The sequence below is a fragment of the Rattus rattus genome, chromosome 11, assembly GCF_011064425.1.
Source record: "Rattus rattus isolate New Zealand chromosome 11, Rrattus_CSIRO_v1, whole genome shotgun sequence".
In the NCBI taxonomy this organism is placed as follows: Eukaryota; Metazoa; Chordata; class Mammalia; order Rodentia; family Muridae; genus Rattus; species Rattus rattus.
Window position 1 is genome coordinate 65531344 of NC_046164.1, and position 144179 is coordinate 65675522.

The window sequence follows — 144179 nt, forward strand, 5'->3', positions numbered from 1 at the left end:
CTTCACACACTCAAGTGGTAGTTTGCTGCTGAATTCTAGAAAAGTTTCGTTTCTTAGCCCTTTGAACTTTGTGCCTGCCTTTCTTCCTCCTTTATGACTAGAATGTTTCTCAATGTCAAGGGATGGGGTAAATACTCTATTTAACACCAGAAACATCATCGTGAAGATGTTGGAACAGAAATTTAGCAGGGTCTGGATCATTCCTGACTCATGGAACAACTGCACAAGCCCAGAAACACTTATGAAATTGAAGTTTAATTTCCCCTCTGGTTGAAAACTAACGAAGGGGTATAGATAGACTATGATTCCATGGTTTGGTGACCTCTGCATTAACCTTTAAGAATGCTGCATATTCTGACAAATTAATTTTATGTCACATTCATCATTGCAGGTGATATGATTTCAAATTGGCTTGCATATTACTAAATTAGCTAGTTTCGTTATCTACCCACAGCACTGAGCCACTTTCCCTGATTTCCTTTCCTATGTTTTTCAATTTGCATGAATCATGAGAAAGAACCTTGGGGAACTCTGGAGCATAAAAGAAAACCAATTGTACAGCTCACATTTTTATAACTGACCTGGTGACTCTCTTAATTGACATAAGCATCAGCTGGGGCTGTAATTTCTCCATTTCCTGTGAGTCGTTCTTTTGATTTATATGACTCATGCTCAAAGTTAAGTACAGCAGTATTCTTCCATTCTGCAAAGTTCTTGTATTCTTCCAGTTTCTGTAAAACATCCTTGCTACCACCTTCAAAGTCATAAGACTGGGCTTCAGTACATGCTACAGGGGTTTCATCTCATGCTTTTGGATTCCAGTTTGCTCATGACCTTCCCTCTTCATTGCCTGTCTGTAGACAGGAGGACAGTCTTACACACTCTTCTAAACAAGCTCCACGATCAAGGCCAGTTGCCTGTAACACACCTGATACATCTGTTCATCCATCTATCTTACAGCTTCTGCATGATTGATCCCAGACTGATGCTGTCATTATTTGGTTGTGATTAAAGTGAAGTTGATTTGTTAAAATGCCTGCTATCTTTTTAAAAACGTATTGTACCCATAAACATTAATGATTACTCTAGGAAGTCATGAACTGTCTTTTCTTCCTTCCTTTTTTTTTATTTCAATGACAAAGAAAAGGAAGGCACAGGAAGGTTAAATAACTTACTAAGCTGAACAGTTGTCAAGCAGCAGAGCTGGACTCTAATATGGAAGATTGCGTTCCAGAAATTACTTGCTATTATTCAGAATTGAACTTGCATAAAGTTAACTATTATGGCTTGTCATTCCACTGGAGCCTTGACTTATAAGCTAGTCAGAAACCAAAACAAAACACAGTCCCCATAGATGATTCAGCAAATAGAAAAATAAGAAGGCAAACCAAACTAAAAACTTTATTAAAAATGCCTAGGGCTTTTTTTTTTAATTGCCTGGCTGACTTTGGAGAACAGTCTCATATATGACTACCTGGCCTTGAACTCACTACACAGCTAAGGAAGACCTTGAATTTCTAATTCTAATCCTGCTACCACCTTACACAATAACCATAAGAATGTAATTCACTCTTACTAGTTTAAACTGAGTTCTTTAAAAAGTCAGGCAGGTACCTCATGCTCTGTCTCAATGGGATTTTGTACATACATCATACTTTGGTTGATGAATCTTCAAATAACCCAACATGGTTCTGTTCTTTTATTTATATGCCTCTCATAAGGTATCAGTGACTTCATGCAAAGGCAAAACTGGACACTAGTCTATAGTCTTTCTAGTCTATAGAAAAGTTAGAGTGAGAATTGCAGAGCTCCTGAAATCTAGCTTCAGTGACTTGTGGAGAATCAACTATGGTACTTGCTTGGAGAGAACAAGTTGGTGTAGTTTGATTATTGCTTATTTTTCATAACCCCCCTTTTAAAAGAAGCTTTGAAGGATTTTAGCATCATCCCTTTGATCAGCTTTCTGATTTCTTCGAAAACACGCACGCCATGATGACAGAGCAAGGCAGTTAGAGAGAAAGAGCTGTGAGCAGAAGTCAGGAGCCCAGGGTCCTCTTCCTTCTTTCATCTCTGATTCCCAGGGTCACCTTGGTCAAATCCCTTAAACTACCAGGGCTTTCCATCCCGCCCTCGGTTAAGCACAGACCTTCAGGCTGTGTTACAGCAGGTGAAGGAAGGGGAGATAAGGCTGTAACAAAGACAGGTTCAGCTAGGAAAAAAGACCTCAGGGGAAAAAAAATTACTATGCTCATTCTAAATGTAATTTACTATGAAGACTGAAAAAGTTAAAGGTTTCACTTGATCCCATGCTCAAAGTAGCCTGACGAGAAAGTCCTGACCCAACTACAAAATTTTCTCACTCATAGATTTAGGCTTTAGCTAAAATGTGATTACTAAGGGTTTTTATTCAGCCTGTACAAGAACGCCATCACAAAAGCCAGAAGAATGAAAATCTCTCTTTCCTTGCTGAGGAGTGAAGTCATGTGGAATAGGAGCAGACTTTTAGACATGAGCTCCACAAAGCCGACTCGGGATTTTTCGAGATGCTTGTGTTTCTTCTCCTCAAGTTTCTGTACTCATTTGCATAATATACCTCATCTTAGGAATAAATCACCAATTTGGGAGGGGCTCAGAGACTGGATACCCAGAATGGATTCACAGTATTACCATTTTCCAGAAGCTAGACAGGCATGAAGAAGCATCTGCTAGAATGTACATGCTAAAATGTCCTACTCAGGTTATTTCAGCATTCATTTAAAACATATATCTAAAGTCAAACGAATCCAAGTCTGGTGTAAAGTTTTCCAACATATTATATGAACTTGAAAATGTCTTCATTTTTGTAAGCCTAACTTGCCTTGTCTAGAAAGCTAACATACTCTTCTTGTTCATTCTGAGGATTAAGGAGAACTTAATACACATTCCTCAATGTAAAGCAGTCTGTCATTCTTGTTATTATTACTATGTCATTGATGTCTATAAGAGACTAATATGTTCACAGAGATGTAAATACATAAATCTGTGAGTCTCTCTATATGGACTGTAATGTGGGTCAGTTTGTTCTAGATTTCTCCAACATAGCTGGGAGTTTTCTGCCACAAATCATGCACAAAAATAATGCCTATTGGATAGAAACATAAATGACTATAAACGTAGCATCCAATTTTTATAGAAACTACTCTTTTTGTATACTTTGTTTCATTTTATTGTTTTCTTAAATGTCTGGTTTTAGCTCAGAAAATCCATTTTATATCATAAGCCCCACAGATCCTCAGTGTAAGGCTCTAAACAAATTCCAACTCAGAGCAAGAAATTGAGCGTCAAAAAAATATTAATCAAGGTGAATTTAGACCAAAGGAATAAACTGAAGACATGCAACATTCAGACAGATGAATATAGAGCAGAGAGAAGATGGCATCCGATCCATGATCTGCCAAATAGATCTCAGGGAAAAAGACAGTATCTAACAGGAAACAATTGGGAAGAAATTTATGAAAGAATGTACCTTTTAAATTCTTTTCTTCCTAACCTCCCCCCTTTCAGCCCTATCTGACACGCCTACCAATTCTCAGCTGTGGGTTTCTGCTGGCTAGATCTTCAAACTTCTTGCCTTTGTCCATAGGTTTTTGATGTGGTGATTTCCATGATTCATTTTCTTTAATTGCAATGTAGCCTAGTTAGTATTAACTGCTAACTTGAAACAACCTCTGGGGTTACCTCATAAAAAGATGTCTCAATTGAGGGATTTCTCAGATCGGATCAGTCTGTTGCAATGTCTGTAAGAGTCTGAACTGATGGTGATTGACATAAGAGAGTCCAGACCACTGTGAGTGACATCATTCCCTAAGTAAGTAGTCATAAGCTCTATAAGACTAGCTGAGCATGGGCTAGAGAATAAGTTAACAAGTGTGCCTCCATGATTTCTACTTCAAGTTTCAGTCCTGTCTTCTAATAATATTAATATTGGCCTGAAGCTAGGAGCCAAATAAATCCTTTTCTTTTTCATGCGACTTTTGGACACAATGTTTATTACTGGAATGGAGATCAAACTATAACATAACAATATAGTAAACCTCTCCGATTTGCTTTTCAAACCCAAAGACTTCCCTGAATTCCAGGCTCTGGTATATCATTGCTTTCTTGTTGTTTCAACACATATATGTACGAGGGGACTTCACATGTGTTTCTGCATGCAAGTCTTGTCTGCACCAAAACCCACACTGCTCTTTGATCCTTCCTTCAAATAGTGATGCTAGTATCAGCCCCAAATAAATTTAGAAATTTTGCAAAATCAAAAAAGAGAGCCCTCCATAACTGCCCCATGTAAGAACACTCACAACTTGTAACTTCAGTTCCAGAGAATTTCATACATCTGGCCTCCACTGTTCCCTTCACATGCATGACATGCACACTCTCACACACAAATACACACACACACACACACACACACACACACACACACTCTTACTCACACATACACACACACACATTAATAAAAACCAAATAAGTAAGAATTATTTATTTAAAAATGTTACATTGATGTCCAAAGTGTACCATTTCTTTATAAGTACCTGTGTGTCCAAATACTGTGATAACAAGAGCAATCATTGTTGATGATGCATAGTGACCTCAGAAGGAGATCTATAGACCTTGACTACAGAAGACATCCTCAACAATGGGACCATAGCAAGTCAGGATTACACATAGTTTCAGATCTGTCATATGAACAAGAGGAGACAGGATTATGAAGCAACAAGCAATTAAGTTGCTTTTAGCATCTCTGGTAAGATGGACCTTATACTGGCTTGTCTATCATCAAAACATGTTTGATATCTTTAGAATGAATGTGGCCTTGGAGTCTGTGTTACTTCCCCATGAATCCTATAAATCTGGATTTCAACTCAAATCTTTACATCCTTCTGGACGGCCATTTTGCATCTCTCCCTGTAGGATGATCAAACAGGTACATTAGCTCAAGGCAATCATAGCTTAGCATGTCACCATGCATTCAGTGGTGTTCTAAAGAAACAAATCAGTCACAAGCACAGCTAATGCAGAGTGCAAAGAGAAAGGACAGGAAAACAGAGGGAGGGGGGGATAGTAATATAGCAGGGTTTCTTTGCTTGAATAAAATGGGGAAACTGTAGAAAGCATAAGCTATGCAGATATCCGGGAATCAGGTCCTAGTATAGTTCTCATGGTTATTGTGGAGAGCTAAGTAATTATTTCTGCATTTAAAAGGAAAGGAACATAGCAGGAGAATCCAAGGACTAGGGTAGCAGGGCTGTGGGCTATGGAAAAGAAGGTGAGATTCACTGGACGTTCTTCTTCTCAGTGTGATGGAAACGACTGCCATATTCCACTGCAGGGTGATTGATAATTATTTTTAAGCAAGAGCTACAGGCAACAGAAATAATGCATATCCTGATTAGAGTAACTTGAAAAAAAAGCTACAGTAGAAGACAATTGCAGGGAGAGCAGAGCTGCACAGTCAGTGTCTAGAACTGAGGTAGTACATATCAAAAACATCTTTTCTTGGGAGAAGATATGATGTTCCAGCTTAGAGACCTGACCAAGACCAAAGTAACTGTTATGTGTGAGGTCTGCCCACATAAATACAGTTGTGTGTGTGTGTGTGTGTGTGCGCGTGCACGGGCGTCTGTGTTGTTTTGTTTTGCTCTGTTCTGTCATAGTGATTTCTCTCTAGCTCAGTGCCTTGAGTGAGAGGAAGGCAAATGTGATGAAATTCACTAGGCTGGGCTTTTTAGAAACAGGATCTGTTAAGTCTCCCAGGAGCTGGGTTGGAGAGACCACAATTTACATTTTCCAAATAGGAAACTCAGGTAGGCAGAGCAAATATTTTGGCCACAACCATGGTTCCCCACAAAGGGAACCAGATTCTACCTATACAGTCCCAAATGACTCAGAGCACCAGAGTATTTCCGCTTTGCTCTCCTTTTCAAGGGTGATTTAATGCCAATAACAACCATCCACAACTGTGCAGGCATTTGCAGTTTACCCAGCTCCTTCACACTCATTATGTTGGGCCTCCTGTGAGCTAGTTCACACCCTCCCCACCTTTTATTTTCACAGGCCTGGCAGGTACAGGATGTGATAAATACCCAGAACAAGGAAACATTTAGCCTAAGCTAACTATTATCGGCAGCATCTGTGACAAATGACTTAATATAACCCCGAAAAGCCCAATGAGATGACTAATTTGTGGTTAAAGGTGGATGGAAATTTACTTTGTAAAAAAAATTACATGGAAGTAACTCGATTAATGTTGAAAGAGAAAGGGGGAAGGGAACCAACTAAAATACACATGTAATGATTGACTCCTTCTAGCAGGGAGGGCTATAAAGATAAGAGTTACAACCTCAAGAGCAGTTAGAGAGAGAGGGAACAGGTCTCATGGTTGCATACTGGTTACAGAAAATAGATTGGAACAAACAGCATAGCAGGAAAGTTCTGAGACCTCAACAAAGGCTATATTTCAGACAGCAGAGGCTCCCTCAACTGTCCTGTTGAACAGCATTGGTTATCTGGTGAGAAAACTATGACCTTAATGAGGCTTTTCACTTAGTGTTCACATGGGTAGAGTCTTGGAGGACAGAGGTAAAATGTGCAGGGTACCTGAAAATGCAAGGCTTTGGGGTCCTGCTGCATTTGGATAGCTGTCGCTGTGATCAGTGAAAGGACCACATTGAAACTGATGATTACTTTCTTATATGAAGTGCAGGAATAATAATATTGACTTCTTTTTATCATATGAGATAGGCTCCCTGTGGCCTCTAAAATATCCATAATTTTCCTTGGCATGCAGTAGGTATGTGCTATGAGTGCTGACCTCCAGGGAATCCAGGGAAAAACAAATGGAGTCTTCCCTAGGCTCCAAACCTCCAGCGACAAAAATCCAAACATTGACAAGTCACCTCACAGGCACAGAACAAAGTCCCAGCATTCTTGTGCTAAATTTGTAAACATAGAAAGTTCCAGCATCCACTGCTCAGTTGCTCACTTCCTGTCTGTTTGCCACCACTTCTCTCAAGTGTAGTTTCCTGTGTGTCTTTACAGGAGGCCAATTCCCAGGGTGTGGCTGGACTAAGGAACATCAAAGGCCAGCGAATTCAAGGCAAGGCTGAAACACATAGGTGTGGGAGGTAGAAATGTCACTTAAGGTGAGAGAATCTGTGAAGCCAGAACTGCCCTTTTTCTGTACTTCCTGCCAGCTTCACAGACACTGGGAGCGCAAGGATCTGACCCTCTCCAAGCTCAAACTGGAGCCATTGCAAATGACCCCCTCCTTCTCCTGGCCTCTGCTTGCTCTGCTTGTTCTTTGAGATAAGGAGCAACGTCTGAACTCTGGCCTTCTGGTACCAGCTGCCTGCAGCTCCCAGGAATTCTGGGTTCACTTTCCTTCTGAATTTTCTTGCTTTGTTTTCCTCCCCATTGTTTGAACACAAAAAGCTCTTTTCTATCTCATGCCACTTCTCCTAGGTCATTTCCCACAAACTACTCCACAATGTTACCACCCAGAGGATCATGGGAGCACCTCCTTCTCAAACCTGTGCCCCCCTCGGCAGATTTTGTCATACCCTTACGCCAGCACTTAAACACATTTTGTAGAAGATTCCCACCCACACTTCTGCGTATTTATGACCTTTGCTCTCTCTCTCTTACTGGCACATAAACTAAAAGGGCAAATTTGTTTCCCAGGCTACTTTAACCACTGCCCACAGGCTTGGAAGCCTACCACAATTAGTTGTCCTGTCTCAGTTCTGAGGGCCTGAATCTGTAACTACAGGCCAGCAAGCTGGTTCCTCTCTCTGGTACAATCCATTCCATGCCTCTCTCCAGGATTCCGGTTTTTCCTGGTATTCATTGATATTCTTGGAAATTTCTACCTCCAGACCATCTGAATCCTCATAGTATTTGCATCCTAACTAATTTTTATTAGTTAGGCATAGAGTGAATAAACTTCATTCTTCTTTGTCTGATGGGCTCTCCAACGTAAAGAGCTGAAGTTTCCAAAGGTTTGACGATCCCAAGGTCTCTACTATGATCGAAGTTTCACGGCAATCTGACTGCTGACAGAAGAACCCTCACTACTGTGGGGCAGCCTCTTGTAGGCTGCACAGCATGTTTTTTGTGTTGGGAGGGGCAGACTAGGGAATGTTTATGCTAAGCTCTGTAGTGACATATATCAGGGCATTTTCTGGCTTCTCAGATGTCCCTGGACAGGGATATTAGATATAGTAGATTCATGACATCAAAGGCATGAATATATATATATGTATGTATTTATATATATATATGTATGTATATATATATATATATATATATATATATATCCCGCATTTACCTATTAAGTATACTTCTCTCCAGAATTCTTTTCTGCTTCTCTTTGTAACTCTTTTCTTTTCTCTCAATCATGGGATCTATTCAATACTGAAATCTTTCTTCAGTACTACCTTCCAATAAGGTCCATCCTAATTTCCTGCCTGAAGGTAAACTTCTACAAAGGCTATAATTTGCCTTTAAGAGGCTTAGCACAACAGTGAACCACGTTCATTGTTCACAGTATCGACTGAATAGTGGATTATGATCAGGAACAATTTCTACACTAGAAAGGGAGGCTCCATGTCTAACAGTGAGATGAAAATAATATGGAAGTGTTGTTTCAAACATGTTTGTTTTAGTTGTTGACTTAACATAAGGTAGAATACCTTGGGAGAGATCAGTTTTGCTTGTGGACATGTGTTTTTAGACTAGTCTTGACTATGTTAATAGATGTGACACAATTCAGTTTCAAAAAGTCTAAGGGGTGGGCTCTGGCATGTCTAAGAGGAGAAAGTGGGCTAAGCATCCATGCATGTATTTATACTTTGCTCTTCAGAGAAAATGTGATCAGCTTCTTCCTGTTCCTGCCTTGAAGACCCACCAGTGATGGACTGGAACAAGGAATATCAAGCTGAATAAAGCCTCTGTCCCTTAACATTACCATTGTCAGGTTATTTTATCCCAGCAAAAGAAATTAAACTAAGAACCCTTTTAGATTCTAAAGTGGCCTACTCTTTCAAATAGTGTCTTACTATTAATTATCACTATTCTATTACTCTCTCACTCGGATTTATTCAGTCCTCTACCTTCCTACAAGCAAGATGCTGCACTTCACTCCCCGTGAAGCTCGCAGACATATGTGAGTTCATCTGAGCCATGCAGATGATCTATATTATCTACAGCGGCCTTTACTACCAGTATCCAATTCATCACTGTCAAGTCTTACCCATGTAGCCTATTCAACATTTGTTGACTTCTTCCAAGTCTTTTCATTTAGGCCTAACCATTCCAGCACACGGATTCCTATATGCATATTATTATCTAGGGATGCCACACCAAAGAGCCACAAGCTGGACATTTTCAACACATTATCTGCTCACAGTTCAAAGGACCAACTGTGATATCAGGGCACAGGCATTGTGATTTCTTTGTATCTTCATTTCTTGGCTTATTGAAAGTCATCTTACTATGTATTTGTAACATCTTTGTATGTGTTCCTGTATCTTAATCCCTTCTCCTAACTGCACCACTGATATTTGACTAGTGAACACCCTATTGGCCATACTTTTATTCAGTTAGAGGCACTACCTCCAAATAAAATCATATTCTCAGATGCTGGAATTAGAACTCAATATATGAGTTTGCGGGAGGATAACCAGAAATCTAAAGATTTAGATTAGAACACATCTTACAGATGTATTTCATAGATGCTATAAATGAAGCCTGTCTTTCCCATTATGACCAATTTTAGCATCTCACCTTGTATCCATGGCATTTGTCACAGCTATAGCATCTTATGTGTGATTATTTCATATACATCATCTCTCTTCTCTACAAGTTTGAAGACAATACATGTCTCATTTTGTAATCATTAAATATTTTCTTAATACTATATTCTTTCAATTTCTAACTAGCTGTAAGTTCTTTCTTTTCCTACCCCTCTTGTTCCTTGTTCCTTCAGGATTCTCTATTCCCCTTTTTGCTCTTGATGTATTTCTCATATATTGTTTCTGTAATAGTCTGTCTTATTCACTTTGTCAACTTACTCGGTGGCTTTTTTAAGGAAGTTTGCTCAACACTCAAAAGGCTTTAGTGAGTGTCATGTTCCCCCAATGATGATGCCAACTCTCTCTCTCTGCTGTAGTTCTTCTCCCATTTCTAGATCCTGTACTACATTTTATTTCAAGGTTTGACAACACTTCCCAAAACATGCTCATAGACGCTGGCTTAACAGTTGAGAATATGAACTACTCTAGCAAATTAGTCAACTTAAGTATGCATCACCTATTTCCTATTATGTGACTGCCTGTAACTTCAACCTGATGGGCTCTGAAGGCATCAGCAGTCACACAAAATCATGACCGTCATCTTAAATTCCTTTTTTAAATTGGCTATTTTTATTTACATTTCAAATGTTATTCCCTCTCATGGTTTCCTGTCTATAAGCCCCCTATCCCATCCCCCTTCCCCTTCTTCCATAAGGGTGTTCCCCCTTCCAAACCATTACCCCCATCCCACCTCCCCACCCTAACTTTCCCCTACACTGAGGGGTCCAGCTTTGGCAGGACCAAGGGCTTCTCCTCCATTGGTGCCCAACAAGGCCATCCTCTGCTACATATACAGCTGGAGCCATGAGTCTGTCCATGTGTACTCTTTGGATGGTAGTTTAGCCTCTGGGAGCACTAATTGGTTGGTATTGTTGTTCTTATATGTTTCAAGCCCCTTTGGCTCCTCTAATCCTATTTCTAACTCCTCCAAGGGGGATCCTATTCCCAGTTCAATGGTTTGCTGCTAGCATTCGCTTCTGTATTTGTCATGCTCTTGCTGAGCCTCTCAGGAGACAGCTATATCAGCCTCCTGTCAGCATGCAGTTCTTGACTTCATCAATATTGTTTAGTTTTTGGTGGTTGTATATATATGGACTGCATCCCCAGGTGGAGCAGATTCCAAATGGCCATTCCTTCAGTCTCTGCTCCAAACTTTTTCCTCCATATCTCCCTTTTGTCCCCCTTTTTAAGAAGGACTGAAGCAACCATAATTTGGTTGCCTTCTTCTTGAGCTTCAGGTGGTCTGCGTATTGTATCTTGGGTAATTCAAGGTTTTGAGCTAATAACTACTTATCAGTGAGTGCATACCATGTGTTTTTGTTTGTTTGTTTGTTTTTTGAGGGGGGGTTGTGTGATTGGGTTACCTCACTCAGGATATTTTCTAGTTCCATCGTATCTCTTATTTCTTAACTTAATAAGGAGAAGTGTGGAGGGATTTTAATCCAGCAAAATGATGACTCTGGCAAGAAATCACATCCAAAGATCTAGGTCTGTGGGATCTGACAGGACTACAGACCCGCCCTTAACAAACCTTTAATCACTTTGTATGGAATATATACACACCTTTAATCCCTCTGGCTGGAATATACACACATCTTTAGTACACATCTTTAAACCATAATAATGAAGGTAAGGTGAGAGTGATGGTCTAATAAAGGGGCAGGCAAAGCGATGAATCAGAGAAAGATTTGGCATATCGAGTCAGAGATAGGGTATGCCAAACTCTCCTGAAAACAACACAGAAAAGAGAGAAGAGTTAAGAGAACAGCAGAGGAAAGAGAAGTCTTAAAAGAGCAGTGCAGAGAGGGAGAGACAAAGATACAGAGAGAAAGAGAGGCATAGAGAAACAGAGAAGGCAATTTGACTGGGGCAGTTTTATAGGAACAAGTTTCAGGTAAAGAAAAAATGACCCAGAAAAAGATAGTGATTCAGAATATTAGAACAGATTTCCAAAGTTAGTTTGAGGCTAAGCAGAGCAAATCAATCAGAAGCCAAGAGAAGACAGTTTTAATTAGTCTGCTTGCAAAGACTTTTGAGCCAGAACACTTTTTTTGAACCAGCCAGCCATAGTTCAGAAAGAGATAGAGAGGGTGAGATTATTCAACAGTAAGACTCCAAGACAACAATTTCATCTGAAGAATAAAAGATGTTTACACATGGGAGAAAAATAGATTCAAAGTAGGAAACAATGGAATGTATCCCAAAAGCTGGTTGCATCAGATTGAAAATACCTATTGCAACTTTGAATATAGCACATCATTCATTCTGTAATTCATTATTTTTCTCTTTGTGCTTTGTCCCTCAGATTTTGAATCCATTTCTTTACTTCACAGTCAAGTAAATGTTTAGAGAACCAAATGCAATCAACTTTCCTATTGGTGGCCCATTCTAACATGATGCAAACCCATCTAGTTAGCTTTACATACAGGGTGCTATGTGAATAGCAACTGGTAGATATCTATGAATTAACTGCTTACTGATACTCCCTGGCTTTGTTTGTTTCTTTTTTCTGCCTGTGCTCTTGCCTGAGCTCTGAGTCTTGTTGAAAATAGTCTCAAAGGCAGACTTAGCTTTAGCTAAGATTGGACATCTGTACATGAGAAATCCACTGATAGGCAAGAGTGGTGAACCTCAATTATTTTGTCTAAATTAAGAATATCTCTTTTAAGTTCTTTCAGCTCCAGAGATGCTTCGAGGGGTGCCTGCGCACATGTTGGATGTCATATCCCGGCTCAACTTCATCTGCATATTTGTTTGTCCTTGAAGTGCCTCCACTTGGGTCCCAAGGACACTATAAATAGAACTATTGCTTATTTATCCTGTCAGCATGTGCTTTGCATGGAGCAAAAACACTGGGCATCAATAGATGTTGTGTCTTCTGCCTGTGCACATTTGTGTTCTGTCTTCTTCTACTAAACTAGTATGCACTCTTCACATCCTCAGTCATGTATGACATGATGTCCCAAAGGGAGGCACATTTTATTCTATCCCATAACAGAAATTTCAAGTTTTCTTGACAACATATCATCACACTGCATTATAATTACTTCTTAGATATTTTTCCTTTCTTCTAAAATAACTCTATGTTCTGCAAGGACGTAGCATTTGTTAACTATAGCAGGGTAAAAATTTCCACAAAATGCAGTGACTTAAAATAACACAAACAACACTGTTTGATATCTCACAGTTCTGTGGATGCACAGTGCAAGTGAGATCAACCACATTTTCTCTCAGCAGTGGATAAAACATGGCCTCATTTTCTACCTGTTGAGCCCGGGTCTCCATTGCACATATAATAGGTAAGGTCATTAGAAGTGATTAGTTAGCAAGACTCTTTTTTGGTGAAAAAAATCATAGATTAGTGGGATTTTTTAGAGAAGACTTGAAATAAAGGTAAACTCTCAATCTGATGAAATGGGTCAGTGGTAAAGGTGCTTGGTGCTGTGCCTGATGGCCCAGATCATATCTCTGAGACCAATATGTTTTCCTCTTGTATGCACATAAAAGTGCTATGGTTTGGATGTGTGTGTGTGCACACGCACAAATAGGCAAACATAGGCATGTGCATAAGTAGATACATTTAGTAATTTATTTAAAGCAAAGCAAGCTTCCTCTAATGTATTTTCTGTCTCAAGACCTTGAATACATGGCAGGAAGACATTGACATGATGTTATTGGGCTTCCCAACCACACGAATAATTTACAAAACGAACCTCTATAAATTGCTTAGTATCCGTTCTTCAAGTTAAGCAAGGTCAATGGTTGTGTTGTCTGGGGACACCTTAGAAATTTTGGCAACCTTGAGAGAGGAGGTATATTAGAAGGGATGTTTTTACCTCACCCTACTTCTTGGTCACTATCTATTTTGTGCTTGCATTTGATAACATGAGTTCTTAGCTCCCTTATACCGTTGTAATATCTGATACTTACTGCTATCCTTCCTGAGGATGTATCTGTTTTGTGTTTTAGGATTTTTTGTTTTGTTCTGTTTTGTTTTGTTTTTGTCACAGCAACAGCAAAAATGACTCATGGGGTTGAGTTTCTGGATTTCTCTTTGACTGCCATCTGAAGGCCTTGCCCTGCTTCCAGAAGCTATGCACATTCCAAAAGTTGCTTCAACAGTTTCAAAATCAACAGCAGTGCCTGAACTCTTACCCCTTTATGTATGTTTTCTGATTTCTAAAATTACCTTCTTTTTCTTAGACTTTTTCCTCATTTAGTTAGACTGAGCCCATTAAATGCTATTATTTTTCTAAAATTTATTTTCATATACTACCAATTTGATATGGCATCTCGTCTTCCCAATCATAGTCTCCAAAAGAAAACACAACATAGATATCCTATAACTTCTCATTGAATTCTTCCATTTGCAAATGGAAAGGGCATCTTATTTCCAGGGAAAGTCAATACCTCATAGAAGTTCAATGTGCAAGATGTAAATATTTATATTAGTTTTCAAGTTGAACTGAATTTAGTTCCAGAAATCTGAGATCTCTCCCTGGTTGTGTAGAAATACCAACATACAACCAGTATAACTAAACCACTAAACAAACAACATAAAGAACAATTACTAAGGAAAACACCAGTGTGTTAACAAACCTTTCATGTGAGACGGGGTCCATAGAAGACATGAAAGCAAAAGAGAAAAGTCACAAAATAGAGAGAAACATTCTTTTGTTTCTCTCTATGTGTAATTTTGCTGTGTATATTTTATACGCAAAATTATCAACCCTTAAGCTCAAGAAATACAAAACTGTTCTCCATAACCAGAGATGTTTAGTATTACAATAACTTGATCCCATTGCTTTCACAGTGTGTGTGCTTATGACAACTGCTGCAGTGTTTGTATCATGATCCAATGAATCCCATACTTCTTGTTGATTATGGCCTCCCTCCTTCCTGCAGACGGCAGTCTGTGCTCCAGGGTGTGCTTAGACATCCACAATGATGACAGAAGTGGACAACTATTAGGGCTGAAGCTCAGGCTTCAGTGATTCAGAATACCGGTGTCATCCTAGACCTTACATCCCTTGACACTGTCTTTTCCTAGTGAATAATAAATCCTTGTGTTTTCCCAAAAGTCTTCTTCCTTCTGACTTCCTCTTTTGGGCTAGCATTAGTCATGATGGGCCAGCTTACCAGCTGTCACTTAGCATGCATCTGAAGAGACTTTAATATTGAAACTGGGAACACACCTGTCCTTACCTGAGTCTGCAGCCCACTAGATTTAATCATTATACAAGTATATTCAGCTGCTTTTATATATTACAATCTGCTCTTTCTTGGTGTGACTTTGTCAAACATCTCTAGCATTCGACTACATCTGAGAATGCTCTAACATTTGAGCAGTGTCAATGTGAACCTCCGGAACAAAATGTACATATACACATACACATATACATATACATTATATATGTATACATATATACTATATACTAGTCTTGAAAGAAAAACTTCTATTACTAGATAGATTTGCATATGATTTTTATTATGTAATTCCTTTAATTATCACAAGAAAGTGGAGAGAAATTATATAACAAAGCAAGTCACCTAGATATTTCTCCCTTAAGTGAAATATCCTTCAAAATAAAGAGTGTCTGATGGCAAAGTTCATAATTCCCCCTTTATACATCTGAGTTGCTCCTTGCTTATACTACTCCATCTCTCCTCTTTGTTCAGTCATCAAAGACCTATGATGTGCTAATCACTGAGATAACAGCAGAAGATGGGTGTGGAGATCCAAACATGTCACACAAATAGTCCCAGACTCCCTTGATGAATGTTCATACAAAGCGAGGAGTATACAGCAGAATGTTTAAGGCACAATAATGGAATAATAATCTCAGTACAGATCAGTCTGGAGCTTTTCTGCCCATACAACAGCTATAGCTCACATAGAGTTATTTAGATTTAAATGCACAATTGTTCACATTATTTTAGAAATAAAACACTGGATTCAGTGCCTTGGTTGAACTGATCACATTTCACAAGTTTCATAGGTTTATGACCCTAGCAGTTGCTGGATTATATGCTTTGGATAACAGCATTACAATCTTTGCATGTGCTGCTGTACAGTATTAGACTAGAAGACCCAACCTTCACAGAGAAAATATTGCTTAATTTGAGACTTGTAGGATAAATGAGATTATTTTCTTAGCTAAGCAAAAGAGGCAGGAGGTTCGAGGCAGAAGATATCAAGTGAGCCAAGGCAAGGAAATGGTGCAGGAATGAACAGATTGCTTGCATAGGGAACAAAAAGGACACCAGAGCCATGTTTAAACTGTGATGAACTGGAGTTGAGAGTGCGCTGAGGAGCTACTAAGGGGCAGGATAGTCCCCACAAGTACCTTTCTGTGGCATCGGATCACACGTCTTATGGTGAAAATGTTTTTCCCCTTTTGATCAAAAGGTTTTTAAATGTTTACAGAACTAATTCCATTTCACTTTTCATATGAAAAGTATCCAATAATTTCATATAAGTTCCACCCAAGAACTATTCTTTTCAAAGCATAGTGGAGATGTCCCTTTCAAGAACAACTAATGCCTTATGACTACATCTCCACTGGTCCCTGGAGCTTTGAGAAGCTGATGGGAGCTCTAGTAATTAACAGGTGAAATTTGATCATACTTCCAATGACCCAGAATACTGGTTCGAAGATCTTTCTGCTCCAGTGTGGAAGACTGACAGGTGGAGATAAGATAGAGATGGAATGAATAACTGAGAAGTCATAGAAATAGATGAACAAAATTATGTGAGTTGCATTTTTAACCAGACTGTTTAAAATCTCAATCTTAGGAACCTAAGGAGTCTAGAATACAAGAAAGAGAAGAAACAGCATCACTTCTCAGCCTTTTCATGGGCAATCTAGTGACTAGTAATATCATTTTTCATGATGCAAAATTCTGAAGGGACATTTTACTTATTAGATGATTGGTTTAAATTCTCTATATTTCAAAAAATAGCAGGAGAGGGAAGGTGATGGCTTACATTTAGACCTTGAGTTATGGCTCTGTCATTCTGTCAAAGCCCAAGGGAATATCACAAAAATGCTTCTACTCACTTCAATGAATAATGTATGTCTTATTTCTTTATTCTTCCCCATAGCAAACACAAATCAGAAGCGTCTGAAACAAACAGACCACAAAAAAAACTTGAGTCAAAACTGGTATTTTGTCAACTGATTAGATAGCAGTTAGTTTAATGCTAACATTAATCAAGGTCTGATTGCTCCATTGTGGGGAACAAGAAATCTGTGCAGAGATTAATACACAAGATACAGTGCTGCCTGTCTCTGCAATGAACCCCACACAGTAATCAAGAAGAACACAAAGCGAAGGTTATTGATCTGCTGTTATTGAGAAACAACATAATTGATATTTCAGATCGTAATTGTTGGTTCCAAAGTAGAAGAGATGGGTTTGTACAGATCATTAGCAACAAGGTTTGGATTTGGTTGTATTTTTAATTAACTAATTAATTTAAACTGGAATGATTAGTTCAAATGTTACTGTGCTTCAAAAACCATTGATTTAATTGACAGAAAACCTCATTTTTAAATCTTTAAAGAGATCATCTTCTGGAAAATGTGGTGCTATGGTATAGTACAATACTGGGCCTGGAATTTAGAAAATTTTATTTATGTGTTTGTAGAATCAGGTTCATAATCCAAGTTACCAGAATTTCCCTCTGAGGGTGACAGTGACAATAGCCACACTAGGAATTTGTAGAAAAGATCAGAGAGGAAGCCTTATTTCCTAGCATCAAAGACACTGAATGGAAGACCTGTTTCCAAATTAGTTTTGCCATTATTAGCTATGTGTCCTTACACATCTTCCTTAACCACTCTGTGTTCCAGTTTCCCCAGATCTAAAAAGTGGTGAGCATGCCAGCCCCTTAATTAGAAAGAGTAACCAAACATATGAACAGTTCTTCCAGGCTCTGGATTTAATCCCTCATACCATCAAACCTCAAGGGAGAGAGAGTGGGACCAGTAGGGAGATAGGCAACTTTCCCTTTAATGAAGTAATGTTTCTTAGAGCTATAGAGATAGGTCAGTTGTTAAGAGCCCTGGTTTCAGTTTGTTGACCTTTTTGAGTTCTATGGACTATATCTTGGGTATTCTGTGTATTCTGGATAATATTCAATTATTAATGAGAACATACCGTGCATGTCATTTTGGGTCCAAGTTACCTCACTCAGGATGTTATGTTCTAGTTCCACCCACTTGTCTTCAAAAGTCAGGATGTTCTAGTTCTTAATAGCTGAGTAGTATTCCATTGTGTAAATGAACCACATTTTCTGTCATGGAGCATCTGGGTTGTTTCCAGCTTCTGGCTATCACAAATAAGGCCGCTTTGAACATAATGGAACATGTGCCCCTGTGGCATGGTGGGGCATCTTTTGGGTATATTCCCAAGAGTGTTATTTTTGGGTCTTTAGGTAGGTCTATTTCTAATTTTCTGAGGAACCTTCAAATTGATTTCCAGAGTGACTGTACCAGTTTGCAATCCTACCAGCAATGTAAGAGTATCCTTTCTATCCACATCCTCGCCAACATGTGCTGTCACCTGAATTTTTGATCGTAGCCATTCTGACTGGTGTAAGGTAGAATCTCAGGGTTTTTTTGTTTTTTGATTTACATTTCTCTGATCACTAAAGATGTTGAACATTTCTTTAGGTGCTTCTCAGCCACTTGAGATTCCTGTTGTGAATCCTCAGTTTAGTTCTATACCCCATTTTCGATTGGGTTGTTTGGTTTTCTTGGTGGTTAACTTCTTGAGTTCTGTATATGTTTTGGATATTAGCCCTCTATCAGATGTGGGGTTAGTGAAGATTTTTTTCCCAATCTGTAGGATGCCAATCTATCTTATTGACTATGCCCTGTGCCTTACAGAAGCTTTCCAGTTTTACGAGTTCCCATTTATCAATTCTTGATCTTAGAGCGTGAGCCATTAGAATTCTGTTCAGAACATTTCTCCCTGCGCCAATGAGTTCAAGGCTCTTTCCCACTTTCTCTTCTATTAGATTCAGTGTATCTGGTTTCATGTTGCGATCCTTAATCCACTTGGACTTGAGCGTTGTGCATGGTGACAAATCTGGGTCTATCCTCGTTTTTCTACATACAGGCAGCCAGTTAGAGCAGCATCATTTATTGAAGATGCTTCTTTTTTTCCATTGTGTATTTTTGGCTTCTTTGACAAAGATCAAGTGCGCATAAGTGTGTGGCTATATTTCTGGGTCCTCAATTCTATTCTATTGATCAACCTGTCTGTCTCTGTACCAATACCATGCAGTTCTATCATTATTGCTCTGTATTAGAGCTTGAGGTCACAGATGGTGCTTCCTCCAGACACTCTTTTATTGTTAAGAATTGTTTTTGCTACTCTGGGTTTTTGGTCTTTCAAGATGAAGTTTAGAATTCTCTTTCCACATCTTTGAAGAATTGTGTTGGGATTTTGATGGGGATTGCACTGAAACTGTAGATTGCCTTTAGTAGGATGGCCATTTTTACTATGTTAATTCTATTAATCCATGAGCATGGAGATCTCTCCATTTTCTGAGATCTTCTTCAATTTCTTTCTTGGGATACCTAAAGTTCTTATCATAAAGATCATTCATTATTTGGTTAGAGATATTTTATATTATCTATGGCTATTGTGAAGGGAGTTCTTTCCCTAATTTCTTTCTCGGCTGTTTATTATTTGTATAAAGGAAGGCTACTGATTTATTTGAGTTAATTTTCTATTCACAGTGGAGAAAGAGAAGGACAGGGAAGTGAAAGGGGATGGGGATGGGAGGAGAGGGGAACATGATCTGGTATTGGGTGGGAGGAAAGTACTGAAGCCCTGAGGGCCAGCAGAAAGAATGGAAACAGGGGATCTTGGAGGAAGGAGATTGGGAGAACCCTTTAGAGACCTGGGAAGTGAGAAACTCTCAGGACTCAAAGAAGGGGGACCCTAGATAAAATGCCCTACAGTGAGGAGAGGGACTTTATTGAACCCACCTCCAGCAGAGAGACAGGGCAACAAGTGAGGGATGGGTTGCTATCCCACAGTCAAAGCTCTGACTCATAATTCTTCTTGTCTGAAAGAAAAGCAGGGATGGAAATGGAGAAGAGTCTGAGGAAAAGAAGGTCCAGCGACAAGCCCAAAATGGGATCCTGCTCAAGGGGAGTCCCCAAGACTTGACAACGTTACCTAGTCTATGGGGTGTTCACCTAAAGGGACCTATCATAATTGCCCTCCAAAAGACCCAACAAGATACTGAAAGACTTAGATGCAGATAAGGTCACCCAACCACTGAACAGAAGCTGCTGACTCCTCTGGTTAAATTAGGGGAAAACTGGAGGAAGCTGAGACGGAAGGCAACCTTGTAGGAGGACCAGCAGCCTCAATTAACCTGGACCCATGAGATCTCTCAGACACTGGATCACCAACCAGGCAGCATACACCAGCTGAGATGAGGCCTCCAACACATATACAGCAGGAGACTCCCAGATCTGGGTTGGGTCAGAGAAGATGCACCTAACCCTGAAGAAAATGAAGGCCCCAGGAAGTTCAGAGGTCTAGTGGGATGGGTAGGATTGGGACACCCTTGTGGAGACATGAAGGTGTGGGTAAGAAGGAGGTATGTAATATGTAGCTGTCCAAGGGGAATCGGGAGGAGAATAAAGTCTGGAGTGTCAAAATAAATACATTTAAGAAAGGGGGGCCCTTGCTGTTTTTCCAGGGGAGCCAGGATCAGTTCCTAGCATTTACATGATGGCTCACAACCATCTGTAACTCCAATCTAGGGTATTTGTTGCACTTTTCTGGCATCCACGGGCACACCAGGTACATGTAGGGCTCATATGCATATTCAGACAAAACATTCGTATACATAACAGAAAGGTATAGTTATGGGGCATAATGAAACCCTTGTGATACAAGAAATATTGCATCCTTATTCTGGTGACAAATATGTATGTGTAATGTGAGATATATACATATATATATATAGAGAGAGAGAGAGAGAGATAGAGATAGGTAGATAGATAGATAGATAGATATAGATATAGATATAGATATAGATATATAGATAGATAGATATGAAAATTTATCAAACTGGACTCCAAAATGATGGGTGCCATTACTCTTGACATCCTCTGTAATGTACCTAAATTGAGCAAAAATGAAAATTCCTACTGAATTCTAAGGAAGAATAAATTTGAAATACCCAATTTGGAAATCACTAAGAGATTTTATAATGCCAGTGAGTAAATGAATGTCTTTTATGAGGGAAAATGGGTTGTCTACAGAGGAATCCACATGATGAGTATTGGATGTCAGAAAACAAAAAAGAAAATATTTAAAGGTTGTAAGCAGAGGGTAACATTCCAGTCCAGGATTTTGTATAGGGTCAAAGTGCCAGACGAATGAGAACAAATAAGCTCTCCACAAGCTTATCTTAGATATTAGAGCGAAATGTCTTCCCACTAAAATGAAGGTAGAATTAGGAAGGATGGCATGGCAACAGAGGCCGATAAATTCAATATGGTCATGGCACTTTTCTGTGGAGCAGTGGTCCAGGCAAAAACCCAAAAGATGACAGCAAGATACAGTTTGCCAAGATGATTTCAAACAGAGATAAGTAAGAGCTATGGGATACTTTAAGGAGAGAAAACTTCATGTGAAATTAGTGTTTGAAGCAGCCACATGTTGGAGCAGGCATGATGTGGGCTTCAGGAAGACTTTTGTAGGTTGCAAGCATACCTCTCTCCATATTTACAAAAGCAGGGCAAGATGTACAGTCTTCCCTCCAACAGACAGACAAATAATGGGGGCAGGAATCATTTAAGATGACTTTTGGGATCATTGATAAATCTCCCAGTGAGGGGAAATGAAACAAGGCAAAACAACAAGCTAGTGAAGCAATTCTCCAATAAGTACCCTTGGTACAGAAAAATCTGATAATAAGTGTGAGTGACTGTTTTCTGTTTATTGCACCTTATAAATGGGGAATGTGAAAGAGACAATAAAAGGCCCAGAATTAAAGTATGGGTGTGTTTGATCTCTGTTTACTTAAGCACCTATAGTTTTTCTACTCTGCATATTTTTTTCAACAAAATCATTATAGGGGAAGTCTGTGATCCTCTCGTGGGCTTACTCTTTTGGGGTCGATCTTTAGTCAGGCTCATATTTGTACACCATACCTTTCATACCTGTTGCTAGACGAGTTTGAGAAGTTCACCTATAGGTCTTGCCAAGCTACCGATTTCACTCATGGCCATCTGGCATTGTAATTAGACTTTTAAAAAAATCATCCCAAGTTAGGGTTTGAAGCATTATATTTGTGATTCTGAATCAAGGTTATTTTAAAATCAGGGTGAGATTTTTGTTCATTAATTATTTTCCCATGAGAAAGTTATTTTTTTTGTCAATTTGTCTAATCTAGTTGCTGTCACTGCATCCCTTTTTAGGCTTGATAATTTATTCAACACCCAGTCACACCTTGTCACCTTCAGTGTAGTTGAAACTGTACACGCATCTGCAATGTATTCCATTTGTTCTTCATCTCACTAACCTAAAACCAGACCCACAACAAAACTTCAGCCTATACACAGCCAACCGTTATGGTCAATGTAACAATTGCACAACCAACGTCTCTTCTTTATATGGGATTTTTTTAAAAATATAGCCTACTCACAAGCCCTCATAGGAGCCACAATCATGGTTGCTTTCCCTACACCATCATGAGCTGATGTCCTGGAATTGCTGACCATCACACAGTGGCAACATTTTACTCTTTCAGAAACCTGTGAGTAATATTTTCCCATTTTATATATGTCGTGATTTTATTGTCTCCTAGTAACTGGTAATTCATTTACATTCAAGCTTAACCTTTCCCTCACTAAACTAGGAAGAAATGTTATAGTAAACATTCTCAAGAATTTCTACCAGACATAAGATCATTTAGTTCACAGATAAATACAGCCGTCATATTTTAATAAGCCTTTAAAGCACTACAGCTGACTGCATTCTACCCTCTATGTTTTTATGTCCACCTTCCCACCAATAACTTTAAGATATGACTCGCCTTGTTGGGCCTGTGCTGTTCTTACTCTGCCTGGTCAGCCTCCATGGTAAGTTCTCTCAGTCCCTTACCCCATGGAGTGTTCTCTCCCTCCCTTTTTTCTCTTTCTTTCTTTTCGCAAGTCCTGGAACTGAAACCCCACCTACCTCTCTTCTGCCTAATTATAGGCTGTAGGCATCTTTATTCAACCAGTAGTTTTAAAATAAGGAGCGAGGTTACATAGCATCATTTGATGTATTCTATCACTGGAGGCAACTAGACATTGGGCGCCAGTATTTAGCACTACGATACATAGCCACAGACCAAACTTCAACAAAGACAGCATGAAATAGAAGTCCTAGCATTTTTCTATGGGAAAACAGAGTTCTTGTTGAGCTGTCGTCTAGCCTAGAGCCCTTTTCTCCTGCATTTGGAACACATAGGCTTTGTTCCCCTGTCTCTCTCAGAACACGAATCCCAGAATTTGTTTCCTATCAGTTAAATGGTGGTCAGATTTGTTTGAAACTGTCAAGTCCATTTATGCAACTAAATATAGGTAAGGCAGTGACGAGTTCTTGAGCATCTGACAAGTACAGTGTACAAGAACACAATGCAAAGGCGTAATTGTGAGCAGACGGTTATGTGGTGAGATGTGTGATCGGTAAAACAGTTGTCTGCACTGTGAATGGATTCAAAAGTTTTGTAGCTTTATTTCTGCTGCTGTACAAAATACTCAGGAAAACAGCAACATAGATGCTGAAAGGATTTACTTAAGCTTATAGATTATAACCACCATTGAAGAGGGACATGGCAGAAATTTAAAGCAGGAACCATGGAAGTACATTGCTTAGGAAAACTTGCCTAGTGATGGAGTTCCCCAAACTAGACTGGGCCCTGCTACCATAATTAACAAGCAAGACAATTGCAATTGCACACTGCCTATAGGCCAATCTGGTCTAGGATACTCTCTCTTGAGGCTTCTGCTCTCAGATGACTCCCGGTTAACTCAAGCTGACAGTTAAGTCTAACCAGGACAGAGAGTAGCATGGTTGATAATCTGAGGCAACTCTAATTAATGGATAATGGAAGTGTGTAATATCCTCAGAACTACTTGAAACTGAAAGGAAGGTGGTGTCACGGATGCCTTCCAGGTATCTAAATTGTTAAGTGGATGGATTTCTAAAGAGAGCAACTAGCAATTATCATGTTGGGAGACTGAAGAAAATTCAGTTTCGGGATATCACTGAAAAGCCTCTCATTAGATGGGGTATTGCCACAGGCACTTGGCTTATCCTGAGAGTTTACATGCTCATAAATGCATTCTATTTCAATACTCACTAATTTTACACCCTTGTATTTAAAGCCTATTATGGAAGAAATTCAAACCACATGGGTGTTTGTCTACAAGCCAAAATTTAATCCAGATAAGCCCATAGTAATGGCTTAACTTCAAGCCTAGTAACTCTTGAACACATTTAAACCTCAGTGACTTAGAGGTGAGGGTGGTGGCTAACAAATGTCTCTGATGTTTCAGATGGGAAACTAATATTTCACTTTGAATTTGTCACTGTTTGGCAGAAATGGTCAAAATAAATCATTCATACTTCAAAGAAGTTAGCACATAACAGGCCAGATAGCAGGAAAATTAATCCACTTGTCTCAATAGACATATACTCTGAGTACATATGTTCAGGAATAGAAGGGTAGGCACTTGTGATAATGTATTACTTCATTTCTTTGACCTCAAGATAAAAGCAAACAAGAGAAGCAGAATGTGCCACTCACCAGACCATAAAATGAATCCTGCCCCGTGGGTTCTGATCTATCTCATGAGTTCTGTCTTTGCCAAAAAGATAGGAGTATTTTCATTAGGATGTCAGCCATGCCTTGTCTGAAATGCACTTCTTTGCAAAAGAGGAATGGGATTGAGGCATTTTAAGAAAAGAAGGCTTTTAAGTTTAATTTAATTTAGCTAATCCATCAGGCACAGTTAGTGCACTCTTGGAACCTTCTGAAAGGATGAGAAAGGACAAAAGCCCAGCCAGCCTCTGCTGTGACGACTTTGGCTTCTTCCTTTGCTTGGTAGTCATAGAAACCTTGTGAGGTCAAAAGTCCTTTTGCCATTAGCAGGCAAGGAACCAAACTTCAGCCAGGCTACCTAACCTGAGGACTTGGTAAAAAGAAAGCTGTCTTCATGGATGGCATAAACTTCTTTGACGTGAACTATGCTGTTCTCATTAGTAGGATCTCCACAGAATGCAGAGCAGTGGCACAGGAATAGTGGCTCCATCACTCTGTGTGTGTGTGTGTGTGTGTGTGTGTGTGTGTGTGTGTGTGTGTGTCCCCTCCCAAAAGCCATTAAGTGGTTATAATTTTTGATAGAGGTATGGATTCTTTCCATTTATGATGAAATACTAGTAGAATTAGTCTTGAACAGATAGCCAGCCAGCTCCAAATAAACATGCATGTACACATGTGCAAACATATGTGTGCACATTCATGTGCACACATGCACACATGTACACACAGACACACACACAGACACACACAAATTTGTATACTAGTAAAATATAAGTAACATAACCCAAGAAAGATGACCCACACCTTAACATAAACCATGACCATTGTAAAGCCAGAGAATTTCAGAGAAAAAGGTCTCTAGCCTCTCTCAGGACTGATTTTTACTTTCTGTATGACCCTAAGCAAATTATGTAACTTCATGTCTTCCAGCAATTCATCTAAACAGAAAGATAGAAAATGTCTTTGTGTCATAGACTTTTGCAAAGATAAAACAAGATGAGATGAATAACTTACCTGACAATATCTCTGGTATAAAATGTTTGTCCCTAAAATGCCAACTTCATCCCATGTCAACTTACAAAGTCTTAGATGCCAAAATCAGAAAGACATTCATTAAGGGAAGTAGAGTTTGAGCTAAGAGCTGAAAGACTTCCATGATAAAAGTACTTGTGGCTTATGCATATGCATGTGTATGCACAAACAATAGACACATATGTGAGTTTTATATATTTGTTAGAAAGCAATCTTTCTCCCAGACCATTCAATACTCAAATTTGTCACAGACCCGGATACCTTGTCTTCTATCAATAAAAGATTAACTGGTTTGTTCATGTCACCAGGGTGACGGTTCAATAACTCACATGATTTCCAACCCACTCTCAGGGAGAAAAAGTGCAAATGTGACAGAAGACCTTTGCTCCAGGCTTTTAAAGGACTCCCATGCACCTGGTCATAAAAGTAATATCCAGACACTTTCCAGGAAGGGTAAATTCATATCCAAATAAAGAAAACCAAGTTTCTGTTAAAAAGTGATTAATTTCTAACTGTCAAAAATGTCCACAATAATGTTCCACAAAAGAAGATCCTAGAGTTCCCAAGCTCTTGCCAATCCTAAAACAGTGTCCATGTTGATACTTAGTAGTGTGATCTTTTGACTAGCCAAATCATCCTTAGCAAAGTGGTTAAAGTTTCTCTGACAAGATGATGATATCTAGGCTCTTCCGTAAGTCAGGTCTTTTGTGACCTATACTCACCTTTAGCCACCATCCTTTTGCAAAGCTGAGAAAAAAGTGAGGTGATCCATGTAACACACTTAGAAGGGCACTGGGTGGAGACAGTAAGGATGTACTAGAACTACTATTATTTAAAACCAGAGAGGATTTTTCCCCATTCAATGAGAAGAGAAAACTAGCTAATTACAGCAAATGGAGGCACATTTCCTCTCAGAATGAAAAGTTCAAATACAGATGAGATCACTGAGTCAACCACTAGGTTAATTTTTCTCAGAGATAAATCTGCCCATGTAACAGTAGTGAGAGACAAAAACCACTGTCCCACAGTACAATTTTTATAAGGTAGCCTTTTCTTCGCACTGCCTACATAATCCCAGGATTCATTCAGAGTCACCTGTTTTCCCATAGCAATAACTTGAGCTGGGAAATTGGCTGCTTTGATTGGCTAATTTTGGTAGGCACTCTACCAAGTCTTGTAACCTGATTCCAAGAACCTATGCATATGTTCACTTATATATAGCATGAGAGGCTTTTCAGATGTAATTAAAGACAGAGATGAGAATATTACCAGGTTTTCTGAGTTAGACCAGTATAATATCAAAGGTCCTTATATTGGGGAGGGAGTAAGAGGGACTGATGAGGGAGTGCAGAAAGCCCTGTGAGAAAGGGAAAAGACAGGCACAAGGTGGTCACAAACCAAGGACTGCCTGCAACCCATCCACCATCCAGGCTACAAATGCCAAGAAACTTCTCCAGAAGCCTCCATAACAAAGTAGTCTCATCATGGAGAGTCTAGTAACTGGGATCTTGAACAAGAAGCTACTGTAAGTTTCAAACCCTCTGGCAAATAGCTGAGGTTCCTCCTTAACATATCGGAGCAGATCTCACCACATAGTTCTCCCTTCATCAGTCCCTACCAGTTACTGGGGCCCTCCTGACCTGCATAGCAGGCTCTTTATCTTAACCTCCAACAGACAGGCTAGGCTTCCTTTTCTCTGGTTACCCTAACTTCCTGTATAATCTAATCATTTTGGTTACTTGGTCTTTTTGTCTACTGTCTACTGAGCTACACTCTTTTGGGCCTCCTGGCTGGTGCACATGGTTCCATTCTCTCCCTCCTACTTCCTCCCCCTTCATCTCCTCACATGGCTCAGGGTCATATCCATCCTGGCTCTCCCAGATGAGTCTGCCTCTGCCTATGCTCTGCCTTTTTTCTACAATAAAATGTCTCCTCCACCATACCTAGGAGAAGTCGTGTCATTTCCTTTTTATTTATTTTGTTCACTCCCTAGGTTTGGAATCATTTGTCACAACTTCACAAGAAAAACAAAGACATCTGCCTTCAGTCATCATCTTTGTGATAACCTTAAGGACTCAGACTTCACAGAGGAGAAGAGAGAAGGATAGTTCTCCAGACAAGAGAGATTCCCTTAGCTGATGAAAACACTTAACATGGGGAAACCTAGAATATTTTAGGTTGGTGTTGTTGCCTCTAGAGTATTCTAATTCTTTCTGTAAATCTTACATAAATATTACATTATATTCTGTAATAGATAGATAGATAGATAGATAGATAGATAGATAGATAGATAGATAGATAGATTCTTACATAGCTCTGTCATAGTATGTTTACTTATTGCTCCATGTTTGTATATTGGACTCTGGAAAAGAGGTGTCTTTCTTTGTTCACTCTGAATGTAAATAATCTAGCAAAAAGTTTGGATGGGGCAACCTGTACATCATGTTTTATGGCACTTTCCCATTAATACTGATCTCATCAGGAAGAAGGAACTTGCCAGGAGTGAGGGAAATGATCATAGAGCTCTCAGACTATTACCTTATCTTCCATGTATCTCTTTCTGTTTGTTTTCCATAAAACCTGACTTTCATCCTTAAGATTTCAAGTCTCTGGAGCCTTGGGAGTTGGATAAACTGACTGATCTGTGAACTATATGCCATAATCCCTACATAACCTGTGATAGTAGCATTGGTTGTGTGCAGAACAGGGAGGATCTAGTGGGACACAGGGAGATTCTGGGGAAGGGGTTGAAGGGTTCTATCTGTAAGGGTGTCAGGACAATGTGAGAAAGAAAATTGATCAAGAAGCACTGAATCCTGCATCCACCTCTACCACTCCTTGTAATCTAGCAAGTAATTAAATCCCTGGGCAGCACAGAGGACAGTCACTGAGAATGTTGGATGGGGAAGCATTGTCCGTTTTTGTCTGTTTGCTTGTTTTGCTTTGTCTTATGAGTGGTAGACAGACTATTCTATCTAATTATTTCTCTTCAATGAAGTCTCACTATAAATACAAACCACATTTAAGGGCAGACCCAATGCCCAGGAATGTATCACAAAGTGATCTCAAAAGTATTATTGTAGACATTTTATATTTTGTCTCGCAATACTTTGTTTGGGAGGTAAAAAGGATCTAGGAGGATTTAGAGAAGGAGAAACTGTCATCAGAATATATTGTATGATTTTTTCAATAAAAAAGGGAAAACAATGAACCAGGACTACAACACACACACATACACACACACACACACACACACACACACACACACACACACACACACACATTTTGACAGAAATCCAGAAGTTTTTCACTGGAGTGGACACACTAAGGGAGAAGAGACAGTAAAATAAATTTAAAATGAAAGTAAGGATGAGGAGTACTGGAGGTGGAAATGGTCAAACAGGGAAGAAGTTGGGAGCTGGAGAAAGGGAAATGAGGGTCTAGTCCAAGACTTAACCAAAATGAGTGGTGCACAAAGAAAAAAGCCATACCATAAAAGGAAAAAAAAAAGAGAAAGGAAAAATTTTTAAAAGAAAAGTATTTTTAAAATTGTAAATAAAACACTCTCAAAGCTCTGCCTATTTGCATGCATTCTGAACTTTGTGTAAAGGACTTTGATAATCTGATAAAAGTCACACAAGTGATTTCTTCATTCCCTTTTCCCATGACCATTTAGGCTCTATCATTCACAGAAATTGTATATCAGCTCACAACTGTATCTCCCTTCTTTCCCAGCCTTTCTCTTGCTTGTGAATACATTCTATGGACCAGTTTTCCATGTGTAGACATATAGTGGGGCCCAGTGAAGGTCAAAACCTCATCCTTTCACCCCACTCTCTCCACATTTACCCTTGCTCTGGGCCAGATCGAATGCTGCATGCAGTGTCTCTTCATATCGAGCTTTCAGCACTGCCTCCCAGTCTCAAGAAATCTCAGCCTAGCAAGCTACAGAAATCTCACCTAGCCTCATAGGGAGACTTTCATTTCTCATACGGCAAGCCGAAAGACCAAATTCTGAAGCCATTAACTCTCTTAGTTACATTTTGGTCACTGAAAAATACGCCAGGTTTAGAATTTCAATTTCCTCTGACAATCTGATATCAGCCAGATAAGACATATTACTTCATTATCTGTCTGAGAAGATGGACACATAGTTTGTAGAGTCTGTGTGGTCAGTGGACGTGCATGCCTCGCTTAGGAAAACAGATAAGACCTGGTGGTGTTGGACCACTTACAAGTCATTTTCTGGACTGCTATGAGAAAGAAGCCATCCTACAAGATTGGTGGTGCATGCTTATAACCTTAGCGCTCAGAAGACTGAAGCAGATCATGACTGCTGAGCTAGACTTTGTTACATAGCAACATTCTGTCACGAAATGCCAAAACAGGGACCTAAAAGGAATGTTTAGTGCGTAATAGGGTTCACTATGTCAGCATGAAGCCCTGAGCTCAAATTCCCAATACATATTCAAAACTCCAAGCATGGATGCAAAATCCTGTAGCCCCAGTGTTAAGGGCAGAGACAAGCAGATATTGAAGGCTTACTGCTCATTCAGGCTGGCCCTAACAGATAGCTCCTGGATCAGTGAGAGACCTTACCTCAAGAGAATATGTGGGGCAGTGATACTGGAGGACAGATGATGTTGTCTATTGGCCTCTATATACATATACTTGTCCCCAACCTCATGAACACTCACAAAACAGATGAGGTGCGCACCTCTACTCCCCAAGCTGGGGAACCTAAGGGCCATGGATAGGATGAATGGTAACTTTAGGGTCACAAGGGGCTACATGCTATGTTCAAGGCCAGTCTCTGTGAGACTGTCTCAGTAGTGGGAGAAGTAAACAAGTAAATAAGCAAACAAGGAAACAAATGTCCATGCTTTGAAGTGGTTCCCTTGCTGCTATTTATAACTAAACCAGTTAGTCTCTAAGAGGCTTGGGAAGTTAATAACTGAGAATAGATAGCTAAATGAAATACACCAGGGTAGAAGGTAAACTTTCATCAAATATTTTAACTTTTTAAAGGCAGGATAAATTGGTTAAGTTGAAGATTATACCACAATTTTTACAAGAAAGTAGAAAATCAAAGGAACTATATTTAACTAATTACTTCATACTTCATGTTACAAACTAGTCTGCATAATTCTTGTTCATTATTTTATTTAAAACCTTCACAGCAAAACTTAGGACTTGGTTGAGTTTATACATAAAAGAAAAGAAAGAAAGGGAGAGAGAGAGAGAGAGAGAGAGAGACAGAGAGAGAGAGAGAGAGAGAGAGAGAGAGAGAGAGAGGAGAAAGGAGGAAGGAGGAGGAGGAGAAAGAGGAAAAGGAGGAGGGAGGGAGGGAGGCTGTGAGCACTCCAATGTACCCAAAGTAGAAAAAGTGACAGTAGCTAGCATGATGTTTGTAGCCACAACTACAAGATAGCCAGATGCTTATCTGGCATTCTTTGACAAGTCACAAGCATGGTTCAATCTTTATTTCCCAGGAACTTAAAATCATATAAAACTATCCAAAGCCAAAGCAACTGTGTACCATAATGCAGGAAAAGAATTCAGTGGAAGCACTTAGGGCCATGTGACAGCTAACGCACCCAATGAGAAAAAGAAATGAGACTCCATACATGTAAGAAAACTGAACCTAGTATTCCATGAGTGCTTCCAAGAATGTCTACCTTCTGCCAACGTCTCCTTGGCTCCATGGTGGCTGAATTCCCATATTGTTTTATTGCAGAATGGTTTACACCACACACCAACGTCCAATCTTCCAATCCCTGGACATAGAGAAACTAATACATGTTATTATAGTCACAGGTTTGGAAATTGATGCTCATACATAGGGTCACTTATAGATTATCACATAAGGTCCAAAAATCATCCCTGTTAGTATACCCAGAGTGCTTATCATACATGAAGTGACAAAGTTATATGCCATTCCAGAGGACTCCTCTGTTGCATCACTGACTATGATGTCATACAGCTGGGAGGCAGTGGTCAGCTCAGCATCTGGTAAACAGTGTAATTTTCCTAATAGTCTGAGAACTCCATTGCATTTTCAAACTCAAAGAAGGTCGTTGTCAAGACCACAGGACACTCATATTCTCATTTAATCAATCCTCAGACATATACAGGTACAAAAATAGAAGGAAAAAACGAAGAAAAGACATGATCTCTACCCTTGGCATTTACTGCCTGCCAGTGGAGGCAGACCTGGATACTAATGATGACAGAGCTGTGAGGGAAGGACATTAATGAAAGTCTATAGAGGGCAGTGTTTTCCATGCTGTATGTTGAAACCCATTGACAGGTCATTAAATCAATTTGCTGGGCTAGAGAGAGCATTTATTTTAAAAGCAATGAAATGGGCTAGGATATATCAGTGTCCCTGGCATACAGGGTAAAGAAGGCAAGCTTAGAGAAACAAGTGTTTGGATTCCCTGTGTGCTGTGTATGCATAGCTTTAAGTGTATGTTGTAAAATGTATTTCTTGCTTTAGGGCATCATGAAAAGTCCATGAAAGTCACCACTACCGTACAAATGGGAGTCCACATGAAAAGTATTTAGACATGATTAGAAGGCACAAAGGGTAGGAAAGTGTTTGGTTTCTAAAGAAGGGGTCTCTCATGACAAGTCTTGCAGGAAAACCATTGCTCCCACAGGAAACAAAAACAAAGCTTAAAAAACAACAACAAAAACCAAAATTGACTGAGAAATCAATACAGATCCCTGAAGTAATGGGACCAGAAACAGTGGAAGGAGCTTGCGATAGTATAGACAATAGAACCCGAGTCACTGAAGCTACTACCATCCCAATTATAAGAACTGATTTTATAATGGGGGAGAGAGAAATAATATTTTTAAATGAGAGGGAAAGTGTCAAAATGGCAAATACCCAAAATTTTAGATGCATCAATGATCAATTTTCCTTTGTGAAGAGAGAGTTGTAAACCTGAGAACATTTTTTGCATCATCCATGAATACTTTCTAGAATCAAGAAAGGGACTGTTTGAAGTTTATGTGGTTCAGTGAGAAAGTATGGATAAAGAGACATGAGGCTTCTTAAGGTGAGAGATGCTCAGGACTCAGAGGGAGAGACCTTAGGTGAAATGCTCCACAGTGGGGAGAGGGAACTTCAAGAGGCTACTTCCTGTAGAAAGACAGGGCATCAAATGGAGGGATGGAGTTACTTACTATCTCACCAGTCAGAAACTCTGACCCAAAATTTGTTCTTATCTAAAAGAACTGCAGGGGCAAAAATGGAGAAGATATTGAGATTCCAGTGACTGGCCCAAATTGGGATCCAGCTCAGGGGGAGGCTTCAAGGCCTGACACTATGACTGAACCTATGGTGGTTTTGTAGATAGGAGCCTAGCAGATAGATAGTAGATAGGAGTCAGAAGCAGATACCCAAACAATGGGCAGAAGTCAGGGACCCCTGTAGTTGAATTAGGGAAAGGCTGGAAGAAGCCGAGGGAGAGGGTGATACTATAGGAAGACCAGTAGTCTCAATTAACCTGGACCTTGAGATCTCTCAGACACTGAGCCACCAACCAGGCAGCATACACTAGCTGGTCCAAGGCCCCGACACATACAGCAGAGGACTTCCTGGTCTGGCCTCAGTGAGAGAAGAAGCACCTAAGCCTCAAGAGACTTGAGGCTCCAGGGAGTGGGGAGGCCTGGTGTTGTTGGGGCGGGGGGGGGGGTCATCCTATTGGAGATGGGGAAGAGGAATAGAATTAGGAACTGTCCCATGATAGACTAAGAGGTGGAAAAAGATTGAACTGTCAAGAAAGATTAAAGATAATTTAAAGAAGAAAAGAAAGAAAGAAAGAAAAAGAGAGAGAGAGAGAGAAAGAAAGAAAGGAAGAAAGAAAGAAAGAGAGAAAGAAAGAAGGAAAGAAGGAAAGAAAGAAAGGAAGAAGGAAAGAAGGAAAGGAGTATCAGACCAAAGAAAAAGAGATGAGTGAACCAAGCATACACCTGCCCAAACTGATCATAGGGCTTTATAAATAACATCTATATACAATTCCACATAAAATCTAAATTTACGATTTTCTCATGCCAAATATTCAGTCCACAGTCAGGCTCGAAGGCTACAAATTTCACTGCTACAGTATCCTACCAACAGAATTTTCTAAGGTCTGACTCAGAGCTGACCTCTACTTACATCCTGTCTTAAGGAAAAGTCCCTAGAAAGTTGTCCTATCCAGCCAAGGACTTGAGATCAAGATGCCCCAAGCTAACTCCTGCTATTTGCTTCTATTAAACTGCTTGCTTGCTGTATTGATAACCAGGAAATGGTTTCTGCCTTTAAAGGCCCCTGCAGGGGCTACCTTTGAGAACCTTTTCCCCCAGGTAGTTGCATGATGGCTTAATCAAGACTCAAATTCAGGGCCTTGTTTGGTCAAATGGTCCTTGGGGTCTTTGCCTCATGAAGCAAAGGGTTTTCACCATCATATTATGGTTGTCCTGCTTACTTTGCCTGCATTGTTCTTTTCACACATAGCTGAATAATTTTCTTTCTTTTCTTAATGTTCCGCTCACATGGTTGTTATTAATGAAGCCCTTGGCTATGGTCTGAATGTCTGTGTCACCTTGAAGTGTGCATGTTTAAATACTACCCCATAAGATGGTGGGAGTAGAGAACGGAACCTTAAAGAATGTGATGAGGTGATGATGAAGAGTACTGTAGGATGGGATTAGTGTGATAAAAGACGACACAGGGAGATGCCTTGTTTCCATCTTTGAGGCCACAGCTGGGAAGCACTGCCTATAAAAAGTAAATGGGGCACTCACCACACAAGCAATCTAATATCACCAAGATTTGGGCCTCTTCATATTCAAGAACTTTGTCAAATAAATCTCTGTTCTTATAAATCAGTCTACCCATAATACTTTGCTATGACAGCCCAAACAGATTAGATTTCCAGTCTCTTCATTCCCCAGGATCTTCATGCAAAATTGCATTGCCTGTGACTTCTCTCTCCCCTGCTATATTTCCCAACATCCTGAGCATCTCACATAATTGATATTTTCAGTACTTGTCCAACTTTTATCCTTTTGGTGTTGGAATGTATCTTCTAAGAAAATTTATAATTTTGAATTAGTTTTAATATCTTATCCCGGATGCTGAGTTTACCTTCTTTCACAAGGCATGAACCGTGTGTAAAAACGGTCTGATGTATAAATTAACGAAATAGACTGTTGCTAATGGTGCTGACACATATAATTGCTAATTTTTCAATAACTAATGCAAAGTGCTTAACAGAGTGTCGGGCATATAGCAGTGGTGAACAATTGTGAGCTTGTGTCAGTTGTGAGGCATGGCTATGCTGTGATAAGTAGGCAAAGACATTTTAGCATCCATTCTGAGCACAGTGCTTAACCACGGAAACAGAAAGGTTATATTATGCAGAACCCCACTATGAAATAATTTGTTAATATACTTTTACATGAAATTTAGAGTGGTGCTACCTGTCTATATAAAGCAGAGATCGAACAACTCACATATTCCTCATACATTGTAATTTCAATTCTGCACAGTAGATTTTCAGTATAAATTTCAGTTGCTTCCTCAATAATATGAAAAATAAGAGATATAATTGAAAGGTAAGATTTGATCTAGTTTCTGTGGGTTTTTTTCTCCTTTCTTGTTTATGATCTGGAAGAAGATCTTCGTATATTATTTTTTTTTCTTTTTTGTACAACTGCATCAGGTGTGCCTACTATTACATAGCACTGTACTATGAGATGAAGACACACCAGCTAGCAGAGAGTCAGGGAGTCAGGTTTATGCATTTGTAGAGCTCACACTTAGTCCTGGGAGATGGAGAATTAACAAGGAACTATAGTAGGCAGGTGTCTAAATGCCGAGAGTACAAGGACCATCAATCAATCAATCAATCAATCAATAAATAAATAAATAAATAAATAAATAAAACAGAGTAGGAAATAAGGAAGAGAGGACTTTTTACAGCATTTTACATGATATAAGTAAAACATTAGCAATGAAAAAACTTAAATAAAAAAATGCACTCTCTGTACACTATTTATTCTTCCTGGTAAAGAGACATCTGGTTGCAGTCAGACGAAAGAAGGAAAGATAGAAAGAAAGAAAGAAAGAAAGAAAGAGAGAGAGAGAGAGAGAGAGAGAGAGAGAGAGAGAGAGAGAAGGAAGAAAATAGTATAAGAAGTTCTGATAGTTGTTTTTGAAGACCTAACAATTTGGGAGTACAGGCTCATCTACCACCTTTTTTATTGGGAAAGTGACTGCTACTATAGACAAAGCTGTGAGACCTTCAATTAAATATTAAATGAAAGTATGTATACTTTCTTACCCTTCCAAGGCCAATCACGGGGCATTCCACAGGACACTGGTAGCCTCCCTAATCCGAGAAAACCTATAAGAGAAGAAGAAAGGCATACCTCTTGTTTCTGGCTGTGGTCACAGAATGCCATACACGAAACAGTTTAAAAATTAAATATTCAGTGCTCACAATTTTTGGGCCCAGAATTACATGACCAGGGAGACAATAGCTTCTAGCTCCTGATATGAGTTCTTCCCTGCTTATAAATGGTCCACTTCTTATTGTGAGAACATGTAAGACTCTCTCATGAAAATTTTCAAGTCTCTTTATTCTTTTATATAGGAATGATTCCCATTTAAGAGGATGCTTCCTACATTATCCTGAAAGGCTACTTCCAAACACCATCTTGGCGAATATTTGCATTTCAACCTATTGATTAAAGGGATATAGCATGGAATCCGTAGCAGTACATAAATATGAAAGGAAACTAACACTACAACACAAAACACATACTCCATAAAGCGAAGAGAAAATTGCTAAGAATGCAGTCAGAAATTGAGGGCGGGGGTTAGAGTCAGACTAAGGAAAGGGAGATGGATCAGGTCATAAAGAATTAGCAAGCTTCTGATAGGTGAGTAAATCTATATAATACAACAGAAAAAAAAGCCATCTGGCCAGTTGGGGACCTGGGATAAGAAACATAAAAAACAGTGGTGGACAGTAATGTCCTACAGCTCCTGATGAGGGGATCAGAAAAGACCCACTAACAGTGCATTTAGTTGCTTTCATGAATTCAAATGGAAGCATTCACTGTGCAGTACTGAGGGTTGTATAAACATTTGGGATAAGATCATAAAGCAGACAGAGGAAACAAAAGAAAATGTTTAAAGAAAAAAAGTCCATGAATCATTATGGGCTGCTATTTTTTTCTAGCCTGAGCTATTTAAATATGATGCTCAAGAAATTATGTATGCAGGCTCCTAAGTAGTCTTCAGTTGACTTCTAATTAACCTCTTCTACCATTTCTCTTCAAGGGAAATTGGAAAATATTTTTATAGTAAAGAAAACCTCATTTTATAAAAGAACTACACAGATTTGAAAGTCGCTTGTAGTAATCTTTCAAAGCATGTGATATGTGTAGCAGCATCCGGTCTAATTGTGTTTATTCCTTATCGGTCTTAGTTATCTCAGCATTACTGCCTTATTAATGAGACTCAAACAAAGCTTAGCTTTCTGGGACAGAAGCAAAAAAACCCACAGTGTTTCAAACATGATTTCCTCTAATCGGTCCATATCTCGTGATTTGTGATTCTTTTTGCGAAGATTTTGATGTGTGCAGATGCTTTCATGTGCACTATTATTTAAAACATGTCCTTCGATGGGAACCTACCACATATTACAAATTATTTCCTCTTCTGTTGGAGTAGAGGATTTACTCGGAGTGAACTAAATCTTAGTAAAGAGGAGTTTTAATGTCCTATGTTATTTTTACTTTTGCCTTTCTTCCCCTTTAAAAAAAATGTAACTCAGTAAATCAGTTGCCTAGCATCCATGAATGCTGGGCATGAGCCAGGGCACCATATGTAATCTGGATGTGGCAGTGCATGCTATCATTCCCAGCACTCAGTGTGTAGAGGCAGGAGGATCAGAAATCCAAAATCACTCTCAGCTACTTTGAAGCCAGTCTGGGATAAATGAAATCTATGTGATTGGCATTAATTGAATTCATTAGGTTCAAATGTATTGAATTAATGAACAATCACAAAGAGGAAGACGTAAAGATGGGAGGTGAAGGTTATGGAGTGACCTAGTAGTAATGGATTGGAAGAATGAGAAGTGAATCAAGAGAATAAGTGTGATAAAGATTATAAACATGTATGAACATTGTCAAAGAACAAATGAAAATAAATAAATAGACTAAAACACCATACAAAACCCAATTTCATGCTCTTGGTTTATCCTAGAGAAAATTACAGAGGCTATCAGTTTTCCCTTTGATGATAAAAGAAGTCAACTAGTCCCTTTGCTACCGAAAATGATGAGAATCTTACACCTCTCAGGACAGCTGGTCTCTGGGAAGAATTTGAGTTTGTATTGACAGATTGGGCTTGGCTGCTCTAGGAAACATGTATAAACACAGCCCCATCATTGTCTAACACAGTTGATTTTTCTCCTCACAAGATCATCTCAGGGTGACTCGGGATCTAACCACTCTTCCTCCCATAGTCTCTGTAACACCAAGGACTTGCATCCATGTACTGAAATACAACAAACCAGTGATCCAGCTTCCAGCAGACTCCTCCCAAAAGAGTCCCAATGATTTTCTCACATATTTTAGCAAGGAAGACACACTGGGCTCAGCCCAGTGATTGGGACAACTGAAAAGAGAAAGCAAAGATGCACAATATTCTAAAGGTAGAAAAAGTCACCCCTGGCAGTTTACCTGATAATGTTTGGCTCTATGCTGTGCCGAGTAAGGAAGGGCAACTCTGAACTTCACACACTGGAAACTTACAGAAAAAAAGCCTTTGTTTTCAAAGCATGGCCCCCTTCCTGCAATAAGAACTTTGACAAGGTTCACAGATACACTGGGCCTCAGTTTCTCCATCTGTGAACTGGGGAGTATTCTGTCATCTCAAGGCAGTGAGGCTGTCAGAAGTAGACTAACACACAACTGACAAAGTAAGTATCCAGTATTCACTTTAAAAAGTAGCAGTTACTGTTATAGTTTATTGGTGAAGTGGTGATAAATCATTATCATCACAGAAAATAATTAATCAGTTTTGTTATATTTAATTTACCAAGAATAATGAAAGCAATTTTGAAGTATAAGCATCACTGAGGCCTCCCAGTTGAGTTCGGGAGCAGTTTCGACCCTGCATTTAATTGACTTTTAGTAGAAAACGTAATATATTATTACCTTTAGAATTTCTCATTTCAGAGGTAAAATGGAGCTTTTAGAGTAATTGCAAAAATTTGAAAGGGGACTCAGTGAAAGCAAAGAGGTGAGTTTCCATGGTGATGTCTCAACAACACAAAGAGAAGTGAGGCATTTAATGAGCACTTACATGATACTAAGCGGTGTGCTTGGCACTTCGCACCCAGGAGCAGTCTAGAATACAGAAAAAGCCACAAGACCTTCAAGATTGTCTCAGTTTCATTGACGAGCCAACTCAGAGGATTTTCCAATCTAACCAGTTACAATGGATCCTGAGATGAGTCTTGTCCTTTCTTCAAACTTGTGCCGTCTCTCTGCATATCGATCAACTTTCCTGAAATCGTACTTCCCTTGGACTCTCACAGGCTGAGGACTCATTTCCTTAGGTATGTTGCCAACTTTTCTTGAGGCAGCTACAGCCTTAACACACAGACATGTGTCTCCATTGTGACTTCTCCTCAACACACTAGGCCATAAATCCTCTTGCATGCTCGGGGAGATCTCCTCTCTTCTCTAAAGCAGGAATCCCAAGGGAAAGGTTAAACCATGTGGTTGTTGTAAAGACCAAATGGAACAAAAATCATTGGCCAATATCAAATCAGGGACATTTGGTGAACTGTGTTATAATTTTATAGTTTCAAATGATCTCCTGAAGATTCTGACTTACTTTTTAGGAAAATTATAACTATACGATAATGGAAAAGGATGATATTCTGACTATGTAATTAAAATTAACATTAGCAACAAGGAGTATAGGGTGTTTAGGACTCTAGAATAAAGCATGAAGAAGAGAGCATTGTCATGTAAGTACACCAGCCAGGAGGCACAACCCTATCTCTAAACAAACAAGCGCACACACACACACACACACACACACACACACACACACACACACACACACACACACACACTGAACAATGGACCTGTGTTCTTTACAGTTTTCAGGGTGATGAAATTGGAGCTGCTAAGGAACCTTCCAGATCAAAAGCAAGCCTGGTAACTAAGTGGGCCAGGTCTTCTACCCGAGGAGGATCATGCTTGCACATCAGGAGAAGAGGAAGAAAATATGAAACATTGGAATGTACACGAATGTATTCTAGTAATGATGAGTACGTCAAATGCAAATGTCCTGTGGAGTTAAAGAGAATTTTCTTATTCTTGGGTAGTATAGAAGGAAATGCTAATAAGTAAAAGGGCACAATTTGTTTACTATCAAATGGCTCAAATGAGCTCTAAATAGAGGGCATGGGGAAATAATTCCAAGGAAGCCATGTTTTCCTGACACAGCAGGGCAATTGCACATATGAACTAACTTCAGTAATGCTAATATACACAAGACCTGTACAAGCTCAAGTGAAACAAAATTGTACCAAAAAGAAGAGAGAGACAAGAACTCTCACCCTCAGCTGAGGAGTTCTGGACAATTAATAGTTACTGGAAGAGGAAGGGTTAAGTTTCCTTTTTTTCCCTTTAGTATTAGATCAAATTTTATTATGTCAAAAATTAATCTCCAGTAAAAGATAGAGAAAAAAATAAGCCAAATGTCCTTGTAACTTATCCAACATTACTCCAAAAGTTTAGAGTTACCAAAAGAATTGTAACTTGCTAAAGTTTTCTACCAAGATTAAGTTTTCTTTAAGGACATGGACCCTGGCAGATCGACCATGCTCCAGTGTAAGGCAACAGATGAACAGCACAAATTAAAAAGGAAGAGGAAGAAGAGGAAGGAGGAGGAAGGAGAAGAAGAGGAAGAGGAAGAGGAAGAGGGGGAATTGGAGGGGGAGGGAGATGGGAGAAGAGGAAACAATGTTGGATGAATGGGGATAGATCCGGGAAGAGTGGTAAAAGTGGGCTAATATGATTATAATTTGTTGCATAAAATTCTCAACTAATTTTTAAAAGAAAACAAAAATTTAGATAGCAGATAATGTAGCTCAGTGGGAGGGCACCTGTTTAGCATGATCAATACAGTTTAGAATGTGTAATTTTGTGGCATATTTGTGTGTATACATAAATATACACATATCCATGTATTACCTATCTCTCTTCTCTGCATATGTACAGAGAAGGTATGATAAACAAAGTGGTGAAATAATGTAATTAGGAAAATTCAAACTATACACACACACACACACACACACACACACACACACACACAATATTTGTCTGTGAGAAAGCGATTCCTTTCCTCAAAATTCACTGAGTCCAAGAGGTTGTAACCCACAAATGCCTGTGTACTACCCAGCACTGTTGATTGTTCTATGTGAGTATCCCACAAGCTTTCCAAGCAACCGTTACTTGGGATATGGAATTCTATTTCCCTTTTCATCATTAGATAGGAAGATATAGAAGAGGAGGCCAAGTCTTCAGGATGTGGCAAAGTAGACAACTTCAGTCAAATCAGGCTCACTTCCATTTACTACAGGAAGAGAGAGGTCACATGGTATCAGGCTGAAGGATCTGTTCTACCAGGATTCATTGCCCACAGTGAAGTAGAAAACACTGGTAGTCTGTTAACGGGAACCTAGGCATGGTTTGACGCTGACCATTACCTTCTTCTTTACTGTGTACCTAGAAGGTGCCAGATAGCTCACTCAGCTCTTCTGGAATGAGGTTCACAAACCCTGTTTTTTAGGTTTTCCCTGCAAATGGTGTGACATAGCAGGAAGCATTTCAGCTATAATACATATTCGAGGGCAGCTTGTATGAGCGAGAGGAATGGATGCTTATCAGCAGATTCGGGACTGCCGCCTTAAACAGTTCTCAAAGAACATAGAAAATGTAACTTATTCTGGGTTTTAAAGAGCTGACGTATGGAAAGCTACTAATTTATCAATTTGGAAATAAATGAGACACGTCTCATGCGCTCTGTACACTATCCTTGAGTAAGTCACTGAGGAAGCAGGTGAGTGACTGGTTGAGTATGGAAATGAGTGAGTAAGAGAGTGAATGCGAGTGTGAGTATGAGTGGATTCCTTCCTTGACATTCCTAGGCACCTTGCAGGCTGAGCTCTCCCAACACGCTGGCCTCTGTCATATTTTTCAAGTCACCAGGATGCATAGCATGCTCCAGCAGGCCTCTTGTTAACTGATCTGGCTATGAGTGGCATTTGAGGGTGTCACTAGGTGATGATACACATAGCCAAGGGCACTCACTACCAAACTTTCTGGCTTATTATAAAATCCACTCATTTCTTTCTCTCTTTACACATGTTCATTCTCTCTCTCTCTCTCTCTCTCTCTCTCTCTCTCTCTCTCTCTCTCTCTCTCTCTCTCTCTCAACAATGCTTTTGAATCTTTTATTGCCTCAAGAGTAGACACAGCCATGACCCCAAGTCTCTGGCTCAGGTGCGGTTCTCTCAGATGCTTGCATAGCCAGTATCTGGAGCACTCCGGAAGCCAGACCCAGTCCTTTGTCCTACTCCAAAGTCTGTAACCTTGGTAATAAAACAAAACAACAGCCCTTGCTTTATCTCGGATATTTTTCCTCACACAGTCTCCTTTGATTTGCAGAGTAGACCTACTTTTATGTCAAAGGCCTTTGACATAAAACATGTAGAGTTCCTAGTTCCTTTGAGGATCCCTCAGGAATCTGGGCAGGAGCCTGAGGCTTGCTTCCTTTGTTAGTTGGGTGGGAAATCCTTCAGGTCCAGGCCTCTGCCTGGCGAACTGAGTTGCTTGCTGGAGCTTGATCCATGGGCTACAGTTCAGTTCCAACACTTAACTGTATGTCAATGCTAAGGAAAAAACAGTGGAGAAACACAAACCCCCAAAGGGAACATCATTTACCTATATCCACAAAGCTCTAGAAGAGGCACCTACTAGGTATGTCTGGCCACACTGATCACAGGATTTGACTCAAGAAGAAAACAATAATTAAATAACCTAATTCCTGAGTGGGAGGCCCTGAAAGATCTCCATCCTTTCCTCCTCATCCTGAGCATTGTCTCATAATACTGAAGGATTATAGACATCCAGTACCTTCTTAGAGACTTGCCTCTGTCTCCATTAAGGCACTGAGGCTTCCCCTTTACCTACCCAAGCTTTTTCTTCTTCCACCAGAGAACTACCCGAGAACAGTGGCTTAACCCATCTCCTGAGATATCTGCGTTCTTCTGGCTGAGAGATAATAAGCACCACTGTTTCAATTACTTGTTTCTTGTTGTGATCACATTAAACTGACAAAAGCAGCTTAAGGAAAGCTGAGTTCATTCGAGCTCACAGTTTGAAGGTATAGTCCATTGTGCCGCAGGAAAAGATCATGGCAGCTACTCAGAAGGCATTCCTAGTCAGTAAATAGATATAAACACTGGTGATTTTTTTTTCTTAAATGATCCATAAATCCAACCCAGATAATGATATGAAATAAATTAGAATAGGTCTTCCCACCTCAATTAATCAAATCTAGAGAATCCATGAATGAAATGCTCTTAAGCTTCTCTCTTTGAAGATTCTAGATCCTCTCAAGTTGACAATATTAACCATTGTAATACATAGTCATCTATCCTTGTCTTTGAAACAGCATATGTATGAAAGAGGAGGGAGGTCAAGGAAGAGATAGTAAAAGACAGAGGCTTAGTACAGTATAGTGCCTCGCAGAACTATAGATGATACGTCCAATTATCTGCCACCTATCTTGGAGAACAAGGACCAGAGTCCTTATCTGGGAGAACCAGGAAGGGTATGGTGTACGTCACTGCAAAATCTCCCACAGTGGGATGTTTCTTTGAAAAGACATTCTTGTTTGTCTCCAGTCTGTTCGCCTCTTCAAATAAAGGCTCCATGCCTGGTGCCATGCACCTGAATGCAACCTGATGTTACCTACTGAGCGTTGAGAAGGCCTGGGAGGACAAGAGATGACTGTAGTCAGCTCCAGAAGAGCCATGGGGATTCAACTCTAGAACTACCTATAGAAAACCAGCAAACGAGATACATTTGTGAGCTCACTTTCTCTTGTGAGTAAAACCCATGCTGTCTTAGAGTGCCCTCACCTTTGTGATCATGTGAGGTGGTTTCCATATTTATTGATACTCTGCACTGTGACACTTCCTGTGACAGACCCCCTCTGCCACCAGAGGTGTTTCTGTTCATCCTCCAAGGAGCATCATTACATACTTTCATTTTAAAAGTAATGGCAATGAAGAGATTACTGAAAAATTTAAAGGTGATAAAAAGTGCTTAAAAACTAAAGGCTTGATGGATTGATGTGCCAGAGAAATTATATTCATTCGATAGAGTCTAGTTTTCTTTTCTTTATGAAAATAAAATGTTATCTTTCTTGGTTTTACATTTTTTAGAAAACAATTGGTTGATCAGTATTTCCTTGTGATGTCTGTAGGTTTTGTCTTTTCTGCAAATATAGAATATTTATTATAATAGTCATAATGGAAATTTAGAAATGTTTCCAGTTTTTTTAAATAAGAATAATATTTACTTTTAGTTTCCTTTTTTACTTTCAGTTTTTCTGACTGAGGAAAGGAGACTTTACAATTATCCTCAATACCTGTGGGTCTCAGGGAATCAGCACAATTCGTAAGCAGAATGGTATCTTACATGTGATGATATAGTATTTGCATACAACCTACACAGCTCTGGCCATGCCAACTCATATCTAGATTAATGATAATGCCTCATAGAATGCTAATGAATTCTAAATCATTGTTATATTGTATCCATACGGGATAAAGACAGCAATATATGTGCATCTAATGTTTTCTTTTTTTAAATATATTTTATCTATATTTCATTGAACACACAAATGTTTTGACAGGAGGGTGAAGTGCATATACAATTTTATGGATGTTGGTTATTGTACCGTAATTTTATGATATTAACTAGATAATTAAATGATAACCTGTCTTATTGTATATATATATCATAGCTTGGAATTGACCAGATATCTCAATATTTCTTTCTGGTTTATGTTTTAAACTCAAGATGGTGTGATAAGTAATCTAATTGTCAACTTGATGAGATCTATAGCCCTGACAAAGAGGGGACTCACCTGGGAGTGCATGGCTTTGGGATGCACTTGATTACATTGACTGAGGTAGGATGATCCGCCCACTTTGGGTGGTACTATCCCCTTGGCTTGTGTGCTAGTACAACACAGCGAAGAGAGACAAAGCTAAGCACAAAGTTTCATTGTCTTCTTCTTCTTGGCAGTGCATGTCATGTGATCTCTGGCTCAAGTTTCTGCTACTGGGACTTATCCAACACGATAGATCATAATAACCTTGACCTGTGAGAAAAAAATAACACCTGTCTCTCTTAAGTTGCTTTTGGCTGATATTTTATCACATCAACAAAAGGAGCTAATACACATGGTTTTGACTATCTCCACCTGATAATATTTTGTTCATCTCTGGGAAAGAATGAGTAGGAGACTCTAGGACACAAGGCCCATACAAGGCAAAGCGCTGGACTGGAGAAACCCGGAACACAGTGCAGTCAGTAAGTACCAGTGGGTATTTAGAAGGAGGTTTTGATAGAAGGATGGTTTTGATGTAAGACACTGTAGTGACAAATTGTTATTCGCCACCCTGTGTCCAGAAAAGTATAACTACATCCAGAATATTCTCCTGAAAGACAGAACCAGTATAAGAAATCTTTACCTTGAACAGCAGAAAAGTGGTTGGAGCTTGTATTTGAGTAAAACTCAGCATGCTTACACACACACACACACACACACACACACACACACACACACACACACACACACGATCTAATAGAAGAGAAACCCATAAGACAAAAATGATCAAGTGAAGCACTATGAAACGAAAAATTTACAGAAATACTGAATTTATTGTTCAGGGAAGTGTCCTGGAAGATGTGAAGGGGGAAAGATGAAGACAAGAACACGCTATCCCCACAGGCCTCCTCTGACATGCAGACCTCTGCCCTCCGTGGGAAGTGTAATTTTAATGGGTCTCTATGTACAATCAGAGAAATCAGATCATCTATGTATATTCGCTAATGTTCACATGTATTATACATGCAAGTATCATAAAAGAAAAATCTATTTTAGCATAAACTTACACCATTATCACATTAGCATATAAACTTTACAAATAATTACAAACCTTAGTGAAAGCCTATATCCATCACAATGAAAGCATTAGCTGAGTGTCCCGGTTCTTTAAGTGCTTCAAACACCCTAAACATACACAAGATATTTACATATTATCACAAGTGATTACATGTATTGTTATTTTTACATGCAAACCATAAAGAAAGCATTGGTCCGTTGGCCTACTCAATTTCTTTATTATTTAAATCTGTGTTAATGTATAATAATGTACCTTGTCTAGGTATAACAATTTACCAAATATCAAAGCAAAGGGCTATTACAAATCAGATTATTGATCAGGACAAGGAGTTCCTTCAGAAATAGAAGGTATTTCTTCACTGGCTTTTTACAGAATCAAAACTGACTTGTTTTGTGAACGGAACTATGCAAAGCCAAGGTTTATTTAGTTTTGTTTTGCAAGATGGTACCTTTAGTTGATCTATGCGATGGGATGTGCCCTCACACAACCGTGTCTTCCCCTAATTGCTAGTGTTCGAGTCTTCCACTCATTTGCACATTATGTGCCCCTACTTTGAAATAAATATTGTTATATTCTAAAGCACTGAGAGTTAATAAAAACAAGGAAATGAAAGTGAAGTGTTGGGGTGGCTGATAATCCACTTTGACTGGGGTTTTTGTGACAAGGCTGGGACAGACTCACACAAAGAAAATGAGGACACAGCTGAAGGATTCCAATAGGAGCATGCGCAAGATCTCGGCCTGTCACACCTTGCTCTGGGGCTCATACTTTCCAAGTGGCGAGCTCTTCATCACATTGGTCAAGTCACTGCCTCTATGGCAACGCTAGTAGAAAACTATGGGACATTTTGCCTCAATTTAGAAACCAGTTCATTAGCTCATTGCTACATCCCAATCTAATTGGTAGGCTTCCATAGGCTTTCTTTCCTAGCAGGGGAGAAAACTGATTTAAGTTTTACATTTTTCTTCTAAAAGTCGATTTGTGTGTGTGTGTGTGTGTGTGTGTGTGTGTGTGTGTGTGTGTGTGTGTGTGTGTGTGTGTGTGTGTGTGTGTGTAAGAGACAGATACATAGGTATACACACAGAGGCATGAGCATGTGGGACCAAGGTTAACAAGATATCTTACTTGATCACTTATTCAAGCTCCACCTTATTTTTAGAAACAGTCTCTCGCTGGAGCTCATCAATTCTGCCAGGTTAGCAGGCTGGAAAACTCCAGGGATCCTTCTGTCTCTGCTTTCCTGGGGCTGAGGTTACAGATGCGTGCTGCCATGTCTCTTTTTAATGGAGGTACTAGGATTTGAATAGGGGTGCTTACAGTTGTGTGGCAGGCACTTTTCCTGACTGTGCCATCTCCCCAGCCCCTCCTTCTGAATTTTGAGTGTTCTACCACATAACAACCCACTGACAGGCTTCCAATCCAGTCCTCAACTCCCATTGTCTAGACTGATAGACCCCTCCTGACGCTGGTGCCTTCCTATCTCTTCTCAGATCTCTGTGCCTACCCCCTCCCTACCAGACACAAAGGAAGGTAAAAATTAGATATTGGTATGGACAGGTACTTGAAAAAGAGGAACATCACACATGTCAATCATCCCTCCTAATTTTTTTTAATTTATAAATTGCATTTACTCTTCCTTTGTATTATAATTTCCATCTTATACATTTTAATGAACTAGTCTCTTCATTGACTGTGTGCCTTTCTTATAGGCTCATTTCATTGTGATTAGCTATAGTGCACGTTATCTTTTCATGCTGTTTTTTTTTTTTAAATATGGCTGGTGGGAGTCTTCAGAACTCCCTCATGTGTCTTTTCAAGGTAGCCCTAGACACATTTCAGGCTTCTTCCTTGCTTGTCATTTTTCAGACACTGCCTGTAAAATTCCATCCATCCTTTTTTTTTCCTCCTTCTCAACACATTGACGCAATTAGTCTCCAAGTGATCTTGATTTCCTTTGAGTCAAGAATTAGACCTGAAGAATGGATATGGTTGTCCTATGACCGGAAGTTAGTGCTAGGGTATGGGGGTCCGTGCCACATCAATCCAGAAACAGAACTGATAATAACTTTTTTCTACAAAGCAGGTGAAGTCTTCATCTATATTTTAAAGTTGCAAAGTCAACATGGTATTTTAGTCCTTTTAGCATTATCTTTACAAAGTAGTTTGAGTTAACCATTCCAACTATAGTTCTCTCTTTTCTTCTCTTCTTATGTCTCATTGAACAATATAAATTTCTAAGCAATTTTTGAAACTTGACCTCCTGAGTTCCTTGTGTATATTCTCCCGTTACTGTCAGTATGTCCATAAGCTGCTTGGCCTATTGTATATAGGATGAAAACTGAAATATAGTGAAATCTGATAAAGCTGAATTTCAAAAATTTAAGGATGGCTTTAATTTGCCAACCACAGGATTTACAGATTTACAAGCAAAATGACCACTGATTGTCCTTCCCCCTCTTTGGACTTTATTTAACCCACTTGTAATATGCTTTTGAAAAAATTGTAGATAAAACAAGACCAAGAAAAAGAAAAGGCCAAGTTTCAACTTCCATAGTTCAAAACTGAGTAAGTAGGGTTTCAGTCTGCCATAGAACCTTGCCTCTTACATTCAAGGCCTTGGGTTTGGTCCACTGCTCCTAAAACAAAAACGTATAAGGAAATAAATGTCTAGAATCAAGTGGGATTTCATTTTTACAGGATTTCCTCAGAATTAGCATGGGGGCGAAGACAAGCAACCCATCCAACAAAAACAAGTAATCAGAAACAAAAAAATATCAATGGTCTTTAAGAATCTGGAAACCTGAAAGGTTGAAATTGTTTGAAAACATTTTATAAATGTAAGCCGGGTACATGGCTTCAGAATTGTATTACAAACAATGAGTCGATTTGGGTTGAAGCAACTAAGGTAGCCAATTCTGTGAAGCCCTTAAAGTCTGTGCTTTCTTAAGTTCCAATTCACTGCTCCGCCATGCAGCTGCCCAGCATTTGAGATATGAAAATAAATTCTATGGACAAAAAAGCAACCGTTCACCCATGAGCCAGCCTCTCAGCTTTCTCTGCACACCTGTCTGGAAAATATCCAACCGGAAGATCTCACTGACTTGAGATAAAGGCCTTGATCACCAAGGACTGTGATGCCGTGCACTTAGCCTTTCTACCATGTATCTCAAGCCTCCAGTAAGGCTGAGGCATGTGAACCTGCCTGGGCTGTTTTATTTATTCCAATGCCCAGGGATGACACTCCAAAGTCTGGGCAGAGGTACACCTTTTTTCTCATTCCAACACAACCAAAAGAAAAAAAGAAAAGAAAAAAGAAAAAAGCAAGCTCATGATACAGCAGTCTAATTACCGTATGCAAATTTTTGTGCTCCCATTGCCTCTTGTGCTTTCCAGGTCACGCCTTATTTACAAGGAAGGATACACAGCTCAGAAGAACTGGCACGATCAAAGAGGCCGGGTGGGAAAAGACAAAGGAAGCAGAATGGACATTCGGAACCTGTGGCTGGAAGCATGGTAAGCGAGAAAAGGCCACAGCGTCATTATCACAATCACTGCCACGTGACATCATCGCTCTCAGCTTTGGTTTGCTGATGTCGTCTCTTTGGCATAAACATAATAGGGTGAAGAGGGCCTATTGAACGATTTCTATAGTCAGCCCTGAAAATATACATACAAGTAACATTATACAGACTAAACAGTTATATTCATGAACAGGTTATATTTATGAATATATATTTACACATATGCAAATTTGCACACAGTAACAATTTTGAAAGCAGCAGCAATGAATTTGGAGGAGAGAGGGAGGCATATATTGGAGGGTTTAGAGGAAAGGAAAGAAAGGAGAAATGTCATGATATTATAATCTCTAAAATAAAATGGAAATATTTGTTTTGGATTTATATATACTTTCACTATACAGTTTTATGAGATACCTAGCACAATCACGAGAACAACCAGGATACTGAGTGGGAACAACAACAGCTACTATTTTTGTTCAGCTCCTCCCGTACCCAGCCCTGAAGCCAGGGAATCACTCTCAGTGCATTCTTGCAGGTTTGCCTTTTCCAGAATAACAGCAAATGTAGGTCTCCTTTCATTTGCCACACAGAACACATTTTAGGTTCATTGGGATGGCACGTGTGTCAGTCATCTGCTCTTTCTGATGAGACTTTTGCATTCTCCATGATGTGAACAAGCCGGGGCTTGTTTGTATGTTCTTCAGCTAAAGGGCATTTTAATGTTTCCAGGTTTCGGTGATTAGCAATGAAACAGCTCTGGATGTTTGACTGCATGGGTTTCGTGACTTATGTTTTCTCACCTAAATGAGATTGGTGAATCTCATGAAGTCAAGGTTTTGACATTCTATGAAACTGCCTGAGTCTGTCTGAAACCTAAGGGATTGTTTTGCATTCTTCCCTGTAATGGAAAGGATTGCACGTTGATCTACATCCTTGGTAATACTTAACACTGACTGATTTTACCCCATTAGCTGATTTACTATCATTCTAATAAATGTTTCATCTCATCTAATTGTGGTTTTGATTTGCATTCTCCCACTAACATTTTGCATCATTTTATCTTTTAGCTGCTATCATTTATTATTGTTTTCAATTACTACTTCTCCCATTTTAAATGGGTTGCCCCCTTTGTGCTGAGTTCCATCAATGGCTTTATTTTATTTTATTTTTACTAACTAGGGAATGGCTGACAACCTTACACATATGGGAATTTGTAATAGAACAAATCTAGCATAAGAAATGAAAAGCTCTCCAGTTCTACAGCAGTGGTATGTAATAAGTTACAGGAGGATCATTGTAAGATGTGGATTCTGACTGAACAGGACCAAGATGGGACCTGAGAGCCTTTATGGTTAACAAGTTCCCAGGGCCCTTTGGTTCCTTTCTCTGTGCATTACATTTTGAGTAGAAAGAGTCCTAGGACCTTTGCTCAAATTCTTCTTTTAGAACCCTAAAGCTAACGCACATTCATTATTTAATTAATTTCTCCTTTGCTGTTGGAAGAAAAAATGAACAAAATTAACAAACGCACTAAGGTATTTACACTTGTCACTCTCAAGACATATAATATATTGTCAGAAAATTCTTAGTATATGTCCAGTAAAACTATTCTGCCTTGTTCTATGTTGCTGATAAAGAGCACTGAGGAATATTTCATTACATGTATTCTATTAAGGCTTAGACGAGTCTTTCACTGAAACTCTAATTTTTCGTCTAAAATGTTTTGATGCAGTCTGTGGCTGTAGTCAGATTTCTTTCAGCATTTCTCTCCATAAACAATAGCTTGGCAGTATAGCTTGTGAGCCAATACCTCAGGTTATTATTTACTGTGAATTTCAGAAGTTAGGGAGCCATGTGGGTACAATATACCCCATCACTCTTAGAGATATGGTCTAAGACTTCTAGAAAGTATTCAAAACTGTGAGTGGTATTAAACTATAAATAGTATGCTTTTATCTCATACACACACACACACACACACACACGCACATATATATATGTGTGTGTGCGTGCACGTATATATATGTGTGTGTGTGTGTGTGTGCATGTATATATGTATATATGTGTGTGTGTGCATGTATATATGTATATATGTGTGTGTGTGTGCATTTATATGTGTGTGTGCATTTATATGTGTGTGTGTGTGTGTGTGTGTGTGTGTGTGTGTGTGTGTGTATGTATCTCCAGTAAAGCTTCTGCTTGATCCAGGTAGAAAAGTTCAAGCCACATTCAGAACTTAAGACTTCACCTTCCGAAAGATGGGAAACTAGTTTGTGAGTGAAAAGTCTTTAGCATAGGGTAAAAGAAGGGCATGGAGCATGAATGGGCTTAGTTGGGCAATCTGAGCAAAAATAATGCTGCCAAGAGAGGCTGTCACACTGTAGGGTTAGGCAGAGATTTAAGAAGTCAAGGAGCATAAGGAAGGACAGAAACGGTACTTGTCTATTTCTAGAAGCAAAGGCAAGAGGTACCGAGAAAGACGTGTTATGGAGCCCTGGGGTCCTGCAGAGCTCTGTCTACTGTACTTCATGGAGACAAAAAGAACATCTTTCAGATGATCATGATGACCACTTAGTGTTTACCTTCAACATGTTAGTTGGAATAAATCCACTCCAACATGGGGCTAACTTTTCCATTATCAAGTTCCTTAAACTTCATGATAAGACATTCTTAACTCTGTTGAGACTCATATTGTCCCAAGCCCCTGGAGATTCTGATTCAGAAGGTCAGCATAGGGGCCTGGGGAGTATTGAATTGAGCTACACTATGTGGTTCCTGTAATCATAAAAATTTGAATGCAGCTAAACCACACCTTACCTGAAGCATCTATGTAAGAGACACTTAGTAGAGATTTCCTTAGACATTGCAGGGACCATTTTAGAAAAACAACTCTGATGTAAACTCCAGACAATTTCTAATTTTGCTCATGTCAGCTGGTGCTGCATGGCTTTCAAAATGTAGATCAAAATGCAGATTGCTGGTTCCTGGTCCAGAATTTCTAATTATATATGTCTGACGGTCTGACAATTGCATTTCCAAGACGTTCACAGACGGAGGAGAGTATATAACATGTTGATGTACGGACAGGTCATGCTTCAGGAAGTACTGACAGAGGAGCAGAGTAGCCATGGAAGTTCAGCACATCACAAGTCAGGCCTTAGAAGTAATGGCCTCTCAATTCTTTTTAAAGAAACAGCTACCCTCTGCCAATAGCCCACAAAGCTGGAAAAAGAATGTCCTACTAAAAACTGCATACCTTCCAACAGCAAGTCTGAGACCCATGCTCATATGTTGGAGCATAGAAAACACGGGGCCCTTGTTGGGACTACCAAATAAGGGCAGCGGTTTCTTCTGAACCTTAACTTTTCTATATTGAATATTTGTATATTGAATAAAGAGAAAAAGAAAGGAGGGGTCTCTACATAGAGCGGGTGTTTCTACAGTTTAGTCTTGATGGAGTCCTGAGAGAGTCACAGCAAGGAAACTAAGGCAAATCTGAGCTTGTGTGTTGGAAAGAGGGCAGATGAACTGTTTGGGAGACTGTACTGGAGGTGAACGGAATGAGTAAGCGTAGGAGAATATTGATTGGCAGAACAAGTTTAAGGAACCATGTGCATGGGCGCTATCATTCAGTGGGTACTCAATACCCAAAATGGAATCCTTTTTCATAAATCATCTCCTGTAATAGCATCTCCTGCGCTAATAACTGCACATTAATAACATTATTCCTTAAAAAATTGGGGAAATGGGGGTACAAAAATGTCAAGGGTCATTTGTAGTAATCACTCAGTGAATCTCCCTGTGGGTCACATCTCAAAGTCAAGGTAGCATTGGTAACCTGTGGTGTCACTTGGATGTGTTGCCACTTCTCTCTTGTCAGGGTATCTAACTGGTAAACACTCAGTATTGCAAAAATGTGGACATGTGCTTGTTGGGAGTGATGCCCTTGAAACCCTCCATTATTGATGTTAATATTATGGTTAGAGTAAAGTATGACTGGGTTCATGGAAAATCCCTAGCCAGCTGCAGAAGACTAATACAAATCCGGTGGTCAGGATGAATAATGATATGATAAAGTTGTGACCTTGCTGAGAAATACATCTGACGTCAAGATGACCAATGTGATGACCTATAACCTTTCTGAAAAACCAACATCCTGCTGACTAACAGATATGACAAACCTGTGACCTTTCTGACGTCCTGTTGACATCAGCTGACCACACGAATACGGTGTCCTTGGCCTGTGGAAATGTTTCACACTCCCCCCCCTCCCTCTGTTAACCCTATTATGATATAAATTCAGCCTTGGGAAAAAATAAAATTGTCACCTTGATCAGACTCTTGTCTTGGCGTCCTTCTTCTTGTCTCTTGTCCCCCATTCTCTTCCAGGTATCCTCAGCGCCCTCGTTGACATGTGCTTAAAATAGAGACTTATAAAAAAGAATCACTTTTTTTGCCTTTACTGTAATAGATCCCATTCTGAGGGGAGGGCAGCCTTTTCACAGATAACTCAAAGACCAGGAGAACTCTAAGAATTTTCGAGTCATTGGAAAAGGGTGTAGGAAGGAGCATTGATGGGATGCTGGCCATTCATTAAATACGAAAGGTTCTCAGAGAAGCTGATGTGTTGAAGACTTGGTTCCCAATGTCATCTTTTGAGGTGGAATTTGGTAAAAAAAAAAATTGAATTATGAGTGCTCTGATTTTATTAATAAATTGATATAGTGGTGGACTTATAATTTCATGACAAATATTACTTACTAGGAGAAAGTTGGGTCCTGAGAATGTGCCTTTGAAAGATCTAACTCCTCCTCACCCTACCTCCTCGCCATCATCTTTTCCTCTCTCCTTCCCATCTTCTCCCTTCTTCTCCTCCTCCTCTTCCTCCTCCTTCTCTGCTTTCTCAACTTCCTCCTTTTCTTTTTTTTTTTTTAATGGTGTAGAAGAGAGTTTATTCAGGGCATTGGAAAGGAGTTGAGAGGATAGTAGAGACAGAGAGAAAGAAGGAGAGAGAGAAGAAGAAGAAGGAGAAAGAGAGATAGACAGAGAGAGAGAGTTGGCTGTGAGCACATGGAGGGGGGAGGGAATGGAGAGGGAGGAGGAAGGGAAGGGAACGGAGTGAAAACAGGAAAGCAAGAGAGCAAGAGAGGCCTCCTTTTCTTCTTTCTCTTTCTTCCTGGATTTTATGAGGTGAGGTTCCCTGACTCATCCTTCCACAGCCATTAGTCTTGGTCTTTAACAATAATAGATCCAGCTGGCATGGAGTAAAACCCAGTAAAGTCCATCCTTCGTTTCAACAGTCTTGTTTTGTTTTGTTATTTGTTTGTTTGGTTGTTTGTTTTGTTAGTTTCTCCCTTTCTTTCTGTTATTATTAGTGAGATGAGCAATGGACACAGTGGAAAGTCATAGAAACCTGATAAAAGGAGTTTTGCCTAGGGCCTTGAATGAAAAGTAAACAAAAATTAGTCAATGGGAAAAACACTAGATTCTGAACCACTGGCCTAAATTTTTAAATTCCAGTTTACTCTGTGTCCTTCCATTATAGCTACCTGTCATCTGCTGGTCTCAGAGCATAATAATACTCAACTTCTCCAGCCAGACAAAAAAGACTTTTCACTTAACTCCCCACTGTACAGCTGAGGTGAGGTTGGAATTAAAAATACTGAAAATCAATAGGCCTTTTACTAAATGCTGAAGAGCAGAAACAGGGAAATAAACAGTCCTATAATATCAAAACTTCATCTAAGAGGTTTTTCCTTTCCCCAAGAGACGTTCATAAAAGGAGGCCATGCCTGACTTCTTGTCCTCTCGGCCCTTGTCTCCCTTAACTTAGCAGTTGCTATTTTTATCCATGCCTATTATCTGGACGCCCCCAAGTCTAGACAAGCTGATGGGCAATGATTCTCTTTGGATCTTGGTGCCTGCCCTCCCAGGTACAGCCTCCTGTGTTAGAACTCACCCTTTCTCTGAGTAATTGGAAGTGACTGACATTCCCCTATGGGCTACAATTTCTTTATGATCTCTCAGAGAATGTCATGGCTACGTTCTCTGAAGTCAGATCTGGATGTTACCATTAATTAATGGTATAAATTTGGTTCAGGCACTAAACCTCTCTGAGTTTCCATTTTACTGTCAGCAAAATTAAGGGTTTGTATCAGCACTAACTCAGCCTGCTTCTGCCTTCCCAGGGGGTCTAGGGCCATCCATTCACATGACTCAAGCTGTTCACAGCATATGCTTTGCCTCGGTGACATAATTCATTAAGGGAATTTCTGAACCTGAAAGTCTAGCATAGGACGACCAGTCACCTTCCTAAGCTCAAAAAGTCTCTGCTCTTAAAGAGGCCCAAGTGTGTGGGGTTTGTATTTTCTAGCCCGTGATGCATTGTGTCTTACTATATTAGGGATAAGGAGATATATAAGCCCAGTTTGGGGCAATCTCAGCTGTATACTAAAGCACTGGTATAAAAACAAAGGCCAAGACCTAAAGTTCCCTCAGGCCCCAATATCCAGTCATTGAGGTGTCAGAAATGATGAGCAGGACTCAAACTAGCTCACAACATCAAGCACTTTCCTAGAACCTTCAAACTATGACCTGAGTCACGTGCCTTAGGACTAACAGCTTAGACATGGAAGTGACTCTCAGCCAATCCCTGTGTTTAGAGTCCCATCTGGTACATACACAGAGGATTTGGAATTACAACATTGATAAGCCTAAGACTGAAAGGGGAAAGAATCACAGTGTATGGCACAAAATGCTTTAGGTAAATCTCCCGATACCATTTGCAAGGGGGTCTTGTGATACACCCACCTAATTATCCCCATGCCACATTTAGCCCTACTAGCTTAAAAGTTTTTCACTTTAAAGGATAATGTTTTTCTGCTACCTAAAGGCATTTTGCCCTAAAGGAAACACAGCGAAAAGTATATGTTAAACGAAAAGATATGATATTAATCAATTCAAAGGGCCCAATGTTCTGATATCAGGGTGAGCATATATTTGCATTTTTCCCACACCAGTGTATCTGACCAGGACAACATCCTAGAGCCCACCAGACAGATGAAGTGTCTGCCAATAGATGGCACACAAATCAAGGGGAGACTTCAAGGCTTTAACTTGACAAGCCTAGACTGGGGGGAGACAATGAGGACACAGTACTACTAACCCCAAAATGATGATGTGTAACTTACTAACTATGTTACGTGTTAAGTCTCAGCTTGTGAATGCAGATGTCAAATGTCTTTTGTCATGGGGATAAAAGGCATAGCTGTGATAGGAGATGGTATATAGTGGTTACTTTGACATCCTAAGAATTGACTTTTGGCTTTTACTGTTGCTTTGTTTTGTTTGCTTCTTTGCCTTTTGATTACCACTCCCAGGAATGATTACTGGGATACAAGGAAGGGTTTCAAAAATGTCCGGTAAGATTAGTAAATCCACTAATATTATAGCAAAAATGTTAGGAGAAATTAGCTAGGAGATGGGCAAATTGAGAATAATTTTTTTAAAAAATAGAGATATTATAGATTATTTGTTGTTCAAGTATAATCTTAGCTTAATGTGTCAGATTTCTCTCATACTATCAATGGTCAAATTAGTGATCTTCATAAAGAGATCAACAAAATCTCTCAAGTGACCTCCGAATGGGCATCATGATGAAGATGCCTACCCTTTTCTTTGGTCTTCTGTTAGCTTTTATTTTAATTCTGTTATGCTTGCCTGTATTAGTTAGATGAGCCATTCAGCCAATAAATTCAACTTGGCCTCCATTACAAGTACAACTTTATATTTAAAAAAGCAGAAAAATGGGAGACAGGGGAGGAATGGAGGTCTGTGTACTTACAGACAAGCATTAGGGAAGCTAGAACGCTAACTACGTGGGGTTGTTCCTTTAAAAGAAGGGAGGCATCATCTATTAGTCATCCACAGGACTGGAGTCAGATGTGGCTAAAATAGCCTGGTGACCTCTGCACTATCCATATTGCCAGAGACCACACTGGAACTTCCCCCAGACCTGTATCATGAGCTTGTTTGGTTCAATCAACCTACAGGATCTGTTTTTATGAAAGTTAAGTACTTTACAGAGAATTTCCAAAAAAAAAACCACATCCAATCCTTATTTAACTTACTTTGTAATTCATTTCACATGGGATTGCGTTAGTTATCACTAGGAGAGTTTTTTTTTTTTTTTTTTTTTTTTACCAAATTTTGCTGTTCTTAAATATGCCTAAATAAACTGCTTAAGGTCTGGACTCCCAAAGTTTGAACCAACACCAGCTACTGAGTCATGTTGAGCTGAACTGCCTTCTTATCTGCTGTACGTCATTACTCTGTCGGCCACGGAGGCTGCAAAGATTCCCCCACTCCCACTGGCATCTGCTAAAGTTCACACTATTGACTGCAGACTTTCACCATTTGAGGAGCTTAGAATGTGAAGTGTTTCTCCTTGGGCAGAAAGTCTGGTAGAATCAGACCGGAAAGGTATAGATTAGGAGCAAGATGGAAATATTTGCTGGTGAGTACCCAGGGGACATCCTACTGTGGAAACTTTCATCAACGGACAGTCAAAATTAAGAGGTCAGGAGGAAAGGGAAGCAGATATTGAGATCTGGGTGAGAATCGAAAAGATCCAAAAGATGGCGAAGGATGAGAGAGCTGGGAGCACTGAAGCAGATGAGTGCTCAGACAAACAGTCTGTGGAAGGTCTGTAGAGCCTCTAAATTGTTCCACTAGTTAATAATATCCAGTAGCATTTTAACGCCGGAAGTGCAGGGTACAGAAATCATCACAGCTTCTCTGAGTCAATTCAACCCTCAGCAAAGATCCAATAATGTGTTCTCTTGGCCTCACAATGTCATGGGGTTTCCAATTAATTTGGTTTCTGCTATTTGGTTGCATGCACAGTAGCTACACATTGTGGAGAATAATAGCAGATATTTAGAATATTGCAGTCTCTGTGGATCAGGAGCTGAGGACTGTCTGTGTTTCATCCTCTGCTTCCAAATCTTCTGAAAGTTTCAGTTCAGGGTGAGCCAGGACTGCAGCGTCCCTTCAAGGTATGACTAGAGAACCATCCCCTTCCGTGGCCTATATTTGTTGTTGTTGTTTGTTTGTTTGTTTTGATTTATTTTTTTGCTGCATGCTGTTTCTTGCAAACTAGCAGGGTGAAGGCCTCAGTTTCTTGCTGTCTGCCAAACAGCTGCCCTCAGCTCTCAGTCACATGGTCTTATCCCAAAACATAGCAGCTCCTAACACCGGAACTCACTTCTCCCTACCAAGAAAAGGGAGCTGCTTAACAATACAATGCTATCTAGTTGTGTGTGTGTGTGTGTGTGTGTGTGTGTGTGTGTGTGTGTGTGTGTAATCACATGCACACCAGAACCTTGTCTACCATATTCTTATTGTTTAGAACCAAATAACAGAACATGCATTTACATGCCCAGACACTGAGGTAAGGGAACCATGTTAGAGTCTGTCACAGAGAGAGTTCATGTTGATGCATGGTATCAGGAATCCTCTTCGAAAAATAAGTGAAAATTCTACAGCAGTGGCAAGGAACAACATCACAAAATTAAACTACAGGCAGCAAGATGGGACCATGGGATGGTGCTCAAACCATATCGAGTTAATAGGACAGGTTTATTTCTCTTTTCTTTTACCCCTAGGTGAATTTCTTTCCCAGAAATCAAAGCCTTTCTTTTCCCAAATAGATAGAGACCACAAACAAGATGAAATGAGGTGAGTAATCTAGCAAGGAACAAGTGTAAGGATCAAGATTTTGGTCTCTAAATTGCCTTCACAAGTTGAGGCAAGGCTAGGTAATAACGGGTTGTGAATAAGGCTTAAGGGATTTGGCTGACTCAGTGAGTTAGCAGCATGAGGTCGTTGCCAAGAATAGCAAAGCAATTGTGGGCAGCGTTAGACAAGTATAACTCATTCATCCAGAGGGATGGAGATGTCCCTTCTTTGCTGTGCTACTGAGAGGGCATTATGGAGGATGGCTCACATAGTAGGTTCTCCATTCTAAGAGGAACAGGGGTCAATTAAATCACCTGCAAAGGACCAGGAAGCTGAACAGATTGGGATAACAGCATGACTACAGACTGAGCATAGTCAATCTGCAAAGAAAAAAAATCCCACAGTGGCTAGCCAAACTCCTATCCTACCCTGGAAAGCTTTGTTCAAGGAAAGCAATTAGACGTCACGCTAGCAATTGATCTGCTTGCTGAGACCAGATACCTAAGAAGCAACTGAAAGGAGAGTTTTATTTTGGCTCATGGTTTAAGGAGGAATAAAGGCTATTGTGGCACAAAAGACAGTAGCAGGAGTGGAGGTGTTTGCATTCATGCTTTATGGCCAGAGTCAGGAAGCAGAGAGAGATGAATGTTGGTACTCAGCTTGCGTTTTCCTTTTTATGCCTTTAGGGTCACATCTCATGGGATGTGTGCCACATTTAGGGTAAGTCTTCCCTGCTGAGTTTTGTCTTTCTGTCAATAACCCCATAAGCAAACCCACAGGTATGTTTTTGTGGTGATTCCAGATCCTATGACGTTGTCAATAATGACTAACCATCATAGATAATTTTATCTAGACAAAGAAACTCAAAGGCATAGACCAAAATAAGTCCTGCAGAATCAGCTTTTGCCCAGGTTGGAATCCCTTCCAGTAGACAGCGATGTCCTAACAAGAAATCTCTGCTTTTCACTGGAGCCTTTCAGTGAACTATGGACACATGCCACTGACTGCCAAGCATAAAATGTGTCTGACAAAGAGGACACATTCGCCGTCACTGGGCATGTGTCTTGAACAAGACAAGCAAATAAATGCTTGGAATAAAAAAACCGAAAGTGTTAAGTGTTGAGAGTAACCAGCACACCTCAAACCTCATTTGCTTATTTCATGTCCATGTCAAATGCTGGGGGCTGAAGATAATCACCCGTGGCTTCCAAAACCTTCTTCTCATTCTTGAGACTGGGCTAAACAAACTGAAGACACAGGAAGAGCAAGGGAGCTGATGGGAGTTTATGCCTTTCGACTTCTCCTTCGGGATGTTGTTAATCAGATCATTCCACTGGCTGAAGAAAGGTCACGTGACCAAGGACAACACGAAGGACAGAGGAGCATACTCTTGTCATAGGTGGAAAGGAGAGATCCCACAGATCACAAAGCAGTGGGCAAATGATTCCCATTCTGTACAGAGAAGTGTCCTTGAGAGGACAAATTACTCCATCGCTAGTCAGATATTTTAATGGGAGCAATAGCTCTTTCAAATAATTATCTGAGAATATCATTTTTTTCTAGTCTTGGGCTCACCGTCCAGTTTTGGAACCCTCCATTCATATACACAAAGAGTAACTGTATGCTTCACTCTGAACATCTATAAATTGGTTAGCTCTGGTCTATGTGGAACAGTTTCCTTGCCTGGGAGAACGATGGAGGATATAAACTACTTGAGAAGGGAAATCTACAGAAATTCAAATCTTGTAAATGAAATCCAACAGCTGAGAAATCACCGCTCTGAAGAGCTAAATTAATCGGGGAGTGGGGGGAGGGAATGGATGAAAAGAAAAATAGGAAAAGCTGAATTTAATTAAGGGACCTTAGAAGAAAGTATTAGTAACTAGTCTCCATAAAGAATAATAAATGAAAACAGCCGAGTTGGGCAGCACAGGCATAAATTGTGGACCCTCTTATGTTTCTTTCCACCAAATTGAACTTATTTATCTGTGAAAAATTCCATAGATGAGAGAAGAAAAAAAATCAGGCTGATTAAAGCTTATTTATCTGCTTTTAAGAAATTCTTATTGTCTGGCCACCAGAAGTAAAAGAATCCCCATTGGTATGGAAAAGAAAAACTGCTTTTTTTTTTCCTTCCATGTGCCCACTGTGCCAGAGAAAGCTGGGTGAGACAAAAGGAACACTTGGATCAAATACTTCACGCTCTTCAGAACAACCTCTAATTTTTAAAAGATATAATTTTGGTATTCAGAGTGTAATTTTTTAGACTGTTTTGTGCTTTAGTTTTGTTTACTTCTGTTGTCCATCTTCTTCCTCTCCTGTAAAAAAGGTCAAGGATATATAATTTGGTTGGTGGAGCATTTGCCTAATATACATTAAGCTCTGGGTTCAGTTTCCAGAACCATATATATAGCAAGGACTGTACTACGTGCCTGTAATCCCAATACACTTCAGGCCAGAAGGGTTAGGAGTTCAAAGCCATCCTCAGCTACACAGTGATTTCAAATGCATTAAAGACTACATGAGACCTTGTCTCAAGAGAAACAAACCAAAACTCTTGGAGTGAGCAAGTGAAAAGCTCCCCACACTACACATTACAGACTACCAAGAAGCGGTGTTTCAAAATCAACTCGACGTCCTAGGAAGAAAACATGTTTTAAAAATTGTATGTAGTGTGACAGCCAGCTCAGCAGCATTCTCCTCTAAAACTAGCATTAAGGCCCAGTTTAACAAGAAGGTGGTGAGTGAACCCCATTGCTAATGGTCAAGTCTTGATTAGGCCAATGGATATTGGAAGGCCTGGATGGGTGCCCTGGTGGGAGCCCTCTAATCTCGGCCAATGCTAAGAAGCACAAAGTACTTATTTTATAGTAGTATGGCTCTCCGGTTTTGCCTATATTGTTTCATAATGGTATCACATGTATACACATATGATATGAAAACAGAGCCACAGTAGTAGCTCCCACATAAACATTTATAGAAGTTAATTACTATAAAAAGAACAGTCAGCATGCTGGGTATGCATGGATGTTTAACCCTCGAAGCAGGGGACCTCTATGAAATCAAGGCCAATCTGGACTAGAAAACACAGTCAACAAAGTGTTCAAAGCTGAAGGGATTGCTCTTGCCAGCCGTGAAGAAAGAATGGAGTAACATAATTTATTAGGCACTAGGTAGATCCTGCTTATTTGAAGACTGATCAGTCTCGACCACCAGGCTGGGGTTTATCCTAGGAGAGGGAAGCCTCGCTTGAAGGTTTCACCAACATAAATGTTTGCCTCTATGCAACAAAGATTACATAAAAGTGTTCCAAGAGGCAGAGTTTGTCAATGTGCTAACTAACCAGAAACCACAGAAATGCCATCCACAGAAGGGCAGCTAAGAATACCACTCACATTCAGCCCACAAGCATTCAGCATTCCAAAGGAACTATAGCCATGTGCGGGAACAGGTGAATTCTGTAAAAGTAGTGAACAGGACTGAGAGACAGAAAGTAAAAACATGGTGGCATTTAAAACAAGGAACTGTTTGCAAAACGCAGGCTAACTGGGGACTTTAGGAGAAACGGGAAAGGATGTTGGTGAGGATGAGGCCTTCAAGGCCTCTTGGCATGACATCAGTGATCCACACTTCACCTGAGTAAGAACAGAAAATCTGTCTATACCTCTGGAATGTTTTTTCTTCGCTCTGCTTTATGAACAGGGGCGAGTTCTGGGGATTTAGCTCAATGGTAGAACATTAGCCAAGCATGCATGAGGGCCTGGGTTCAATTGTGAAAACCAAAATAAGTGACAATAATATACGAGCAATAATGACTGGAAGTTGATCTACTGTTTGCACTTCATTAGATCTCCTTGTACTAGCATGTGGGGTTTTGAATTTATTGTCTCCTGTAGGAAGTGTTGAAGTAATTGCTTTTTAAATGAAAATTTCTACCCTAATTGTACCTGTGTCTTAGAAATCAGGAAATTAAATAAACCGTCATCGTTATGTTTACTAAAGCTAAACATGAACGCTTTAAGTATTAAAGGCGTAACAATGCCAAAGGTTGACTTTCCCTCTCAGCTGAATCTTGCTGCTTCCCGAATCCTCCTCTGTGAGTTGCCTTTGGGTAATGGAATTACTGCTGCTTTCTTCTTTATTGTTTCTAATTTTGCCAATCATCTTTAATGTCTTAACAGGAATACACTATAATGAACCAAATACAGAAACAATCCAACCATTGTGCTTAATTAAGTCTCGAAAGCAAAGATTTTGGGTTAAAAGGTGCAGGGCTCCTGCTTCTTTCCCCACGTTAGCTCGCAGTATACTCAGGAGAGAATGGTGCCATTCATTCTCGATTTGAACATCCTCCCATAGTAAGGTCAGACTGCATGGTTACCTTTCTCTTGTCTCTGTTGTGAGGACTACATTCTCTGACCACACAGAGGGAAGCAGTACCCTCTAAACCTTACTGGTAAAGGTAAAAGGATCAGGAGTTCGTGGGCATTGTTAGCTATATGGAGAGACTTCAGGCTGCCTAGCCTACATACAACCCTGTTTCAAAAAAATCATAATGTTAACACTAAAACCAGCATTTACAGTACTGATACACATTCTTAGGATACTCATATCTTGACTGATTAGCTGTTTTATTAGTACTCAATTTTAATACAGTGTGTTACTTATTATTTTACATTCCATTATAATATTATTATCTATCATGTGATGTGAAAGTCATGAGAAAAACGTCTAAAATATGACTATAAAGATTTCAAGTAATAATATATTGTAATTTATTGACCTTGAGGGTTTTTCTTTTTAACATTGTAATACTGGAGAAATCCAAAATGCCTAATGAGTGATGGCAACTTACTCCTGATGCTGGCCAAGCGCTCACATGGTGCTGGTACCAACATGGCTGCTGTTTGTAACTACTCTCCTACAGAAGGATGCTCCCTCCGGTAGAAGAATGTTCCCATGTGGAATGATGCTCCCCATAGAAGGATCCTTCCATGTAGAATGATGCTCCCCTATAGAAATATGTTCCCCTGTGGAAGGGTACACCCTTGTGAGAGGATACTTTCTCCCCAGAAGGATTCACCCTCATAGATGGATGGTTCCCATGGAATGACACTCCCATGTGGATAGATGCTACCTTGTGAAAGGCAGCTTCTGCATTGCCTTCCAGTGATTCCCAGCTCTCAGTATTCGTGCTGCTAAGTAACAACCTCAATGTGAGAATTGACTGGATCTGGTAAGTGGTTTCCAAAAACTAAAAATGGCAAATGCCACAGATGACACTAAACAGATTCAATTACAAGGACGCTATGGCATCTACCTTCCATGTCCTCTCTCGTGTTACCTGCTCAGTCATAAGACGCTGACTACCTCCTATCAACTGCCCTATAAAGAGAACACATAGCAAGAAACTGAAGGGAGACTCGCAACAGCCGTCAAAGAATTCAGCTCCCATACTAACAACCTGTCAGAGCTCAAGTCCTCTCAGCAGCCAAGTGAATGAACTTGGACATAAGTCTTCACCCACGGAGTCTCTGCAGCCACAGTCATATCTCATATCGAAAGACTTAGCTATGCCAGCCAAGACTGTGGACCCACAGAAGCTATGAGATAGTTTTAGGCTAAGAACATTGGAGGTAACTTGTCATGCAGGAATATCTAACCAGTATGGGTGTAATAACACCAACTCAGTTAAGATACTGGCATGATTTGAAGTATAATTGTGGAATATAATCACTAGTATATCTTTAAAAATACATTCTAAGATTTGACTTAAGAACAAAAAAGCCTATATGTAGAAATAAAAAGAAAAGCAGAGATTTAAAAAAATGAAGTACTTTATGTCTCATGTCCTCAGATATGAGAGTGACCATGCATTCTGTGTTATTTTGCCCAGTCAAAACCCAACGCTTTGTGTGACTAGACTGCAAAGGTTGCCGGCCCTAACACAGGGCCATAGACAAGATGACCTACACAAGAGACATTTGTTTTCTTGCAATTCTAAACCATAGCAAGGACTTCTAAGGTCAAGGTCTGAGCAAGTTGGCTGCTTCTGAGGACTGAGGAGAAGGCTCCATGCCTCTGCCTTTGGCTTGCAGACAGTTCAAATCTGCCTGTGTCATTAAAGTCTCTTCTATGTCTAACTCATATTTACTCTTTGCAAGGTTACCATTTTATATGGCATAGGGGTCATGACAGCATGGTGCAGAAAAATGGAACCTGGCATCTCTGGTGGGACTCATAACATCTTAAAATACATTTTGAGGAAGTTCATTCCCTACCCTTTTTCTAAATAAAAGCAGATACTGAAAGACATGGACTATGAACACACTGGAATTATAGTAACCTCAGCAAAGCCATGGGCAATGAAAACAATTAGAGAGCTGGATAGTGGTTAAGGGCTGCAAATTGCAGGTGGTAGAGAATGACATCAGGACCCAGAGATGAATTGATTCAAGGAGTTGCATGAGGGTTTTAGGAGAGCAGAGGAGGGTATGAAGAACCTCAGCCATGACACCACTGTCCTGTGCAGATGCAGTGAAGACTAAAACAGTTGAGAGCTAAGCACAATGCTTTCCGTTGGTGGAGGTTAAGTTGGAGAGGGTCACCACAGGAGAGGTAAGAAGCCTGCTCTGTGACCCCAATGCTGGCCTTATTTATGCAGGAAGAAAGGGTTAAGCTACACCAGGCAGACCTTCTTCCTACAGGAAAATGTCCCTGAGTAGCGGCCAGGAACCCTCGCCAGCTGGCCACTCCCTGAAGACAGTCTGCTCCCTAAAGGAGGAAGGATTGAAATGATGGGAGCTCTGCAAAGATTCATCCCACATCTGTCAATAAATGTATCCCTCCCTCCTCTCTGGCAGGCAGTATCCCTGCCAACTCCAAGTGGCTTCCAGGAAAAGGTGAACCCTGAAGCAGGCCTCATTCAGAGAATGAACAGGACCTGAAGAAGGGGATTAAATCCTGCAAAGAGTGAGCCAACACCTCTCTGCTCTGTATCTCCATGGGGACAGGGTACTGATGTTAGTTCACCTATGCTATATACCTAATGGTCTCTCACTCTCCATTCCTAACTAAGAAAGAATGGCCTTGACACAGATGCTCATCGAGCATCCCATGAAATCAAGGGCCTCAAAGAGAGCTAGGGTATGACTGGGAACTTTAAGACTATAATAGCTTTTCTAGTTAAAGGCTGATTATATGTGGGAAGAGGAGCCCAATTACACAGAGAACTGAGCTCTTAAGCCTAGCATTTTCTTTTGTCAATTAGTTTATGCAATGCAATTACAACAATATCATGAATATTGCATTTAAATACTTTATGGATAGTTACATTCCTGGAATGTAAGTACATTTTGAAGGCATGAAGAACTCAAGGCTCTTCATTTGAGGAAATAAGGTAGAATATACTACTGTCTTCTCCGAGTCCATGATGGACTCCCACAAGGGAGATAGAATGGTAGATTCAACTAGGACTGGCTTCTCTAGCCAGCATGTCTGTTTGCAGCTGGAACATTCAACATTCAACACTAACTTCTCAGTGTCTTTGTGTGAAATTGAGACATGTACAGAGTATATTCAAATCCTCAACATGAAGTTACATAAATAACTTTTATTTTGCTTACATGTTTTCTTTGCTTTGTTTTATATTGTCTAATTGACTGTTTAAATTTCATATGAGATATTTATTTTTAGTTACAAAGCTTACTTTATGATGTTATGACATATTGAAAGAAGTTCTTATTTTAAATGTAAATATATATACATAATATATTCATCTAGGAACTAACTGTATAAACTTCAAAGGATGATGTGAAGTATTTATTACTATCATGAAAGGATAGAAGATAGACAGATAAACATACAGGTAAATTATAGACAAGAAAATGGATTGATAATGTGCAGAGAGATAAGTAAAGAGATATACAGATGTTAGATCAGTAGGTGGATGATAAAAAGATGGTAGATAGAAAATAGATAAGAGGTAGATAGATAATAGATAGATGAATAGATAGATGATAGAAAGGTGATAAGCAGATAAATAGAGATACTGATGTTAGAGAGGTGGATATAAGATATGTAGATGGTGGACAGATAGATTGATGAAAGAAAGATGATAACTAGGTATAGATGAATGGGAAGTAGACAGGTATAGATAGATGATAGGTAAATGATAGACAGATGTATGGATTCTAGAGAGATGATAAACAGTGTTACTTTCAAGTGTCACTACAAATTATTCCATAAGATATTTGTTCCCAAAGAAGGCAAATAGAAGCTTTATCAGTTTGAGGCAACTGAGGACCACATAAAGAGAGAGAACTTTACAGGGAACCCCAGAGAAGAGAAAGTTGTTGAGCTTCCATATGCTACTTGGGGCTGGGAATTGAAGGTGAGATGGGAGGGCAGAGGGCTCAGTGTTCCTTCTACTCTCCTGGTACCCAAAGGATTAGGAGCTTGGGATGCTCACCTGATTAAACCATAGTTTTCTGGTCATACCATGTTCATACCATGCACATCTGTGAGTTCCTTTAGGAATGGACTTGGACTTCATCTTCTCCATGACTCTCTGCCCACACGCCCAGCATAGAGCTGCTGCTGAGGAGGGAGCCTGTAAACTTTGGTTGATCGAATGGATGGGTTTATAGGGAGAGAGAAAGCTTTATATTTTATTATTTTATTATTTTCTGAATATAGGGATGTTTCCGATGCCTTTGAATAAAGTTCAAAGGAGAAGCAGCATCAAGACCCTCAGAAGGGCAGTTAACTTTGGTTCCAGAGAATTGAAAACCAAAAGAGGTGCCACGGATTTTCCGTTGTAATGAGAGGATTGCCGTCAAGGTGGAATCGAATAGTGAACAAGGAGACCACTCAGATCCTGCAGTGTGCCAATTTCTGTGGCACTAATATGTGTAATCTGAAGCAAAGTTTGACAGGCAATGACAAGTCAAAGCAGTACGTTGTTTACAGCTGTTTATCCAACCCAGCAAAGAGACTCTCAGCCACTTGTGTGAAATCCCCTTTAGCAGTCTCTTTTCCTGTCAGGTAAGCACCCAGGCTCTGTGGTATCGCCTTCTTCAAGGGGCCAATCGGGTCCTTAGCTCTCATATGCTCAGGATCTACAGTCCAGAGTGACATCAGAGTCTCTAAGAATTTTACAATTTGAAGTTGGAATAAAAACACATGTAAACGTAAAAGGATAATTAAATAAAAATAATACAGTTATCCTAACACAATATCATCTTACAAGGAATTCTGCTACACCCTACCACCTGTGCTGGAGGGCAAAGCAAGAGTGGGTCGCTCTAGGTTAATTTAAGCTATAAAGGGATTGAAAGACTCTTTTGCTTTGGCTTTTTTTTCTTTGTCACTTTTCTTTGCTTTCCTTTGCTTCTCTGTGTGTATGCAAGCGTGCATGCTCATGTGTGTGCGTGCATGTGTGTGTGTGTGTGTGTGTGTGTGTGTGTGTGTGTGTGTGTGTATACAGATCTGCTTGCCTGTGCCTGTGTGTGCTCAGGAAAAGACATAATTTCTATTCCACTGCTCTCCACCTTATGTTTTGAGACAAGGATTCTCACTGAATCTGGAGCTTGCCATTTCTGCTAGCCTGGCTGATCACTGAGTCTATCTCTGCCATTTTCCCTGAGTCCCTTGAGCTTGTGTGGGCTACTGCCTTTATAACCACTCTCAGGAGAATTACTAAGGTGTCTCTAGAGCACCACCTTAACCCTTGGGCTCGTTCTCAGAGACTCAAAGACCTTCCCTAGGCTTCACTTATTAAAAGCAACTTCCCCTTCCTGCATGTGAAGCAACGTTTGGGACCAAGCCTTTAACGATGGGCCATTTGCATGGGTCATAGTGGTGATGATGGTTGTTATTGTAGTGATGGTGGTGGTCGTGGTGGTAATTCCAACCATTTTTAAATCCTAGCAGATGAGCATAAAGGAAATCATAAGAGCCCAATGTCCAAATTAGCCCTGTGATCACACAGGTTATGTTTTCAGAGGAAAGAAAATCATCGCATAACATCCTAACCACAGAAGGGTGGATTGTTTGCACATGAGTATAGACAGTTTGGGACTAGGGATGGGCTGCAGGGTAGGGATGTGAAGGCCAGCTGAGTTGGAAGGACTCCCCAGGTCTCATGTTTGTGGACATGACCCTGGCTTCTTTTTACCCGAGCAGACAACTCTGGCTAATTAGCAAATCAAAAGAAACAGAAACAGCCTTAGACCCCGGCACAATCAAATTAGAGGAGAAATTTGAAAATGCGATTTCACACAGTGTAATCATGCTCCCTTTGTTTGTGGTCAAAAGGAAGGAAAATAATCTAACAACCTCAGAGCCTTCCTTGTAGCCAATGAGCTCAAAGGATGGCTGCAGTTCCTATCAGCTCTCTTTAATTTTAGATGATCGTTTTTGATGAAGACAGGAATGCACAATGCACAATTAAGTGATATCCATCAAGCCTCCCATACAAGGAGAGCCTTTTAAAAATACATTTGACTTTAAAGGTGATTCAGCACAGAGAGCCATTAGCACACCATCTAAATCAGGACCTGGAAAGTTTATTAAAATTGGATTTTTAACCTGATCCCAATTTCAACTGCTTGTAAAGAATCCCACTGGACTCCTTAAAATTCATGCTATTAACCTGAAAGACTCAAACATCCATTATGAGGAGAGAGGATATAGGGCAGCCCTTCAGGCAGGGATTGTAGGTCCGATTCCTCTGAGTCAGGTCAGGTACTGAGTGTGAATCCTCAGAGTCATTACAAGAAGTGGGCGCACTGGGCTCACTCTCTTCCTCTCTCCCTGCCTCCTCTCCTCCTGATCTACTCCTTACTGGTCACTCATCTGAAAGAAAGGACAAACAAACCAACAGCAAGAACCATAAGCAAACCATTCGGTTATGGAGAGCACTGGACTAAGAGCTCAGGTTTAACTGGAAGGGGAGCTTTCTAGATGAACCACTTTACCTGGTGCACTAATGAAGTCTCTTCATTTCAAAATAGAGAAGGGTTAACGATCTCTGGAAATGGTTAAGAGAAACTTATTAGTAGGTCACCTTAAACAAGTCACTCTCTGTGAAGATTAAGTTGTCCTAGATGTACACTGGGGTGTTTGTGTGTTTGTTTGTTTGTTTGTTTGTTTGTTTCTAATAAGGTTGCTATGACGGCAGAAGATGTATGCTGGGAAGATGACTTAGGAAGTAAAGTGCTTGCCTTCAAAGTATGGGGATCTAAGCTTGAATCCCCAGTGCATCTGTGACTCCAGTGCTAGGGTAGGTAAAGAAAAGCAGATCTTTTGTGTGTTGTGGGGTGGTAGACTCTGGCCAGTCAGTCTAGGGAAACAGTAATTTCCAGCTTTAGTGTAAGATCTTGTCTCAAAAAACAAGGTTGGCAAGATATAGAAGAAGACATCAGATCCAATTAACCTTTGACCTCCATATAAACTACAAGTACATATGCATAACACAGAGAGAGAGAGAGAGAGAGAGAGAGAGAGAGAGAGAGAGAGAGAGAGAGAGCAGATACAGACTATATAATTGGTTTTGTCCAACACCTGAATGAAGTCTTGGCTGTATCTTAGATGTTGTTATTGCAGATTATTGACCAAGGTCATAGGCCACCAGCTTCTGTTTCCTTTTCCCAGCTTCAGCTTTGATCTTCTGTAACAGAATTTACAGTCCAGCCAGAATGAATGAGTCTCTGTGAAGGTAGCTTGCACATAGAAGGCTCCGTACTCCTTGAGGCAAGTGTTTCGGCTGGCAGCAGTGACATCTTAATGTTTCATTTATCTCTCATATCAAGTAGCCAGCAATGGTTCTAATAGCTTTCATACTAGCGGTGCAGAAAACATCTGGAATACACTCGTTTTCTAGTTGATGACACTGGCTTAGGTCATAGGACTGGTGACAGCTCTTTTCTGGTTGGTTGCTAGCCTGTCACTTATGAGTCTCAGTTCTCACCCTGAACCAAATCAAACCACCCTTAAAGTATCAAATGGGTAAACTTATTAAAACTGTTTTATCTTAGGTGTATGATGCACGCATGCACGCATGCGCATGCAGACACACACACACACACACACACACACACACACACACACACAAATCATATATACTTGTATATGAGACAGGTACCTTCCAGGACAGAAGAGGGTATTAGACGTAAAGGAGCTGAACTGACAGCTGATGCAAGCCTTCTCGTCTAGGACAGGAACTTTGGTCCTCTGTTGGAACAATACTGGCACTTCACTGGTAAACCTTCTCTGTAGCCCCTACAGATCGTTTTTTATGCTTTTGTTTGTGTGTTTGTTGTGAGTTTGGTTGATGTTATCTGGGTTTTGTGTTTGTTAATTTTGGGGGTTTTCTTTTTCTTTCTTAAGTTACAAAAGGTCAGTAAGTGATAATTATGCCATGGTTGCTCAGACCCAAGGATCTTCTCAGGTACTGGGGAAGACAGATGCAAAAACATCTGTTTACTACAGTATTAGGGCTGATACAACAGAACAGATATCCAGGAGTGAGTAGAAGGCAGACCCAGAAGACATCTATGAGAGAGGTCAATGTCTAAGCAGACACATAGAGTCAAAAACCAGCCCAGAAGCCCATGGGTATTTTCATTTACCCAAATCTAAAAACATTGATTATTGATCAATAAATATTTTATGATATCGGGGATATCGGGGTGGGTGAGCAACTGTAAAGTCAGTGCTCCAATTCCTTACCCTTACACCTTCTGCCAAAGGTGACTAACATAGACGCTGAGCCAGGGCTGGGATTTTAGTTTCTTTTGAGGTTTTGTGGCAGGTAATTAAGAAAGCTGGTTAATTGGCCTCTAACTTCCAGGGTGTGAATAGAATTCTTGCTAATCTCCCTTTGTGTCTCAGGGATGGCATGTGGAATTCATGCCATGTGTTGGGTACTGAAACACTTCGGACCCTTTATGAAGAAAAAAATAATCTCAACCAATGTAAGGGATAAACATCCTCCCTGTCTTGAAGGATTTCTTATGTGCACGTGCTTCTGGTAGAAGCTTAACTGATAGTGGGCAGCCCTTCAATCTTCACTCTCCATTGGACCACCACAGTTATTTGCAGGATTTTACCCAATTTTATAGACTGGGAGAAAATGTGTATATTTAAATCTAAGGTAAATTGTAAATTTACTTTTCAAGATGCACTTTTTTTTCCTTTTTTACTTGAAATGGGCATGCCAACTTTACATTTATTCAAAAATTAAGTAGCCAGGTTCATTAAATTTTCTAAGAACGCATCCTTGAAAAAGAAGATTTGTTCTAAGCTCTGTAAGATGTTGCCTGCTTTGTAAGTCCCAGTGTACTGTACTGGGCATCTGTTTGCCTTCTTAGAGGACTGAGGCTAATCTTCGCACCAGCTAAGAGGTCAATTTCCCAAAGGAATTTCCTCCCTTAGAGGGAGAATATTGATTCAAGAAATGCAAATGATAAATATTTATATTCTGATTTTAAGATATAGAAGTTATTAAAATAGCTAAGGGAAGTTCTTTTTATTTGAATTTCGGTACTTCTTTCTACCCCACCCCCACCCGCCGCTGCCCGCTCCTCTTTTCTTTTTGTAACCTGCTTTGGAAGGCGAATTGCTCTGGCTGAAGCAGTCCAGCTGTCTCCAAGGAGATTCCAGCTCCTCCGCCCTCCAAATCTTAAAACTGAGTCACAATATGCACGTTGGCTCTCACACAAAACCTCTCAGCTTTGGAACGCAGGAAAAAACTCGATTAGTTTCAGGGCTGAAATGTGCCAACCTAGTTACTTTTGCTAAAGGAAAGCTGAATTCTTCGGGCTCGCCTTAAGTCGATCTTTTTGAGGTGAAACCGAAGGAGAGAGGGTATTTCAGGGCGACACTGCACACTCTGAAGCCAGCTCTCCAAGTGGCTCCTGTCCCTGCCGAAGCGCAAGATGGAGCTACCGGCTCCAGAGACCTCCGGGGCTGCGCACCCACCCCAGGCACCTAAAGCGAGTCACCTGGTGGTAAGGAACGCTGGGTGCGAGCACACGTAAGTACTGCGAAGGTCTTGGGGACCACCCGGAATTTACCAGAGGGATATCAGACAAATGGGTCCAAGGTTCGGACCCAGAGGGGTCAGGGAGAGGACTAGGAGTCCGGGATTTGCAAGGTGGATAAAGTCACCCAAGCCACACGCCCCACCCTCTAGACCTCGCCGGTCTCTCCCCTTAGACTAAAATCCGAGGAACCGAGGTACTGCGTGAGCGGAGGCCGCTCCTCCGGGACCCAGAAGCGCAGAAATCCGGTGCTTAGCTTGCTTGCTGGAAGTCGGCGCTCAGGGACTCGCTGGGAGGCGGGACTCGGGCCAGCACCGGAGCTAACACGGCAGCAGTGGGCGCTCGAGATCCTCTTCTGCCCTCCGTGCTCTCCCCGAGCTCCGGCCTCCACTTGTCCCCTCCTCCGGCTCTGCTCCTCCTCCTGCTCCTCCCACCCTCGGAACCGGCACCAAAACGCCTGTCTGCAAGGTCCTCAGCGCGCTGCAGCCTGGAGCTGCGGCCACCGCAGGCTCTCTCTCGGTGAGTGCCTGTGTCCCTTCGCGGCTCGCCCGGCCCGGGGTGCCTGGGAATTTGCTCCAAGGGGCGCAGGTGCTTGGCGGCGGTGCTGCCCATGGCCGGGTCGCAGAGAGGATTGAGGGCGCCGGACCGGCTGGACGGGTACGCGACTCAGGTGAGCGCTGCGCGCGAGGGGTGAGGGCTGCCTAGGCACCTTCTTCTGGTGTTCTGACTTGGAGCAAGCGCAGAGCCCAAGGTGAGATGAGGCTGAAGCAAGTAGAGTACACTCCACTGGAGGGAGGACTCGGGGGGTTTCTGATCCTCCTGTCTTTTGCCCTGGAACTTCACCTCTAGAATCCGCGAGATGGACTATAAGGTACCAGACTTTCTGACTCTTGAAAGACTGGACTTATGCTCCTCGCTGACTCCAGAGGGTCGTCGCTGCCTTTTGCTTGGCGCCACAGCCTTATTTTAGTACCTTGGGCAACTGCACCTAGAGCGGAGCGCTGGGCGAGCCCAGGTACCACCTGGGGCGGACGACTGGGCTAGGGGACAGCTCACCCGAGTCACTCCGGAATGGAGCATTTGAGGCGCGGAAGCCTCCGTTTAGTTTGCCTTTGCCTTGGGTAGCAGTAATGGGGAGACAGAGCATCTCCTGGGGTACTCGAAAAAGAAGGTGTCAGGCAGGACCGTAAGTATGAAGAAAGCCAGTTACATACGGCTGTTATTTTTTCGTGTTACTTTTTTTACTTTTTTCGCCTCGGCTTCTATTTCGAGTACCACCGATAGAGGAGGCGGATGGGGGAGGGTGGTGGATAAGGGGTGTCCGTACACGAACCTGGGAAGCTTGTATTTAGAATGAACACAGCTCCCTCGGAGCGCGACCTCTTCAGGTATGCCGTACGCACCCGCCTTTGTAACAGCGGACTCCGCTGCTTTCCCTCTGGACCCTGCCTTTCCTGGAACTGGAGAGCCAGCTCTCCGATCCTGGGGCTCAAGCCAGTAGTAGGATGGAGAAACCAGTGCCGGAGCCAGATATCTACCAGGGATTGGTGGCTTGTGCCAGACTTAGCAATTCTTTGTGGGTGCCCTCGATTCTTTATGGCACAATCTAAGCTAAGGAGGTACCTTGTTTTATTTGCACACACGGGGTTCTCTGGACCAGGAGTAACACCCTTCCTCGCCAACCCCCACGACGCCGAAGCTGTGGTATTCTTGCTTTGCCTTGCGCGAGACTTACTCCTCCTCTTCCCTCAGCGTTATCCCGGGTTATTTTTATCCCTAACTATGCTAAGATGCTTTTGGGGGGATCCCAAGGAGGCAACTCTGGATCCACAGCCTTGAAGCTGCTCCCCCGGAAGAGATCTCTTGTTAGCCAGCAGCTGGGGCGAGTAAAGGAGAACCTGGATAAGGGAGAGGAGAGAGTTCACCCTTGCTTCAGTCTGAGCTCAGCATTCTGAGGAAAGTGCCACCGGCACCCAGGCTGCCCCACCTCCCAACCATTCCTCCAACCCTGCTGGGGGCAGGTCTCCAGCACAGTCCCTAAATGCCCCCAGCCCTGAGTGTTTGACCAGCTGCTGGAGGGAAAACAGGTCCTGTGGTCTCAGCGTTGCCTCCAAATCTCACTGTATTTGTTGAAATTCAATTACCAGCTTCCAGCCAGGAGTTTATTCCAGGAATTCTATATTTAACTTTAGTTTTTAATAAAAGGAGATAGAGGTAGCTCAACTTCTGCAGCCCCAAACCCCTCTTTTCTGAAGTACTAATTCCTTTTGACATCAGGAATTAGTCTTGTTTTCTACTTTGCCAGCAATGATGAGTACGGTTAGAATTAGCCTGACCTTCTAAAAATTCCAAAGGAATGCTTAAGCTACCTGTTGCCCTTCCTTGTGTTTAACATGCTTAGATTTCTACATTCATTAGGTTGAAAATAGCATTGATATAGATGCTCTATTATGTAAGGTAACCCAAACACACACACACACACACACACACACACACACACACACACACACACACACACACACACACACACCTCCACAGCCATGTATGAGAAGGTGAACTTTTAAAAGAGCCTCCTTGGCGTCAGTTACCCATCTAAGTCTTGTTCGACAGGGATGGACAACTTCCTGACTAAGCACTCTTAAGTCTCTGCAGTTAATTAGCCAGCAGCCAGGGAAGATGTCTTCGTGAGCAAGACTGAGCTATGCTTCTGGGCTTCATATCGTCCGCCAAGCTGCTGTGCGTGCAATACACCACATCTTTCACATAGAAAGTTTTGGACAGGGGATCTGGTGACACAGTGGTGCCTTGCTCTTACTAAGGGAAATCTGGACATGTGGAGGGACCTTGGTGCTAGTGGAGGAGCCTGAGTTCTATCCCTCCGGCAGATTATCTCCTTCCTACACCTTGTTAAGCAGAATGAGCTTTGCCTTACTCAAACTCCTTTATATAGCCGGGACTTGTGTTTTCATCCTCAAAAGAAGAAATTCTCAGCCTTGAAAAATCCCAGGGATTCTCTGAAGGGAAAAGATTCATGGGAGCTTTTCTTGTCTTATGTTAAGATTCTGTGGCAATCCCATAGCAGCTGGGGGTGGGCTGGCTGGTGTGCTGCTCAACTTTGTGCTCTGCCTCTCAGAGACCCAACACGCACTCTGGGAGGCACACAGCAGGACTGAGCCATGTTCTCTCCCGGGTGGTTAGATGTGGAGACAAAGACAGTCAAATATGTGGATGCTTTAGTGTGTCGTAACCTGTGACTGTCACAAGGATCTAGACACCAGTTCCAGAGCCTGAGCTGGAAATTGTAGCACTTTCCTGGCAATCCTGTGACAAGTCTTCCTAGGTGTTACAGAAGGACAAATGAGATGTTACAGTGGAAGTTAGAAAATACCAACACTGCAGTTCCCCAGTCCCCAACCTAGCTATGGGACTTCTGCTTTCTATCCAGGCTTCCTTTCTGGAATAAGAAAGCAAGAGACTTCAGGCTGGGATGAAGCCAACCTCTGTCCCCATGACCTTAGGCCCACTGTTTTCTCTCTCGACGTCTCATAGTCTTTCCTGTAGATTAGTGACTGGAGAATGATTAAGAGGAAATGATAAAATACACACAAAAGACCTTTTGCTGACTTCAAAACACTTGTGAAATTTCATTTAATTTGCCTTTCTGGCATTTATACTTTATATCTACTTAATGTTCATGTTCATAGTAATTGGGGTGTGCCTACATCTGAGTTCATCGCAGGCACTGAACATGAAATGAGGGCAGATTTAAGTAAGTTTCATATGTGCACTCTACATGACATTACATCAGCACTGAGCCCCACTGTTTCTAAGAATTATAATTTTCAGGATCAGTGTTAAGTTTTACAGTTGTTTTTCTTTGTCTGTTTTCAGACAGGGTCATATATCCTGGGCTGACCTCCAACTGCTATGTAGCTAAAGATGACCTTGAACATCATCTGGCCCCCCTGCTCCTCATTTCAAGTGCTGGGGTTATAGACATGAACCCAGCTATTTTTGTGCTGTGGTTCAAACCAGTGTGCTAGGCAAGTCCTCTACCAATTGACCTACATCCTTGACGTTTAAAAGTTTTTGCTGTAGTTTTACGTTTAAATTCAGTATACGCATATGCCTTAACAAGATATATTTGGAGGGAGAGACTTAATATTGCTTAATCAGAAACAGAGAAATGTTAAAGGACAATGACTCAGCTGGGGGAGAGTGAAGCATGACCAGTTTGGTGGGTCTCTCTTGTCTAACTTGGTCATCTGCACAAAGTGCTTGCCTTTCTGTCTTCCTCTTTCTCTTCTTTTCAGACTCTGTCCCCAGAGCCTAGTTCAGTATCAAACACTTAATGTGTTTTCCTAAACGGGTTTGGGAAAGTGAATGAATGATTGAACGGAATCTTCACAGCTATTCAAGAGAGCAGATGGCAATTCCTTCTATTTTAACAATTGAGAATCTGCAGATTAGGAAACGTTGTCAGTTTTCTGAAGGTACAGAGGATTCCAGATTGAAATTCAGATCTATGTGTTCTCGTTCCAGACTTCAGTACTGCTTTGGGTGCCTCTTCTTTCATTACCGCTCGAAGTCCCACTAAGTGTCTGGAAGGTAGCCAGCCACCAAATATCATTCTTCTAGAGAGAAGCTCACTAGCTCTTGGTCAGAGAGACTCTCCTAGTTGGAGGTAGTTTCTTTTCCTAGTTTATATCTTGCAGCCCTGAACTCAGTTAAATGATCCCACCAGGGGATTGGAATCTGGAGGGAGCAGCTTAAGGACACAGAAACTGTAGCGTGTTTATCACCAACTTGGGTCATGGATCAAGTGGCTGGCGTCAGCAGCAGCATCCAATCCTCAAGATGGCCTCCCAGTGGAGCCATTCCTTGGGTACCATCTTGCCATGATTCCCTGGAGTCTGCTCCCTTCATTCCTTCTCATTTTCCAAGCCTGGATTTTCGGCATCCCACTCGTTCCTAGAGGCAACGCACGGTCTTCAGACAGATTCCTTCCTGTGTCTGAGTTAAGCAGCATCTTAAGCAGCTGATGCACAGCTCCCCAATCCATCTTCAGAACTGCCTCTGGCACGAAGCCTTCTCAGCTCCCTCCACCCACCGGGAATTAAGTCCATAGCTTTTGCAGGCCGTTAGAATAATATTTACTGGGCCATAGTTTGTCAATAGTTATGTGCTACCAGGAGAGGACTAGAAAAATGAATACATTATTCTTCTAAGGAAAGGCTTCAACATAACAGAAATGCATCCCAAAGGACATATTTCCTAATTTTTTTTTTCTCCCACAGACTGCCTGCTTTTTTGGTCACTTTCCAGCAGGGGTCGCAAATGGCAATGCCTTCGGCTGCCAGGCAAGAAACAGCCTGCACAGGACAGAAACATAGACCTAGAGCTCAGATCCAACATTTTGTTGCCAGTGAAACCTATGGCCTAACCTTGCCAGGATTTATTTACTGTTTAATACAAATTACAGGTTAGCAGTTTTGTGTAAAATTTAAAGGCATCGGTTTCTAGCAGCCAGTTCAATGTGTCTAAATAATACACGTGAGTGTCCAGAGCATTTTTCTATAAAGGGGCCTCGGGGCTCTCCACAGGCCTGCAGAGTATGTGGCTTCTGCATGCTTCGGATAGAAGGAAGCTCCGGTTGGAATGTGACCCTCACGGAAGAGCTTACCTGTAAAATCACAACAGGAATGTAGGGGAAGGGGTATAGACTGTTATAGTCACTTCCTTCCACATGATCTGCGTCAGTCAGCTTGGGATGCCACTGGTCCTTATCTCTGTAAGCAGGTTTGGAATCCCATTTACAACTTTGACTCATTCCCTGAGTCCCAACCCTGCTCTGTTGACTCTTCTTCCTGCCAGCAGCATAGTGGGGACTAAAACAGATGGAAACCCTCGCCACTGTGCACATCTTCTAGTGGAGGATGCAAACTGGGAGAACAAATGAAAATCCCTCCTACTTACACTGGTATACGCTAAGGACGGAAACAAAAATCAGGAAAGCGTGCCACGGAAAGTCAGGGTAGTGGGTAAGTTTAGAGGCCGTAGGCAGTTAGCCTAGGTTGGCTCTAGTTCATTGCGACCAATGTAAAGGTTCACGATCTGACACAAAACGGTTTTCAGTGTGGGAATATGGCATCTTGAGTGGATTCTGCCATTTCAAATTAATCTCTAATATGTCCCTGTATACCTAATGTGTTTTAAGTGAGGAGTGGCCATGTTGAACGCAAGCCTTGCACCATTGTGTTAAGTATAGTGATGGACCACCAAACCAACTAATGAGGTTACAGACCAACATGGAAGGCATCAATACAGTATCACAAGCGATTGGATCATCAGAGCTTTGGACGGTTGTAGGGAAGATGCCCTTGTAGAGAACCCCTCCTCAGAACACTGGTGTTCAGTACCTTTTTCACTGAAAGTGAATGTGCATAGATATCTGCCAGAAATTGCTTACCTGTGTACTTCCAACTTGTTTTCCATGCCCGGATTCCCTCTCTGGTGACAATTTCTTTAACCGATGCTGACTTGTTATAAAAATTACTATTACTTTGTCTTTTGAGAGCAAAGTATTTAGTTGTTTTTTTTTTTTTCAAACTATGAAGAATGATTGTACCCTTAGAGGACGTCTTCCAAATCTGTCCAGCTTTTCTTGGTAGACAGTCGTCCAGGAGACAAGGAAATATTTTGGATTCCTGATAAACTTACAGTCTATCAGATAAACTAGCAAGGTTGATTGTCAAAGGTGGGAAGTGTAAAGCCATTTTCCATGGGTTTATCTCAGAGATGAGCCTCATTCGTCACTGCTCCCTTTGTTCAAATCTTTTCTTCTTTCTTAAGACAATTGTGTGGCCCCTGAGTATGCTTAGCTGTCGTCATCCTGCTACTTGACTGACTCACTTGCTTACTATGCTGAGCTCCCCCACAAGGAGATAAGCTCTGTGAGAGTGGAGACCTGGAGGTGTATGTTTACTTTCAGTTTTGAGAACACCGTGTCTGCTCCCAAGTACTAGATCAAAAGAGAAAACCTGAGAGGCTTCATCTGAGGAAGTGATGGGGTGCTTCATGGGGGAAGAAATATTTAAAGGGTGGGTATTAGAAAAAGCAAGAGTAAAGCATAGTCAGAACTGACGTGGATCCGGTTACTGAGAGCTCAATACATTATTTTGGTATCTACGAAGTAAAGAGTCAGCTGATCCTTTGGCAGGAGCCCATTGTTGAGGCTACCTTAGCCACATAAGCCCTCTGACTCAGAAAGAATGTAGGAATGATAAGGTCTTGCACTGGCAGCTGGTGATAATACCAGCTATCTTCCCCTACCCACCCACTCACCCATTTCTGTCCTACAAAGGTGGGAGAGCTTGGCTTCTTGGCTTTATGTTAAAGGAAACTGAGGCCTGGAGAGAAATCACCTTTTCCCATGCCCCGCGTGGAGCTGGTTAATCCTGATCCTGCAGGAAGAATCCTCTACCTGAGCCAAGCAGATAGCTGGAGCTTATTCAATCCACCCGGAGGACTGAAGGAGTAACCCACACTCTGCGCGCGTTAGAATGAAAGCTGTTCACGTCTTCTTTTATCCATCAAGAACTTCCACTTCAGCATTTTCCGTCTTGTCGCCTTCCCCCTAGAATTCCTGCAGATTCAGTGCTTGTAAGTCCTGCGGTAGGTTGTTGCTTTATGTAAATGTCTTCATTCTTTCATTTAGGAGAGTCAATCAAAGTCCTAGATCAGCAGTTAGAATACAGTGAGAGAAAGGTGATTGCAGATGAAGCTAAAATGAAAAGGCAATGCTTGCCTTGCTGTGCTCAGAAAAATAACTGCTCCAGAAACAGGGATCAGTGTAGGCTGAAAGTCCGCTAGAGAAAACTAGTTTGCCCTTGCTTCCCACCCCTTCTCCAAACAGACCCTTTTCCAGCATAGGGAGGAAGGGGGGACTCCGTGTCAGGGACAGATATCTGAGATACTATTTTCGAATTATTTTTGCTTTGCTGGTATTCTGTCTGTGCTGGCTTTCAATAGTGGGTGACTTTTCTGGGGTTGAATTTTCTCAACATTATTTAGAAGCTATAAAGACATAAAAGTGCCCAGTGCCATGCTCGAAAAGTTGCCTTGTGTAAAGTCGATAGGTTTCACAGATGCAAATATAAGACTGCCAATTAAATTTGAATTTCAGAAAAATGATAAGCAACAGCCTAGGTGTATCACAGATACTTAAAAAATCATTTACTTTGGACTGAGAATATAGGTCAGTGGGCTGAGAATATAGGTCAGAGGGAGGATGTATCCTTAATATCCGTGAGTGCCAGGGTCCATCTGTGGTCATGTTCATCATCCTGTACTTACAAAATGCCACTAGTTTCCTACATCTTCTGAGCAGTTACTGTTCCCAAAAACTCCAAACCATGTGAAGGTTAAGGAAAGGGTTACACTGTAATCCCAAAGGTGAAATGATTAGCTTGTGGGAATGGTCCAAGACGAAACAGAAATGTTTTCCCCAGTGAGCTAAGCAAGGAGCAGCCGAGTCTAAGAGATCTTATTTACCCACTAAAACGAGGGTAACAGGAACTGATATGTGTTTAGTAACTGAGACTCACATTATCTCTTTAAGACTACGATATCACGAGCCAAGTCTTTCTTAGCCATCTGTGGGAAGAAGGAATTTCGAGGCTACCAGAAGAGTACTGGGTCTGCTAAGTCAGGGCCTTATTAAATGCAAATATCGCTCCAAGCTCATCTCTGTAGACCTAGTATTAGAATCTCTAATTCTGTGTGTTTAACTTGCAGTTCCTAGAGAAGCCAGGAAACTAAGAAGAGGCCATTGGGAGGATTACAGCATAAAGGAGAGAAGGATCGTAGAACACAGGCAATGTGAAATTAGACGGGGAATATAGGGCAGATAAGCAAAAAAAAAAAGGGTTGGAGGATAGGAGAGAAAAAGGCAGTAGGGAGGAGAGTTAACAAAATGTAGGGATATTAAAAAACATAATGGAAACATACTATCTTGTAACCAAATTAAAATACGTCATTTATTTTTTTAATAAACTGGTTATTAAGAGAGATGTAACCTAATGGCTGGAGAAAGCCGCCTCTAAGCGCCATGGGTTATTAAAACAGTAGCCCATGCCAGCAGTGGGATATGACCTTATGAGTTGTTGGTCAGGGATATCCAAAACAGTATAAATTTGTATCATTTTCGTGGTTTCCAGTCAGATGGTAAGACAATGTTGCTAAAGATATCATACCCCTTGGATGCATAACAGAATTCAGGCTGGTATGGAAACGGAAGTTTCTCCTCTATAGGCTAGCTTTCACAGTCCTAGAAGGCACTGTACAGGCTTCTGAGGAAGCATGAAGGAAAAAGCGTCAATCCATGGTCTCATGCAGCTATGAAACCAGCCTACAGGGCAAGATGTATTTGCTCTTATGACATGCCAGTGACACTATTGTAATATAATCAACTGTTCTCTGGTTTGATTTGATACTCGCCCCACAGAGAGAATCTATCCCTTGTATGGCAAACCTGCTCAAAAACCCATGGCACAGAAGATAATAGGCCCTAGTGGGAACAGAATACTGCCGCTTAGTTAAATTGACACTGTCAAGCTTCCTTCTAAATATTGATGTTTATAAGCACAGATGTTAACCAGTAGATCCTGTTTAGTGAATGTAGGGGCTCATAGATGCACCAGGTGCTGAGAATAAACGTTAAATGTGCTCAGCTCTCACATAATTTATATCAACCCCTCAGAGGCAAAGGGAACATCATGGAAGAATGGGAGGACACATCTAAAAGCCACACCAGAAGGAAGAGAGCTGTGAAATGTTTTCAACCAAGACACAGCCACTGCAGTTATGCCCTAAACGTGGCTGAAGATAGAAATGCTAGGTCTGCCCAAGTCAAGCATGGCTGGAGGAGAAACTCAGAGAGCCCAGACCCTCACTACTGAGATATTTGGTACTGATAGATTTAGGGAGTGAAGGGAATCATTGTCTGTAGTTGCACTCCCACTGGTGACCCCACCAGGCTCCACTGCATGGTTCCAATCCAGTGGCCACAGTGATGGCTGTGGTGAAACTACGTAAGTCACAACATCAACTCAATAGTCATGAACCTGGGAAAGGGCCTGGTAGGGACAGTGGATGGTGTTCTATAGAGGTGGGAAGGAAATAAGGGGCAGTGAGCAATTTTAGTACTTTATATACATTTATGAAATTACTAAGGAAAGAAAAGTTGGCTATCCATAAGCCTCCACTGGGACCAGATGTCAAGGGCTTTGCAATCTCACTCCTATAACTGTTCTTCCAGCAGATGACTGTCAGCTCAGTAAAGGGCCTTTCACATGCACTTTGCCTGGTTAGCTGGTCTGGGTCTAGGAACGTGAGTGTCTATCTTCCGAAGATTATTAGAATATGCCGTGAGGATGGATGCGAGATGACTGATCTGGCAGCCACTAGATAGGCATCAAATTAGCAAGGAGATAGTTACATGTATAGTTTCCTGGGCAGTTTTTAATAGTTTCCTCAATGGTAACATATTGCTTAAAATAAATAATCCACTTATGTTGCTATAGTATTAATTCCTTCTGTAACATGAGCCGCATACTAGTAGTGTGTCAGTCCTCATATCTGGGAAATGGGCATGCTTAAATTTGTAACACATGGTTGTTTAATGCTTAGTTAACCAAATAAACTATGTCAAGAGATAGATGATACCTGACAGATAGTGTCACATGAAACTGACAACAGAAGGTGACAATTGCCATGAATAGAAAATTGAATAATGTATCTAGGAGGCCAAGAACAAAAGCTCATGTGCTATATTAATAGGGGAGTGTGTCAGTTATTTGTTTTACCAACCTTAATTAATCACACCCATGTGAAACAGAAATGAACAAATCCTATAGGATGAGGACAGAAGACCAAGAGTGGGAGACAAGAATTCAGACAGGAAGGAGCAGAGGGCATAAAGGAAAAGAGAGATGATGACACAACAGGAAACCAACTGGAGAAGATAAATGGAGACCAAGGGCAGGAAGTCTAGTGAGTGTCAGGATCGTCCTCACCAAGCCCTGCTTACATCCTCACCCAGGCGCTTAGGATAGATAATGACACTTGCATCCTGTGTCCCACCGCTCAGGATTCCAAAGTAAGGCTCTTGGTATGGAGGGAAAGGTACAAAATCTGTAATTTTTAAACCAAAGAGAAGCTGGGGGATCCTGGTACGGTTGTAGATGAATGACAAGGGCACCTGATGCCGCCTTGTGGAGAGTCCAACCACTGTGCCATTGCTGTCCTCTGGCGAAGTGGGTATCCTATTGAGTTGGCTAAAGATTTTCATTGTTTAACCCCGCTCTTGTCGAACCCTTTCTAAGTAGCATCCTGCTTGCTCTGTCCTCCCTGGGAAGAGGGATTCAGGGAGAATTCTCTCTCCCCCTTCCACTCTAAGCTCCATCTGAACACCTTGTGTAAAGGATCCCTCTCAGGGGATACAAGATTCATCCTCTATCAACCTTCCTGGGAGGTAACATCACACATAAGGCTAGAGCACTGTTCTGAGAGTACTTTGTAAGTCACGGCAAGGACGAACAAAAGAAAATATCCCCGACCAGGAAAGAATTGTTTTTCTATTGTATTTCCCATTTGGAAAGTGATTTGTTTTTACAAAACCTTCATTGTCTTATCTGTAAAATGTGTTTTACTAATTGATGGGCAATCTTATTTGTAATTTATGTAGAACATCCCTTAGGAAGCCAGGCACATAGATAGTATCAACATGGTGGCACCTACTACTCATTGCTAGTGTCTCTTGTTGGAAAACCAGATTTTCATTGAAAACCAGATCAAGAATACCATCTTGAGTATAGCTCATTGCCCCCTTTATGTGCTGGTGCCCCACACTACTGTAGCAAAACCTCCCAGCATCTCTCAAACAAGTGATTTCATTACTTTGCTCTAAAGTAGGTGGATGTTGACCTGGGAGCCCCTCTTATCCTTTAAGCAGGAAGAAAAATCTCAAAACCCTTTAGATTTCCCCAATAGTTCCTAGCAATCAAAAATTAGCCCAAAGGTAAATAGGGGTGTGTGTGTGTGTGTGTGTGTGTGTGTGTGTGTGTGTGTGTGTGTATACGCTCGCGCACGCGTGCTTGTGTGCATGCGCAAATACAGTAGTAAACTGAGGCACAGAGGCACTCGAAGTAATGAAAGCAGAAAATTAATTGACAAAGGCAAGCTCAAATCGATCTGTCTTACTTTGAGCAAGTATTATAGCTGTGTTTGTACAGGGCAGGCAGTGATTGATCAGGCTGAACTTCATAACTTCCTTTTTATTGCTGTCTTCAGCTAAAATACAGATCTGTTATCTGTCTGCTTTCATCACTTTCCCTCCTCTGGCTCTATAACATTTGCAACCGTTTGCAGCCTGCAATATGTCTCTTTGTTAGTCTTTCCTGATGTCCTGGACAATCTTCACAAAACTCAGAGATAAATGGAAACTCCCCTGTCCCCCCAGTGCAATGGGGAATCCCAGGGATGGTGGTGTTGAACTCTTAGACGTAGATGTGCTCTCGTCCCACAACATAAGGCTTCGGCGCAGATGTTACCTTGGGCAAGTAAATCATTTCTCTCTTCCTTGAGTATCCACTCATAATTTCAATCATGCAATTCTCTTTGCTTATTTATTTAATATTAAACCTATTTCAGGAGCAGAAGTTTCAGAGTGTGGGGAATTTGCCGAAAGACGCCCCCAAAGCTCGGCAGACTCTTTATTGTTGGTACATAATAACTGTTGAATGAAAACACCAAAGACCCTGCCACCCTCTTTTTCAGTCTTCAAGATTAAGTGCAATGATGCATTTAATGGTGATTTTAATGACAGTCCATTTAATTAGCTGGAGCATTTAATGCATATAGTAGGTGTGTAAATGCTCTTTCTTCTTGTTCCGATTTGCCTTTAAAAAGTGAAAGTATTAATGGGCTTCCAAGTTGGGCAGCTGGTGTGCCCACTGAAATCCCTCCCCGACTTATTCTCTGTAATCTAATGAAGGGAGCCCTGGGATTTTATGCACACAGATCAGGGGCATGGGTATCCCCACATCTGGAGCACACTACCTCGTGTTGGAGAACCTCTGTGCCTTTCTGTCTTCAGCTTCATACCAGGTCCTTCTTACGTTCTTGCTGATGCATCCTTATCCCATGGCCAATCATGTCCTGTGTGAAGGCCAGCACAGATCTCTTATCCAGGCACATGATGCTCCTACGCTTTGTTTCTCAGGCAGTGAGGGCCTGTGAGTTCAGGAACCATCTCCGGTTTGCTACACTGGGGTGTGTTTGCTTTCCCTAAACAGCGACTGCTGCTCTTTCAAGATCCCTGAGAGACTTGAGTGTGCAGAGGCCTGTCATCAGCCTCCATGAAGCAAGCAACTCAAGGAGATGTTGAAAAATAGGACTTCACCTCAGGTTTAGGCAGTTGAATAAGCAAGACACCTCTTCTGTACTGGGAGAGCACTGCTCTTTCAGGGGATGTGGTTTATGACCATTGTTGACTTGACTATGTCCCTGAGGACTCGGGTCTCAGACAACAGGACAACTAATTCTGCACGATGCTCGATGCCTTGCCCTACATTCAGGTGCAACCGTGCAATAGAGAACGAAATGTATATAGATGAGCTTGCTGAGCAAGGTTCAAGGGAAGGATGTGGTCCTTGTAGTTGGGAAGTGGAAGTACTATTATTACGAATTCAAAGTACATTTATTATAAATAGAAACATCAGCTCTGAAGGAAAGCTCATGTGTGAGTTCACACTTCTTGAGCTCAGATGCACAGCTGCCCTTTGTCGCCTAAGGAAGTTCAGGAAACCTGTGCAGATGTTCCTTCTGCAGTCAAGGTCATTGCTCTCAGTTCTCTGTCTTGGTCTGGGCTCCCTCACCAGAACCTTTCTGTGAAAGAGCTCTCTCAGGGCTCGAGGCTCGTGCTTCCAGGACACCATTACTTTTGAGTCTTGCAGGCTGAGCTTGCTCCCACTAATGCTCATCCTCGGTCTCCACTTTATCACACACATCCCAAGTGAATCTGTGTACGAATGCTGGGTTGACGTTAGGCCACATGGTAGGAATCTGGTTGGCCCACTAGGGTTGGACGGAGCTGGTTTAGGCAGACCAGTGTATGAGAGTATTGTCACATGCTCTCTTTCCTTACCTGGGTAGTTTTTAAGGTCCTTCAGGTTAGAAAACTTTGTGTACTGTACCCCGCCCCTTTTTTTTTTCTTTCTGTTATTGTTTTCTCTGTAAGGAACAATATGTAACATTTTTGTATTGGGGAAGGGGAACCTTTTTCCTCAAAAGTGTCAGTGTTTGGGATGTTGCAGTTTCCTCTCATTCTTAGGACAGCTATTTAAGAAGACAGTGATCGTTCTTTTAAAGCCCAAATTATCATTATCATTTTTGTCCAGGTTATGACAGACTATATACCATCAAGTTCCTGTTTACTGAAAGTCTTCCTTGTGTCAGGAAAGTTAGGAGGAATTTTATAATAGTGCATTTAATTTGATTATTCACTCAAGCAGGACAGTGGGGTGCCCTTTCTCCCTTTCTAAATGGAAAGCTGAGACCCTGAAGGAAGAGTGTAGCCTTCCAGGAGATAGACCTGAAGCAAGCAACTCAAGGTACCTCAAGCACAATATTCTCTTTACCCCTCTCCCTATCCCTGCACTGTAGCCTGGACTTCACTCAAACCCGCTCTGAGAAGCACACTGCAAACTTCTTTCAGTTGCTCAATTCCTATCAACTCCAGGCTACTGCCTCTCATTGTGGAATTGACTGTTTCTCTGTCCACAGTGTTCGTGTGCAGTCATCCCTTGGGGAGAGACACTGAAGTGTAACATGTCCATGACAGCACACTTCAGTCCTACCTTACTTCATTCTCGTAATGACTAAACATCTTTTTATAGACCGTCCTTTAGCCTATTTTATCTACTCCATACCAGATCTTTAGCTCAATTAATATTCATTGAGTATTAACTGAGATCTGGAGACATTAGATTCCCTATGAACTGGGATTTTCCTATTAAAACAGCTCTATTCCTCCAGCTCTCTTCATCAGGAACACCTTAGCAGCCTGGATATTTGCTATGTGTTACTGCATCGAACCTAACCTGTGTGTTAGGCCGATGGTGAGTGATAAGGGTTTATGGCTAACTCAACAGGAACCATCCTGTTTGGAATCTGAGGTAATTACTGTGACACAAGAGGATGTGCCTTAATTTTCTGAATGTTTCTCTTTTAAGACATGTGTTAAGTAGTTAGAATCTCTGTCCTAATTACTTCCCTGTTCAAATGAGGTCTAGAATATTCCCAAGTCTTGAACAAGGTCACAAAGAAGTCAGAGCACAAAGCTGAACTGGGCCCCAGCTTCTTACAGTAGCTTGACATGGATCCATTTCTGTGCGCCAGCCCTTTCAAGCAAGGGAGACTTTGTAGGGACCTGTTGTATGCGACAGAGATTATCTAGGTTAGTTACTTAGACCACGTGAATAGAGCCTTTATCTGCTACAATGGAAGGCAGAAGTCAGAGAGTGACAATGGTTGACATTTCGTGAGGGTTTTCTCTCTGCCAGTCCCCCTCTTTAGCCCTTTCTATACTAACACTTCCTTTCGTTTTCAGACAATCCTACGAAGTCTGTACTTTTGCAATCTTCACATCTCAGATAAGACCACGAGACACACAGATCACAGGATTTGATCTGGGCTACACAGGAGAAGGTCTGTGGAGCTGGGGTTCAAAGCCAAACTCTTAACTCCCCAAACCTTCCCATTGTGAGTGTAGGGATTCATCTAGCTGAGACAAGAACGTTTCCTGTTGATGCCAAGAGGTTCAAATGCTTTGTCTAAGTAAAAATAAATAATACTTTAAAGCTGCAAAGTACAAGTCAATCATTTTTGTATTCACATTCCGAAAGAAGGCAAGAAGAGAATCCTAATGATCTTTCTTGACAGGTGCCATCAGATTTGATGTGCAGATAGTGAAATTATAGTAAGAAATAATAAAAGACCTCCAACAGAGTGATGTCAAGGGCAGCATATATGGACAGATGACATAGCTTTTAGATGAGTAAGATAACAAGACAGGTGTCCCTTGTTTATAGTACAATCATTATGGATAAATTGAAGTTCAAGTCAGAGAAAATTGAAGCACTAATTAATTTTGGAGCACCCAGGCTGATGATCATAACAAAGGCATGTTGGAAACCTAAATAGCATTCAAATGCTCTTTTGGTTTGTTTATGTTTTTTTTTTAAGTATAATTCCTCATGGTTTGTATATATTTATGGGTATGTGTGTATGTAGCAGGTGAGGGCAAAGAATGTTGTTCCATTAAGTGTCACATATTTATTCAGAAAAAGATGTGGTCACTATGAAATCAGTGCCTGCTGTGGTGCCAGGCCTTGCTCATTTTCATTCCAGCTTTGCTCCTGAGTTCCTCATGGGCATGGATATACATTAAAATTTCTCTGTCTGTCTGTCTGTCTGTCTGTCTGTCTCTGTCTCTCTGTCTCTCTGTCTCTCTGTCTCTCTGTCTCTCTGTCTCTCTGTCTCTCTGTCTCTCTGTCTCTCTCTCTCTCTCTCTCTCCCTTTCTCCCTCCCTCTGTGTGTTTGTGTGTGTGTGTGTGTGGTGTTTGTGTGTGTGTGAGTGTGTGTGTGTGTGTATGTGTGTGTGTGTTTGTCTATGTCTCTCTCTTTATGGGTGTGCATCTATGTCTATGGTAAATATGTATATGACATCTTTTTATGTGTGAATCTATGTCTACACTATGTATGTATATGATGTGTCCCTGTGTGTGCTTCTATGTCTGAGATATGTATGTGTCTATGTGTATGTATGTGTGTGTGTGTGTGTGTGTGTGTGTAGGTGTGTGTGTGAAGCTTACACATGCCACCACATGCATATTGAAGCCAGAATACTACCTGAAGATGTAGAACCTCCCCTTTCACTTTGTTCGACACAGGGTATCTCTGTTACTTTGCTGCTCCTGTTGTTGTTGTTGTTCTTGGCTGTGCATGCCTGGTCAGCTGGCCTCTGAGCTTCCTGGAAGTCTCCTGTTTCTCCCTCCTGTCTCACTGTTGAAGTACTAGTACGCATGTTACCACACTAAACATTACATGCATTCTAGGGATTCAAAGTTAGGTCCACTTGCTTGCCAAGTGCTTCAGGCACAGAGCAGTGTCTCCAGCCTGCCGTTGGGTTGCGTCTTTGGCATTGTTCTTCCTCTGGTTTACTCACGGTGCTTGGCAGTTCAGATAAGTTGTGCTGTTACCATAGGACTTTTCCACTTTACTATCGTGAGAAAGCAGTGTGCATTTGGCAGAAATTGTATTTTAATCTTAAATTTGGAGTAGTTCCTGATCGAATAATTTCTTGGCATCCTTTCCTCTTGGGATGATGGCCTTGCTGCAACTCCAAGTCAGATGAGGCCACTAGGGAAACCAGCAACACGCTGGTGCACCTAGCTGTTCATCAGGGATGTTCCACAGGCTGCACTTTTTAAATGCATTTTCGATGTGCAAGGATATGTTGGGACAGCTGCACTGTCAGTGATGAAGCATGTATACAAAAAGCTGCTTTCAGTTTATTTCATGGTTTGGAGACAGGATCTCACTACGCAGCCCAGTCCTTCTGCCTTTGCTTCCTAAGCATTAGGATTTGGGATGTATCGCCATGCCTGGACAAAATACTTGTTTTTATATGTCTGTGATGTATCAAGAACCCATGGATACCAGATCTCTGAGTAGAAATCTCCAAGAATTTTCAGCAGTTTGCCCCCAGTGGGGATCTATTTGGTGAATATTGCAGGAAATCAAACTCGGAACACTGCTGTGTTTGTTCTCCTACAGAAGACACCATGGAATAATACTCAAGCTCCTGAAAGACCATCTCTGTCGACTCTCACAAACAGCGAGCCCCACAGCAAATTCTATGTTAGAGGTTACACATACCTACCCCTGCTTTCTGCTACAAACAACCAAGAATGAATGCCTTGTTGAGGGTTCTGTAGAGCAAGCCCTATGTATCCCTCATGACTGTGACCAGGCATCACCTATCCTGTGGTCTCCTTCTAGGCTTGCCCTGCTTCTTTCCAATGCTCTCTGAGAGGAGCCTTGTATTAGCATGGTCTCTTCTTTTTGAAAAAAGATTTATTTCTTTTTTTATAACATAAGTACCCCATAGCTGTCTTCTGACACACCAGAAGAGGACATCAGATTACATTACAGATGATTGTGAGGCACCATGTGGTTGCTGGGACTTGAACTCAAGACCTCTGGAAGAGCAGTCAGTGCTCTTAACCACTAAGCCATCTCTCCAGCCCTCTGCATGGCTCTCTTCATGTTCACTGTTATTAGCTCCTTCATGGATGCCTTCTACTTTAGAGGGAACTCTTTAAAGACAATGAGCAGATTGTTCATGTATCTCTAGAATTCTGTGCAAGTTCAGACGCCTTACAGAAGCCACTGTGAAATGGTGATTGCTCACCTATAGGCAAAGTGCATATCTGAGGCATCAGAACTTACAGGCGTGATGTACTCTCCATCTGATATTTTCTTACCTTCTCCTTATTTGACCTCATATATTCACACATTGATTAATAAAACCCAATATTTCTCACACAAATATTCATAGTCGGACCTGTAAAACCCTGAATATTAGAGCATTCCCGTCCCTGGCCTTAAAGGACATCTGCCAGAGTTGACAACAGCGACCTCTTGGTTCATGTGCACAACTTGCTTGTCACAGCCCCTAACAGTCAATGGACTTCCTGTGCGATGTCATCTGCCTCGATCCAGCAGGCATTCCTCTGCTCTGCAGCGGAAGGGCTTCCGGCAAAAAGCTGCGTTCTGCTGCTGTGCCCCTGAGGACTGTGTGCTAGTGAGGCTCACTGAGCAGATGCTAGGGATTGGTGCTTATTCATTGCTCACCGTCCTGGAGGATGAGATCGCAAGGTTAAGTGTTGAGGACCCTTTATAGGGTTTGGTTCCTGGTCTTTGCACAGCTTCCTTCTTACTTGTCTTCACAAATGTTGGACACTTAAAAAAATTCTCTTCATTTCCTTTCCTTCAGAAGCACACCTGTCCTTTCAGATTAGGACCTCGATGGCATGACCTCTCCTAAACCAACTTGCTTCTCAAAGATGCCGACCTTCAAGTATAATCACCTTGGACATCAGGGCTTTAAACCATAAATGCTGACAAGACAGTCCTTTAAAGTTGACCTAAGAAATAAGTCAAATCCTCTCCTGAGCTGTGTCGAAGTGGAGAAAGAATTTTCTTTGCATCACACATATTTCTTACAACTGTGAACGTGTTCTACTCTTCCTTGCCTAACACAGATCCAAAAGGATTTGTGTATAGCATCTTTGTGCATGACGTTGGGATCCTTCCTCTTTGTGTATCTCCATTTCTCTTTCTGTGAATAGATAGCATAAGATGATAGGTAAAGATGTTGGTACACAGACTTTGCTCCTACCATACCACATGTATCTTGGCATCTCTGGGAAAATATACAGAGCCCGTGAGTGTTTGCCACATGTGGCATGAGGGATGACCCTAGGCCCTATGCACGCAAGTTCCTGCAGCTAGGAAAATACCTGTCAGAGGTTGAGCCACAGTCGGGCGCACTCCTGCTGCAGCGCCCAGCTCCAGCCTGCCCTCTGCTAGCAGCGCTCTCTTTCCACTCAGCTACATGGTAATACGAGAGGCCCTGTCTGCTCTCCTGTCACACGGCTCTGCCGTGTGCTGCCTCTGCCGCTGTGTTTCTGTGTCTAATGAAGGATTTATTTAGGTCATTGCTGCCTTCTGTGCCCAACGTGAAGCACATTGAGAAGGAACCCTATCTCCTCCCTTCTCCGAAGCTGCAGCAACTAGCATCTGCTGTTCCACTTTGGCTGGGGGTGGGGGGTGTCGTAGAAAGACCCTGTTCCGCGTGCTGTCCTCAAACCGAGAGCCTAATCCTGTCTGTGTGTCACTGTCCTTTCTTCCTTGAGCTTCTGTCTGGTTGACTCACTGCAGCAGTTTGGCTTATGAACAAATGCATTTGACTAATTATCATCCCCTAGATCCTATTTATACCACGAAGCATTTTTAGGGATAAAATTAGATACCATGATTTGAAGGCTTGCCATGTGAACAGTGTCCTAAATGCCCCATACATACTATTTTATTTAAATCCTTACAATAAAAAAAAAACAGAGAGACAATGCTCTAGAGAGTTTCAGAGCTTTCCTGCAGGTTTTAAATTACAGAGCTGAGGGAGGGACCTAAGCTTTGGCAAGAAATCCTCCTGTTAGTTCCAACTTCTCGTTATCTATCACCTTCCTGGAATAACTCCACCTCCATGGCCAGACTGATCTCTCCCTTTGTGGTGTACCAGGATTATGGTTAATCTTGGCTTTAAAAACAAGCTATGTCCACCCCCAGTGAAAAACAAACAGGGAGACAAAGGACAGCCCCTCCACAGGTCACAGCACTGAGACTTGTAGTGGACATCAAGATTTCAGGCCTGTTCCGTGGACTCCTCGGTGTACCCGAGAACTTACAGACACAAGTGCCACTTTCCTCTTTAACTAGACCCCCATGAGATTAGTGTGTCCTCTCCCACTTGGACAGCTGCAGTATGACAGATAGTATGTGATGGGCAGCCTGGATTGCTGAGGAAAAGCTGAAGTCACTTCCTTCTGACACCACCTCAGGGCCCTTGGGTTCTAATCTTGTACCTGGAGGGGAGGATGCTGGTGAGTTGCTTGGCCTCCAGCTACCCTGTGACAGGAAATGGTATTCTCTGATTCCTCAAGGGCAGCATGATTGATGCCTTCCGGTCCTTGCCAAGATATGCCCCCCCACCCCACCCTCACTTTGATTCTATCTGGCAGAGTTCATTATCCTGGTAACCTCTTGTGGATTTGGAACCTTCCAACATTATGGAGGACTCCAGGAAACTCAGAGAGCTTGGAGGAACCGCATTCCGAGAGTATGAATCACTTCGAAGGGAACTTGGGCCCACTTTTACCTGTTTAGCTCAGACAGCAAACGTGCTCCAAGAACACTTACTCCTTCGGTCCTTCTTACCCTGAACCCTTCCCACTTTTATCCTACCTCCCAGCAATTATCATAACTGCAAACAAAATGGAATGTCAGCTTTGGCTGAGGAGTGTCATGTAGAGGCAGTTTCAAGAAAATAAATATTTATGGAGGTCTGGAAATACCCATGTCCTTTCACAGACTGACAGGCACAGACTGAATCTGTTTCCTATTCCTTTCCTTCCACGATGCCCTGCCAAGGATGGAAATTTGACACCGTGGCAACGGACTCTTAAATCATTGTGCAGAGATGAAAGTGAAGACATTTTTGACTTTTCAGGATGAACAAATAGCCTGATGCTTTCAATTGCCCAGTTTAGTTGCATAAAAAAAATGGCAGTCATGTTGCTCAAACTGTCTCTACTCAGCTTTCAGTACACTTCAGAAAATTAAATCACTCATCACCATGGGAGACTTGAAAGAAGCGGTTTTTCCACAGCAGTTTATTAGAGCCGGGGCCTTCGGCCACCTTCTCTGGCTTTTTCAGGAGTTTCTGCCTCTGCCCAGACTATACTTGAATGATCCATAGAGAAGCTTCCCTTCCAAGGTAGGAGAAGGCAAAGCAAGAGCCTTGGAGAAGCACCGTACAGTTTCCTTTTGATACTTCCTGGTACTGTGACATTGTGATGGCTATTTAACCTTAATCACTTACCTCCATAACTGCCGTGGGCAAAACTGGCAAGACACTGATGTTTGTTGAGGACCTACTGTGTGCTAGACACTCATTGTGTCGCATACTTACCAAAGGTAATGACCTAATTCTGATTGCCCACATATGTGGTAGGCTTACACCCATTTTGTAGAATTTGTATAGGATTGGCTCTGAGGCCTAGGCCACTCCCTGACGCTTTCCAGGTCCTATGTTTAAGAATAAAGAATTGAACATGGGCCATGAGGATCGTGGCCTCCCATCAGTTCTTCTACCTTTACCTGCCTCTGCTGTGTGTGTGTGTGTGTGTGTGTGTGTGTGTGTGTGTGTCTTCTCTTAGATGTGTTCTGTTAATTGCATCTGCCACGGGTCAGGAAGTGTTTCCAGCTGTCCTTTGCCAACTGGTTCTTTCACGTGTTAATCTTAATGCTGCTGTCTCCAGGTCCCAGTCTCCTGACATAACATCTACCCCCTGACATCTGTGGTCTCATATATCTTCCTAGAGAGCAGGGGGTGATAACACTGAATACCTAAGAGGGAATATACTTACCTGGGATTACTTCCCACAAGAGTTCCCATTTGGATCTGTCTAATTACCAGAGTTTTTAGTCTTCACTATCCTTTAACACCCTTTCCGTGCTTCAAAATACGAAATAAAATCAAATAAAGTAAAGTGAAAACAGCCACTCTCGCTGGTGGTGATGTTGGAGGTTCTAGAGAAGACCTTTGCGCTTGTGGTACTGCCTTCTGCACACAGTGACCGTTCAGCAAATAACTTCTTCCTTTCCATCTCTTCGGTTAAATCACAAAGCCTTTTACCCTATAGGACATGCATGCTCGAACTAGCTGTATGCTCATGTTAGGTGGCAGGACTGTGAAGGTGCCTTGAGGACAGATTAACATGGACATCACTATCTCATGAAATATTCTGCTTATGTGCTCTGATACTGAATCTGTTCTACTGGTGAGACTGCAAGGGTATATTAGAGTAATTACAATTGGAGTCTGAGTCATAACGTGAATTATGTAATAAAAAGACTTAAGGAGAAAATTAAAATAGTTTTGAAGGGTTATTTCGTAGCTACCCCTCCTTTTTAATTAAGATGTTTTCTAGACTCCTGGGTGAGCTTGTCCAATCACTGAACAATATGAAGCCTCCCCCCACACACACTTCAACATCTGGCTTCTTCTTGACTCTCTAGGAATAGGAGAGACATTGCAATTTGGCAATCTTTCCGATGAATAGGCGGCTACGTTTTGCTTTTTGCTAGATTAAAAACTGTTCTCTGTAACTTATAGCCATTGGCCTTACTGGCCCCTGCATTTGACAAGTTCGTAGAGGAAATACATCTCTACCCCCTAGAGTGAGCCAGGAATAATGCCATTCTCTGTTGAGAGCATCTGAGGAAGACGAGTCACTGCCAAGAGACTCAGTGGTGTGCAGGACTGGGTGGAGAGGTGGAGGGCAGATGTGATTTGGTCCAATGGATGGGGCCTTTAAAATTGGATAATGTGAAAACCATTGAGGGACAGCTCATATTTGAAATAAAATCTGAATAGCAAGCAAGAGACAGCTTCACAAAGCCTGGCACATAGCAGTCTGGAAATAAGGATCTATAAGTGCCGAGTCCAAAGCTGGATTGAACTTGGTAAAGTGTAAGGGATAGAGAAGCTTATGTGGCTAGAGCTTCGCAAAGAAGGAAACTGAAGCCCAAGAGGCATGCAGGTCCCACACTAAGGGTGTCCCTAGCCTAAGCTATTTGGACTGAATTCAAAGGACAATGAAGACCACCCTCTAGGAGAGCCTGTGAACTCTTGGTTTTCCATAGTTGGTATTCAGTATTGTTGGGGGGTGGTTGCAGGAAGTGGGAAGGGGAGGGGCAGAATACCTGCAGGCTTTCAATTCTTAGTTTGTCACCTCAGCACAAAGCAAGTCATCTCTGATTAAAGGAGCAGAGAGGAGGATGACTTCCCTCTTGGACTTAATAATCCTTCTATAAAATATGAGGTTGAATTTTGTCAGCCTAACCAGTCTGAGTGTTCATAGTCCTCCATTTATAGCTACCCAACAGGACTTTAACCCAAAGGGCCCATTAGGTACATACATTTTGGTTAAGAATCCAGTGATATGGCTCGGTGATTAAGAGCACTGTTTTCCTGATCTTCCTGAGGACCCAGGTTTGATTCCCAGAAGCCACACTAATCCCGGCACTGGGAAGAAGTGAGAGGCATCGCCAGGCTCTGGGTCCACCTCCTCAGACTCCACTTGGGTGCTAGCTTTGCTCACTCTTTCCCGATAAGCCTCTAAACCTTTTGAGCCCTGCCTTCCTATAGCAATGCTAGTGGTCCTGAGGGTTCCTTGTCAAGACGGCGGGCATGCTACGTGTGAAGCTGCCAGCCCAGAGCCTGGTGCCAACGGAAGCTGGAGCTGCTGTCTATGTTTCTGCCAGGGTGCCTGGCCCCAGCTCCAGGTGCTTGGAATAATCTGTGTCTATGCCCTTGACAGCTCCAAGCTTTCAGATAGCCCTCTGTGTTCAAGGTCACCTGGTTTATTTCCTGTGGGAGAATAATGAAGTTATCAACAGAAAGAATATGAATGTATTTATGTCACCTGCAAGTTCAGACTTGCCTTCCTTGTCCTTTTCCTGCACAGGGACTTTTCTGTGAGTTGGGAGGGGACCTCTCCATTGAAGGTGTCAAGTGAAGAATTACAGTTTCCTCAGCCCTCTGTCCTTACCCACCTCAGTTGCCCCAGGCTACACAGGACCAGGGAGTGGACTGCTATTGTCCCAAAGACACACACAGGCTAATCAAGACTTACTGTAAAATATAGAAAAAATGCTCATTAACTTTATATTATGATTTTATTTCTGGAATAATGACATTTTGTATACATTGAGTCATATAAAATTGGATTTCTCTCCTATGGCTTCTAAGAAAACTTAAGTACAAATGTGACTCATTTCTCTTAGGTAAATCTCTCTGGCACATACTTCTTCTTCATTCAAGTTCCAAAGGAATCATTTGAGGTAGACTCTTATTTCACAGACGATCAGATTGAGGCAAAGAGCCAAAATCAGTTCCTCTAAACTCAAAAACAGAGGCAGGATGCCTCGCCTGGCCTCACAGGCTACACAGATATTCTTGCCCATCTATTGGCTAAAGGCAATAAATGGCTTTAATACCATACCCTGTACTCTGTGTATTTTTGACTTCTAGAATGGGGAGCTATGGAGTTGTAGCTGAGTGTATTACATTAGGTCTTTCTTTGTGACCCCACCCCCTCACTATCATTGCTATATATCAAGATCACCTGCTTGGAAGAGTTATAATAGCACTCAGGTCACTAGATTGGAACTGACTGGCCAAAAGTTTCAGGCCTAGAGTTTCAATGTGGCTATTGCCAAGTCATCCAAGGGTCTCCTCTTGTGTGAAATAAAAGGCAAAGACAAAAGGACTCTCTTTCCTTGTTGTTTGAAAACCCATTGTCAAGGTCAGGAAACCCAGAGACTGTTTTCAGGTTCATATGAGCTTACAGATGTTTTTCTTTCCTGTGAGTAAAAGACCAAATAATTCTGATTGTGTCAATGCACAATTCTTGAGTTGTTGAAGCACAAGAAACATAAGATTATTGTGTACATATATTCTATACATAAATGAGTTACTATGTTATCACATATATTCTATATACTTACATATATAATATACACATATATACGTATATATTTTAGACATATTACATATAGTCTCTTTTTTCATTAATTGTTGTCACATGCATATGTGTATATGTATGTATACACATATATAACTATATCATATATATATATACTTATTCATATTTATATATCCATAAATATAGCCTGTTCAGTCCGTATGTTGCTTGTATGTTTTCAGGGATGACCATTTGGTACTGAATAAACAATTGGACTATTTTTCTCTCTTAGCATTCCAGACAAACAGTATTTAGTATCTTCTCTGCTGTTTTCTGGTAATTCCTTGTCAGAAGTCTCAGGTGTATTCTGTAGTGACCAATTTGCTTCAGAATAAAACAGAGAAAGCACAAGCAGACAGATAATACAGATTTCAGTTGTATCTGTATGTTGATCATATGGGTGCTGAATCCTGTGAATTGCTGATTGTTCCTGGGTCCTGAGTCCAAAGGCAGAACTCTAAAAAAAATGACAGCAGTGGCCACCACACACAGTGAGGCACTCTGGCATATCAGAGTTAGTGCTACCCGTGACTCACTTGTGGCTCATTCTTTCCCCTTGACTTTCTGGAAACGTCACCCTCAAACATGTCACAAGCAGGTACAAATGGCTTCCTGAATCCTGTCATTGAGGAAAGCAATGTTATCATACTGAGTTCACCCCCTCAAAATCATCCCAACCCACACTGCTTAGCCACACCCTCCATGAACACTTCCCCCCAAGGATGTCCTCGCTGAGCTCATCTCTTTTGCAGTGTTCCATAGCTCGTGTGTCCATTTTGCTTTGTGTTTGCCACTCTCTAAAGGCTTCTGCCCGGTTCAGTGCTCAAGATTTTTGCTTTGGCTTTATTTTACTTTATTTCATTTTATCTGAGTTGTTAATTTTTTATGTATATGAGTATTTTGTCTTCATGTATGTATGTAGACCACATGCACGTCTGGTGACTGCTGAGGTCAAAAGACTGCTCCTAAAAGTGGAGTTACAGTGAATTGTAAGCCACCATGTTGGTTCTAGAAGTGCCAAGGGGTTCTCTGGAAGAGCAGCATGTATGTTTAACAGTTGAGCCACCCAGTGCTCAAGTTTTTAGCATACACTTTTTAAATGACATAACCTTGTGTCTGCGGACCAGAAATTTGAGAGACCCGAATTTGCTCTTTGTCTGTGCATTCTGGGCAAGCAAATGAAAAGCTTGATATGAAAATGAGACAACCCTACAATTCCCTTGCTGGGACTGTCCCAACCCTTAGGGGAAGACCAAAGCAAGCCAGTGCCTCTACTTCCTTGTGCAAGAATGATAAACCTGGTTCCTATGTATCCATGCTTCGGAGCAGCGACCACAGCTTGGTATCTATGTGAGTCCCTAGATCTAAGCTGACAGTTGATGTCCTGCGAGGACTTTACACAACAGGTGATGCAGTTCCCTAAAGTGGAGGAATGAAGGGAGAAAGTTTGTAAGCATAAGAAAGGTCTCCATTTGGAGCTTTTAATCTGAGCCCTGACTTTTAAAATGAATTATGATGTTTACTTTTGTGTCCTGACATTTTAGGACCATCAGCTATAAACTGGTGATGATTGTAACCTTGATTTCCTATGCCACACTGTGTGGCAGTGATGACAGTGAACTCTGCCGGTTGTGTGCCCCTTTATAAATAGTAAAGCTGTGTCCTCAAGGAAGCTTTGAGCTCTTCTGGTAATGTTGCCTTTTCAGTCCCATTAGGTGCAATTCAATGTCTTCCTCTGTTATGAAGACTTTTCAGTGGTTTTAGGTAAATGAGTAAAGATATCTCCGTATATCATCAGCCTAACATACAACTCCAGCCTATGTCAATCATTCCGCTCCCTGTTGCCTGAAGTCAGTGCATACACGTTTCCCTCTGCAAAATTCAACAAGCCATCCCCAAAACCAGTGATCGATATGTAGTCATTGGCTCTTGATCATGAACCAGGGTCACTGTCCTTCCCCCCTCCCAGACCTGTGACTGACCAGACCAGTTCTTACTGCAGAAGTATAGCTGCAGGTGATGCATTTGATACAGAGATGGGCTCAGCATACTGTCACATCTGTCTGTATACATTAGCCAGACCCCAAACTGAGAAACGCAGTCTCCACAACAAGGCAGCCACCAGAGTCTGATACTGGGGGAAGCAATGGACTATTCATTCATTCCTCCACATTGGCTTATCTACCCACATTGGAATAGGAACCCCTGGTAGGAGACATGGGGTGCAGAAACCAGCCTACTTCCATATCACCTGAGCCTCTGCTAGAGGCTGACAGGAGGGAGATATTTCTTAGATGTTTTCTGGGGTTGAAAGGCTGTTTCTAGTCCTTTTCTTTGTACCAGGGATTGGCAAACTATGATTAATTGGGAAAGCTCCCTTTTATACAACTGCATAGCTAAATGCATAGATTATTTTAAAAACAGCAATTAATATAGAAGAGGCTTAGACAAATGGCCCAGGGGCTTGGAGAGATGGCTCAGTGGTTAAGAGCACTGACTGCTCTTCCAGAGGTCCTGAGTTCAAATCCCAGCAACCACATGGTGGCTCACAACCATCTGTAATGAGATCTGATTAAAAAAGAACCCCCCCAAAAAAGAAAGAAAAATGGCCCAGCAATTAAGAGCACATAATGCTCTTGCAGATGACCAGTGTTCACTTCTAAGCACCTACCACAAATATCTATAACTTCAACTTGGAGGGAAGCTTAGGCTTCTTGCCTCTGATGCTACCTGCACTCATGAGCAAAATTTGCAAACACACACAGGTGCACATACACGTATACACACACAATCGAACTGAATCTTAAAATCGAGTATAATATTTAATACCATGTGAGAATTACTTGACATTCAAATTTTTGTGTGCACAAAGTTTTATTGAAACACAGCCACACCCTTGCCTCCGTCTATTGTCTGTGGCAGCTTCAGATCTAGAAAAGCACAGTTGGAATTGGAGTTGCCATGGAAACTATATGTCCCAAGAGCCAAAAATATTTACTCTGTACTCCTTTACAGAAAATGTCTGTTATCCCCCCTTTATAGAATAGAGAGTTTGAGGGAGGTGAGGACAACGCTCACGACTACAGATGTTTGTTGGATTACTTCTGTGTCTGCTTGGGGTTAAAAGTGTCTTCTTTTCCTCCCTAGTAATTGGAAATTGGAGACACTCATGTTCCAGTAATCAAGAGGGATCCTTGCTGCCGCTTCATGATCCAGGGGCGTGTGGCCCAGTGAAGTTCCTGAGCTGTACAGCATGACCTTGCTGCTGCTCCTGGGCACGGTGCTGCTGGTGGCCCAGCCCCAGCTCGTGCCTTCCCACCCGGCTGCTCCTGGCCCGGGACTCAAACAGCAGGAGCTTCTGAGGAAGGTGATTATTCTCCCGGAGGACACTGGAGAAGGTGCAGCCACCAATGGTTCCACCCAGCAGCTGCCACAGACCATCATCATTGGAGTGCGCAAGGGTGGTACCCGAGCCCTGCTGGAGATGCTCAGCCTGCATCCTGACGTTGCGGCAGCTGAAAACGAGGTCCATTTCTTTGACTGGGAGGAACATTATAGCCAAGGCCTGGGCTGGTACCTCACCCAGATGCCCTTCTCCTCCCCACACCAGCTCACGGTAGAGAAGACACCTGCCTACTTCACTTCGCCCAAAGTGCCTGAGAGAATCCACAGCATGAACCCCACTATCCGCCTGCTGCTCATCCTGAGGGACCCATCCGAACGTGTGCTATCCGACTACACCCAGGTGTTGTACAACCACCTTCAGAAGCACAAACCTTACCCACCCATCGAGGACCTCCTAATGCGGGACGGACGGCTCAACGTGGACTACAAGGCTCTCAACCGCAGCCTGTACCATGCACACATGCTGAACTGGCTGCGTTTTTTCCCACTGGGCCACATCCACATCGTGGATGGCGACCGTCTCATCAGAGACCCTTTCCCTGAGATCCAGAAAGTCGAAAGGTTCCTCAAGCTGTCTCCACAGATCAACGCCTCGAACTTCTACTTTAACAAAACCAAGGGCTTCTACTGCCTGCGGGACAGTGGCAAGGACCGCTGCTTACACGAGTCCAAAGGCCGGGCGCACCCTCAAGTAGATCCCAAACTACTTGATAAACTGCACGAATATTTTCATGAGCCAAATAAGAAATTTTTCAAGCTCGTGGGCAGAACATTCGACTGGCACTAATTTGCCGTCTGTTAGGCTCGGGACTTTTCCTGTTGTAACTTCTGGTGTACATCTGAAGGGGGGAGGAACAAATTTTAAAAAAGGCATTTAAGCTATAATTTATTTGTAAAACCCACAAATGACTTCTGTACAGTATTAGATTCACAGTTGCCATATATAGTAGTTATATTTTTCTACTTGTTAAATGGAGGGCGTTTTGTATTGTTTTTCATGGTTGTTAACATTGTGTATATGTCTCTATAATATGAAGGAACTTAACTATTGCACTGAAAAAAATAGATTTTTTTTTCTGGAGACGTCTTTTTTTTTTAATATAATTAACCTGCCTCCAATTCAAAATAGCTCTTTGTTTGCAACCCTCCTTGTCAAATCTATAATCTTTTTCTGCTTAAAAAAATTTATTGGTATTATGGACCTCTCTCCTCTCTTTTCTGAATTTGTGCTTTTAAATTTTAATGTCTCACTGTGGTCATCAGACTCAGTTTTTACTTGCACCTTGTATTTCCTCCTCACTGAGAGAGTATTATTTTTGGAAGTGGCGGTTTTATCTATGTTCAAGTAAGCCTGCATGTGGGTTTAGCCCTTGGAACCTGCATATGGGTTTAACCACTGCCAGCTTGCATGTGGGCTTAACCCCTGCCAGCCTTTATGTGGGATTAACCTCGGCCACTTGCATGTAGGTTTAACTCATGTGACAGTTAGGTGAAGAAAACGGTCCTGAGAATGAAAAACAGATGATAACTGGCAAGAGGTTCTTTAAGATCCAAATTAGTCTCAGAGGATATGGGCAAAACCCATACTAAACGAGCTATCACCTTGGATTTCAGGATGCTATTGGGGCTGTAACCTTTGCCTTTCGTGGCAACTGGCCTCTGCAAAGCTTCTTAGGAGAGAGCAAGAATCAGGCAAGTTCTCTTCGTGTGTATCTGTCCATCCTGAATCTCACATGAGGAGCACAGTAAGGAGTAGCCTTTGCTCACTCTAGAATTTGTATCCTGAAGAGCAACATATATTTAGGATCTTCTATTTCATACTCAGACAGATAGAACTTCAAAATCAGCCCCAACTTTGCAGTCTCGAATAACAAAGAAAATTAAAACTCCCAAGGACTGAAGTTAAGATGTGAAAAAAAAACACAACGTAACCCGTGCACCTGCACACTGAAATGGGAGTTTCACTTCTCCCTAGAACAGCCACAAAGCAGAGGCTGGTCACAAAAGCCAGTTCTAAGTCTCTGGTTTGTCACACATACCTGACAATCAACCTTTTATGATTAAATAATCTAGACTCTTTTCATAATGATAAATATGGATAAGGTAATAAAGATAATAAGATAATAAAGTGTGATCATTACAGCGGGAGAGAATGCCAGGCATCAGAATTTCCTGACAGTTTGTTCTGAAGGAGTGATACACAAGCAGGCATCCTTGGTTGTTTCCTCCATCTTAGAACTCTCACAAACTGCCCCCAAGCCAACTTAAGATGAAGGCATTACTCTGACAAGTTCCAAGAATAGAGAATAGGCCCTGGAACACGAGGCACTTGTTGAAGGTCTCACTGACTATCAGGCTTAGGGCCCAATTGCATCCAAAGCACAAGTAATCTTGTTTATTTATTCATTTACTTATTCATTCATTTCTTCTTATCTCTATGCGAACTCTAAAGAAAAGCTCAAACTCAGAGGTAGTCTTTTTACTTATTTATTCTTAGCTCTATCTGAACTCTAAGGAAAAGCTCAAAGAGTACTTCTTGACCTGACAGGTCTTTCCTGGTGCCAAAAGTCTTCCACCCTATGAGCTGCACTTGAGCCAGAGGAAGGGCAAAGGGAAACCAGCATTTTCCTCAGCAGTCTTCTTAGGGAAATGAGTCACCTTGGTTGTATTTTCGCAGTCCCAGCCTGATCTGACCTTAACCTCCCCACACCCAATTCCTGGCTAGGACTAAGTGTAGAGGATGCACTCCTCTTCAGAACTCATTAAGGTTTTCCATTGACTACAACCTCCTCAGAAAGAGAAGCAGACATATTTATAGGAGATTTCCGTAGACTTTGTGATAGGCAGAATGCTCCCTTCTGCAGCCTATCCTGGAGTCATTTATGAGAATTTACCTGAAGAACGAGGGGCTCCAAAAAGATTAAACCACTTTTCCAAAGCAGCTCATGGATAATGGGATGGAAAGAAAGCTCCACTGAGGAAATCTGATGCCCAAGAAGATGCATATCTGGAGGTGATAGGGTTGGAGCCGAGTGTGCTGCACCAACAGGTGCTGGTTAGGAATGAGGAAAGTCAGAATTGGCACCAGTAAGCCTGAGCTTCTAGAAATGACATAGCTAATGGCATGGGTAACACAGAGTAGGTGACTAGGATGCAAATCTAATTCATTGCTTTATTGGGGGAACAGAGTACTGACTCAGGGAGTCATGGTCCTGACATACCACCAGAGAAGATGCCAGGAGTTCCAGGGATAGCATTCATTCATTCATTAATTCATTATTCTTCTTAATTTTTTTGATAAAACTCCAGTGAGTCATCACTACATATTAAGAAACAAAACCCCATCACTTCCTACTTCATTCGAGGCATTCAGACCTCATCCTAATCCCATTCAGAGGATCACAAAATAGACCCATGGTCATTCCTATTAGAACAAAATGCAGTGAGTCAGGAGTCAAATGGTATTTGGTCTCTATGATCATGTTGAATGCCATTCCTATTAACAAAGACAGTTTCCTGACGGGAGTGAGTGTAAGAACCTACCCAAGCTCAGGCCACAGCCACCTGAGAGCTCTAGAGAAACGGCTAAGATTTGCTGAGCAAAGCAGCACATACAGGGTTGGACTCAGGCCTCATTTGCTGTGCCAAAGGAGAACTAGCATCACTTTTTCTTCCTCTAGGAATGGACGGCATTGAAGCCCAGTTGTTACTATATAACTGTCATCTAGCAGCCTGGGAACTGGTTAGTTTATGCACTCAGGCTTCCTTTCTCTTCCTATCCTCCACAGAGATGACATGGAGCACTGAATAAGCCAGTGCCCACCATGTCTGCTGCTTACAGATGTGGAGACAAAGTCCACAATATTCATTAAAATGATCTTTTTTCTTGAGATCCTGTGATGTAGAAAGTGCAGTATTAATTCTTCAAGTATACAAAAAGTCACAGGAGTTAAGTATTTTAAGAAGCAAAGAAGTTCTAACAAAGCAAGAGAAATGGCCTTGAGTTGGGTACGGAGTAGAGAGGACAATACGTTCCATAGTTTAGCATCAATTCAGCCACATCCCTGGAAGGAGACGACCAGCCGGTATAAAGAGGATGAATGAAGAATAAGGAATGAAGATTTCCTGTTTGCCAATCATTCTTTTTATAAGAAAGAAAAGAATATTGCCTGACAGTTGCAATAGAGCTATGACCAAAGTCACTTAATTCAAGGGTCACAGAGACCCTGTCCTTTAGCAGCACGGCATTGTGGAGGAATTGCCCTGGAGCCAGAAAATGAAAGTCATTGATGCTACCAAAGGAAGACTTGCTGCATGAAGGCCTGTCTTGAAAAAGAAACTGGTGACGGGGGAGGGAATGGATACAGGAGAGTACAGGGAAAAGGCTTGTCTAGCTAGTATGTAGCTTGGATTAAACACACTAAGCAGCCAAGATATATCATTCACTTGTAGCCTTGGCTAGAGGTTTCCAAGTCGGAGGTACTAAAAGCCTCATAATCCTCCATGTGTCTTTGAATTCTGTGCAGGTTTGTCGATTGCACAAGAATAACGATCTTTATTACACACCTTTTATGTGCTTTGCGTCTTATATTCATTGCTTCTAACATAACTTAAAAAAAAAAAACTTCTTGGCCTTTTGGCTAAGATCAAGTGTAAAAAAAAAAAACTCTGAGAGGTAAGAAATAGTGCCCTAGTTTCACAGTCAAGAAGAAACTTAAGAACAGAGATTAAAACCTTGACCTCTGAAAACAGAGAAAATTATTTATTTGCAAACTTTTCTAGTGTCCTGAATCTGTGCAATTTCCTTCCAACCCATGGCGAGTCAAGAGAAGAAGAAGCACATAGTGGGCAGCATCTACCAAGAAAGTTATAGGGTGTGAGGTTGGACAAAAGAGGACTGAAAAGTCGGTGTCTATAGGACCACACCTGAAGGATGTCCTAAAGGATGTCACAACAGGCAGCAGTTAAAAGAAAAATACATCACCAAGCATGTAATGAATGCCAGATCAAGGATACTCCAGTAGCATAGAGTAAGCAGGGGATCCATAGCCCATCAGCTCCCCCACTTGCTTGACTGAATTATTCTCATGTAAGGAGTAGCCCTGGACCTTCAGCTCAAACTGATGCCAAGGTTACTCCACCTTTTCAAATTCCACAGCTAGGTTAAAAAAAAAAGAAAAAAAGAAAAGAAAACACAATTATAATCCAGAGATTTGGGTGTCAACCTGGTTTGGCCATACAGCCTTTAGTACAAATTCCCAGACCCTTAATTTGCTCTTTGATAAAAATGGGCTGATATTCAACTCAGTTTAAAAGGAAAGTCAATGAGATGAATGGTAAAGGCCATCGAGCTGGTGCACCCATAGGGCTTAGCTCTGAGCAGATTTAGAGTTTAAGACACAGACAGGAACTGATTGTACAGTGGTCAGCAAACACTCACTGTCTTTGTTCTGTCCCCCACTTTCCAGCTATAAGACTGTAGTCATTGCTGTTACTGGACCAGACAGATCCTCTTTCCCATGGCTTCTCTGTCTTCCATCTTCCCCAAAGGCAGAGGACTAACAGCTCCACAGAAATGTGTTCTTGAAGTTTTATCTTAGCAAAGCCACATGACCTAGAGATACCTGCAAAGCTGTGCCCCCTTTCATGGGGAGAACAAATGACTAATGCTTGACTGCTCAACTTCCTTGCTTTTTCACAGGCTACTTCTCGGTATAATTTCTGCTCGTAGGTCCTCTTGATCAGCCTGTGTTCAAACTTCTAAAAATTATGCCTGTTTGTTTCCTCCCATATTTCTTTTTTTCTCCACTCATTTTGGGTGTTTGTTTGTTTGTTTGTTTGTTTTGTTTTGTTTCAGTAAATGAATCAGTTCAGCTTTTGCTTCTAGGACATCTAATGTCTGATAATAAACCTGCATTCATGTCTTGTTCTATGGAAATAATATAGATAGTATGACCGAACTATAGACATCACTTTTTAATAAGACAATAAGTAGAAAACAAGTCTATGTTATTGGCTAGTACCTAGAAGGCTTAAGTGTGACAGTAGATGAAATTGTTACCAAGTTAACTCTTTTCTGTGGATTATTAGACTATCATCAAAACCCCATAGATGAAGCTAGGCATGTTGGCACACAGCTATAATCCTAGAACTTGTGAATTGAGACAAGAGGAGGACTCGTTCAAAGTCATCATGAGGTACATATGGAGACCCCAACTCAGTAAAAACAATTATATCAAGACATTATTGTAACACTTGAAATTCTGGTTCATGAATTATTTCTGGGTCCCACAGATAAAATTGCATTGCTCTAATTCATTTCTGCTCCACAGTACAATATTTCCATTCATTTGCAATGTTCTTTTCAGGGTCGGTACAAGGGGGAGTCTTCCTCTAAACTGCAACCTTGTGGTACGTTGCATTGTGCCTGCCTAGGTAGGAGGTAGACAGAAATACTCGTTTATGGATTCAGATGATAAATCTTGTCCAGTTGTCAATCTAATGTGAAAATTCTCTCCATCACATTCCAGCCTCACAGTGTGGCCTCCCCCTGGGAGTCCTTTCTTTGGTCCATGAACTGCTAGGCACTTAACAATATGGTGTTTTATTCAGTCCTCAAAAGCCCCTAGGGAAATAACCAAACCAAGTTTCATGTGTTTGCTTATTAGCGCAGAGCCAGCAAATAGTACAATACTTGACGTTGGAATCACAAATGTTTATTAACTAAACAAATCTTCCTGCTGCCCAGCTTTCTTCCACTCTGCTAAACTCTAAAGCAGCTTCTGGAATAATCAAATATTCCAGTACTTTCCTAGGCACCCCATTATGTCTTCAAACTTACATTTGACATTCATACTTCTTGGACCTTTGTTCTTTACATTCTGTCCATGAAACCAAGAAGGAATATTTCTTGTGCAGCCTGGTTCATAGCTATGTGGACTTAGACAAATACCTTAATTTCTCTGACTTTCTAGTAAGGAATATAATGCCTTTTCCACAGTTGTTACGAGCAATGCACAAATAATGGACAATTGAACAATTTTAAAATCATAATCCATAAGCAGTAGGTGAGTTATACTTTACTCTTTGTAGTAACTGCTGAGCCTTTGTTACCATTAACCTTGGTTATGCATGAGGAAACTAGAGGACACTGATAGTATTTGCCTAGAGTCCTGTCTCTCCTGGGTGGTCACTAGCATTCTTGGCCTCCATAATTATTCCCTGTTTTCTACCACACTAGGCCATCAAAATTCTCCTGAGGGTAGTCTCTAACACACTTAGCTGCCAGAACTCTCTCCTGAGTGGTCTCTACCACACCTGGCCTCCAGGCTACTCTCCATTTCAAAGAGGAAAAGAGATCTTTCCCAATGGCAAGGGTGAGTGCAAAGTAGTCAAAGACAAATCATACAAGAACTCAGGAGCAATAGCCCCTAAATGTCTCTGGCAGAAAGAATTCTAAAATGACCCCAAAATACCCACCCTTTGGTGTAGATATCTGTTGACTGACCTCCCCTCACATCTGAGTAGCATTTGAAAATAATATGGGCCGCTTATTATCTTAATTAGGCTAATCTGTGTGGCAAAGAAAATAGTTTGTAATTTAGTAGGTCAGTTCAGAATGAAATGGAAATGAAGATGAAGGAGGGGGAGACATATCTTCCTGGCGACGCATAATAGGACTCTGGTAAGATGACATACCAAAGAACTATTGAGACGAGTAGAAGCTAAGGGTATTTCTAGGAACATTCAACAGGGATGTTTGCAAATATCTCATTTTTTTTCCCAACACTTGTGAGCAAGGAAGAAAATGCTGATTAGAAAATGTTCTGTCTGAAACCTTGTTTGTATCTTAGGAAACTATCCCATGGCAGGCTTGGTCTCCTGAGTCACCTACACTGAGTAAATGGACGTGTGTTGAGTTAACCTACTGTGATCTAGTAATGTGCTCACCTTTATGCTAACACAAAGACTCGCGTCAACTTTTCTAGTCCATTCAAATGACTTGTGCTTACTTTTCTATGTCTGCTTTCAAAACAAACAAAATCTGTGGGTCTTTTTTTTTGTTGTTGTTGTTGTTGTTGTTGTCGTTACCAAATAAATACAAGTACATTATATAATCACCAGAGCCTGCATTTTGAGCACTGAGAAACAATTATAATTGCCAATGTTTGTATTCATATCCTTCTACTTTTTTTCCAACCTGGAAGCCATACAATCATGCTATGTTATCTATAGATTTTTTATTTTATCATTCGCTATCTCGTTGGTTCCCTATACTGCCTAAGAAAGCCAGTATCGTATCCATCTCTACATAAAGGAAGTCAGCAAGCAGTTCTCAGTTAAAGCTATGCTCTTTGATTAGTAGTGTTTTGGAAGTGAAGGGAAAATCAGTTAGCTCTGGATCACTAGTTACATCCATTCTAGTAACAAAATATACTAGCGTCGCTGGTTCCATGCCAAGCCTGTAATCTTATACACGCTGGAGGCTGGATGAACATAGTCAGGCAAGTCTAACTTGGCAGAGCCGCATGTATAATCATATGTCGGCTATAGAAGGAAACACTTGGAGGGCTCAACTGGATGAATATGCAATAGGATGCCTCGAATCACATGTTTGAATCCTAAGTTGAAAGGAACACATCACCATTCTCTTCCCCCAACTCTTTTCCCTACCTTCTCCATTTCTCCCTATTGCCAACCTGGCTTTTCATAGCCCAACAGACCTAGAATAGTAGATAGACATTTTATACAATTGGCTTGCTCTGAGAGTTCCAAAAGAGAAATCAAAAGATATCAGGTAATAAAGAGAAAGAGTGGCCTCGTTCTATTGTTCCAAAAATACCAGCTGGGATTCCTTATGGGAAAGGACCTCATAAGGGGCTAAATAATAGGAGGTGTGAATCACAGGGTCCATTTGAAGAGACCAGCTATTTATCAGCTTACTATATATTCCTTTACAATAAAATGGACAGCACACTTGTGTAATGGATCATTGGCTATACTTTAAGGGGAAAATTAATATAGGTTTAAGCTTTCATGATATCAAAGTCCATTACACTAATGCATGTTATTATAAGCCCGTGTGCTCCTATGTAATTTCAGCTACTTTTGCCTCAGTTGTTTGACTCTTTTTAAACTAATTCTTTGATGATATTGATGGTGATTAAGTGATTTTTTTATATAAATCCATTCATGCCACAAGTAGGATGCAGGCTTGTTTGTTGTGATGTTTCTTCTGAACGTCGTTGTGCGATTCCATCAAACCACATGAAGAAGTGCTTTAAAACACACTTAAAGCAAATTACAGATTGAGATCCACTTGGGAAAATGTGCTATATGGAAGCACATAGCCTGCTAGACCTACCACACCTCTTAGACAATTTGTCAAACACTAAAGAGTGTTGCTGAGACTTTTAACACTGAGGATTAAAAGCTGTCTGTGGCATTCAAAAGAGAATGCACGGCAGGTTCTATTTTCCAGCTTCCCAATTTGGAAGTTCTATTTTAGTAGCAATTTACATTTCTACACAATTAAAGACTACCTAATTCTGATTTGCACTTCAAGTATCCAATTTACCTGTAATTTACATCTTTCTTCTTCTTCTTCTTCTTCTTCTTCTTTTTTTTTTTTTTTTTTAATCTCTTCAGAAAAAAACAACCACAAAAAATCCTAGGTTTTAAATGTTGGCCTAATGACGAGATCTGTGTGATACTAGAAAAGTTGGACTAAGCATTTCAGAGGGTCGGTCTGCTGGTCTGTTGAGTGGGAATTAGGAATGGCTAAAGCCTTTAAGCCTGTAAGCATGTTCAGTCACACAGTGATATCCAATATTTATACATTTATTTTTACATTAATATATTTTTCATGGTAACATTCATAGTTTTTAAATAGGATATTACCACTAACAATATAGCATTCTTTCAGCCATCATTGAAACACCCTAAATATCAACACCTGCTGACTTAAATTCTTATTTTTAAAATGCTCTGTGCCTCTAAATATGAATATTCACAGAGAAGGAATCAAGGTCCTGATATAGTCAGAAAATAATACTGTATTTTGGTCTCATGTCATTCTTGACCAATAGCTTCTTGGATTCCCTAAATATTAAGAAAAATAAAGAAGTCTTTGGTGGTTCATACAAGTCAAACTTTAGTCTATGTTAATAAAACAATGACAGGATAGAAGACAATTGCCAGAGGGGCCATATTTGCTGTTTTGAAGTTTTTTCCTACTACCACTCTCTTTATCTTCTAGGGTACAGACAGCAAGGAATGAAGGCTGAGCTATAAACCATGTTCTGCTATTTAGTTAACTGAACATCCTGAGCAGAAATTCTATAACCCAACTGATCCAAACAGACAGGTAATGGTGTGGAGGCCCTGGGAAAGACTGGCTGGAGGTACCTGGACATTTCCTGGCCTATATACCATTTCTTTCTTTGTCTATTCCCTAATTGTATCCTTTTTAAAAATGAGCTGTTGATCTAGTAAGCTAACTATTTTTTTTCAAATTACATTAGCTGTTCCAGAGAATTATGGAACCCAAAAAGAACACTTAAGAATATTTAACTTGCAATCGATGAGTCAGAAATGCAATAGGCAACATGGATGTTCATGTTCAGCTGAAATGGGGGATGGATTTATGGAATGCAGTTCTTCACCTCAGAGATCAGTGGATATCTCAGGAGATTGTCAGAATGAAAATCAATAGGAGGACACCCACATGGTAAGCTCCAACAACTGGAGAACTGCTCCTTCTGAGAGAAAAAAAGCATATATTTAATGAATAGCAAAAAAGAAACAGTGAGAGAGCTCAGTCGGTGTATAGACAAATATATTTTGTTTTTAACATACTGTCAACAAATGCAGGTTTTTGAGCCAACTCTCTGAAAAGTAAAGGTCATTTTGTTTCCATGTAATATTCAAATAGTGAAAAACTCAAGGTAAGATGTGCTCTGCTTCTTCTCTAACTGATGCACATAAGAGATCATTTAAAAGAAAAGTACTTCACCTAAGCCATTTGGAAATTTATTTTTACCCCTTTGGGAAGGAGAGGTTGTTAACTATATTCTACAAACATAAAATGGCATTTTTTTTTCTTTTAGCACTTTATAGTTTTTTTTTTACTCTTGCCACAGCTATTCCTTGAAAATTAAGCTATTCTCCTCTACAAATGTACAGTGACCTACTTAATATCTTTTTCCTTCCCTTGGGAGAGAGGATGACAACGTGAAAAGTACCCTTAAAGAATTTTAAAGTGTAGCAGATATCTTAACCTAATCACCTCCATATATAGTCAAGTGTCATTTCATTTACAGGCAAGAGGAAGAAACAGCCACCTGGAGTAGTTCCTTTGCTATTGCAGTATTAAAACACCATGACAGAGGCGACTTCTAGAAGGAAGGGTTTATTTGGGGCGTACTGTTCCATAGGGGTAGGGTTCATTATGGTGGCATAGAGGAAGCAGGTGGAGGGTGCTGGCACAGTAGCTGAGGACACACATCTTAAACAAGTGGGAACTGAGAGAATGCATTCGACATATTGAGAGTCTTTTGAAACTTTTAAAGTCCACGTCTAGTGACATACATCTTCCTGTAAGGTCAGATCTAAACTTCCACAAACAGCCATCCACTGAGGACGTGTTCAAATGCTGGATATTTATGGAAGACATCTTTTTCAAAAAACAAAACCAAGTGTCCTCAGTAGATATCTAGATAAATAAAATGTGATGTATCCATGAGATACTATATTGATCAAATACTAAAATTAATGATGTTTTGATACATGCATGGATGAACCATGAACCACTTCCAAAAGACAAATGTGGTTACCCATACAAAATATCTTGAGTAGGCAAATCCACAGAAATATAAAATAGACTAATATTAACAGAAAGTAAGAGGAAGGGCCAATAAGATATATGGTTTTAGAGGTATGGAGTTTGTCTTGGGGATATAAAATGTATTAGAGGGTTGGGGATTTAGCTCAGTGGTAGAGCGCTTGCCTAGCAAGCGCAAGGCCCTGGGTTCGGTCCCCAGCTCCGAAAAAACAAAAAACAAAAAACAAAAACAAACTGCGTCTGAGACACCGCCAGAACCTGAAGGGACCTACCGGATAAACAGTTCTCTGCACCCAAATCCCATGGGAGGGAGAGCTAAACCTTCAGAGAGGCAGACATGCCTGGGAAACCAGAAGAGACTGCACTCTGCACACATCTCTGACGCCAGAGGAAAACACCAAATGCCATCTGGAACCCTGGTGCATGGAAGCTCCCAGAAAGGGCAGCGCAGATCTTCCTGGTTGCTGCCACCGCGGAGAGCTCATAAACAACACCCCACAAGCAAACTTGAGCCTCAGAACCACAGGTAAGACCAACTTTTCTGCTGCAAGCGACCTGCCTGGTGAACTCAAGACACAGGCCCACAGGAACAGCTGAAGACCTGTAGATAGGAAAAACTACACGCCCGAAAGCAGAACACTCTGTCCCCATAACATGCTGAAAGGAAACAGGAAAACAGGTCTACAGCACTCCTGAAACACAGGCTTATAGGACAGTCTAGCCACTGTCAGAAATAGCAGAACAAAGTAACACTAGATATAATCTGATGGTGAGAGGCAAGCGCAGGAACCCAAGCAACAGAAACCAAGACTACATGGCATCATCGGAGCCCAATTCTCCCACCAAAGCAAACACGGAATATCCAAACACACCAGAAAAGGAAGATCTACATTCAAAATCATATTTGATCATGATGCTGGAGGACTTCAAGAAAGACGTGAAGAACTCCCTTAGAGAACAAGTAGAAGCCTACAGAGAGGAATCGAAAAAATCCCTAAAAGAATTCCAGGAAAACATAAATAAACAAGTAGAAGCCCATAGAGAGGAGTCACAAAATCCCTGAAAGAATTCCAGGAAAACACAATCAAACAGTTGAAGGAATTAAAAATGGAAATAGAAGCAATCAAGAAAGAACACATGGAAACAACCCTGGATATAGAAAACCAAAAGAAGAGACAAGGAGCTGCAGATACGAGCTTCACCAACAGAATACAAGAGATGGAAAAAAGAATCTCAGGAGCAGAAGATTCCATAGAAGTCATTGACTCAACTGTCAAAGATAATGTAAAGCGGAAAAAGCTACTGGTCCAAAACATACAGGAAATCCAGGACTCAATGAGAAGATCAAACCTAAGGATAATAGGTATAGAAGAGAGTGAAGACTCCCAGCTCAAAGGACCAGTAAATATCTTCAACAAAATCATAGAAGAAAACATCCCTAACCTAAAAAAAGAGATACCCATAGGCATACAAGAAGCCTACAGAACTCCAAATAGATTGGACCAGAAAAGAAACACCTCCTGTCACATAATACTCAAAACACCAAACGCACAAAATAAAGAAAGAATATTAAAAGCAGTAAGGGACAAAGGTCAAGTAACATATAAAGGCAGACCTATCAGAATCACACCAGACTTCTCGCTAGAGATTATGAAAGCCAGAAGATCCTGGACAGATGTCATACAGACCCTAAGAGAACACAAATGCCAGTCCAGGTTACTGTGTCCTGCAAAACTCACAATTAATATAGATGGAGAAACCAAGATATTCCATGACAAAACCACATTTACACAATATCTTTCTACAAATCCAGCACTACAAAGGATAATAAATGGTAAAGCCCAACATAAGGAGGCAAGCTATACCCTAGAAGAAGCAAGAAACTAATCGTCTTGGCAACAAAACAAAGAGAAGAAAAGCACACAAACATAACCTCATATACAAATATGAATATAACAGGAAGCAATAATCACTATTCCTTAATATCTCTCAACATCAATGGCCTCAACTCCCCAATAAAAAGACATAGATTAACAAACTGGATATGCAACGAGGACCCTGCATTCTGCTGCCTACAGGAAACACACCTCAGAGACAAAGACAGACACTCCCTCAGAGTGAAAGGCTGGAAAACAACTTTCCAAGCAAATGGTCGGAAGAAGCAAGCTAGAGTAGCCATTCTAATATCAAATAAAGTCAATTTTCAACTAAAAGTCATCAAAAAAGATAAGGAAGGACACTTCATATTCATCAAAGGAAAAATCCACCAAGATGAACTCTCAATCCTAAATATCTATGCCCCAAATACAAGGGCACCTACATACGTAAAAGAAACCTTGCTAAAGCTCAAAACACACATTACACCTCACACAATAATAGTAGGAGATTTCAACACCCCACTCTCATCAATGGAGAGATCATGGAAACAGAAATTAAACAGAGATGTAGACAGACTAAGAAAAGTCATGAGCCAAATGGACTTAACGGATATTTATAGAACATTCTATCCTAAAGCAAAAGGATATACCTTCTTCTCAGCTCCTCATGGTACTTTCTCCAAAATTGACCATATAATTGGTCAAAAAATGGGCCTCAACAGGTACAGAAAGATAGAAATAATCCCATGCGTGCTATCAGACCACCACGGCCTAAAACTGGTCTTCAATAACAATAAGGGAAGAATGCCCACATATACGTGGAAATTGAACAATGCTCTACTCAATGATAACCTGGTCAAGGAAGAAATAAAGAAAGAAATTAAAGACTTTTTAGAATTTAATGAAAATGAAGGTACAACATACCCAAACTTATGGGACACGATGAAAGCTGTGCTAAGAGGAAAACTCATAGTGTGAGTGCCTGCAGAAAGAAACAGGAAAGAGCATATGTCAGCAGCTTGACAGCACACTTAAAAGCTCTAGAACAAAAAGAAGCAAATACACCCAGGAGGAGTAGAAGGCAGGAAATAATCAAACTCAGAGCTGAAGTCAACCAAGTAGAAACAAAAGGACCATAGAAAGAATCAACAGAACCAAAAGTTGGTTCTTTGAGAAAATCAACAAGATAGATAAACCCTTAGCCAGATTCAACTTTGACAGGACACAGAGAGTGTGTCCAAATTAACAAAATCAGAAATGAAAAGGGGAGACATAACTACAGATTCAGAGGAAATCCAAAAATCATCAGATCTTACTATAAAAGCCTATATTCAACAAAACTTGAAAATCTACAGGAAATGGACAATTTCTAGACAGATTCCAGGTACTGAAGTTAAATCAGGAACAGATAAACCAGTTAAACAACCCATAACTCCTAAGGAAATAGAAGCAGTCATTAAAGGTCTCCCAACCAAAAAGAGCCCAGGTCCAGACGGGTTTAGTGCAGAATTCTATCAAACCTTCATAGAAGACCTCATACCAATATTATCCAAACTATTCCACAAAATTGAAACAGATGGAGCACTACCGAATTCCTTCTATGAAGCCACAATTACTCTTATACCTAAACCACACAAAGACCCAACAAAGAAAGAGAACTTCAGACCAATTTCCCTTATGAATATCGATGCAAAAATACTCAATAAATTCTGGCAAACCGAATCCAAGAGCACATCAAAACAATCATCCACCATGATCAAGTAGGCTTCATCCCAGGCATGCAAGGATGGTTTAATATACAGAAAACCATCAACGTGATCCATTATATAAACAAACTGAAAGAACAAAACCACATGATCATTTCATTAGATGCTGAGAAAGCATTTGACAAAATTCAACACCCCTTCATGATAAAAGTCCTGGAAAGAATAGGAATTCAAGGCCCATACCTAAACATAGTAAAAGTCATATACAGCAAACCAGTTGCTAACATTAAACTAAATGGAGAGAAACTTGAAGCAATCCCACTAAAATCAGGGACTAGACAAGTCTGCCCACTCTCTCCTTACTTATTCAATATAGTTCTTGAAGTTCTAGCCAAAGCAATCAGACAACAAAAGGAGGTCAAGGGGATACAGATCGGAAAAGGAGAAGTCAAAATATCACTATTGCAGATGACATGATAGTATATTTAAGTGATCCCAAAATTTCCACCAGAGAACTACTAAAGCTGATAAACAACTTCAGCAAAGTGTCTGGGTATAAAATTAACTCAAATAAATCAGTAGCCTTCCTCTACACAAAAGAGAAACAAGCCGAGAAAGAAATTAGGGAAACGACACCCTTCATAATAGACCCAAATAATATAAAAGTACCTCGGTGTGACTTTAACCAAAGCAAGTAAAAGATTTGTACAACAAGAACTTCAAGCCTCTGAAGAAAGAAATTGAAGAAGACCTCAGAAGATGGAAAGATCTCCCATGTTCATGGATTGCCAGGATTAATATAGTAAAAATGGCCATTTTACCAAAAGTGATCTACAGATTCAATGCAATCCCCATCAAAATACCAATCCAATTCTTCAAAGAGTTAGACAAAACAATTTGCAAATTCATCTGGAATAACAAAAAACCCAGGATAACTAAAACTATCCTCAACAATAAAAGGACTTCAGGGGGAATCATTATCCCTGAACTCAAACAGTATTACAGAGCAATAGTGATAAAAACTGCATGGTATTGGTACAGAGACAGACAGATAGACCAATGGAACAGAATTGAAGACCCAGAAATGAACCCACACACCTATGGGCACTTGATTTTTGACAAAGGAGGCAAAACCATCAAATGGAAAAAATAGCATGTTCAGCAAATGGTGCTGGTCCAACTGGAGGTCAACATGTAGAAGAATGCAGATCGATCCATGCTTATCACCCTGTGCAAAGCTTAAGTCCAAGTGGATCAAGGACCTCCACATCAAACCAGATACACTCAAACTAATAGAAGAAAAACTAGGGAAGCATCTGGAACACATGGGCACTGGAAAAAATTTCCTGAACAAAACACCAATGGCTTATGCTCTAAGATCAAGAATCGACAAATGGGATCTCATAAAACTACAAAGCTTCTGTAAGGCAAAGGACACTGTGGTTAGGACAAAACGGCAACCAACAGATTGGGAAAAGATCTTTACCAATCCTACAACAGATAGAGGCTTTATATCCAAACTATACAAAGAACTCAAGAAGTTAGACCGCAGGGAAACAAATAACCCTATTAAAAATGGGGTTCAGAGCTAAACAAAGAATTCACAGCTGAGGAATGCTGAATGGCTGAGAAACACCTAAAGAAATGTTCAACATCTTTAGTCATAAGGGAAATGCAAATTAAAACAACCCTGAGATTTCACCTCACACCAGTGAGAATGGCTAAGATCAAAAACTCAGGTGACAGCAGATGCTGGCGAGGATGCGGAGAAAGAGGAACACTCCTCCATCGTTGGTGGGATTGCAGACTGGTACAACCATTCTGGAAATCAGTCTGGAGGTTCCTCAGAAAATTGGACATTGAACTGCCTGAGGATCCAGCTATACCTCTCTTGGGCATATACCCACAAGATGCCCCAACATATGAAAAAGACACATGCTCCACTATGTTCATAGCAGCCTTATTTATAATAGCCAGAAGCTGGAAAGAACCCAGATGCCCTTCAACAGAGGAATGGATACAGAAAATGTGGTACACATCTATACAATGGAATATTACTCAGCTATCAAAACAATGACTTTATGAAATTCGTAGGCAAATGGTTGGAACTGGAAAATATCATCCTGAGTGAAGTATCCCAATCACAGAAAAACACACATGGTATGCACTCATTGATAAGTTGCTATTAGCCCAAATGCTTGAATTACCCTAGATGCCTAGAACAAATGAAACTCAAGACGGATGATCAAATTGGGAATGCTTCACTCCTTCTTTAAAAGGGGAACAAGAATACCCTTGGCAGGGAATAGAGAGGCAAAGATTAAAACAGACACAGAAAGAACACCCATTCAGAGCCTGCCCCACATGTGGCCCATACATATACAGTCACCCAATTAGACAAGATGGATGAAGCAAAGAAGTGCAGACCGACAGGAGCCGGATGTAGATCGATCCTGAGAGACACAGCCAGAATACAGCAAATACAGAGGCGAATGCCAGCAGCAAACCACTGAACTGAGAACGGGACCCCCGTTGAAGGAATCAGAGAAAGAACTGGAAGAGCTTGAAGGGGCTTGAGACCCCATATGTACAACAATGCCAAACAACCAGAGCTTCCAGGGACTAAGCCACTACCTAAAGACTATACATGGACTGACCCTGGACTCTGACCTCATAGGTAGCAATGAATATCCTAGTAAGAGCACCAGTGGAAGGGGAAGCCCTGGGTCCTGCTAAGACTGAACCCCCAGTGAACTAGATTGTTGGGGGGGGGGCAATGGGGAGGGAACACCCATAAAGAAGGGGAGGGGAGGGATTAGGGGATGTTTGCGGGAAACCAGGAAAGGGAATAACGTCAAAATGTATGTAAGAAATACTCAAGTTAATAAAAAAAATAAATAAATAAAATAAAAGGGAAAAAAAGAAAAAAACAAAAAATAAAAAAACTTTAAAATGTATTAGAAACAATGACAATGCACAGTGTTTTGATTGATCAATGTATGAATCATATGTAGAAAATGAGTGACAATTTCTCTATAATATAGTTCCCTGCAATTATAATGCATGCATACACTGTACACACACACACACACACACACATATATATATATATACATATATATATATATCCTTGCACCTTATATATTATATTGCTTATATATCCTTACATCTTTCAATAGAGGATGATGTCTAATCTTAGTCTATACATGAATTTTGTTCACATATACCATTCAAAGTTCATTTGGAGTATATATGAAAAGATTTCCATAACAGTGCTTAATTCACATCTTAAAACAAACCTATACCTGCTTCTATTTTGCATATCTCATGACTTTGCTTAAAGAGAAACAAAACCATTTGCATTCATAATTTAAGCTATTGCTTGAGTTTTCTGCTCCACCATATCAGGAATTGCAATATTGCCTTTGTAAAGTATGCTCCTTGCTAGCTTCCCATGAAATGCTCAATATAACAACTTCAATGCGTATCATCAGTCATCTCTTTCAAAAGTGGAAGTTACCTTTCTGCCCTGTTAATTGAGTTTGATAAGGGTTCCTGAATTTAGATTGAACACCACTAACTGAAATGTTTAAAATGATCACCAAATGATGAATTGGCAAAAACAGATGGATATCGAGTCCTTTTACAAAATAAACAAAAGAATAAATTAACAAAGGAGGTGATGATCAACTCAATAGTCGAGAATCACCTACAAGATTCAGGCTCTGGGCATTTCTGTGACTTTCTAGATTGGTTCGTTAACATGGAAAGACCCACTCTAAATACGGGTGGTCCTGCTGTGTGCATTGGAAGCCCGGACTCAATGAAAAAAAGAAAGTGAGCTGAGAAAAGTATGCATCTCTCGTTGTTTCCCAACTGTGGTTGCAATATGATCAGCAGCCTCACCTGAAGCCTCTACGACTAAACACTGCCCAAAAAGACTAAAATGTTAAGGCACGAATCAAGCCTTACTGGCTGGAACAAGTCTTCATGGCGTTACACCACTTTGGAATGAAGGACTTAGATCAAGGGGACCATCCAAAAAGGTAGATGACCTCCAAAGGAAGGGGAGGAAAGCAGGACTGGTGTTTCCAGATATACCACTCCCCAGCAGGACAGGAGTGCTCCCAGCTGAAATTTTTGCCATGTAATCGTGAGGTCCTGCTCTGCTTTAAAGTTGTTGGATCCAATTTTCTGGGAAGTATAAAGCAGACAAGCTTGAAGTGGTTTCCTCGAGATAATTTTTAACACTTAAGTAGTTAAAATCTTGAGTTTGGAGATGGCGGGTTTCTTTTTTTTTTTCTTTAATTCATTCTTTCTTTTTTAATATCAAGTCTTTGTCATATACAAATTTAACATATAATATAATATATCTAATATAAAATTTAAGGGATGGAAGATTAATCTCAGCTTTAATAACTGTTATTTAAATGAACCATAAATACTAAATGTTAATGTATGATGACTACTTTCTTCAAAACTCAACCAAGAATTATAATTTCATCAATATAATTCTAAAAAGACAAGAAGTGCAGGAGGCTTGAGAGGCTGACACACGAGGACACATGCAGGGTCAGCATGTAGAGACTATACAACTCAGTAGTAAAGATCATGGCTGCCTCATACGGCAACACCCCGCCCTCTTCTAGACAGGTGTCATACATGGAAGTCACAACAGGGCTTGATTAGTTTGTTTTAACAACTGTACCAGGTGATGGATCTCACTATTCTGGAATTTAATTAACTTCCTATGAGCTAGAAACACATTGTTGTCAGGCATCTGTTTTTCCTGGTGTCTCCTGGGAACATCTTTTTCTTGGAGTCCCAAGTCAGTATATCACGGAATATTTGCACCTTTTTGTTTATTGTGAACAACTTAAGTGTCTAAGAACAGAGGAGTGAACAAAGAAGATGCAGTGTGTGTGCGTGTGTGTGTGTGTGTGTGTGTGTGTGTGTGTGTGTGCATATACAACTACATGCAAATAGCCACAATAACCCAGTTTTATAAAGAAAACTGTTCACCTTATGTCAGATCTCCTTTATTTAGAGTCTGCCTTGATCTGCTTCCATGGGGCCCTTCAGGCAACTCAGAACAATCTCTGATTTCAAGATTCTTAATCCCATACACAGATTCCTCTCCATATAAAGTAACTTAGTCACAGAATGACGCAGACTAGGATGTGGACATCTCCTACGTCTTCATCATGACTCTCAGCAATCTCTAGGTCAGAGTTCTGATGTGCCTCAAGATATAGCCTCAGGTTGAAGACACAAAAAGAAAGATCAGCAGGCTTGCTTCAAGGAAGAGCCTTCTGCTCACTTAAGGAGCTAAGTCTTTCAAGGGAGCTCAGCTATTTCGAAAATGAAGGGAGATTTGGTTTATAGGTTTGACAACTCACTCTCATGGTTGCTTTCTGAATCTAGGCCTGGTTCAGATTGAGACGTGAGGCCAATAAGGTATGTCTTGTCTTGTTTCTGGTTCTGCTGACCTTAGACCATATTTAGTGTCTTTCTGTCTGCATTCCAAAATCCAAGTTAAGGGCAAGTGTCTCAAATACTTCCTCTAACCTGGAGGTGTCTATGACCCAGTGACAGGGTTAGAAATGTGTGTGTGTGTGTGTGTGTGTGTGTGTGTGTGTGTGTGTGTGTGTGTGTGTGATTTCAATGATGGAAAATTAAGTTCAGTTTTAAAACATGTTAGGGACATTACCAAGAGAGATTGTGTTTCCCAGAGCTCTGATAAGTAGGTATCATCTGAATCAGCTCTTTCTGATGACTACCGCCCACCACCCATATCTTGCTAATATGTTGGTTATAACTATAATCTAGCCAGCACCCATCAAAGTGGTTCTTCTCTTTGCGGTAGTTGCCCACTTTGACTGTATTCCAGGAATGATCTAGAAGGCGGTGGCATAAACATACAGCCTCATACTCTACACAACTGTCTGTTAATGAGGCCCAAGGTTTCCATTATACCAGATGGTCAGAAAGTAATTCTCTTGAGGCCACAGGTATAGCTGAGAGAATGAGGGGAGTGGAAGATCTTCGTAACTTACTAATGTTTTTAGGATCTGTCCGTCCTGATGATTCTGATAATTGCAATACACACTGGGTTATGACAAACTAAGTAGTCTTAATATATTCAATACTGCAAGAAAGTGCTTCTGTGATCAGTGACAATTCCCTGAAATTGGTGCTGCATGTATACCTGCTCTTCACATGGCATCTACATATCAAAGGTCTGAGAAATACAATCTTTTTTGATAATTTTCTTAACAATTTTTAAAGCTGAACTTAATTTTCAATCATTAAAATCACACACACACACACACGCACACACATATATGTATATATATGATATATCACATTATATTATTTATGTTATATGCTGAGTGTTATATGCTATATACCATATTCTGTATATTGCATATTGTATTACACATTACATATATTATATACTATATTTGAATTGAATATAATTCTATTTATTCTGCCCTGTTTTAATTGCTGTTACAAAAAGTACTCGATTCTCAATGTATTAACTGAGTGCTTATTAAACATTGAATAGGATTTCCTGAGAGGAGGTTGTCTTTGTATTTACATTTCCTGGTTATCAGTGCCCTCTCAGAACCTTGAAAAGCTAGTAGGCCATGAAGTTGTAAAGTTGTAAATTAATGAATGAATAGTTGCCTTACATGGCATAGTAGTCTACAGGGGGGAAAAAGGACAAGTATTGAAATCTGTAGATGGAGAACTTGGTTATGGGCTCTCTTGGGTCTATGTAGTTTGTGAGCTTTCTCTCCTCAGTAAGAAAAGTGAGATGTAAACATCACAAACACAGGCAGGGACAGAGCCAGAATTCTAACCCAGGTCTGTTTGACCACTTTCCTCTGCTACTCACCATATCTGTCTTAGTCATGGTTTGTGTTCCCACATCATGAACAAGAAGCTTACACTTCCACATTGCTCTACATCACCAAAGGAAGTCAGGACAGGAACTCACACAGGGTAAGAACTTTGAACCAAGAGCTAATGCAGAGGCCATGGAGGGGTGCTGCTTACTGGACTTCTCAGTTTGCTTTCTTACAGAACCCAGGACTACCAGCCCAGGGATAGCATCACCCACAATGGACTAGACCCTCCCACCTTGATCACTAATTGAGAAAATGTCTTAAAGCTGGATTTCATGGAGGCATTTTCTCAAGAGAGGCTCCTTTTTCTGTGATAACTCCAGTTTGTGTCAAATTGATATATAAAACCAGCCAGTAGAACTGACCCCTTGTCAACTTAACACACAAATGCATCACTATTAGGCCTTAACCCTTACTTTCTTATTCCTCCCCAAGACCTAAATAACTTTAAAAGTCCCACAGTCTTAACAGATTCTTACATATTAAAATTTTAATCACTTCAAAATATCCAATCTCTTTTGAAATTCAGTCTTTTTACAAGTCAAAGTCTCTTAACAGTAGGCTCCACTAAAATACCTTTTTACTTCAAGAGGGAGAAATATCAGGGCACAGTCACAATCAAAAGCAAAATCAAACTCTAACCATCTAATGTCTGGGATACACCCATGATCTTCTGGGCTCCTCCAATGGCTTGGATGACTTCTCCAGCTCTGCCCTTTGTAGCACACACCTTGTCTTCTATGCTCTAGATACCTGTCCTCCACTGCTGCTGTTTTTCTTGATGGTCATCTCCTGGTACTGGCATCTCCAAAATACTGCTGTCTTCTGCTTCAACTAAGCTTCACCAATAGCTTCTCATAGGCTCTTTCCATAGTGCTAAGCCTCACCTTGTCTGCATGGCCTCTTCAGTCTTGGGCCTTCAACTGCCACTGAAACTGCACCTTCACTAATGACTTCGCCTGGCCTCTTACACTACCGAGCATCAGTTGCTACTCCTTTATATTTCAATACCAGTACCACCTGGGGGGCTCTTATACATTACCAAGTCTGGCTGCCAAGATGAGGTACAGCCGTGGCTGCCTATGGAACACAGTTTCTCTGTGCTTTCAGGAAACATTTGCAAGAAAATTTCACTTTAGTGATGCTGGTCTATTCTTAATCACTGCTAAATTCTTAATTCCAGCTGACCAGCATCAATAGTCCCAGTAAGGCAAAGGTTTCGCTTTAGTAGTTCTGGTATCTTGTTGATCACAGCTGATTCTTCAGCCCCAGCTAACACAAACTACAGAATATTCACAATCGAAATAGCATCAGCCCTGATAAGAGTCTTTAATCTTCTAAAATTTCACTAGCCAGGCCTCTATTGTTTGCACTGTCCTCAACATCGTCTTCCAAGCTCCTACAGAACATCCCACAGAGCTCTTAACATCCCAGTGGCTCTTCTAGCTCAAAGTTCCAAAATCCTTCCACAGTCCTTCCCAAAACATGGTCACAGAAATACCCGCACTCCTAGTACCAGTTTGTCTTAGTCAGGGTTCGTATTTCTGCACAAAATACCATGACCGAGAAGCAAGTTTGAGAGAAAAGGGTTTAATCAGGTTACACTTCCACATTGCCATTCATCACCAAAGGAAGTCAGGACAGGAAGTCACACAGGGCAGGAATTTGGAGGCAGGAGCTGATTCAGAGGCCATCGATGAGTGCTGCTTACTGGATGCTTCACCTGGCTTGCTCAGCTTGCTTTCTTGTGAATACAGGACCACCAGCCTAGGGATGGCACCAAAGAACTGGGCCCTCTTCCTTTGATCACTAATTGAGAAAATACCTGACAGCTGGATCTCACAGAGGTATTTCCCTAAGGAAGGCTCCTTTTTCTGTGATAACTCAGCTCATGTCAAGTTGACTCACAAAACCAGCCAGTACAACATCCGGGCAGCCCAAACTAACAGGTTAGTGATGTGGATCTGTAAAGGGTCCACAAAGGCCTCAGTAACATGAGGCCCTCCTTACATGTTAGGTGGATGCTTAAAGGATTCACAGTGACCCCAGTTTCAGGAGACCTTTTTTTCACATTGGATAGTGCCATAAAGGGTCAGATGCCAGTAACATGCAACCATCCATATATATTATACATAACCACAGGCTATGGGTATTTTGAACATACAAACATATCTGAACATTGAACATTTGAACATATCTGAAAATCCAAATCCTTTTGTGGGTAGTAAATGAAGAAAAAAGAGAAGAGGGGAGCAGGACAGGGAGACACAGAGGAGAATGAAGGAATAAATGTTTTTTTTTTTTTTCCAGAGCTGGGGACCGAACCCAGGGCCTTGCACTTGCTAGGCAAGCGCTCTACCACTGAGCTAAATCCCCAACCCCATAAATGGTTTTTTTATTCATATCTTCACATCCTTGATCAATATTTCATCCTTGGCCAGGGTTTGAACACTCAAATCTGTTTATTTTCCTAGAGTGAAGTCTTTAGTTTCTTGGGAAGATGTTCTCTGCACTTGGCCAGCAAGAGTCCAGAGGCCCACCTCTGCTGGGAGACTCCCTCCACTAACTTTAGTCTGCTGAGCTAAGTCTGAGGCTGCCCTTCCCTCAGAACAGACAGGGCTCAAAGAACAATGAGCTCTCAGTAGCAGAACAAACTCCCTTCACACACATAGTTTCAGGCTGTATTGCTTAGGTAAGCATGGGAAAGAGAATCACAGAGAGTAGCCTTCTCCTCCTTGGAGCTCTTGCTTATCTTCCGGGGAAGTGACGAGTCTAGTCTTAACTTACTTAGCAGCTCTGGGATTTTAAACAAGGATCTTACCTTTCTGAGCCCCGAGTCTTCCCTAAAAACTGTCATGGGAAAGGAATGAATGGTCTCCAGCTTTGGAAAGGTAGGGAAAGATAGGATAGCAGGAGTTTTGAGCATGGGAGAGGTCCTACTTCCTTGTCTGATGATCCTCTATTTCAAACAGCTCTGCTTGTTTGATGTCACATTTCATGTTCAAAGATGTTATGGACTGTCCCAGGAAACAACTAGAGGCGAGAGGTTAGAGGACTGGCTTAGTGCTCAAGGGAGCACGCTGCAGAGATGTTGGATAAGTCACAGCTTTCTGTAACTCCTGCTTTAGAAGATCTGATGACACAGGCCTCCCTGGGAGCCTGCACTCATTTACATATAACAAACCCCAACGCCTGCAGGCACAATGATAAAGAAATCTTTTTCTTTTTCTTTTAATTTCTTTATTTCTTTTAATTTTTTTATTTCTTTATTAACTTAAGTATTTTTCTTTATTAACTTAAGTATTTCTTATTTACATTTCGATTGTTATTCCCTTTCCTGGTTTATGGGCCAACATCCCCCAACCCCTCCCCCTCCCCTTCTCTATGGGTGTTCCCCTCCCCATCTTCCACCCATTACCGCCCTCCCCCCAACAATCACATTCACGGGGGGAGGGGGGGGAGTTCTTTTTTTCTAAATAGCACTCCGCACTCTCTCATATCATTGTACAGATAGACTTGGGTTTTAACATTTGCCTTTACACACCTGCAAAGAGTTGAGAAGACAATAGAGAAGGGTATTTGTGGGAGATACTGGGCAACTCCTAGATAAGTGACATTTCCTTGGAATCCAGCTAAAGTTTAACTCTGAGTAGAGACAGGGCCTGATATTCATGTCCCTACTCTTTGATCCCCAACCATGTAGAAATCATGCACTAGTTGCATAGCAGGAGACCATAGTGCTAATGCTACCTGAACTCTCAATGGACCCAATGAAGTACTTCTGTGTGTAAAGCCTGTGGTATTTGGAGATGTTTCTGTCATTAGGCAGTCATACCTTATTCAGATTAAAGAACGGACAGGACAAAAACAATGTGTCGATCAATAATAAGAAATTGGACTCTTTGTTATGGGGGGGGACAAATGTTTCCAAGTCGTAGATGGGGAACTGAGACCCTGAAATCTAATTCAGAGCACTTAGCAGCACAGAGATTTGCAATGGACTATGGGTATAAACTTACTTGGGAACAGAGATTACATATTTAAGGTATTCCAACTTCTTAAACCGGAACAGTAGTTCTCTAGAAGAAAGGAACCAGATTAAGCTTGACTGTCTTGAACAAAAGTCAATGGTCTTCTGGCCAACAGCAATGACTCTCTTGTTCATGGGTTCTGCTTTCTGTGCCTGCATCACTTTAATGAACATAAAATCATATCAGCCTATGTGTTATTACAACTACCAGAGAGCCAGCTTTTCCTATGGAAGACATTGACATAGTGAGCTCTGGAACCACCTCAGTGACTGTTTAAAATACTCGGAAACTGGTTCCTCAGCCTATGAAAACTACTTTGCACCTTGAAAACCTGTGAACTCTAGTTCTGCAGCTGTGGGAGTGTGGTAAAACATAGGATGGCAAGAGTTTCAAGCATGGAAGAGGTCCTATTTCCTTGGCTGACGATCCTCTATTTCAAACAGCTTTACCTGTTTAAATGTCACATTTGAAATGTGCAATAGATAGTCATTAATAAACATCAGTGGGTGTTTGAGGTTCAGCAACATGGCAGTGTTAAAGAGATAACAGCCTCTATGTAGAGAGCAGATGCAAGAAATGGAACTTCCTGTGTTCTCTGACTGGCTTTCACTCAGACTGAAGGTGGCTCCTTTGGCAATGACTATCATAGCTAGCAGGAATGTTTTAAGTTTTCTGAAATCAAGGGGATTAAATCCAAAGCCATAGCTAATGGCATTGAGAGGGTGGAAAATGAATCTATGAGTGGAGTGGCCTTTGGAAAGCAAATAGAATTTGGTAAGCTTGAATGAGAGCACTCTTGATTAAATCCTGCTGGCTTTAGAAGACAGACAGACACCAGTGTGTACATGTGCACGCACAGATGAGCACACACGCGTGCGTGCGCGCGGACACACACACACACACACACACACACACACACAAGCATTCATACTGCAAACATACCAAGAGATAGCAGATAACTTTATGGTACTCTGCCAGCAAAAAAGCTTTCATTATCCCTAGCTGATACTAGAACTGAACCTTTGAAAGTCCCAAACAATAAACTAAAGAAACCGCTATCTGATTTTATGAGACCTTATCTTAACTAGCAACAAAAAAAACTAACTAGAAAATGCTTCATAGAGAATGCAGATAATCCTTATCAACTTAATAGGTTAGGCAACTAAATCTTGGAGAGGCTTAACTACAAAGGTGGAGTCACATAGCTACCCAGTGACCATGTATGATCAAAAACCGCACCCTGTGCTTTCCTGATTAGCAAGAGTACACTGAACAATGTAAAGGTACCACTTTTCAGAGATTACGCCCTTTCTCTAGACCCTAGATGTTAGTGAAGGAAAAGTGAAGTGGAAGGGCTTAGTTAAACTTTCCCAGAGATGTCCTAGAGAAGAAACTTGCTCCATTATGTGTCTTATATTGTCTCAAGGTGTACATTTTTTCAAAATATACAGGCCCGTTTCTACAAGGAAATTTTGGGATCTCTTATAGAGCCAGGTTAGGTTTGTCTTATGTCTTTTGAATGCCTTCAAGGTAACCAGTGGGTGGACTCTCTTCACAGTCATCACAAGGTCCCGCCTACAGGTCATGATTCAACAAGTGCCCAACAACACGATGTTGGGACAGTGAGTGTGACACAGGTTGACAGTTACCCACCACCAGTCATTTCTCATCTTTTCTTCCTGTACTGTGTGTCTGCTTGGGTTTGGAGAATAGAAAACTGAAGAGTCATGTAGGCTCTGTATGTAAAATGAGCAAAAATAGAGATAACCTGCTCAGTTGTTCTAGCAGTATTTTGAAGGCAGTTGCAAAAAAACTAAATGACTTCTACCTATCAACTTGTCAAACACACAGGAAGTTTATAAACAGGAAATGTTCAACACTGGTAAGGATCTGTTAATTGGGGCATTCTCCTACAAGAGTCTCAAATTGAAATGTTTCAAATACTCCTGATAGCCACTGAGAAGCATGTACCAAGGTCCATGTGGGTATGTGCATTCTTTGTAAAACAACCCTGTTTCCTGAAAATCCTGATAAGGAAATACAGCTCAGCAAAGTCTTCAGGGCAAAGATTGCACAAAACTGTTTCTTCAGCCATGGCAATGCAAAAGCAATACTGATAGCAATTGAAATACGTATTGAGAATGTATGCTAAACTAGAGAAATGGTTCAGAAGATATGAGCAATTGCTGTTCTTGCAGAGGACCAGGGCTTGGCTCCCAGCCCCCACAAAGGTGCTTACAAAAATCTGCCACAGGATTTCCAGGGAAACTGACTTCTTCTGACCCTGTGTGCACTCCATACATGCAGTGCTCTTTTATATATGCAAGCTTCATATTCATACACATAAAATTTAAAAAAATTAAATAGCATACGTATGTGCTCGAACACACAGTCTGAATAATTTACAAGAATCATGATCACTTGGCATAATGTCAAGAGCAAATATTCATCTATAGAAGAAACCTCAATGCAATGGTTAATATTTTGTGACTGGGGGCGTGAATGTCAAGAATCATTTGTGTTAATGGTAGGACATCAGTCAAGAGCTCAAACAATGGCGGCAGTGCTAGGAGTGCGACATTAATGAAGTTTTCGCTAATGACAATATCTTACCAGCCAAGACGTGGTTACACAGAAATTCTCACACATTTCATGGTGCTGGAGTTTGCTGTCAGTTTCAGTGCTCCTATTTGTAGAGGTAATTCTGTGAGTAAAATGAAAGAGAGAAAACAAAACAAAGAATAACAGCAGAAAATCTTGCTTCAAACATGTCCATTGCAATGCTGATGACAGGCTAGATTTAATAATTAAAACAATAATAATTAAAACAATCATTAAACAAAGCACATGTTTAATGATCATAAATGCTTCAGCAACTTGTAACACAGAACTATGGCATGCTATGTGGACTTTCAGGAGGGCTGCTAAGAACGCAACCAGAACATGTGTTTATCATGGTAGTTGGAAATAAAGAATGAACGTGAACATTGGAACATAGTATGCAGCAATAGTTTACACATGGAAAAGAAAAAATATTCAGAGAATGATTCTATGGGCGGGTAAAAGTGGATCTGTGTGGCAGCATTAGGTTCCATGTTTATTTTTTAGTATTAATTTATTCATTTATTTCGGAGGTGCTGAAGATGAAACCCAGGGCTTCATGCATACTAAGTAAGCATTCTGTCCATGAGTTACATTAACAACACACACACGTGTGTGTGTGTGTGTGTGTGTGTGTGTGTGTGTGTGTGTGTGTGTGTTTGTGTGTACATACATTCTATCTGTATGTATATATGTAAGTATATATATATTTATATATATGTGTGTGTGTATACAGATATATATGTACATATATGGTGAATATATACATTCTATAATATGGAGAGTGTCCTGAATCTCACTCTGTTTCCCAGACTGCTTTGAACTTGTGATCCTCCAAGGATCCTTTGCTTCTAACCTCCAAAGTATGTGGGGTTAGAGGACTGTATTTCCTGGCCTAGCTTACCTATTCTTTCTGCTTCTTCCTGCTCTTGCTAGATCGCTTGCATCCTCTATATGTACTTCTATCAATCTCACCCTTTTGCCTCTCACCTCTCTCTTCTCTCCTTTTTTTCTCTTTGAACTTCTAACAGCACCTTTACTTAAAACAAAGATAAAATGGTTAAGTTTAAACTGTAACAATATTAAGGATGTTTTTACTTCTCCACAGGAGACAAGCAGGGTCAAACAAGACAATCTAAAGGTTATCAATGCTTCATTGCTATGTTAGTAGAGAACCCAAGTCATGTCAAAAGAATGTACAAAGGGTGTGTGCTTTCCTAAAAGATGGTAAGGAAAACCATTTAAGAATGTTTCAAAGACTTTGAAAATTTCAGAATGGAAGGTATATGTAAGACTGTTAAATTTGGGAAGACTATTTGGAGTAAAGCCTTTTCAGAGTAAAGCCTTTTCAGAGGAATACATTTAGAATTTAATTTTTCAAAAGCGCTTTTCAAAAACTTTGATAAGAAAGCTTTATATTGACAATGGCAGTGTTGTGTTGAGTCGTTCAATTCTGTGGTCCAACTTGAAGGTCTATCACCAGGGAAGATGCCTGAGATTCTCTGTGTATGACTCACAAAAATTGACACCTCTCCCATTAATTTGAAACAGTCTGTGTTAGTGAGAGTGGTGAGAAGAAAAAATATAGCAAGCTCAAAATAGGATTGTTTAAAATGAACTTATCACTGAAACTAACTCAAAATATATGGGTGGGCCACCACAGAGCTGCAGAACAGGGAACATAATGTAAATACTGGAGCTAATGAAAACAGAGGAGGGAGGGGAGACAGAGTGGGGAGGGACAGAGGGACAGAGGGAGGGACAGAGGGAGGAAGGGAGGGAAGGAAGAGGGGAGGAGGGAGGGACGGAAGGAGAGCGATGAAGTTGGGGGCTGTTCAAGCTTGGTAGGATTATGATCCAGTGGTGCTGGATCCTTGGTAGATCTGTTGATCATGCTCCAGGGGTGCACAGGAAAATGAACAGTGTCAGGACTTTCCTCCTATGCACATTCACTGTTGGTGACATATAAAAGCAACAAACCAAAAAAAAAAAAAAAAAAAAAAAAAAAAAAAAAAACAAAAAAACAAAAAAACAAAAAAACAAAAAAACAAAAACAAAAAAACCCAAAAATAAAAACAAAGTATATCTCCCTTGGAGACATCATAGAGTAGTAAAACCATGGATATAGAGTCTCAGGCAGCCTGTACACAACACAGGACTAATCCCTTAAGGACTGACCTCATAAGACTGTGACTAGTGGAGATTCCCTGTGAAGGACAAGCAGAACGTGGCATTGGACCTGAGGACTTAAATCTCCCAGTCTGGTTCAGAGTCTTCAGAAGTCTAAAGTCCTTCAACTCTGCTAAATGCAATAAATAAGTAACTAGAAAACTGTAGTTGCACATGATGGTCAGCAACTTCAAGTGAGGAGAATTGAGCTCTTCATCCCTTTTATGGAGTAATAACCTTTCCCAGCACTAACAGTGATTATCTTTAGAAGATTTTTACGAAGCAGTAAAACCAATGATATATTTAATTGAAGTATGACTATTGACAATGAATGGCAAAACATGGTATGAATGTGGAATGAGAATACTATGCCTATGTCACTGAAGATCAAGATGTATGGGCAGTACATTTTAATAAGTGCTAATATATTAAACATCTCCGGTGTGTCAGGCACTGAGCCCTGTTCTGTGACTTAACTAACAGACACTTGCCAAGAGCACATTGAACTATGCCCTTTGGTTGCCATGTTCTTTTCAGTGCAGGAGAACATCCACAGAAATGTGTGATCTCTGCTGTAAACTTGTGATTTACTTTTGATAGATCTCTGATACAGACCAGTGATTTGCTTCTAATGCAGCACCTATTACTATGTTTACTGAAACTTTACTTTATGCTCACGCTTAATGACTGAGCCCTGCAGGGCATTCCATTCCCATCCCAGGGAAATGAGACTCTTCTCAATGAATGACTTGTTCAAGGACACCCATCCACCTCAGAAACATACCTGCTGCTCAAACCCTCTCTGTCTCTCCAACTCACTTTAATTTCTCTCCCCTCTTTGTAATGAATTAAATTATTATATCCAATTACTCCAAACTGATACCCTTACATCTACACTGTAGGATGCTAGAATTTGAATATCTCCCGATGTTCATAGCTGGAATATAATCCCTCAATTTATATGCTTAGTGTGTTTAAATGAGGTGTGATTGGGATTAGATACAGACACAAGGTCATGAGACTATTAGTGACCTCACAGAAAGTGGAGTCCTTGTCTTGTACACAAACTGTCTTGCCGTGTTATATTCTTCAGGAATGCAAGCTAAGCCTCACCTCCATTCCTTGTTATGTTACCAGGTCTCGAGTTTTGTTAGAGCAAGAAAAACACTAAAGCAAGGAGGTAATTAAATTTAAATTGGATCATAAGGATCAGAGGATCAGATCTTAATTCTACACTACTGTGTCCTTGGTGTGTGCGTTGGTGGGAGAGGAGGGGCTGGGGCTGGAGGGAGAGAGGGTGGGGGAAGGGAGGGAGGGAGGGAGGGAGGAGGGAGGAGGAGGAGGAGGAGGAGGAGGAGGAGGAGGAGGAAGAGGAGGGCTTGTCTCTTTCTTCACTAATGAGAAGGCAATTTAAGCCAGTACGAAAAGATAAGTCATTTTATTCAAACTGCTCTGTTTAAGGTACTTTATTAAGACAGCCTTCATGAACTACCATATTCCCTCAATAAAGTCCAACTTTAATATTCCCCTGGCTCTCAATGGACCCTTAAGCTACTGCATATGCCATGTGACTATCTGAGATCACCAATATGGACAGTGGTCAAGCTGAGGTGCACAGTAGGAGTTGGGGTGCATGTTTTCCAATTGCAGAATCAGCATGTTGTACATCTTTTGAGTCACAGATCAGCTTAGCCTGATGGTTTTACTTTTGACTGACTTGAGGCTCCTATGCTGTTTGTTCTGAAAGCTTCTCGTTCCAAGAAAACACTTCCGGTCCTTTCCTTCCTTCTTCCACGTTGTTCAATGCTAGCTGTTTTCTTTCTGGCACTCTACTCAGCAGGCAAGTTGGTCAGATGTAAGTGTAAGCACACTGGCCTGCTGTGATCATTCAGGTACCTTTACTGTTGTAAGCCTTCATTGAATGGAGGTTAAAGTACGAATATTCAGTTCTGAATTACAAGTCACTGCACTGAGTTACTACTCAGAGCCCGAGGAGAACACACTGTTTGGGTGTGTGCTTTGACCTGCTTCACCTTCCTACTGATAAATATGTTAATCCAAAGTGAGAACAGTACCCTCAAAGTGATGAACTTTTTTTTTTATCCTATAAGATATCCAATGGCCTGTTTATGGAACCCTCTCCAGAAACTGTCTTAATGTAGTATTTTTCGTATGTTTTTGAGAAACAAGAAAAAAATATCAACTCTTTTGATCTCAGTCCCAGAAGTGTTATTGAGCTTGACCCTCAGATCCCAACCAGCAAGAGTTACTGTGGTAGATCTTGCCATGTTTTCGTTTGTTTGTTTGTTTATTTTTCTTTATTGTTTTTTTCCAAAAGAGAATAAAATAGTCAAGCTCATTCTTAAATTAATTCCTGCTTTGATTTACTTGTTTAATTTTATGAATTTGAGTATTTTGTTTACATGTATGTCTCAGCAAAATGCTCATGCGGTAGCCATGGAACCCAGAAAAGGACACTGCATACATTATAACTGAAATCACAGATGGTTATTAGCTGCTTGTGGGTGTTGAGAACCAATCTTTTGAAAGAGCAGCCAGGGCTCATTCACCAAGCTATCTCTCCAGGCCTTCATGTTCTTTCTTTCTTGGTACAATTTGATCTCCAATGGCATGAGATCTATGTTCAAGTGTTTCCTGTGCTTTTATCCTGACTCAGAAAGTTAAAAGTAAAATGTTTCGGTCTTTGTCCATGTTAAACATCTTTAAAGTTAGGACAATATGCAGGTGTCATTCCATTTTTCTGTGTATACTGACCTTTAGAATAAGATGCTTGGCTCTGAAGTTGAAGAACTATGCCATGTTGTATGAATTTCTCATGTTCTCTGAGTTAGAGGTTTACTAGATAACAGCATCTGATTTATTTTTCTTAGAACTTCATGTGAGGATTAAATGAAACTGTTAAGTTCTATTTATCTGGTGCCCACTGATAGCCAAATAAGCACTACTTGGTACTGTACATCTGTCAGCAGACACTATTACTATCATTCAAAATTGTAGGTCTCAAAAGCTCTTCAGTCTTTTTAAAATTTTTCATAGAAAATTTCAATCATTTAGTCCCAAGAAAGTGTAGGATGGCTTGTAGAAACTTGGCATCCTTGCACATGATTAACTGTTATGTTTTGAAGATAGTATTGCGGGTGTATTTTGTTTTATCTTTGGTCTTCATTTAAGTAAAGAGTTTTTATTCTTACCATCAAATGTAGGTTTTGTGGGTAAATCTAATTTTAGCCCCAAAATAGTACTCTCTAGGATGTGCTTATTTTTATACCAATGCAGTCTTTGAATGGATCCTTTGAAATACATTAAACAACTGGAAACACCCATTGGTTGTCCCTTGAGGTTGCCAGCCTTTGAAAACTCATTCGGTAGGCACCACTTCCTGTTGGTCTTACATTCTGGAAGAATTCTTCCATTCTATTAAGAAAGATACATTTTACTGAAAGTGATTTTTTTTTGAGATGTCAGACATTTCTAAGAATCTTTATGTCTTGTTTTTATTCTCCAGCTCATTTCATGATGTGTCTGGAGATATGACAGATTCTGAGGGTGATGAGTGTAGAAATACAAGGCACCACCTGGGCAGCTGGTCTCTCTAAATGGAAACATTTCCTCCTAGGCATGGGTTGAGACCTAGAAAGCTCACAAAACATGTAAGACAAACCAAGACCGTTCCTAAGGGGGTAAAATCAGCAAGCAATTACTGGAAGAAAGGAGAGAAGTTTTGGTGAAGCTGCTTGTATATTCTTCAGGCAATTTGAGTAGTGGATGGAGCTTTAATGAATCATTACTCATAAAGGGGTGTGTTGTTGAATAACTCATCTGCCAGTGTCTAGATGTTCCTATAAGTAATGCTTTACCCATGTTTCTTTAAGTAAACCAAATACACTGCCTGGTTTGGTTCACCAAACTACTGCATTTGGGTGGGACATTGTCTGACATAAATTAATATTTTTACATCTTTTCTTCCAAAGAACGCAACACCATGATTTCTTAATAATATTAAGTTTTAAGGGGCTTTTGGGTCCCTGGACTAGATAATTAGGTTACATAGTAAGGTGGTACTCAGGCTGTGATGGAATGATGTACTGTTGTTGCCAATGGCAGATTTCCTGAACCATAAGATTATGGTAGTGGCTTATCATCATGGATATAGTATGACATTTCCTAATTCCATTTCACAATGTGCCTCTTACTGAAACACCAAGAAAAATGGAAATAGAAGATTGATTTTTAACTTTCTGAGGATTTAAGGGAAATGCTCTCTCTTCATCTTCCTGACTTTTTTGACTCCAGAGTTGACCCAAGAACATCATTTTTAGAATAAGACATCAGAGCTATCTCTTCTCTAGACAAGAGACAGGTCAGGAGCCTTAGCATGACCCCTTTGGAAGGCTTGCACGGAAGTAATGGACTCCGATTCTATCATGTAGTAAGCGTTAGAAGTCAGCCATTTTGATTGGTTTTGGCATAGGTTGTGTTCTCCACAAACTCACATCATAATCTAATCTTCATTGTGATGAGATGAGAGAGGCTCCCATTAGAAAGTAATGAGCACATAGGGAAGGAGATTAGCATTCTTAGGAGAGGGAAATTCGATATGGTGCCTTATCCTTCTGGCCATGGGAGGACACACTAAGAAGACGATGTTATGTATACTAGAAAAGAGACAAGGAATACGCTGGTGCTTTGAACTTCCTATCCTCCACTCCAGACTGGGCAAAATGTATTTACTCTTGCTCTAGGCATTCAGTATATAGTAGTATAAACCGTAGGAGACGCCTAGCTGACTAAAATAACATGTGCACCTCCGTATCCATCACTAGGATCTAGAGACATCATTTGTAAAGTGCTTGACATACAACAAGCTCACCAACTCTGCTAATTACTATTATGGCACCTAATGATAAGTCTGCCTCTTTGCCTCACAATCACTCCGGTTCCTACACCAAGTTCGTAAGCCAACATGCTAAGCTAAGTTTGCCTTATTATCTCTCTGTGTCTTTAGAGCTCTATTTCATCTGCAACTTAATTCATTTACCTCCAGGTGGGAAATCTATTTTTAGGGTGATTTCAAGAATGACACAAGCCAACTTATACTAAGTGTTTAATATAGTGACCAAAATTTTCAAAATATGAAAATCTAGGGAAATACCCCTAAGAAGTGTGAAACAACAGCATGTTGGGTCTGCTCATATATGGGTCTCATATCTGTGCAGTCAACTGTCTAATTCACTCAGTAGCATTGTGCTTTGTTTTAGTATCACTTTTTACAAGCTATTGCTCTCCTTCTAAGCATGATATAAAAATATATCTTTTCATTGTTTTCCATTTTCTTATATTGAACATAGATTTTTTCATGTTCTGTATTCTGATTATAATTTCGCCTTCACCAACTCTCCAAGATCATCTCTAACTCTCTTCCCGTCTGAATCCAAACCTTTTCCAACTCTCCTTAGAAAACAAACCAGGATGTAAGGAATAATAATAAAGTAAAAAAAATTAAATTAAATGAACAGATTAGGACAAAACACAAAATAAACAGAAGAAAAAGTCAAAGAAAAAGCGAGAGAAACACATATAAATGCAGAGACACAAAAGTTTTCACACACAGAAATCTTATAAAAATTCAAAACCAGAAGCCATACTATACTCAATGGTCCTATAAGGTTAAAAGTATGTTCTAATAACGCATTATGAAATGAAACATCCTCCAGAAATGTCATTTAGTTCATTTTGTTTGTCTGTCTGCTGCTGGGCTCCCGTAAGTGGGAGTTGTATCCCACACCTGTAAGACTGTTCCAAGTGCCGATATTTCATTAGCCAGTGGTAATCAATTAGAAATAACTTCTGGATTAGGGATGGGGGCATGTTTCTGTTTCTCTCAGTGCCCTTTGACACTTGGGGAACACCTATCCAGTCCCTAAACATGTCACAGTCTCTGTGAATTCACGTGTGTGTCAGTCTTGTGTTTAGGTCTTAGTCACTGACTCTCAAAATCTTCCTGCCTCCTCTTCCATCCACATGGTTCTCTGAGCCCTTAGGGGACAAATTTGATTAAGACATCCCAGTGATAACTGTTTACCAGTATGTGTATCTGCATGCAGATGTTCTAGGAGGCCAGAAGAAGGCGCTGATCCCCTGGAGCTGGAGTTAGAGGCAGCTATGAATGGTCCCTTGTGGGTGCTGGATTCTGAGTTTGGGTCTTCTGGAAGAGCAGTAAGCTCTCTTAAGTGCCCAGCCATCTCCCCAGCCCTTCTCCTTTTGAAAGGAGCAGGGGTTGTTTATCTTTAAGCAGACTTAAGTTACACTGCGACTTCGGTTCTTGCTGCTCTGTACGGAAAGTAAAAATTCATTTAAGGACACTAAATACATTTCAGGTGCAAACGTGAAGCCCTGCTAAGTAAATATTCATAAGTGCAATTTACTAAATGGAAATCTGTATTAAGTGAATATGCATGAGACAAAACCTCATTGGACAGGTACAGAATTTAACTGAGTCATAAAATTCATTAACCAGTGAACACACTCATCCATTAACGAATTAATCATCTCTCTCTACCTTGGAAATGAATTCTTGGCTGCATGGCCTATTAGACTGATCTCTTCTCACTGAATACTATTAATGTAGCAACCTGAATGTGGAGAGAATAAAGCATTTCTTGTTTCACTGAAAATAATATTTTCTAACATAATGTATCCTGAATATAGTTTCCCTTTCCCCTACTCCTCTCAGATCCTCTCCAAGTCCCCTCTTATACAGATCTTCTTGTTTCTATCTCTCTTTAGAAAGGAAACAGGCATCAGTAGGATAATAATACAATGTATTATAAAATAATTAATGTAACAATGTATAAGAAGATAAAACAAAAGCTAACATTTCACTTGGACAAAACAAACTAGCAGAAGGAAAGGAACCCAACAGAAAGCACAGGAAACAAAGAGAGAAAGTTGTTCACTTATTCGAGGACTGCTGAAACACAGGAAGCCATAATATGTACAAAAGTAGAAAAATAAATAAGGTTCCCAAGTGACCCTTAATTTCAGCTGTCCCTTCTCACATTCTCTCCCTTGTCTAGCTCTTCCCCTCCCTATTCACTTGGTCCTCCTGTTCCAGCCACCTCCTCCATCGATCTGTAACTATTTATTGCATATCCTTTTCTAAAGGAGTTCTATGTCGCCCTCAAAGTCCCTAATCTATATCTAACCTCTGTGATTCTATGCATTGTGGCTTGATTATCATTGACATAAAAGCAAATACCTACATATAAGCAAATACATAACATATTTGTCTTTTGGGTTCTGGGTTACCTCACTTTAGGATGACATTTCCCATTTCTATCCCTTTATCTATCATTTTCACCATTTCATCTATGTCTGAGTAATATTCAGTTGTGTAAATTTTCTCTATTCATTCTTCTGTGGAGAGAATTCTAGCTTTTTCCAAATTCTGGTTATTATAAATATAGCTGCAATGAGCATTGCTGAGCATGCTGTGATAGGATAAAGCATCCTTTGGCTATATGCCTAAGTGAGCTATAGCTGGATCTTGAAGTAGAACAGTTCTCATCTTCCTGAGGAACTACCGGACTGTTTTTCATGATGGCTGTACTACTTTACCCCCACCTCCAAACACACACCAGCAAGGACAAGTTTTCACCTTGGTCTACATTCTTAACAGCATGCTGTCCCCTGTTTTATTGATTTTAGTTATTGTGACAGGGATCAGGTGAAATATTAGTTGTTTGGATTTTAGCTCCCTGATGACTGACAATGTCAGTCAAAACTTCTTGTTTTTTTTTTTTTAATTTTCATTGGCTATTTTATTTATTGACATTTCACGTTATCCCCCTTCCCAGTTTCCCCTCCACAAATCCCCTATCCCCCTCCCCTCCCCCTGCCTCTATGAGGGTGCTCTCCCTGACCCACCCACCCTCTCTTACCTCAGTGCCATAGCATTACCCTGGGTCATCGAACCTCTGCAGAACCAAGGACCTCCCCTCCCAGTGATGCCCAATAAGGCAGTCCTCTGCTACATATCCAACTGGAGCCATGGGTCACGCATGGGTATTCTTTGGTTGGTGGTTTAGTCCCTGGGAGCTTTAGGGGCTCTGATGGTTGAATACTGTCGTTCTTTCTATGGGGTTCTTAAAGCCAATCTCAGCCATTTGAGTTTACTCTTTTGAGAATTTTGTTTAGACCTATACCTCATTTTTAATTGAGTAATTTTTCTTGATATTTTTTGTTTTGTTTTTACTTCATTATATATTTTGGATATTAGCCTTCTAGCCGATGTGTAGCTAGTAAAAATCTTTTTCCATTCTATAGGCTGCCAGTTTGTCTAAACGATGGTGTACTTTACCTTACCATATATTTTCAGTTTCATAAGGTCCCATTTATTAATTGTTAATCTTGATGCCTGTGCTCATGGTGTTCTGTTCAGGTCTTTTATTACAAAAATTAATTTGAAGCTATTCCTCACCTTTTCATCTATCACGTTCAGTATATATAGTTTCATGGTGAGGTCTTTGACGCATTTGATGTTGAGTTTTTTGCAGTGTAATAAGTATGGATCTATTTGCATTTTTCAACATACAGCCATCTAGTTTGACCAGCCATATTGTTGAGGATACTCTTTTTTTTCCCCAGTGAGTATTTCTAGCTCTTTATAAAAAATCAGTTGTCCATAGGTATATGGACTTATATTTGATCCCCAATTTTACTACATTGATTAACATGTATATTTTTATGTCAATAGCATGTTGCTTTTTTATTACTTGGTAGTACAATTTGAGGTCATGAACAGTGATACCTCCAGCAATTCTTTTATTTTTCTGGATATTTGGTATCCTGGGTTTATTGTGTTTCTTTATGAAGCTGAAAATTGTCCTTTCCAGAAATATGAAGAATTGTATTGGAATTTTGATGGGGATTGCACTGAATCTTTCGATTGCATTTGGTAGGAGAGGGACTTTACTGTTAGATCTGCTTACCCATGAGCATGTGAGACCTTTCCATCTTCTCATATTTTCCTTCACTGCTTTCTTCAATATCTTAATGTTTTTATCATAGAATTCCTTCACTAGCTTGTTTAGAGTTACCCCCAAGATATGTTTGAAACTATTGTAAAAAGTGCTGTTTTCCTTATATTTTCAACCCCTTTGTTTTTTTGTATACAGTAGGGTTAGTGAATTTTGTGAGTTAATTTTATACCAAGCCACTGTGATATGATGAAAGTGTTTATCAGCTATAGGAGTTCCCCAGTGGAATTTTTAGGGTGACATATTTATACTGACACTTTGATTTTTTTGTCTTTCCAAATTGCACGTCTCCAATTTCCTTCAGTTGTCACATTGCTCTAGCTAAGACTTCAGGTAGTATACTGAATAGGTATGGAGAGAATGGACAACCTTGTCTTATTCGTGACTGACTTAGAGTTTTACTGCTGATATCAGACAACATGACTATGGAAATTCTTATAAAGGACAACATTTAATTGGCTTACAAGTTCAGAGGTTCAGTCTGTTATCATCAAGGTGGGAGTAGGGCAGAATCTAGGCAGGCATGGTACAGGCAGAGCTGAGAGTTCTAGATCTTCATCTCAAGGCTCTTAGCAGAATACCTACTTCCAGGCTGCTAGGATGACTGTATTAAAGTACACGCTCACAGTGACACACCTATTCCAACAAGGCTACACCTCCTAATAGTGTCACTCCCTGAGCCAAGCATATACAAACCATCACAATGACTTTAGCGGAATTTCTTTGAGTATCTCTCCATTTCAGTTGATGTTGGCTATGGGTCTACTGTAAACGGTCTTTATCATGTCTGGATATTTCCTTTGTATTTCCAATCTCTCTAAGACTTTTATCATGAATTGGTGTTAGATTTTACCACAGGTCTTTTCTCGATCCAATGATATGATGATGTGATTTTTGTTTAATCATTTCTGCATCTCTGGGATCAAGCAGATTATGGTGGTCTTTTTAATGTGTTTTGAGATTTGATTTACAAGTATTTTATTGAGAATTTTTGCATCTATGTCAATAAGAGAAATGGGTCTATAATTTTTTTTGAGTTTTTATATGGTTTGTCTATCAGAGTGACTGTGGATTCATAAAATGAACTGGGCAATGTTCCTTCTGTTTCTATTTTTAGGGAAAATTTTAGGAGTATTGGTGTTAACTCTTCCTTGAAAGTCTGGCAGAACATTGTGCTAAAGCTACCTGTCCCAGGATTTTTATTATTATTATTATTGGAAAGCTTTTAATCCCACTTCTATTTCACTAGGGGTTATATCACTATTTAAATTTCTTTTCTGATCTTGATTTAACTTGTAAGTGGCCTATAGGGAAAAAATTACCTATTTCTTTTAGATTTTTCAGATTTTTGGAGTACAGGTTTTTAAAGTATGACCTTATGATTTTGTGGGTTTCCTCAGTATCCGTTGTTATGTCACCCTTCTCATTTTCAATTTATTTAATTTGAATATTCTCTCTGCATTTTAGTGAATTTAGAGAAGTGTTTGTCAATTAAACTGATTTTTCTCAAAGAGTCAACTCTTTGTTTTACTGATTCTTTAAATTGTTTTTTACTTTGTTTCTATTACATTGTTTTCAAGCCTGTGTTTGATTATTTCTTGCCTTCTAACCCATTTGGGTGTGATTTCTTCTTTTTTGTTCCAGCACTTTCATGTGTGCTGTTAAGATAGTAATATAAAATTACTCTACAGTCTTTGTATAGAACCTT

At 40.7% G+C, this 144179-nt stretch overlaps 1 protein-coding gene across 1 annotated transcript; it reads left to right on the forward strand.

Moving 5' to 3' along the window:
• The first annotated feature begins 73795 nt into the window (after nt 1-73795).
• Hs3st1 (heparan sulfate-glucosamine 3-sulfotransferase 1) lies at nt 73796-104399 on the forward strand. The gene is made up of 2 exons (XM_032916042.1): nt 73796-74044; nt 102018-104399. Exon 2 carries the CDS (start codon nt 102124-102126, stop codon nt 103060-103062), a length of 939 nt encoding a protein of 312 aa, XP_032771933.1. The 5' UTR covers nt 73796-74044; nt 102018-102123; the 3' UTR covers nt 103063-104399.
• Nucleotides 104400-144179: the final 39780 nt, after the last annotated feature.

Bases quoted from the DNA above. Each gene is read 5' to 3' on its own strand.
- Hs3st1 (XM_032916042.1), top strand. From the start codon at position 102,124: ATGACCTTGCTGCTGCTCCTGGGCACGGTGCTGCTGGTGGCCCAGCCC.